Raw genomic sequence first — 144,179 nt, forward strand, 5'->3', positions numbered from 1 at the left:
GCAAATCCTCAAAGTAATCAGTTGAATACCATCGCGGTGAGAGCTTCATACATTATACCTATTTGAAGCGATTTCCTTGGTGAAAACCAAGAAAAACCGGGGGGGTGGTCTATCTCCCCCCGAAAAAAAAACCAAAACAGAAACCAGTTTGTCTTTTTGAGTTTTGGGGTAGACCCTTTAAACTGGCAAAGTTTCATTGAAATCGGTGAGATGGCATGTAGCACGACTGCCCGGTGCTCTCGTGGACACTCTCTTAACATATCTGACACCTGTGACTCATTGAACTTAAGGAACTAAAATATTCATGCTGAAATTTTGCTTTGCATTCCGCATTGAGTTCTTCATCCCGTTCAAAATAATATTCTCATCATGATCAATGGAAGTAATGGCGTAGCAGTCAAGAGCAAGATTCAAATGTACATCAGGGTGGTCTCGACCTCTTAATTAAAGTCCATTGAGACAAGATTGAAATCCATTTAACCTCATTTAACCTTAGAGTGTTGAGTTATTTTTTTATTATTATTATTATAGTACAGCTACCATATCTAACCTCTCACAATTGCCTTAAGGAAAGTTGGATTTAACTCAATGGCTGCTTCTGCATCCCTTAGTGAATCCTGGTGATTTCCTGTTATTGAAATAAATATCTCTGATTAACCATACATGTTGCAAACCAACTACCATTACTATAATTTTGGGAAAAACTTGTGATGCTCATTGATATCTGGGGTAAGAAGTTACTTCTTTGTATATTTGAGAGGCCAAGATAAGATGTAAATTTTTCCGGGCATGCATTCAAAATTATCACCTTTTTCAGAAAACTACTACTGACAACTCAATAGCTTCAAAATAGTAAAAAAATGCATATTAAAGCTCTCATCATCTTACCAAGTTTAGAATGTGCGATTGCCCTGTTGTTGTGCAGTTTGGCCTTCAGTTCTTTGTCATTGCAGTTCATTTTAATTCCTTTGGTGTAAAAATGAATAGCATTGATGAAATCTCCTTTCTTGAAGGCCTCATTACCCTCATTCCTATAAACATCAGCTGTGGCTGCAAAGAAAAAATAAAATAATTCGAAAAAAAATTTAAAAATGGGTGTCAAAGTCTGTGGTCGTAGTTAATAATTATTCGTGTATAGTTAGAGCTGTTAAGATCTGGAGATTTAAAATCCGCAGATTTTCAATAGTTATGATGATGCTAACAATGTAGGTGACAACATGGGTAAGAATAATGATGAGAATTAAGCATCACTCAACTTGAGGCAAACCCCTGGAGATGAGAGATTTTGGAGATAGTTTTCCTAATATTCCTATTCCCTGGGCAAAATTAATAAAATGTTCAAATGCCCCACACAATCTTATGTAAAAGGCGAAATAATTAGCAATTTCACTTTCAACTAATTGATCAAGCTTTAAAAACTAATTGACCAAGCTTTAAAACCTAGACCTTGAAGCCTTATTTCTTCTGAGACATTTGTTAGTGAAAGAGCACTATCTGCCTTAAACACCTCCATATTCAATGATAATTAACACTTGTACTCTACTGGAAATTAGATGTGACAGTTTTTATTCAAATTCCCTAACGCCAGTCAGGCAGGGTTAAACCCCCTCCCCCCCCTCCCCACCCTCTTTGGCTTGGATGAAGATCAAATGCCTGTGGGTTGCTCGAGGAGAAAGGAGGGAATGTTAAGGTTTCAAAGTGATTATGTTTCACTGAAATAGAAAGATGATGATGATGATGATGGTGGTACCTATGATGCAAACTTACAATGGATGTTATATGATGATCAAATAAAGTCTTAACTTATTATAACTTTGTGTTACTGCTCTGCACTGTTAGAAAAGAAAATAACAAAGGTTTCTGTGCCATAGATCTTCTCAATGAACAGCATATTGTAATCACAGAAGAGAGTCATGATTGGCCAAATATCCTTTAAAGCGGTCATAAACTGTATATATCCTTTCCCACATCTGCTGGCATTCTTGAAACTGATCCACTAGAAATTGTTCTAACAATTACTGAAGCCGAAGTTGAACCTAGCTCACCTCGTAAAGTGTCCTCGTCAAAATCTGGTGCATTTTCTTTGTCAGGTAAGTCTTCATTTTCACATGGAACTTTAATTGAACTTCTTCCTGTAGCCATAGCAACTGTAAGAAGACTGATGCTTCTTAAAAAGTTGTTCTTTTAGGTCATCCTGGCCTGAAAAAAAGGTAATTGAAAATGGTTGTAAACATCAGCTCAACATATTACCCAGTGGCAAAATAAATATTTTTTCCCTTCTGAGAATGGGAGGGATACATAGACACAAAACCAGAAGCCAGTTAAGAGCTAATATCAACATGCATCACACAAACAGCGGCAAGTCGGCCAAATTCGTTTCCTCTTCTACTTTCATATTTTGTAGCCTCATATGTCCTAATAATTGTGGTGCAGTTTTTTTGTGAAAATATTTTAGTTTTTGAGAAATGATTTTTTTCGTTCGACCGCTCAAATATGCAAATTTTCACTCTGAATATTACCCGAATTGTGTGACCTCATGTAACGAATTTACTTGACCTCCGGTATTTCTGTCAGCATAATCCTTTGTTTTATCATCTTAACTTAAGCCCCTGACATTATTGAGGCTGGCAAAAAAATATTTATTTTTTGGTGAATATTTTTGTCCGACATACTTTTTCTATGTCGAAAAGTAGCATCAAAACAAAGACAGTTTTAACAGTGACCGAAATGACAGAATCTACTGAGCCTCTAGCTTTTAAAACAAAGGGATGGTTATAAGGTTACTGTAAAAATTTTCTCGTGTTATTGTGTTGTTCTATCGTGAGACGAACTCAAAGTCCGACAAAATTTACTTGCTAGCGACAATGAAATATACATGGTGTGCCTACTTGTCGCCACCTTTTATTGACATATCGAGGCATAAATCACTACAATTTGTAAAAAAAATCTAACATAACACTCTTACCTAGTTTATTTATGATTTCATAAGACCAATAAGCTGTTTCGGTCATTATATTACGCTTGGGTATTTACGTTGTGTTTTCCCCTATCCCAGTTATGTGAGAAGCTAGTCACGCAATAATTGATACCAACACAAATGAATATTTACCCTGTATGAAGATTTTTGTTTATGTTGAATTGACAATATTACAATATGTTACTTCTGTGGTCACTAATCGTTGTTTCAGTGGCAGCGTAGCAGTTCAAAGCGGGCTGTTGCTTCAACGCTATTGAAATTTATAGTGTTCTGGCGGGAAAGCAAAGCATGATGCTCTGGGAATAAAAACTCTTAGGGGCCTTTTACACGATATCGAAATGAGTTTTGTTCAAGAAAGAGTTCATCCCGGTTGCCACATGATACCAGAGTAAAATTATTCGAAACGAGTCATTTCTGAATGAGTTTATTGAGGTTTTCATTCCAGAAACACTTATTTTGGACGACCTTTTGTACCTGTATAAAGTAAACGCGGTACGACACTCATATCTGTATGAATCCTCTTTAGGAGCGATGAAAGCATAGAAAAGGGACGTAAATACTTGTTTTTACTACTTGTTTTTATAATCTAAACTATCTTGCATGTAAACGCGGTATGAAATTCATTTCATTCCGGGATGAAACCAATTTTGGAACAATGTAAAAGGTACCTTAGGGACGGACCATTAGATTGTTGATGCGGGAGGGGGGGGGGGTGTTTTGCCAATTGCACGTTTTGTTTTCTTCCATTGAGCCCTCGCTCGATTTTTTTCGGGGGTTATTGCCCAACACCCCAACCCCCCCCCCCCCCCCGCCCCCATCCCGCATCAAAAATCTAATGGTCCGTCCCTAAGATGCTATCAGGTCCTACAACTTTTCTCAGGCCCTGAGCTTATAATCCTGGATTCCTCACATGAAACGACTAGGTACTACTTCTCCTCCCCGGACATGATGACAGTCCACCCCATGGTTACCCCCCCCCCCCCTCCCTCTTCCCTCCTGCCATTTCATCAGATTCCCCTGACTAATTTCTGGTACCCATTTATACTCCTGGGTGGAGAGGGGTACTGTGAGAGTAAATTATTTTGCACAAAAACAAAACACATAACCTGGCCAGGTTACAAACGTAGATCTCTTGACCCTGACTCCGCCTCACTAATCATAAGGCCACCATGTCTCCACAAGAGGAGAGAGTTTATGGTGAATCCTTTCTCATAAGAAACAACTTTTACAAAACCAAAGTAAAATTCTCTTATCTGATTTTTAAATAGGGATTACTGGTCAAAACTTACAAATATGTAAGTTTTTTATTCACTTTCCTCCAGTTGAACCGACATCCATATTTGCGCAGCTGGCAGTTAGTTTAACTGGACACTTATGACAGGAAGAACAATGAAATATATAGAATTGATTTGTCTTTGATGCTACCTTTAATTATACTGATAATCATGACTGGTTGTTTTTCAAATATCATAAAATCCTTGCTGGCTGCCTTCACGTACAAAAAATTTCAAGAAATGTAGAGCAACAAGGATATCAATTGTTCTGGAATTCAAAATAGCCTGAGATGCATGTACAGTGTAGATCATTTTTTCGAAAGCCCATACTAACTTCTTACTAACCATTCGAGCTCGAGTCTTTACTAGGGAATATTGGCCCAAGGTTACGGCAGTATAGAAATGTCATAGTGCCAATATTTCCCAGTACAGCTCAAGAAAGCAAGGTAATGGTCATGCACCAATGTCACTCACACTAATCTAGTGTATTGTGAATTTTCTGACTTCCAAGTAAAAACATAGGCATGCGTAGCATGCAAGAGTTATTTTTTTTGACCGGGTGGGATGAGATGGGGCACTTTGTGTACCTAATGTTTTCATTTTTGTAACAGAAAAAGAGCATAACTTTATAAAAGATCGAAAATATTGCATTACTTCACCTTCAGAGAGAGAGAGAAAAAAGGTAATTTAGCTGAACTCACACAAGTATCTTGTGGTCTTTTTTCTCTACTGTCTAAATACTTCCAAGCAAAAATAAAATGGATTGGTGCCACGCTTACTGTTTTCTCCTTCGCAGCAGTTGTTTGGTCTCGTCACACAACGCCATCTATTCCCCGACGGAGAGAGAGCGCTTAGCGTGAGGAGACCAAATAATAGTTGCGAAAGAGACCACGCTTACTGCCGTTCCTCTGACAGAGAGAAAATCAAAATTATTCGTCTGCGGTTAGATGCCTGAAAAATATAATTCCATGTAATTTTACTGCGAAAAGCAAACTGAAACTCTGTTGTATCTCCAATAGACACTAACCAAGGATATATTGCGATCTCGACCAAATGAAGATACATTTCACGAGAGAAAAGGATAATATTTGAGAGAGGGCTCCTTGATTGGTTGTTGCCTATCTGGACTTTGCCCACTTTGTGTGAAATACCTTATAAAATGCAGGTTGTTTACAAGGAATAAACACGCGATTTGATTAAGTCCAAGGTAGTTAAAAGCCGAGTTTATTCGTAGAAAAAGTTAAAACGCGGGATAATTCCGTTAAAAGTTCACTATCAGTAGCATTTAGTGTAAATTTTTTCCAGTGGGGTTTGTTGAAGTCCTAAATGTAATAACTGTCCTAAATGTAATAAATTCCTAAATGTAATAACATTTGGTCCTAAATGTAATACAGCCCTAAATGTGATAACGTTCGGTCCTAAATGTGATAAGGCTCCTATGCAATCGTTTAACTGCGCTAACAGTGAGATGTGAAAGTGACAGCTGTTGCACCAAAGAATCCTCTGACCAATATTCACGGCATATTGCGGGCTCACTGATATTAATCAGCGTCTTCTTATTTGCTAAAGATGTTGGTTGATAAGCATTGGTTACAAAACCTTATACTGATACTGATGTACTTTTGGCATCAAATTGACGGACGCAAAAGCAATGAGAACGCTGACCAGTGGCTCTCTTTATATCATTGGCTCAGACTCTTAAGTGCAACAGATTTTGACGATATACTTCTGTCATCAGTGCTGAAGTTTACACTTCATGAACCGAATTACAAGGAAAAGGAAGTACACCGACTTATACGTTAGACAAATTCCGGGCAAATTGAACCATTGAGCTACAACATTTAACACGATGGTCAGTTGATGGTCTAATGAACCCTTCATTTTTTTCCTTTAGCCCCTTAAGACGGGTGCATCAGTTCCCGAACCGAAATATTGGGAAAACATATATTTTAAAGTTGATCTGGTGTTTATATTTCATTTTTTGTCTTCATCTCTTCTCCCCACCGTGAGGGGAGAAAATGAATAGATAAATAAATGAATGAAAAAAAAGAAAGCTCAACAGTTTCCACTTATAGTCATATGGTACATGAACTGATTACTGAGGTGGAGTAAATCCATAGGGGGCTAGAAATGCAATATCCCAGGTGCAAAATTGAATAAATCAGGATAGTCATCCTAAAAAATGAACTCAAATGCATCATTAAAATCAATTGACACTAAATATCATTGATGCGCAAAATTTCAGGAACGCTTCTGATAATAATTTTCTTTTGGATAAACATGTGACATAGCGAAATCATTCAAACTGCTCTAAAATGGTGCATCACTACTAAAGACTTTAACACGAACGATAACATCAACAATAGCATGCCAGTTCATCATCAATTGTAGTCAATTTTTTTTTTATTTTTCTTTTTTTTTTATTTTTCTTAATGATTACGTACAAATCGATTCCATCCTATTGAGCTTCCAGCCAAGCACTAGCCCACTTTGGGCTGGAAATGATTTTCAACTCGATCAATAAACCGCTCAAAGGACCATACTTCGACTGCTGATATTTCTTATGTCTAGCAAGTAAAAAGACGTTGATTGATATCAGCGAGCCCCTTAATGTGACATATATACTGGTCAGCGGTTTTTTGATGCAACAGTTGTCACTTCAACATCTCAATGTGGATGTCCGCTATAACAAAAATGCACCGAAGGAGTTAAACGATTGCATTGGAGGCTTATTACGTTTAGGACTAAATGTTATTACATTTAGGACCAAATGTTATTACATTTAGGACTTTATTACATTTAGGACAGTTATTACATTTAGGCCTTCAACAGGGTTGGATATTGCGGTTAGAATGCGTGATTAAATGCAAATTGTTTACAAGGAAATGACACGTAATGGAGCGAAGTCTAATTTGGCAAAATTAGCAAGAACTTTGAAGATCCTTGAAGATCCTGGCAAGAAAATGAAAGATCCTTGAAGATCTTAGCAAGAAAATGAAAGATCCTTGAAGATCTTAAGAAGAATTTTGAAGATCTTTAAAGATTCTCATAAAGATCTTGTAGGAACTTTAAAGATCCTTCAAAGATTTTCACCAGGGATGTCACAACAAGGCGAAAAATATAGAAAAGGCTCGCCGCATCGGCAATTTGTTTTCGTTGTTTTGGTAGCCACTTTGGAAATTTGGCAAGGTATTTTATGGTAGGTAATTCAAATGTGATTTATTATTGTGTACACGCAAATACGCTTGTCATAAAATCAGCTGTCCATTGTTTGCAACTCTGCACAATTATCATGATAATATGCGAAACTTTGTTCGACGATTTCCGCTTGCTGACAAGTCTTTCCACTTGATACAATTTTACCCCAGGTTTATATTTCCTTTTGCCTTTAGAAGCAATAATAATCTACACGATCTTTACTTCTTACCGATCGCGCCATGTTGTTTTTGAAACCTAACACCTTCGGGCATGCTCCGTAGAACTTTGAGTACACCACAGTCAGGAGGTATGGCACTAACGTAATGACTCGGATTAATACTAATGTTTTCTTTCTTTCATATTGGACTATTTCCTTCTGCCATTTCAAACTAAACTAACAGATAAATATTCGCCACCCAGAATGCCTTCAATGAAAATCACGAACGGGTAGCACGTAGTGCACTCATGATTTTATGTGGAACAAGCAAATGCAATTAGGCAATCTCATTTCAAATTTTCGTTAAATTTCCGACTCGAGTTATGACGAAAAAGAACGAGGAGCATGTGGTTCACTCGTTAATTTATGTAGGACAAAAAAAAGGGCAAAGAAGACGATCGATTATTCCAAAATCTATGTGCGAGCTGAATTTCAGCTTTTTTTCATTTTCTACAGGTGTGCTGATAAATATTCAGTTACGCTGTGTTCTTAATTTAACCTACATTTTTCAAAAGAAGTCAAATGATGTGTTAGAGAATTCGTATTTTGATTTGTCGCCTTAAATTTTTCTCTGACTGAAAATACCTGCCAAGCTTTGTATCATTTAATAAGCAAGGAGCGTTTTACATCTCCCCTCGAAACATGTGTTTGTGACAACTGCTTCCTCTTTCAATTTCTATAATGCGAAAAGGATGTAACACGTAGACGGTAGTTTATAATCAAAATAAAAAGGAAAAAGGCTTCAGATTATCTCGTAACACTCAGTTTTCTCAGTTCTCACTAAATATACTTCTAAGAAAATAGACTAAGCAGGGACACAGCACTTTAGATCGATAACATTTTCATAACTTGCTCTTGTCTGCGATCATATGGTCTAGTGTGTTGTTGCCGGCTCACTTTGCTGAAAGACCTATATGAAACCAGGACCCCACGCCTCATACCGGATTGTCTATATTTTACAATGTAATAAGTTTTTCTTTGTTAATACAAACTGGCAATGTTACTGATGGAACACTGCGAGTGGGTGAGACAAAAATCCACTTGGTCTAATTAATTATTTCAGAGCTTACCTTAAAACGACGTTTCGTCAGCGATGCAGCGTTGAATTCGTCCTTAAGAACCTGTTAAATTTGTAAAATTTTGCAAGACCGAAGATATTTTGATGAGTTCTTCAGAAGGTGACTTATAACACGAACGGTGTCGAGAGGGTACTCTTTTCCTAGTGATCTCACGACGTAGGAATATTTTGATTTTACCCCTCTGAAATTTAGCTCGTGATAACTTAGAAGCAACGCTTCGAGCTGGGGATGGCAAGCGTTAAAAATTTCTCGCTGCCACCAAAGATGTTTACTCGACCGCGACAGGATGCAAATGACTCACTTTTTGTTTTACGACCATACTGATGTTTTTACCATTGCGTGACATTCTCAGGAAAACAAAAAGTTGATGATACATTGTGAACTTTCCCGAGGAAATGAGTCATGAATAGTGAATAATACACGGGCGCGCGTAGATGCGAATTTGGTTGGTGGAATACAATTCAAGCACGTAAAAAATTGACTAATGTTCATGTAGTGCAATGACTGGGTATGTTCTAACGGACTTCGGACGCTGTTTTAATGGTTCGTGATGGGATGTAAGTTGTTAGGCATGTAACAAAAAAAGAGCATGACTTTCAGACGGACGAAAATATCGCGTTACTTCACCTTGAGAGAAAAAAAAACTTAACTTATTTGAACTCACACCACAGGCAGCCCAAGCTCCAGCTGTGAGATGATCATCTTGCGAAATAAGATTCAAGGTGATTTTTTCGGATTTTCTTAATCTGGCGGTGACATACCTGAGTATTTTTAGGAGCTGTGCCGTATTTTTACTTCCCCCACAGGCTCGTCGAATTCAAACAAGGAGTGAAAATACTAGGGAATACTACACACCAATGAATAGTCTACTAGGTTATTTATGATCCAACTGCTTTTTTTCCGCCAAGTCTTTCTGCTCATTTCTCATAAGGCGGGAAAAGCAAAGTGGATAGAGAAGCGCAGCGTGCACAGCCTACCGGTCAAACAGATTTTTTTACAGAACAAAATAACCAACTGTACACATGTGGTATAAACATATATTCGCATTATTTGAACTCTACCTTGTGCTGTTGGATTATAGAATCAAATTATCTCGTTGTACCCCTCACCGATGCAGCACCACAATTTCCTTAGAAACTAAACCCATTTATTCATACGTTGCTAATTACAATGCCTGCAGCTGTTGCGAGGCCAAAAGCAACCAAAATATACTTAATAGACTGCACTTGGAGTAGAAATCTCCCAAAAACTTAGCATACTTCGTATACATATACCTTAACATTAGCAAAATACTTCTCGAGCGCTTCACATAACATTATTCTCTCACTTTCATACGATTTAATTAGCTATACTTTATGTAATTACTTTTATTATTTTGACATTTTTTCTCAGTATTTTTACATGTTTCCTTGTTACCCTAAACGCTTAACTTATGAGGTAAGTCTTAGAAACACAATCCACAAGCATTCCTCATGTTCGAAATGAGAGGAAACGAGTAGCTCCTAGGACGAGAGTGGGCGCCCTGTGATTTTTCTTTCCTTCCAAAGTAATGCGGTTGTAAAGGATGTTCCTATCGTCGTTGAAAAGCCTTTCCCAAAAGAAACTTATTCCCCATCTACGCTCCCTGACACAAATAAAACACAATTCGCTTTTCGGCACAGAGAGAAGTTTATTAAGAATACGAACGAAAAGTAAACAACAGCCAATGATGTGCTGAGTAAACCTCTCTGCCACCCTATGACATCACGTAAAATCACCGAGGGTGGGAGGGTAGGTGGGAAGAAAAAAAAAACAGTACAATACAAAATATCTGGCGTTCGCTTGAGGTGAAAAATGACGTGAAATGAAACACAAAACTCCCGAAGCCTGATACTAGAGGGCGTGTGTTGCGTGTGAATTGCTTTAGGAAAACAAACGTCACGACTCACAGAAATAACAGCGTTGATCTTGTGTGCCCGAGTGATTAAGGCACTAGGTTCCAGGTTAAAGTCCTTTACCCTGCAACTTACTGGATTTGTTCTCGATTGCTCGAGCTCAACTCCTTGGCTGCACTTTGTCTATAGCCGATTGGTTTGCCTCCGGCCAATTGAGATTTTTAAACTCTACGTTTACCTGCATTGTTTATTGACAATTTGTGTCAGTGGACAAGAAGAGCCACCTCGTAGAATGTTTTACGGATCAGGTAAAATGAACCATGATATCCAAAGTGAAATACTTCCTAGAAACCTTTCCAGTTTTTGGAAGCTACGTACTCATTCCCAGCATCTGAAAATGGATGGTCATAACTAGTGCCCTACATATATTTTCATGTTTTTTGATGTCGACAATTTGTTGTGATATGAAAGCTTCAATCCAGCTTAGTTACTTGTTGTCTTTTCATTGCCTGTCCGTCAAACTGTGTAATGAACTTGTGGCCAAAATTACTTAGTGGTCACTGCTTGTGGTCAAAGGTTTAATATCATCTCTTTTCTATCATTCACGGGTCGGATGAGCGAAGCTTACTTTTGGCGAGGAACGTTCGTTAATTTATAGCCAAGTGGTTTCATGCTACGTACGAAGCAGAACTTAGCACTCATGTGTTTCTCTCATTTTCATATGTTCGCAAGCAAACTAAGCATCAACGACAAAACAGCTTGCTTGAAGACTTGGTTTTCTTGCGGAAGGACGTGCTCTTTTCATTATTTCCTGGAAAGCTCCCGATCTTTCTCATTCTTCTATCCAGAACCCTTTATTTGCGAGAAGTCTGTGTTAAATTCTCGCGGTCAGTGGTCAGCGCATCGTGGTGGCCAAAGCAACCGACAGCCCTACACTGGTTTACCTGCGGAACGACGCACCCCTTTGTTTTTCCTGATAAGCTCCCGATCTTTCTCAGTCTCGTTTCTTGGACTTATCTGTTGCTTTTGCAATCGCTTTGAGTAAATTAGAGCCTGAGGTAGTCAATGGGCGAACTTTTATTAAAATCTGTCAATAACCTCCTCTCCAGCAGTCTGCGCACTCGGGCAGTTTCCCGCGCTTTCCTGAACCAGAGCAAAGGCGCCTGAAAACGAGGCAGAAGTTACGTTTACTTGCTAATCTGTTGATTGGTTTATTATCTCGTCTGTTACGTCATCACGACGCGCGAAAATTACAACCCGTCATTATAACTTTCCGTTGGTTGGAGTTAGGCGCTTCATAAGTCATTCGAAGGAAAATTCAAGAAAGTGATGGAAGCAATCAGAGAGATGAGCCCTGTAAACGTGAGTACTATTCGTTGTTAATTTTTTGTACTTTGGGTGGTTAAAATAAGATCCCAGCTATATTTCGTCGGACACATTCGGAATTTGTCGTGTGCCAGGCCTTTGGGCTCCTGCATACATAAAGTTGAGTTGTCTTTATATTAGAAGAAAAAGGAGAATTCATATGTGTTGGAAGAGGAAGCCAAGAGACTAAGCGTAGGGAATGAAGGACCAGGTGTAAACGCAAGGAAATTTGACACCAAGAATAAATAGCTGAATAATGGGAAAGGGTTAGCTAAAAGTAATATTAAAGCGGAAATAATATATAATAATATATAATAAATAAAATCAACATTTTGCACGGTGTTTGTAATGTTACTTTTGCGATCACTTAGCTTCTCATTGAAAAAATTATATGCATCACGCAAATATTTTCATTACTGTTTTTGGATTGGACTCATATCCCCAAAACTCAAGTGAAAAGTGACACCGTTTGAAATGAACACGGAGCATGGAAAAAAAACGGAGCTGGTGACCAAAGAAACTCCAAAGGGCGGGCACCAAAGCAAGCGCAAGGAAATCCTATTCTTACTTATTGACAGCTAAAGCCAACTAATAAACATAAACGTCTGCGAAATCAAGATGCGCAGGTCCTAGATAATCAAAATGCGTCTTTTATACGAATAAAACAACAACACAACCATGGCAACAACAACAACAAATACAACAGTCTTAGAGATCGACGGAATAGCACCGCTCCGGATGGCCTTGTTAGTAGTCCAAAATGGCGCATGGTCAGAACAAATCTGACTAGGTTTCGATCTTTCAGCGTATTGTGTGGTTAAGAACAATGAGAATTCGGAAAGATTTTGTCGCGGCAAGTGGATCTTTTCACGCGTGAAATGAGAATAAAATGCGCGCGCTTCATTCATGAGCAGAGTTGTCAAAAATCTCGGGCTGCAAGTGGAAAGGATACCAGGTAAGTGTAGACAAGGGATAGGCAGAAAACGAACTATTTTCAAGACAACATAGCACTATGGAAAACATTGCAAGATGGAATATCTGAACAAGAAGGTTTTTTCCTATTCGTGCTATAGTGCGGTATTTTTGCGCGCGCTTACAGGCTGAAGACTTATTTACTAGCGAAGTTTCGTTTATACTGAATTGCTAATCTCATTCGTCATTATTTTTGTTTGAACTAACTTTTTCAACATTTGGGGATGATCGCCACCCTTTGCTTAAAAGGAATCTTCTCAAGAAAAGTGTCAGGGCACAGCGTGGATCCTGGTTACGAGTCAAAACACTGTCTTTATAGGGGAGGGGCAGGGAATGAATTTAAGGCTAAAACATGGCGAACTTTTCTAACGAATCCCAATCGATCGTCTGGCAGACGTTATGAAAGGAGAGTATTAGAGAGTATTGGACAAAGTATCTCTGTCCAAAAACGTGAAGGAGAACTCTAAGTGATCGATAGAGAGGAAAGCAATCTTCAGCTGCTCGTTCATTTTCTTCAAACGTTCACTTTAGTATGGCGGCCGTTTCTTTGTCGAATTGCTGGACACTAAATTTATATGGTGAGGGTCTCATTGTCATAGTAATGCGATAATCTACCTTTTCAAGAAAGAGCGCAATTGGATTATTTTACATATTGCAATGGCGCACTTTTTAGCTTATTTTCAACATTTCCCAATTGGAAACTAACTAACCTTGTCTAAAGTGCACTAGATTCTCCTTATTTTCAAACCCTGTTTATCAAATCTCTTTGAGTCTACTATGCATAAACCTATAAGGATTTACCAGCTTTTGGTTTGCCAGTCTGTATATTGTGACAGAACTCTAAAGAATTAAGATTTAGTGTGTATATCATATATGAACTACTTGAACCTCTAAAGGAATCAAGACCAGGGTAATAGTTTCTACTTTACTTTTCTAAAGTGACTTTTCTCCTTTTTAATATGTAGAAAAAGCATTTTATTTTTTTCATTTTAAACTTGACACATTAGCTACCTTAAAGCTAGGAGCCTGTTAAGTACCAGGTTCTTGAGTTTAAATATAGAATTATGTATGCACCGGTTGGCTTTATATGGGGTTTCAAACAAGTGTAGCGCATGCTCTGCGTCAGGAACAATTTGTATCAAAAGAATCAATCATAACATTTAAATATTTTTTTAAAAGTAATCATTGTCATAAGTATTATAACAGCAAATAAGAAGTTTATTTATACTTTTCTATTTAACAGTTTTTCAGCGTTGTTGTAAGGGTATCAAGCAGCCCTAAACAGTTGGGGAAAGATTTTGGTAATAGTAGTGCATCATCTTTAAATGTGCACTTGATGCCCTCATCAATTGCTGGTGATGCCTCATATTTCAAGGTAAAAAGTTCTACCAGATAAGTTTGAGAATTCTCACTATATGTTTGCCAGATGATGTGTGAATATTACAGGGAGAAGTAAGATGTTAAATAGGGTTAAGCTGAAGAAAGAGTCATTTGCAATTATTATGCATTTGGAGACTCAGTATAAACCTTGCCATGAGTGAAAATTAGTTGATGTTCTATCATAGGGAATAATCAAGGAATTTTCTGTGAATGTTTAAAGATCTACTAAACATAAAAATAAACATTCAAATTGTCAACCATTTGACTTGTTCATAGTGCCTGTTCAGGAAAGCTCTGGGCCCCCCTATTCATCAACCTCCCCAGTCCCCATCATCACCTGAGCCTAGTGGAAAGGAGACTGTAAGTAGAAAGTTCAATGGAACTTGCATTTGGTATAAAAGAACCTTTGATTTACTTAATGTTGATATATTCATTCATTAAATTTTATTAATTTTATTAATTTTATTTTCACCTTCATTTGCCAAATGATGATGTAGGAGTGTCCTTTGGCAAGTGGTGGCTGTTGATTTTCTTGGGATAACCTAAATTATCAGTGGGCACATCAACAGTCACCCTTGGCTTATGAGAAGGAAAATGTGTAATATAGAATAAATAATGTAGACAGTTAACTTGTTAAACAATCAAGACAGTGGTTAAGAAGTTCAATCAACATGGGCTGATAATTGATTATTGATTAAATGATTTTATTCTTGAATAGAAATCTGGTTCAGATGGCGACAAAAGTCTTCAGCAGTTATGCCAACAACAGAGGACAGTGAGAAAGGTAACTTGTAAAATGTAACTTTATTTGTGGTGAAGAAATTAAGGCAATAACATTCTATCATGCTCAGGGTTTTACTGACAGTAAGCTCTTGTATCTGATGAGTATTTTCCTATGAATGATAGATACAATACCTAAAGGTGAAAGGTTTTTTTTGATGTTAACCATTTTGTATTGCATGAGATTTCAACTGCAAGGTGTGTGAAAAGTTGTGTGATTGTCTGGGTTGAGATAATTAATGTATAATTAATTTAAGGATTTCTTCTGATTAATTAACTACAGCTGAATTAAAAAGAAATGTCAGTATTAAACAAAAATTTTTCAAACCATGCAGACTCAAAGGTTGAAGTACATCGCACTACTTTTGAACAATCTCATCTTACCTGTGATTAATATGATGTCAGCTCTTTCTTCACAAAAAGTGGTGAGTGATTGAAATTCCAAGGGCATGAGTGTTGGGTTCATGTAGTTTAAGAAAGTAAGTCTTAATAGTGGTATGATAATCTTTTCTGAAAGGAGTTTTCAATATTTCTTTATTCAGATCACTGTGATGAATCAGGTAATGATGTTTTCCTTTTGAACACTGGGAAGGTACCTTTGGTATCAAAACTGTTCTGGAGGTCAAAATAAAAGACGCTTACTGACAATCTCTGCTCGTAAGTGAGAGTATTTCTTTAATTCTATGTTAATGACTAAAATACATGTAAAACTGTTTGAATTTTTTTTTTTTTTACAGCCACTTGACTCTGTAAATGGAAATAAAACACAGAAAAATGATGGTAAGGAACATGTTGCTTGCTCTCTAAAGTACTGAAAGTAATTTGTAACTCTCCATGTCTGTTATTTACTGTTGACATGCTTTGCACAGTTGTTGTGTAATAAGTGGAGAAGTTAACTGTATTTAAAATATTAAATCACTTTAAACTGCATATCAAAAGTATCAAATGTAACCCCTTGGGGAACCTTCCCTGGTTCTGTGTTAAAGAGGTGTCCACTAAATAGAGGTTAATGTGTCAGGAAATGCGGGAAGAATAGTATGAAACTAAATGATGCAAGTTTCAGCCAGTTGAGGGTTCTTGCTTTTTTTGTTGTGGTGCTAATGGTGTCTCAGTCAATTGCCAACTGAGTATTTAAGCACTAGTTGTGCTTGTCGATTATATGACTTTCCCTAAATGTTTTTTATCAGTGGAGCTAAAAGAAAAAGTTGGTGAGGCCATGCTTTAAAAAAATGATAGGAAGGCCTTAAAAGCTTACTCAGATCTTTATAAAAATGGAGGGTTATTTTATTGGCAGTTACATGTAAAGATAGGTTGCCAGGGCCACTTACCAGGAGTAGGTTTATAAGTTAAAAATACTACATTTGAGCTCAAATTGTACACAGACATTATTTAGGTATGATGGAAATTTAAAAGCACATTCTTGTCTCATTCATAAGTGATGCTACATACTCCACAGGTGTCAATTTATTAAATTTTTTATGTTCAAAAAATTACTGTTGACCTTGATATTTCCAACATTATGTAACATTTAACATTATAATTATAACATTATATAACATTACATATCATTACATATCATTGTTTTCAACAAACAATTAAATTTTTTAGTATTGATCTGGGTAATTAAAAACATTATTGTCTTATTTCCAAGGTTTCCAAGGAAAGTTTCTTCGCTTCCTGCCTGGGTCCTTATGTACATTATTCAGTTTTTATGGAAGTAACAGTTGACTTGAGCAGGAAAACTCCAATCAGCCCAGAGAGGCTAGAAAATAATTGTGCTTAGAAATAATAGTTACCTCCAGCTGGAAAACAGAAAAGACAGAACAGCTTACAGGGGCTGGAAAATACAAGTAAGTACTGGAAAAGAATATTTATTCCTTGCTCTGGTAATCTCAGAACAGCTGTGTGGGGCTTGAAATTAACAGTACTGGAATACAACAGTTAACTCCTGCCGAGAAACTGAGAACAGCTGAGAGGGGCTGGAAAATAACAATGCTGGAATACAAGAGTTATCCACTGCTGGAATTTAGAAACAGGAAACTTTGAAATACTATCATGCTACAATACACTGAGCATGCAAAAATATTTTCCATTGCCTCAATTCCAGTTACTTGTAGAGAGGTCATCACAGAGCCATTAAATAGGATCTGTTTTACCAGTGATGTACAGTTTGCAATACATTAATGAAAGAAAAAATCTAAACCCTTTAACCCCTGAGAGTGACCAGCTTCTAATTTCTCCATACAATATCACACCTGAATCAAGCATTAAAGTTACAAGAATCAAGGATATGACCAACAACTTATAAAGCTCTTGATTTTTAAACAAATTCTCCTCATCAGCACCTTAGGAAATGTATAGAGAACAGTATGGAGAATATGCAAACTGATGTCTGGGTGTAAAGGGTTTATCAATAAATGTATGTTTAAGGTAGCAATCTTATATAGCTATTACTTATTCACAAGAACTTTATTTTATTTAGCAGATTGTAGCTTCAATAGATGCCAGAAATATGTTTATGATAAACTGGCAGATACTGTTTTGTGCATTGTGCTGGTGAAGACAGCAGTGCAAGAATAGGCAAAGTATGAATCAGGGGATTTTGAGGAGGATTATGAAGATATGGAAGATGATCCATTCGTTTCCCCCCTCCTCTCTCCCTCCTCTCCCCCTCCTCTTCCCCTTCCTCTTCCCCCCCCTCTCTCCCTCCTCTCCCCCTCCTCTTCCCCTTCCTCTCCCCCCTCCTCTCTCCCCCTCCTCTCCCCCTCCTCTCCTCCCTCCTCTTACCCCTCCTCTTCCCCTTCCTCTCCCCCTTCTCTCCTCCCTCCTCTTCCCCCTCCTCTCCCCCTCCTCTCCTCCCTCCTCTTCCCCCTCCTCTCCCCCTCCTCTCCTCCCTCCTCTTGTCCCTCCTCTCCCCCCTCTTCTTCCCTCATTAGACATTAAACAATTGGACAGACACAGAGTTGTCAAATGAAAACAGTATTCAAGGTAATTAATATGTTGACCATTTTCACTCTTTGTCTCTTTGATTTTGTAAAATGAGTTTTTTGCAATATTGTTCCATAACTATTCATCTATATAAACCTTTTTGTTTTTTGTTATTTGCTAATGAAAGCATCGTTGTACTTTTTTACAGCCAGTGAACCAGATGATAAATATTTTGTCCTGTATGAGCTCCTCAAGCCTCCCAAAGATGCTGCTTATTAGGTATGCAGAATTTGTGAGTGATTTATGGTTTTCTTCTGCTTAAGTTTTCTCTTACTTTATTATTATTGTTATGATTGTTATTATTAAATATTATTATTATTGTATACTATGCAGAGATGTTCTTGTAACATGTTAAGTAGTTTAGGGGAATATCATTATTATTTTCATTATTTTATAGTATGCAGAGATGTTCTGCCATCATTATGAAATGTGGAGAGACTGGAAATGGAGGCAACTTGAGGAGAAATACTTTTTTTAATTTTAAATAAAATCAGTAAGGCAAGCTATTTGGCACGATGTAATACTAATAATTAACCCTTTCACCCCCAAGATCTAATTAGTAATTCTCCTTACTATCTGCCACACAATTCTTATGATGTTAGTTCAGAGAATTTGGTATTGGATCAACTAATAATCCCATGATTGATTTTCTTCTCTATTCTCATCACCTGCCTGCTTGATATTGTATTGATATTGTAAGGAGAAATTCTGTCTTGGTCACTTGTGGGAGTGAAAGGGTTAAACATCTAATGGGTCATGTGTTCACTTGAACAGTTTTGACTGGGTTTTGAAGCATGCTTAATTCAAGTTATATCCAAAATTCCCCTGCTCCAAATGGTGAATAGTACCTAGACATGGCCATCAACATGTTAAGTATGTTCACACCAGACCCATGAATTTGTCTACAAAACTTCCTTTGGAATTGTTTGGTTCCAGAGTTTCACATCAAGTGCATTTCCAGAGCAGTAACATGTTAAAAAAAACACAAACATTTAAATCGCAAAGAATTTATTTAAAACCTTGACATTTACAGCAACCCATATAAAAAAGAAATCTTACCAACAATTATGAATGAATGGGTGAATAAAATAGCCTTGACTCCTCAATCTGGTGTCAACTGCTTTATTTTATTCAAAAGTATATAAGGGCAAATTGGAAGGACAGAAAGAGTTACTTTCTATAATCGGTGAAATAGTATTGAACAATTAAAGCCAAATAGTTGCAAGTAAATAAAAGATAGAATGGATTTATTGTATATTAGTGCACTGTGGTCTACTTTATATTTTACAAATTCCGAAAAATCACTATTTCACCTGAAGTTATTGGCTTGAATTATTTGTACTGAAGATGTTGACCATAGAAGTGTTGCATGCTCAAGTACAACTGGAGGAGTTCTTTTTTTTTTTTTTAACTATCCATTTTTTTTCGTTACATGAGCAATTTAGGCTTGAATTTTGAGTTAGATCAATTATGGTTTGCTAGTGCACCTGGTAATTAGAAAAAATATTTAGCACCAATCACCGCTGCCTGAATGACACAAAAAAGTGTTTATTTGTTCCATACACTTACAGTGTATCCTACTTATCAAGAGAATTTGTCAACAAAGTACATTATACAGTAGCAGGATAAAGGTAACCAAAATTTATATGAAACATTTAAAAAGGAACAACTAGAGTGATTTTAATGAACCCATGAAACAGTATGTATGACACCAGCACGCATGTTTGATTGTTGGATCACCCCGTATTGTGTATGGAAAACATGACATAAACCAAAAATGTTTGTAATGCACAGTAGTTTATGACCAATTTCACTGGTTGGATAAAATCACTCTTTATCTTCATCTACAATATCTTGTTTAGAAATAAACTGTGACAAAGCTTTGACTTAGCATTAGCATGAATAGTAGTTATTGCTCAATTGTCGTTCGTGATGCATGTTAATAATGACAAGAATGTAATGCTTGTTAATATTGTCATCTGTTAAAAATTTGATTAAATCTGAATTAACTGAGTTTGGTTTTCTTTTCTTTTCTCGTATAAGCACCCAATTTTTGGTTAGAGGTCTATCTTGAATGAGATCCTTTTGGAATGGCTTCTTTTGCACTCAACCCTTCAATTATTCTGTTACGATGTTTTATCTGACGGTGCATAGTACCCGTAGGCCTCTACGTAGATGTTCACTTTGCTTGTCAAGCAAAGATAAATCAATAGCTTGCCGTCGATATATGCACATGCATCTGCGTATACAGCGACTTCTGAGAAAATTTCCCATTGCCTGAAAACATTTTTAACGCTAAATTGACTTAAATTCCAAGGGCGTGGGTAATATATGCAGACCCTTCTCAACAATCAGAACATCACAGTGGTGAAACATAACACCAAAACTTGTAGATTGATCAATATTTTATAGGGAAGGCTACATTCTCTTTTCCAGCTAATAATCTACATGGAGAAATTTCTCAGTTCTGATTGGTTAAGATAAATGCAGTTTTCAGGTAATTCAGTAGAGAGTTAATTCAGTGCAGAAGAGGGTTAATTCAGTGCAAAGAAAGAAACAAATTAGACATTCTCATTGGTCAATAATTCTCACAGATAGCCAATCAAATTCGAGCCTTGGATGTCGCAACAAAATTTGAAAATTTGCGAGCGAAACAATGGCCGGCGTTTTAAGTAGGTTTTCTTTCGCCACCGCAGCTGATAAACAGCTTAAACAACGAAAACACTGTAAAAATCACTGGTTTTTGGTTGTCGGTTTGGAAAAAGTGGTGTTTAGAGAAGGGAATTGCCGAGGAAATCGAAAATTACGAGCCGACCCAGCTTAACACTTTGTTCGAGTGATCCAACGCCGAAATTAAAAACAAACATGGTAAAACCTCGGAAACGACGATTCCATTTCATCGAAAGTGATTCAAACACAGACTGAACAATTCCTTGAAATGTTTAGCCGGACTTTGAACGTTCTTGCACCTTAAAGATGTGAAGATATCATTGCATATTATTGTTTTGATCGTACGCAGTTGTTTTGACCGAGCGCACGGTTTGAATAAATTATTTTTTGCACTTGATGCGCGCGCTTTGCTTATGATTAATTATGATAGACCATCTCGTATTTTTTTTTTCGTATTTTTCCTACGGGCTTGTGCAATTTTGTTAGTCTTTGAAAAAATTTACTCGTGCTTATTTATTCCAAATTGCACTCGAAATCATGTGATTACCTATACTAATAATCTACATGGAGAAATTTCTCAGTTCTGATTGGTTAAGATAAATGCAGTTTTCAGGTAATTCAGTGCAGTAGAGAGTTGATTCAGTGCAGAAGAGGGTTAATTCAGTGCATAGAAAGAAACAAATCAGATATTCTCATTGGTCAATAATTCTCACAGATAGCCAATCAAATTCGAGCCTCAGATGTCGCAACAAAATTTGAAAATTTGCGAGCGAAACAATGGCCGAAGATATCATTGCATACTATTATTTTGATCGTACACGGTTATTTTGACCGAACGCACGGTTTGAATAAATTATTTTTGCGCTTGATGCGCGCGCTTTGCTTATGTTTAATTACGATAAGCCATCTCGTATTTTTCTGAAAACAGGCTGAATTGTGTCCATTCATCTTAAAATTGGAATAAAATATAACTCGTGACATCCCTGATTTTCCGTTTTTTTCTTATTAATTCCAGAAAAACGGGGTAAATTCGGAGAATTCATCCCAAATGTGGAATAAATTTTAAGTTTCCATATCCAATCTTAAACCCGATCCTTTATTTTTATTTCAATGAATTCCAGAAAAACGGGGTGAGTTATGAGAATTCATACCGTAAGTGGAACATATCCTAAGTTGTCATATCCAATCTTTACCCCGATTTTCCATTTCCTAATGAATTCATTCCAGAAAAAGAGGGTAAACTCTGAGAATTCATGCTACAAGTGGATAATACCCGAAGTTTCCAAATGCCATCTTTGCTCCGATTTTCCATTTTTTAGTGAATTCTAGAGAACCGAGGTAAATTCTTAGAATTCATCCCACAAGTGGGATATAACCTACGTTGTCGTGTCAAATATTTCCTGATTTTCCTTTTTTTAAATGAATGAAATCCAGAAAAACAGGGTAAAATCTGAGAATTCATGCTACAAGTGGATAATACCCGTAGTTCCCATATGCCATCTTTACCCCCGATTTTCCATTTCTTTTTTTCAGCGGTGAATTCTACGATTAGTGCGAATCGTTAGCCCCCCAAAATAAAGCAGTACGCAATAACTTAATATGTATTTAGGCGTTTTTTATAACGCCCGCTTTCAGTTATTATTATAAAATAATTCAAATAGTACGCGCGCTCCGATTGGCCATAAAACCATTTTAGATGAGCGTATGTAAACACGGTTTTCGTTCCTCTTTCATTAGTTATTTTATAAAAGAAATGTAAAATGGTTTCCGTGTTTACATAGCCTGATGTAAACACTTGGGAGGTTGGGAGAACACGAGATAAGCTGGAAACCACTCTGCTTCACGACGTGGTTTCCCACGCTCATCTCGTGTTCTCCCAACCTCCCGCGTGTTTACATCAGGCTATGTAAACACGGGAACCATTTTACATTTCTTCATTAACTTCCATGGAAATTCAAAACTTAGGCACACCAGCGTGCTATATAATATACTGTTCCTCTTTAACTGTAATCACTCCGTAAAGAAGTCTCAATTAGAGACGAAAGGCGTCCGAGATAAACGAGAAACTTACAACTACAAGAAGTCACAGGACGAAATTGCAAGAATCCGTAAACGGAAACGTGGCAGAAACATGTTAAACCGTTCCGGAAACACGACGGATAACCTGTGTTTCCGTTACCGGTTTAGTGACGTTTTCTCGCGTTTCCGTTGCTGCGTATACAACGGAACTGGACCACTTTTACGTAAACATAACGGAAACATGGAGTTGCATGTTTCCGCCACGTTTCCGTTCACGGATTCTTGCAATTTCGTCCTGTGAGTGTTTCTTTGTGCGGCTGGCTTGTCTTAGTTAAAAATAAAAGATAGGAAAAATTACAAATTTTAAGAAAAGTGTTTTGGTGAATTCTAGAAAAGCGGGGTAAATTCTGAGAATTCGTCCTACAAGTGGAATAGATCCTAGGGTGCCAAATGAAATCTTTAACCCGATTTTCCGTTTTTTTGCAATGAATTCTAGAAAAACGGGATGAATTTTGAGAATTCTGCCCGCAAGTGGCTAACACGCTAAGTTCCCATATGCCATCTTCACCCCGATTTTCCATTTGATTAGTGAATTTTAGAAAAACGAGGTAAATTCTGAGAATTGATGCTACAAGTGGCTAACACGCTAAGTTCCCATATGCCATCTTCACCCCGATTTTCCATTTGATTAGTGAATTTTAGAAAAACGAGGTAAATTCTGAGAATTCATGCTACAAGTGGCTAACAGGCTAAGTTCCCATATGCCATCTTTACTCCGATTTTCCTTTTTTTTTTAACAAATTCTAGAAAAACGGAGTAAGATCTAAGAATTTATCCTCCAAATGGAATAGATCCCAAGTTACCATATCCAATCTTCAACCCGATTTTCCATTTTTTTTTCAATGAATTCTAGAGAAACGGGATTAATTCTGCAAATTCATCCGCAAGTGGCTAACACGCTAAGTTCCCATATGCCATCTTTACCCCGATTTTCCATTTGATCAGTGAATTCGAGAAAAACGGGGTAAATTCTGAGCGTTCATGTTACAAGGGAATAATAACCGAAGTTCCCATATGCTATCTTTACCCAGATTTTCCTTTTTTTTTCATTGAATTTGACAAAACTTCGAATTCATCCGCAAGTGGCTAACACGCTAAGTTCCCATACGCCATCTTTACCCAGATTTTCCATTTGATCAGCGAATTCTAGAAAAACGGGGTAAATTCATCCTTTAGGTGGAATATATCCTACTGACTTGCCATAGCCATCTTTACCCCGATTTTCGATTTGATCATTGTGTGAATTTGTCGTAAACGGGGTAAATTAAGACAAATCCACCCAAAAGTGCAATAAATCCAACGATAATTTAGAAACAGTACTAAAAAAAGAATAGCTAAAATCAGCGGAACCGCAATAAAATCACACCACAATCTACTATCAAATTTTTACGGAGGGCTCGGTGCGATATACCAAAAACCTACAATATTCAAAATAAACAACTGAAGGCCAACTTCTGTGATTGAAGGAAGACTTCGTGACGCACACAAATTATCACAACTTTGACCTCTCAGTCGATCTCACCTGCGGCAGATCAGCGAAGCGTCAAAAATATATAATTTTATGCCGACGAACCATAATCTATGATCTTCAACTATTAAAGAAAATAAAACAATTGTGATATGACGCCACATTGTGCTTTTGTCTCAGCTTGTGGGTAAAATGTTGTCAGTGGAGTCGCAAGTCGAACAATGAAGACAGTAAATAAAGCAAGACTGCAAATAAAGCGTGAATAATAAGGCATCCTTTAGTCGAAAGTCGCTTTGTTGTTTACGTAACTCAGTAGTTATTCTTCCACGTTTAGGTTATAACAACGATGCGATCACACGGCGCTAACGAAGGAACGATACTTGAACTTCAAAGAAAATAATATGAGAGGCCAATAATCCGGTTAGCAATGATCATGCGAACAGCATGTTTTCTTGAGATCAGTTACCGGAAAATACTGGTCAAATTTTCCACTTATCCCGACCCCCCCTTGAATGAGTACTTTTGCTTGAAAACATTACTACAACGAAGTCTCTTAACCAGTCCCGAGCCGCGTGTCGCTCGATAGATCACAGGATATGATTGGCCACTGTATCACATTACGTCAGAGGACATATCTGCAATAAGAGGACATAAGTGCAACGGTACAATGTGGATTGGCCTGCCGCCATCTTGAATTCGCAATGTAGGTGGACCCTGGGGGAGAGTTTGACCCATTCCCAATCAGATGATAGAAGAAGCCTTAATTTGGACATTGAGGGACTCGTTTCCAACAAAATGCACCGATTATGTGGTCGAGACTTGGAGGGAGCTCTTCCGCTTTATAACTGCTATTATGATGGGAGGACTGAGGAGAGCAAGCACTGGCACCCTGTAGACTAGGAATCAATCGAAAGGAAAACTGAGATTTACTAGAGATGACTTTAAGAGGACACCATCGTAAAGTGGACAAAATAAACATAATAACAACTATTCTGGGAGAGTAACGAGGTATATGAGTTGTAAGAAGCCAGACGTTGCGCGAAGATCGAGACGAATGAAAATTGAAACAGACAAGGAGATAGTTGCGTCCTATGAAGCGCGCAGAAGATAAAGTTGAGGATAAGAGAAGTGCGCGTAAAGATGGGAATAAAGGAAAATTGCAATGAAAAAAAAGGAAGGAACCAGAGGAAGGGATGCGCAAATGTGAAAAGGTGTAAAAACTTGTATGAGGAAAAAGATAAAAAAAGACGCACACATGTAACAGTATGAACACGTCCGTCGGCGTTCAAAACCGTGTGGCAATACGGAGAACAATAGACAGTGAAAGAGATACAATCGAAGAGGTGACGCGCTTTTGTTAAGTAGGCGGGAGTTTGAAACATGGAATTTTAGTACACTGTTAGCTGCACACAATTATCAACCTGGCGCGCGGGTCAAAACAAGCATTGAAGTCCCCATAGGATCTGCTTTCTCTACATCTTACGTGCATCCTAAGAATATGGAGACAGACACTGTAAATCAACGCAGTTTTTGTATTTTATACACTCTATATTTCTCTTACACAAAGAAGTAAAAAAATGAGCACAATAGAAACTGCATTAAATCGTTCAAGGCATTAAGTAAAATACGCGCTAAACGGAGACGCTAAAATGAACCCATTTACTCCCAAGACTGATCATAATTTAAATTCTCCTCACGGTATTAATACACCGACAAACATGGTGTCAATAACAATTAGAGAAAATCCAAACCGGAGGATAATCTTTTACTAGAAACATAATGTTACATCGAACTCTCGGAACAAGCGGCAGCAAAGAGAAACACATTCTTATCAGTTGGGAGAATTTTTCTTCAGAACTTGGGAGTTCATGAGTTAATTAATATAAACTAAGGTAAATGAACAATTATCTTCAACTTAAAATAAAAATAGCATCAAAACACTTCACACGAAATACACTGACATTATACAAACCATGTTAAGTTCAAACTGTCCCCGCATGTCTTTAAAATCCTGTTACATTATATTTAACCATGTGTGAGGTTAACTATTACATTTCATACCAGCATTTACCAATGGTAGTTACAATAATCTGCAAAACTAAGATTGATTTTACAAAGCTTTCTTCTAAAACAGCATTGATACAGTATATCCTAAAACTTTTGACCACATAACGGGTTCTAATTACAAAGTGTGTTCTAAATACCAAACTATAAATTCTTAAACCTGACAAAAATATTATCAGACATCTTCAAATCATGCTGAGGTAAATTTCAAGCGATGAAAAAGTTTGAAGAGGTGATTCTCAACAATTAGAAGTTTTATCCTGAAGCCCTGAACTTTTTCAACTACGCATTAGGTTTACATTAATTAATGAGCCTTTTCACCGAAATAGTTCCCATTGAGGACTTCATGGCTTACGTTAACTGCTTCTCTCATTTATGAGCGTAAATATTGTCGTACTAGAAACAACAAATTCCATGTCACATACAATAAAAGTCACACCTATGGAAACTTTAATTATAGTGAACTCTGCGTCCCCCTTTCCTAGTTTAGATTACATGAACAATTTTTAGCCTCTCTGTTGTCGTTCTTTAAAACGAACGGAGAAGTGTTTGGTAAAACAGACAAAAATTGGCCAGACTCGTTTGATTGAAAACAAGATTGTAGCCAGCTTTTTGACTAAATTTAAGCCTCTTCCCTCACAAATTTCAGTTTTTGTTTCAACATTTGCAAGAGTCATATTATCTTTTAGTAAAAGTCAAGCGGGCAGAAAACAATTGTAGGCCGGGCCTACGGGAGTAGAGGCTGGCTACACCCCTAAAAGTAGGTGTAATGTCTCTAACATATGGTTAGTAAATTTAATAACATCATCTCTGATGGTTACTTCTTCAAATTAAGCTTAGAATGGCTATCTTGGCACTGACAGAATTAGATTGCATTAAAATGGATTGAGTTCAAAATGGTAATCAATTTTTTTGTAAAGATTTAGGTAAATTGTAATAAAGTAATTTATGATGTAGAAAACGGTCTAAGATCAATTCACATATTCAATTCACATACATATTCAATCAAAGTTTTGGAAACAAAAATTCGCCAACTTTTGTAAATGACGAATTGTTTCTTTGCTTATCAAAAGCTTAGAGCATAAAGGTAATTAAAATCCGGTGGAAAAGCCCCTGGTTGGGTAAAAGAAATAAACTTTAAATTATTTTCCATACAACTGATTGTAATACAGGAACAGAGCTGGGTGACATGTTGGTGGAAATGGAAACCTCGTTCATAACAGAGGCCTTGTTGCATTTTGTTCCCTTCGCAAGCATGTAAATTTGTTAAGGTAACAAAAAATGACAATTCCACTGATCAAAATATAATGAAATAGACTGGTTTATTTCTTCACCATAGTAAAGTTGCACATCTCAAGTTCCATTTAACGAAAAAGTAAACTAAGACTAATGAAAAATAACACAAAATTTCCAAAATAGAGAAACATTTAAACCTTCCAAAACCTTAAACCTTTTTGAGATGAAGGAAAAAAAGCAATTTTTCATCTATGTGATTTTACATTTCACTTGTCTCTTTCCTTTGCCATGAAGTCAAGAGTGACGTCATCTCCAATCAGCGAAAAGGGCGCCCAGTATTTGATGTCGTGGAACTTGTCTGATTCTCTGAGGCTTTTCATGGCCAGGTTCAGTGACTCGCTCGCAGGTTTACCTTCTGCAAGGTAGTGATAAAAGCTTTTCATGAACTCGATAGTAGCCTCGTCGTCAATCCCCCACAAGGACACCAGAACAGAGCGAGCACCAGCCCCCATAAAAGCGCGCGCGATACCAACCACACCTTCAGCCATGATTTCGCCCCAACCACTGTGGGAGCAACTGAGCACAACAAGTTTGGCGCGAATTTGAACATTCAACACATCTCGAATCGTTAAAATGTAATCCTCCTCCGTAGGCACAGTAGATATTCGGTCTGGGTCAGGTGTAAGAGCAATTTCGCCAGTTTCCGGACATCCGTGTGCCGCAAAGTGAACTAAGGAAACGGAACTGAGTCTTTGCAACACCTCATGCTTCGTGGCCTGTCTGCCAGTGATTGGCGTGATATTCAGAATTTTTCCGATCATTTCTACTTCTTCTTTAGCATACGGAAGCTGCACGAGGAGTTCCTCTCCCTCGCTGTTAGTAACCTCGGATACCCACGGATCTCCTACAAGTAACGCACCACTGCTTTTGTGATAATCATCTGGGCAATGGGCAAGGAGTCTAAGACTTGTTAACGATGGAGCGAGTCGGATTCTGAACGATTCACACAGGTAATTAGAATTACCATCCTTCAATGCAGCGTAAGGAGCGAGCCACAGGGGTCCATCGGGAATAATGACTAGCTCATCCCCTTGAACCAGGTCAGCCACCGGCTTCATAACGATATCATACAAAGTACTCAAAGCATCCAAAGATGGATTCTCGCAAGCACCGAGCACGAACGCCTCGAGGGACTGGCTAGCTTCTTTTTTCTCTGAAACAGAACCATTAAGTTTACTTTGTCTTAACTGAACTTGTTTTCCTTCGGACACAACCCAAAGATTGACGTCAGCTTTGTCCACTGCCTGAAAGACGGTGTTTGATGGAACGTTTTCATAAACTGCTAAATCTTCATCGCCTCTGTGCTGACTTGCTCCACCACAAAAACTGGATTCCATAAGGTCGGTCAGAGCTTGAGCTCGTCCTTGCTCAGCAGCAAGTAAGGCTTGATCTATATTACCTTGTTCTACGAGAACTCTACACAAATCCGTATACGCCATCTGATACTGATTTCGAAAATGAACTTTCCACTCATCTTTAGATTTTAGAAGTACTCTTAAGGAATTGTATAAGTTTATGCTAGCTTGATAATAAACAACAGCTTTAGGCAGTCTACCAAGCGACTCAAAAACACATCCTACTGAATAGTAGGCCTTGGCCTCTAAGGATTTGTCTCCTACTTCTTTAGCAATTTTAAGCATTAGCTGGTAATAATTGTTGGCCTTTATCAAATATCCCAGAGTTCGATACATATTGCCAAGATTGCCATAAGCGTTACCCTCCCCGCGCTTGTCTCTTACTTCTTTCGCTATTTTAAGATGTAGGCTGTGGTACTCTATGGCTTTTTTGAAATCACCCAGACTTTCATAAACAGTGCCAAGATTGCCATAAGCGTTACCCTCCCCACGCTTGTCTCCTACTTCTTTAGCTATTTTAAGATGTAGGTTGTGGTACTCTATGGCTTTTTTGAAATCACCCAGAATGTCATAAGCAGTGCCAAGATTGCCATAAGCGTTACCCTCCCCACGCTTGTCTCCTACTTCATTAGCTATTCTAAGATGTAGGTTATGGTACTCTATAGCTTTTTTGAAATAACCCAGACTGCGATAAGCATTGCCAAGATTGCCATAAGCACCACCCTCCCCATGCTTGTCTCCTACATCTTTAACAATTTTAAGATGTACGTTGTGGTACTCTATGGCTTTTTTGAAATCACCCAGACTAAAATAAGCATTGCCAAGATTGCCATGAGCAACACCCTCCCCATGCTTGTCTCCTACTTCTTTAGCTATTTTAAGATGTAAGCTGTGGTACTCTATGGCTTTTTTGAAATCACCCAGACTAAAATAAGCATTGCCAAGATTGCCATAAGCTTTACCCTCCCCATGCTTGTCTCCTATTTCTTTAGCTATTTTAAGATGTAGGCTGAGGTACTCTAGGGCTTTTTTGAAATCACCCAGAATGTCATAAGCAGTGCCAAGATTGCCATAAGCGTTACCCTCCCCACGCTTGTCTCCTACTTCATTAGCTATTTTAAGATGTAGGTTATGGTACTCTATGGCTTTTTTGAAATCACCCAGACGGTGATAAGCATTGCCAAGATTGCCATAAGCGTTACCCTCCCCATGCTTGTCTCCTACTTCTTTAGCTATTTTAAGATGTAGGTTGTGGTAGTCTAGGGCTTTTTTTAAATCACCCAGAATGTGATAAGCAGTGCCAAAATTGCCAAAAGCTTTACCCTCCCCATGCTTGTCTCCTACTTCTTTAGCTATTTTAAGATGTAGGTTATGGTACTCTATGGCTTTTTTGAAATCACCCAGACGGTGATAAGCATTGCCAAGATTGCCATAAGCGTTATCCTCCCCATGCTTGTCTCCTACTTCTTTAGCTATTTTAAGATGTAGGTTGTGGTACTCTAGGGCTTTTTTTAAATCACCCAGAATGTGATAAGCAGTGCCAAGATTGCCATAAGCTTTACCCTCCCCATGCTTGTCTCCTACTTCTTTAGCTATTTTAAGATGTAGGTTGTGGTACTCTATGGCTTTTTTTAAATCACCCAGAATTTCATAAGCAGTGCCAAGATTGCCATAAGCGTTACCCTCCCCACGCTTGTCTCCTACTTCTTTAGCTATTTTAAGATGTAGGCTGTGGTACTCTATGGCTTTTTTGAAATCACCCAGACTAAAATAAGCATTGCCAAGATTGCCATAAGCACCACCCTCCCCATGCTTGTCTCCTACTTCTTTAGCTATTTTAAGATGTAGGTTGTGGTACTCTATGGCTTTTTTGAAATCACCCAGACGGCCATAAGCATTGCCAAGACTGCCATAAGCGTTACCCTCCTCATGCTTGTCTCCTACTTCTTTAGCTTTTTTAAGATATAGGTTGAGGTACTCTATGGCTTCTTCTCCCCGATTATATAGATCTATGACTTTCTTGACATCACCTGAACTTGCACCACTGTTGTGATGACTTATAGGATCTTTTTCCTCCATGGACTTATCTCCCACTTCACTGAAAGACTGAAGTCTTAATGACAACAAGATCCTGTTGTTTTTGTCAATCTTTTTTATGTTAAGGGTTAAAAATGTGGAAAAAACAAAAAAGATTATGTTTCTTATCATATTGATATGTAATAGTCCATTTTAACATTTGCGTGCTCGGTTCCCAAGCCTCTGAACAAGAGCGATGATTAAGGGTGACCTTGTTATGATAAAAACATTGTTGCTTTTTAAATGCAAACTACTTTGTTATTATCGTTTCTAGATACCAGTCTCTATCACAACAAGGTCACCTTCAGCCTCACTCCAAATATCAAAGGCTTGGCAACTAAGTAAACAACTATAAAATGGCCCATTAGGAGGGCTTTGCATGAAAGGTAGATGATTTATCAACATTCCGTCTTAAAGTCAGTTATGAAGTAAATCTACACTTCAAAAAATGTTTTTTCTGTGTGCAGCCTCAAAATTTAACGCGAAATATCTACATTTAATCCCTAGTTTCCAAAAACTGAGCAGCACTTGCTCAATTTTTTAATTAATATAGCTTTAACATCAGACAAATGTTTTACAGCAGTGGAAGAAATGAGTCTACAACACAAATACATGTCTTTAAAATTTTTATTTGTCGATAGGAAAGCAGGAAGAAAGTTTCCGAGTCTCTAAGTAGTGGAAAAAGGTCGAAGGCAAGAAAATCTGCATAAGATATGTAAACATTACCGAGCTTTTTGTTCTGGCTTGTTTTAGAGAGATCATCTACCCAAGTACCATGTATAAACTGGATGAATATTAGTCTTCTAACCCTTTAACTCCCGTGAGTGACCAAAAGAGAATTTCTCCTTACAATAGCAATACAATATCAATCAGATAAGTGTTGAGAGTAAAAAAAAATATATCAATTTGAAAATAATTAGTTGATGCAATACTGAATTCTCTGTACTAACATTACAAGAATTGTATGGTTGACAGTAAGGATAATTACAAATTTGGTTTGGGAAATTAAAGGGTTATTTAAACTAATGTACCAGTTGTTGGCATGGATAGTATAACCGAGTCAAATTGGCTAAAAGGAGTAATTTCATTAATAACTTTTCCTACGTTTCTTAATAGCACACACTTAAAGTATATGAGCTGACAAGTTCCCATCATAATTAATACCCTTTAAACATCAAATTATGGAAACTATTTCCATTATACCCACGGTTAAAAATGAAAGATTCCTTCAAAGGATACAGCTAGTCCCTTATCACACCAAGTGATTGCTTCTTCAAATCTCTTCAATTCAACACAAGCAGTGGCTCCTGTAGGCAACAACACAAAGAAGCATACTTTACTGTAGCTCAATTCTAAGAAAAGAACCTGAAACCATTGAAATCATTACAGACCAGAAGAAAAAAAAAGACAAAACAAAACAATACAAAAAAACTAAACGGTAAAGAATAAACAGGCCCTATTAGGTTTCAGTTAGATTTATTTAGCTTTACAGACAACTGAAACTTCTAAGAACACTTAAATTGGGATCAACAACTCCCACAAAAACACTAAGAGTTAGGTAAGTCCTGATCCTTCTTTTTAAAATAGCTAGATAGTGACTTAAGAGCGTGTCCACGAGAGCACCGGGCAGTCGTGCTACATGCCATCTCACCGATTTCAATGAAACTTTGCCAGTTTAAAGGGTCTACCCCTAAACTCAAAAAGACAAACTGGTTTCTGTTTTAGTTTTTTCCGGGGGGAGATAGACCACCCCCCGGTTTTTCTTGGTTTTCACCAAGGAAATCGTTTCAAATAGGTAAATTGTATGAAGCTCTCACTGCGATGGTATTTAACCGATTACTTTGAGGATTTGCACACATATTCTTACATCCTTAGTTAATGGTCGCCGCGAGTATCAGTCAGTTTGATTGACGGCTTGTCAATCAACAGAGGCAAATATACGACTGTGTTTTAAGACTTTTCATTCATCCAAATATTTGACAACTTTGAGATCAAATATCTCCCGTTGCCAGAAAGCTACAACACTTATCTTAATTACCCTTTATAACCCATCATGTCATCTCTGAAATTCATCAAAAAAATCTTTGGGCACTACCGTATTTTTGTCTTGGATGCCTTTTAAAATCTGCGACTGTGACAAGTTTCTCTCCACTACACCTGTCACGCACTTCTTGCTCTAGGCGGTCACTTGACGAAATAAACCAACATTTTTTAGCTCTTTATACAAGATGATTGATCAAGAAAGGTGAAAAATGTGAAAAACTTTCGAGATTTTTTGTAGGAATGGAAAATCTCACGTTTAGAGAGATGCATGTTGATGAAAAATCAATGGGAAAATCGTTGCGTTTCTTTCTTCAGTCGTTTATTACTTTGAAGATTTGCTAAATTCAGGACATAGGGCTTTTCTACAGAACAAAACATTCACTAGCCTATACTTTGATCATCTATTATCATTATCGCACAGTTTACAATAAGGAAACTGTAACAGGAAAGGAGATTTTAAAGTCACATGTCGCCTGCTTGTTGACGCACAAGTTCCCGAGTGTAACAACTTCGGCTTTTCCTTAACGCGAATGACGGGAAACTCTGCCCCCCCCCTTATTTGTTAGGAAATATCAATAGCCCCATAAATTCATTAACTACGCCATGTTTCCAGAAAATAAGACTGGAAAATGTTTTTTCCACTTTCCACCATCAAGAAATTCCACGTAAAGGAATAGTATTTGTAGGGTTACTGCGTGACCTTTCATGAGAAGTAAAAATCGTTCATCTTGTTTTTTTCAAGAAGGAAATTCTAGGAGGTTCCTAAACCTTCTGTTATCTTATTTTCCTAATTTGTGACTGCAAATATCATCTGCATTTGCTATTATTTTCGCTGATTGTCATGGCCTTTCCTGCGTGCACGTGCGAGCTAGTTCATATACAGGACTCTTTCGAGTTTTTCTGGGTGGTGTCGGGCTTAGGTGTGTAGATTTTGTGGCTCAAAAGATATCTGCACGCTGCAACACGTTTTTTCTTCATTTGGATTTTCACTCTCTTGCTTGCATTATCACACATTTATGTTTTTTTATTCCCTCAGCACGTTCCCTCAGATTTGGAAGTAGGCCATGAAAAGTCAATATTGACCAGAACTGAAATCCTTTTCTATCACTATTTGTTTCAGAGAACCCCCGTCATTTGTGACTTTATTTCTCAAGAAAATGTGTTTTTATTTGCTATTTATTTCCATTAGAACATGAAACTAGGTCCTGATAAGTTTTTTTTGTCTCGTGACTCCCAAAAACTGTGTTTGCGACAACATCAATTGAGAAATCAAAGGCAATGACGCCTTAGAAATTCGCTTGTAGCCTTCTACCTGCAGAAGGCAACTCCATATTATTAAACGTTCTAAGACTTCTGTAAACTAGAGACATTGCGTGATGTTGAAGGGTGAAATATTTACACTAAATCTGTGACCCTCAAACGGATCACGTACTCGTACATGTAACGTCCGGAAAATGTCACGCATGTATAACATCGTAGGCGCACCTGGCGAATTCTATCCACTGGCTTCAATAGCAAAGAGACAACTTATTTACTACTTGTATATGAGCAAGCTTGTCTACCCTACTTGAAGAAATCCTTGATAAAGTCTACTATTGTCAGACGAAATACGTGGGAGATAAATACAAGTTTTTACTTTCTCAGTTCGTGCAGTGATGCTCACTAGTTTGTTCCATCAAAAACGCTTTTAATGTGAAGTCACGTCGACCTCGACAGAAAAATTAAGCTCACCCTGTCATAATCAATGGTTTGATACCGTAAGTACCAATTTAGGTACATCATTGGGCTTTGATCACAATGATAAAAAAATGTGCGTTTCCTCACGCTCGCCACGTTTATTCTTTGGAAAATTATTTTACTGGAGGGCGGTGTCGCTTACCTTGGCGCGTCTTGACTCTGGCCGATGAAAATTATCGAGGTGAACTCCATGAAATTCTAGTCAAATGTTTTAAAAACTTTGTCTACCCTTGATTTGCATGCAGAAAATAAAGGCAAATTCCGAACGGTATTTCAAAACATTTTATTCATTAGTCATGAACTGTTTTATAGGAGCCCGAGGAAAAAGCAAAATTGAAACAACCGGCGTATCGGTCAAATGAATCCCAATTTTTTCAACAAGGAGTTGGTAAGTTCATTTTTCCTAGTAAATTTAAGTGGGGGTCATTTTTTTGTGACAGCCGATCAAAGATAGACATCTCTGAAACGTCTCTGAAACTCTTTTTAAAAAGAGTTTACACTTCCGGTAATATTTTCCTCCTTCTCGCAACAGCGCAACAGACATTGTTAATCCTATGTAGTGTAGGTGTATCAGTTGTATTACGTCTTCATAGTGATGCCATATAAGAAATCGAGTGTCTAAAAAGCTCTCAGTTCAATCTAACACTCGAATTGATAAAGTCAAGATGGTGCAGTTGTCTTGTTCATTTGCAACTCATTTTTCTCGCGTTGGACGGGGACGGCAACAGCTCATACCTCTAAATTCGTGGGTATACAGCTTAAAAAAAAAACATTTGAGAGACGTCGGTGTATCCCAAACATGCGTTTCGTCCGAGATGGAGCTTATTCTAGCGCGTATTGGCTTATTTGGAGATTACGAAGGCCGCGATTTCAAAATGTACCTCAAATATCGTGCACAACTTGGTGTAAGATTCAGACCTTCGGGTTCGTAAATGCCAGTATCCTCCTCATAAAAATCGGAGACATAACGTGAGAGAGAGATGAATCTGCAGATGGCAGAAGAAATCAAAGCTGGTGGCGAGTCTTCCTGGTGGCGGCAAGGTGACTGTAAACCTAAATAGAACGCGTACTGTAGCTGCTGTCTTAGAGTCGGCAATGAATAAGGAAGAAGGGCAAGAAGAGCGCTTATCTGAACATCAGTTTTCCTAACTGGTGATTTGTGACTGAGATCAACTTTATATCATATGATTGCTAGAGATACGCAGGTACTGTAGAGGCGCTCACATAGATAGAGGTGGGCGATCCTCCCTCTGACTTAAGAACTGCGACAAGTTTATAGCGCAGACCAACTGGCACGGTTTGAAGCACCTCAGTGTCTCACTAGGCTCATCACATTAGAAACCTTCAGCAAACTAATCGTGGAAGCGGGTGGTAATCAGCAACGTGCACAGATTTCTGAACGCAGGTCATCGCGAGGACTATACCCAATCCGTCATAGACGGAACAAGAAAGCGAGATATTCTTGCTAAAAGAAGGATGTATCAAGACGTTTCAGTCATTGGCTGCTATCCAAATGTACCCTGACAAAGACAAACGCAGTGAAGCCGACAAAAAAATTCCGCCTAGGATAAGATCAAGAGGAAATGGACTAAGACCGGCTTGCCATTCTATAGGGATGGCTACGTTCAAGAAAGGACCTCAGGTAAAATTCTGACGAACGATCCCTAACTAGCCAAGTGGACTTTGGATGGACTCTTTGTAAAACACAAAAACAGCCACCTTTTCTCAGAAAGCAGAGAATTATCTCCTAGACGTGTGCTGGACAAGGGAGGAAGCTAGTAAGGCAACCGCCTCTAATGTGACTTCCCAAATATCGAGTTTAAGAGACGACACCAGCCAGAAATGTTGTCTAAGACTAACCGGTTGATACAGCAGCAAATCACTCGATACTTCAGCCGGTTATCCGCCGTAACAAAATGGTTTATTGATGAGGTACCCCTCTGTAAATATGAATGAGGACGGAGAGGCCGATGCCAATGATCTAGCTTCAGAATTCGAAACTGACCGAACAAGGCAGAAGATAAGGAGGGACCTTACAAAATTAGACGAAGACTGCAGGAGAGGGTACAGCTGCTTTTAAGCTAAAAAAAAAAGACATTTGCATCTCACTTTTCTTTCATATTTATTGTCTTTGCTCACGAAAACAACTGGCTATGTCTTAGGATTTCATCAGAGGAGATTTGCAGGAAGCCTACTCGTCAAATTACTGCTGGATCATTCTTATTTTAAAATTTTACAAGTCACGCAATTAAACCCAGCAACACTCGATCTAGAGAGATGTGGATTTATATGTAGTAATAGAATGCTTGAAAAAAATATGCGGATATTTTACAATCGAAGCAGGCAAATAATCATAGAGATCTGCAGATTATTCTGAAATTGTTATCTAGCAGACAGCATGAACAACGCGTTTGAATAATTCCCACGGAGAGTCTTCGGGTCACACAACAGATGTTAGCTTAGCGGAGTTCTACATGGAAATGTTCAATGGCGGTAAGTGACAACGACAACACTATTTGAATTTTATTTTCAGGATAGAAGCACAGTTTTTAGTCCGATAGAACAATTTATATTTGCTTTCGAGCGAGAGCGCAGAATTTCTCGTCTGTGAAAGCCGAAGCTGTATCACACTGGAACATGTAGTAATATCAGCCAACACGCAGCATGTGACTTTAAAATCTCCTAAAATGAGCAATGATGATGATAAACAATCAAATTATAGACTAATGAATGTTTTGTGCCGTACAAAAGCCATATCTACTCATTTAAGCAAATCTTCAAAGTAATAAACGACTGAAGAAAGAAACGCTACGATTTTCCCATTGATTTTTCGTCTACATGCATCTCGAAAGTTTTTCTCGAAAGTTTTTTCACATTTTTCACCTTTCTTAATCAATCATTTTGTATAAAGAGCTAAAAATGTAGGTTTATTTTGTCAAGTGACCGCCAAGAGCAAGAATTGCGTGACAGGTGTAGTTGAGAGAAACTTGTCACAGTTGCAGATTTTAAAAGGCATCCAAGACAAATGATTTTCAGAGATGAAATGATGGGTTATAAAGGGTAATTAAGATTAGTGTTGTAGCTTTCTGGCAACAGGAGATATTTGACCTCAAAGTTGTCAAATATTTGGATGAATCGAAAAGTCTAAAAACACAGTCGTATATTTGCCTCTGTTGATTGACAAGCCGTTAATCAAACTGATACTCGCAACAGACATTAACCAAGGATGTAAAAATATGTGTGCAAATCCTCAAAGTAATCGGTTGAATACCATCGTAGTGAGAGCTTCATACATTTTACCTATTTGAAGCGATTTTCTTGGTGAAAACCAAGAAAAACCGTGGGGTGGTCTATCTCCCCCCGGAAAAAACCAAAACAGAAACCAGTCTGACTTTTTGAGTTTTGGGGTAGACCCTTTAAACTGGTAAAGTTTCATTGAAATCGGTGAGATGGCATGTAGCACGACTGCCCGGTGCTCTCGTGGACACGCTCTTAACATATCTGACACCTGTGACTCATTGAACTTAAGGAACTAAAATTTTCATGCTGAAATTTTGCGTTGCATTCTGCTTTGAGTTCTTCATCCCGTTCAAAATAATATTCTCATCATGATTAATGGAAAGTAATGGCGTAACAGTCAAGAGCTGGATTCAAATGTACATCAGGGTGGTCTCGACCTCTTAATTAAAGTCAATTGAGACAAGATTGATCTCCATTTAACCTCATTTAACTTTAGAGTGTTGAGTTCTTTTTTATTACTATTATTATAGCACAGCTAACATATCTAACCTCTCACAATTGCCTTAAGGAAAGTTGGATTTAACTCAATGGCTGCTTCTGCATCCCTCAGTGAATCCTGGTGATTTCCTGTTATTGAAATAAATATCTCTGATTAGCCATACATGTTGCAAACCAACTACCATTACTATAATTTTGGAAAAACTTGTGATGCTCATTGATATCTGGGGTAAGAGGTTACTTCTTTGTATATTTGAGAGGCCAAGATAAGATGTAAATTTTTCCGGGCATGCATTCAAAATTATCACCTTTTTCAGAAAACTACTACTGACAACTCAATAGCTTCAAAATAGAAAAAAAAATGCACATTAAAGCTCTCATCATCTTACCAAGTTTAGAATGTGCAATTGCCCTGTTGTTGTGCAGTTTGGCCTTCAGTTCTTTGTCATTCCAGCTGATTTTAATTCCTTTGGTGTAAAAATGAATAGCATTGATGAAATCTCCTTTCTTGAAGGCCTCATTACCCTCATTCCTATAAACATCAGCTGTGGCTGCAAAGAAAAATAAAATAATTCGAAAAAAAATTAAAAAATGGGTGTGAAAGTCTGTGGTCGTAGTTAATAATTATCCGTGAATAGTCAGAGCTGCCAAGATCTGGAGATTTCAAATCTGCAGATTTTCAATAGTTATGATGATGCTAATGATGCAGGTGACAACATGGGTAAGAATAATGATGAGAATTAAGCATCACTCAACTTGAGGCAAACCCCTGGAGATGAGAGATTTTGGAGATAGGTTTCCTAAAATTCCTATTCCCTGAGCAAAATTAATAAAATGTTAAAATGCCCACACAATCTTATGTAAAAGGCGAAATAATTAGCAATTTCACTTTCCACTAGTTGATCAAGCTTTAAAAACTAATTGACCAAGCTTTAAAACCTAGACCTTGAAGCCTTATTTCTTCTGAGACATTTGTTAGTGAAAGTGCACTATCTGCCTTAAACACCTCCATATTCAATGATAATTAACACTTGTACTCTACTGGAAATTAGATGTGACAGTTTTTATTCAAATTCCCTAACGCCAGTCAGGCAGGGTTAACCCCCTCCCCCCCCCTCCCCCCCTCTTTGGCTTGGATGAAGATCAAATACCTGTGGGTTGCTCGAGGAGAAGGGAGGGAATGTTGAAGGTTTCAAAGTGATTGTGTTTCATTAAAATAGAAAGAAGATGATGATGATGATGATGATGATGATGATGGTACCTATGATGCAAACTTACACAATGGGTTATATGATGATCAAATAAAGTCTTAACTTATTATAACTTTGTGTTATTGCTTTGAACTGTTAGAAAAAAAAAGCAAAAGTTTCTGTGTCATAGATCTTCTCAATGAACAGCATATTGTAATCATAGAAGAGAGTCATGACTGGCCAAATATCCTTTAAAGTGGTCATACAGTGTATGTATCCTTTTCCACATCTGCTTGCATTCTTGAAACTGATCCTGATCGAATAGAAATTGTTCTAACAATTACTGAAGCCGAAGTTGAACCTAGCTCACCTCGTAAAGTGTCCTCGTCAAAATTTGGTGCATTTTCTTTGTCAGGTAAGTCTTCATTTTCACATGGAACTTTAATTGAACTTCTTCCTGTAGCCATAGCAACTGTAAGAAGACTGATGCTTCTTACAAAGTTGTTCTTTTAAGTCATCCTAGCCTGAAAAAAAAGGTGATTGCAAATGGTTTATAAACATCAGCTCAACATATTACCCAGTTGCAAAATAAATATTTTTTTTCCCTTCTGAGAATGGGAGGGATACATAGACACAAAATCAGAAGCCAATTAAGAGCTAATGTCAACATGCATCAGACAAACGGCGGCAAGTCACCCAAATTCGTTTTTTCTCCTACTTTCATATTTTGTAGCCCAATATGTCCTAATAATTGTGGTGTAGTTTTTTTGTGAAAATACATTTTTAAAATTTTACAAGTCACGCAATTACCCCTGCAACCACTCCGATCTAGATAAATGTGGATTTATATGTAGTACAGAATGCTTTAAAAAAATATGCGGATATTTTTACAATTCGCAGCAGGCAAATAATCATAGAGATCTGCAGATTATTCTGAAATTGTTATCTATCAGACAGCAATGAACAACGCGCTTGAATAATTCCCACGGATAGTCTTCGGGTCACACAACAGATGTTATCTTAGCGGAGTTCTGCATGGAAATGTTCGATGGCGGTAAGTGACACCGACAACACGATTTGAATTTTATTTTCCAGATAGAAGCCCCAGTTTTTAGTCCGATAGAAAAATTTCTATTGCTTTCGATCGAGAGCGCAGAAGTTCTCGTCTGTGAAAAGCCGAAGTTTGTATCACACTGGAACCTGTAGTAATATCAGCCAACACGCAGCATGGGACTTTAAAATCTCCGAGAATGAGCCCTGATGATGAGAACAATCAAATTATAGACTAATGAATGTTTTTTGCCGTACAAAAGCCATATCTACTCATTTAAGCAAATCTTCAAAGTAATAACGACTGAAGAAAGAAACGCTCACGATGTGTCCCATTGATGTTTTTCGTCTACATGCATCGCGAAGTTTTTTCTCCGAAAGTTTGTCACCTTTTTCACCTTTCTTAATGCAATCATCTTGTATAAAGAGCTAAAAATGTAGGTTTAATTTTGTCAAGTGACCGCCAAGAGCAAGAATTGCGTGACAGGTGTAGTTGAGAAGAACATTGTACACAAAGTTGCAGATTTTCAAAAGGCCTCCAATACCCCCAAATGATTTTTCAGAGATGAAATGTATGGTTATAAAGGGTACTTAAGATTAGTGTTGTAGCTTTCTGGCAACGGGAGATATTTGACCTCAAAGTTGTCAATATTTTTGGATGAATCGAAAAGTCTAAAACACAGTCGTTTATTTTGCCTCTGTTGATTGACAAGCCGTTAATCAAACTGGTCACTCGCACAGACATTAACCACGGATTTAAAAATATGTGGGCAAATCCTCAAGGTAATCGTTTGAATACCCTCCGTAAGTGAGAGCTTCATACATTTTTAACCTATTTGAAGCGAATTTTCTTGGTCAAACCAAGAAAAACCGTGGGGTGGTCTATCTCGCTCCCCGAAAAACCAAAACAGAAACCAGTCCTGTCTTTTTTTAGTTTTGGGGTAGACCCTTTAAACTGGTAAAGTTTCATTGAAATCGGTGAGATGTATTTAGCACGACTGCTCTCGCGGACAACGCTCTTAACATATCGGACACCGGTGACTCATTGAACTTAAGGAACTAAAATATTCCATGCTGAAATTTTGCTTGGCAGTCTGCTTTGAGTTCTTCATCCCGTTCAAAATAATTCCCCTCAGCATGATTAATGCAAAGTAAATGGCGTAACAGTCAAGAGCTTGATTCACTGTACATCAGGGTGGTCTTCGACCTCTTAAATTAAAGTCAATTGAGACACTTGATCTCCATTTAACCTCAGGTTAGACTTTAGAGTGTTGAGTTCTTTTTTTATTACTATTATCATAGCACAGCTAACATATCTAACCTCTTCACAATGGCCTTTAAGGAAAGTTGGAGTTAACTCAATGGCTGCTTTCTGACTCCCTTAGTGAATCCTGGTGATATATTCCTGTTTATTGAAATAATATCTCTGATTAGCCATACATTTTGCAAACCAACTACCATTACTATACTTTTGGGAAAAACTTGTGATGCTCATTGATATCTGGGGTAAGAGGTTACTTCTTTGTATATTTGAGAGGCCAAGAATACGATTTAAATTTTTCCGGGCATGCACTTCCAAATTATCACCTTTTTCAGAAACTTCCTACTGACCACCTCAGTAGCTTCAATATAAAAAAACAAAATGCCCATTACAGCATCTCATCATCTTACCAAGTTTAGAATGTGCAATCGCCCTTTTGTTGTGCAGTTTGGCCTTCAGTTCTTTCTCGTTGCAGTTTTCATTTTAATGTCCTTTGGTGTAAAAATGAATAGCCTTGGATGAAGCTCTCCTGTCTTGAAAGGCCTCATTTACCCTCATTCCTATAAACCTCAGCTGTGGCTAGCAAACAAAAAATAAACTAATTCGAAAAAACATTAAAAAATGGGTGTGAAAGGCTGTGGTCGTCAAAGTTAATAATTATTCGTGTATAGTCAGAGCTGCCACATATCTGGAGATTTCAAATCTGCAGATTTTTCAATAAGTTTATGATGATTCTAATGATGGCAGGTTACAACATGGGTAAGAATAATGCTGAGAATTAAGCATCACACTCAACTTGAGGCAAACCCTTGAGATGAGAGATTTTGGAGGATAGGGTTGCATAAACTTCCTATTCCCTTAGCAAACTTAATAAAATGTTAAAATGCCCCACACAATCTTATGTACAAGGGCGAAATAATTAGCAATTTCAACTTTCCACTAGTTTGATCAAGCTTTAAAAACTAATTGACCAATCTTTAAAACCTAGAACTTGAAGCCTTATTTTCTTCTGAGACATTTGATTATTGAAAGTGCACTATCTGCCTTTAAACAACCTCCCTATTCACTGATAATTTAACACTTGTACTCTACTGTAAATTAGATGTGACCCAGTTTTATTCAAATTCCCGAACGCCATTCCGGCAGGGTTAAACCCCCTCCCCCCCCCTCCCCACCCTCTTTGGCTGGGATGAAGATCAAATGCCTGTGGGTTGCTCGAGGAGAAAGGAGGGAATGTTGAAGTTTTCAAAGTGATTATGTTTCATTAACAATAGAAAGATGATGATGATGATGATGGTGGTTACCTATGGGCAAACTTACCACGGATGTTATATGATGATCAAATAAAGTCTTAACTTATTATAACTTTTGGTTATTGCTTTGAACTGTTAGAAAAGAAAATAAAAGGTTTCTGTGTCATAGATCTTCTCAATGAAACAGCCTATTGTAATCATAGAAGAGAGTCATGACTGGCCAAATATCCTTTAAAGCGGTCATACTCTGTATATATCCTTTTCCACATCTGCTGGCATCCTTGAATCTGATCCACTAGAAATTGTTCTAAACACGTACTGAAGCCTAAGTTTAACCTTGCTTCACCTCGTAAAGTGTCCTCGTCAAAATCTGGTGCATTTTCGTTGTGCAGGTAAGTCCTTCAATTTTTACATTGAACTTTAATTGACACTTCTTCCTGTAGCCAGAGCAACTGTAAGAAGACTGATGCTTCCTAAAAAGTTGTTCTTTTAAGTCATCCTGGCCTGAAAAAAGGTGATTGAAAATGGTTGTAAACATCAGCTCAACCTATTTTACCCAGTGGCAAAATAAATATTTTTCGCTTTCTGAGACAATGCGGAGGGATACATAGACACAAACCCAGAAGCCAGTTAAGATCTAATTGTCAACATGCATCAGACACCAGCGGCAAGTCGCCCAATTCGTTTTTCTCTCCTACTTTCATAGTTTGGTAGCCTAATAGTGTCCTAATAATTGTGGGTGCCAGTTTTTTTTGTGAAAATATATTTAATTTTTGAGAAATGATTTTTTTCGTTCGACCGCTCCAATATGCCATTTTCCCCTCTGAATATTACCCGAATTGTGTGACCTCATGTAACGAATTTACTTTGACCTCCGTTTTATCTGTCGGCATAATCCTTTGTTGTTTATCATCTTAACTTAAGCCCCTGACATTATTGAGGCTGGCAACAAATATTTTTTTTATTTTGGTGAATATTTTTGTCCGACATACTTTTTCTATGTTCAAAAGTAGCATAAAAAAAGACATGTTTAACAGTGACCGAAATGACAGAATCTACTGAGCTTCTAGCTTTTAAAACAAAGGGATGGTTATAAGGTTACTGTACAATTTTTTCTTGTGTACTTGTGTTGTTCTATCGTGAGACGAACTCAAAGTCCTACAAAATTTACTCTCTAGCGAACAATGAAATATCCATGGTTTGCCTACGTGTCGCCACCTTTTAAATTGACATATCGAGGCATACATCACTACAATTTGTAAAAAAAATCTAACATAACACTCTTACCGCTTTTATTTACTGATTTCATAAGACCAATCAGCTGTTTCGGTCATTTATATTACGCTTGGGTGGGTATTTTACGTGTGTGTTTCCCCTTATCCCAGTTATGTGAGAAGCTAGTCACGCAATAATTGATACCAACACAATTGAATATTTACCCTGTATGAAGATTTTTGTTTTTGTTGAATTGACCAATATGACAATATGTTACTTTTTGTGTTCACTAATCGTTGTTTCAGTGGCAGCGTAGCAGTTTCAAAGCGGGCTGTTGCTTCAACGCTATTGAAATTTATAGTGTTCTGGCGAAAAGAAAGCAAGCATGGATATTGCTCTGGAATAAAAACTCTTATGGGCCTTTTACACGATATCCGAAATGAGTTTTGTTCACAATAGTTCATCCCGGTTGCCCACATGATACCAGAGTAAAATTATTCGAAACGAGTCCATTTCTGAATGAGTTTCTTGCGGTTTTCATTCCAGAACGAAACACTTATTTTGGACGACCTTTTGTACCGGTATAAAGTAACCCGCGGTACGACACTCATATACTGTTATGAATCCTCTTTAGGAGCGGGGAAGCATAGAAAAGGGACGTAAATCCGTGTTTTTTACTAATTGTTTTTATAATCTAAAGGCTATCTTGCATGTAAACGCGGTATGAAATTCATTTCATTCCAGGGATGAAACCCATTTTGGAATAACTGTAAAGGTACCTTAGTGACTGGACCATTAGACTTTTTGATGCCGTAGGGGGGGGGGGGTGTTTTGGCCAACTTTGCACTATTTAGTTTCTCTTCCATTGAGCCCGTGCTCGATATATATGTATTACATCGCGTTGTTGTTGTTGTTTTTTTTACATTACCGGTGAATTTCAAGTGATAAGTTTCAGGAAGTAAGAGAGCAATATTTATTTCCTCATCTGTATGTTGCAAAGTTCATATAATTTGTAACGACAGCGAGCAATTTGCAAATGCTCCGAAGAACTTTGAGTACACCACAGTCATGAGGTATGGCCACTAACGTAATGACTCGGATTAATAGTAATGTTTTTCTTTCTTTCATATTAGACTATAATTCCTTTTAGGTCATTTCAAACTAAACTAATATATAAATGTAATTCGCCATCCAAAATTCCGTCAATGAAAACTCGAACGGGGAGCACGTGATGCACCTCATGATTTTATGTGGAACAAACAAATGCAATTTGGTAATCTCATTTCAAATTTTCGTAAATTTTTTCGACTCCCGCGTTATGAACGAAACAAGAACGAGGAGGCATGTGATTCACTCTTTAGATTTATGTAGGACAAAAAAAAAGAGCAAAGAAGACGATCATTTATTCCAAAATGTATGTGCGAGGCTGGATTTAGGCTTATTTTTCATTTTCCACAAGTGTGCTGATAACATATATCAGTTTACGCTGTGTTTCTTTAATATAACCTACATTTTTTCAAAAGAATTCAAATAATGAAGAATTTGTAATTTTGATTTGTCGCCTTAAAATTTTTCTCTGACGGAAAATACCTGCTTAGTTTTTGTATCATTTAATAATCAAGTGAGGCGTTTTTACATCTTCCCCTCGAAACGTGTTTGTGACAACTGGCTTCCTCTTTTCTCATTTCTATAATGAGAACAGATGTAACACGAAGACGGTAGTTTTATAAATCAAAATAAAAAGGAAAAAGGCTTCAGATTATCTCGTAACACTCAAGTTTTCCTCGGTTCTCACTAAATATTCTTCTAAAGAAACTAGAGGCAGGGACACAGCACTTTAGATCGCTAACATTTTCCATAACTTGCTCTTGTCTGCGATCATATGGTGTTTTTTCCTAGTGTGTTGTTTCCGGCTCACTTTTTGCTGAAAGACCTATATGAACCCAAGACACCCACGCCTCATAACCGGATTGTCTATATTTTTAGAATGTAAAAAGTTTACTGGGATGGAACACTGCGAGTGGGTGAGACAAACCACTTTTGTTAAGTAATTATTTCAGAACCTTACCTTAGAACGACGTTTTCGTCAACGACGGAGCGTGTGAAATTCGTCCTGTTTCCATTTTGTTAAAATTTTTTCGCAAGACCGAAGATATTTTGATGAGTTCTTCAGAAGGTGACTTATAACACGAACGTTGTCGAGAGCGGTACTCTTTTACTAGTGGTCTCACGACGTTAGAGTATTTGATTTTATTCCTCTGAAATTTAGCTGCGCGATAACTTAGAAACAACGCTTCGAGCTGGGGATGGCGAGCGTTTAAAAACTTCTCGCTGTGCCAACCAAAGATGTACACTTGACCGCGACAGATGCAAATGACTCACTTTTTGTTTCACGACCATAATGATGTTTTTACCATTGCGTGACATTCTCTTGAAAACCAAAGTTAATGACACATTGTGACCTTTCCCGAGGAAATGCAAGGAACACACGGGCGCGCGTAGATGCGAATTTGGTTGATGGAATACAATTCCAGCACGTGAAAAATTGCCTAATGTCCATGTAGGCAATGATTGGGTATGTTCTAAAGGACTTTGGACGTTGTTTTTATGGTACGTGTTTTTATGGCGTGTTTCGTTTGCGCGTAAAGGAGCCGTAAAAACACGTTTGACTTAACATAAAACAAAAAACGAAATGCGAAACTTTCATGTCCCGATAAATATCGACCTTAATCAGCGAGGCTCTCGCGAAGACCACAAACCACCACACTTATCAGATGAGCCCAGGATTTTCTGGTTAATGTCATTCTTTGCGCACAGTTCCCTGATCCACGACATCATTTATAAGAACATAGGTATGCGTAGCATGGGTGGGTTGAGATGGGACACTTTGTGTACCTAATGTTTTCATTTTTGTTAACAGAAAAAGAGCATGACTTTCAAACGGACGAAAATATCGCGGTTACTTCACCTTGAGAGAAAGAAAAAAACTTAATTTATCTGAACTCACACCACAGGCAGCCCAAGCTCTAGCTGCAAGATGATTATCTTGCGAAATAAGATTCATGGTGATTTTTTCGGATCTTTTCGGATTTTCTTTATCTGGTGGTGACATACCTGAGTATTTTTATGAGTTGTGCCTTATTTTGACTTCCCCCACAGGCTCGTCAAATTCAAACAAGGAGTGAAAATACTAGGGAATACTACACACCAGTGAATAGTCTACAAGGTTATTTATGATCCAACTCCTTTTTTTTTCCGCTAAGTCTTTCCTGCTCATTTCTCATAAGGCGGGAAAAGCAAAGTGGATAGAGAAGCGCAGCGTGCGCAGCCGACCGGTTAAACAGGTTTTTTACAGTACATATATAACCAACTGTACACATGCGCTATATACATATTTTCGCGTTATTTGAACTCTACTTGTGTTGTTGGATTATAAAACCAAATTGTCTTGTTGTACCCCTCACCGACGTAGCACCACAATTTCCCTTAGAAACTAAACCCATTTATTCATACTTTGTTAATTACAATGCCTGCAGCTGGTGCGAGGCCAAAAGCAACCAAAATATACTTAGTAGACTGCACTTGGAGTAGAAATCTCCCAAAAACTCAGCATACTTCGTATACACATACCTTAAACATTACTAAAATACTCTCGAGCGCTTCACATGACATTATTCTCTCACTTTCATACGATCTGATTAGCTATACCTTATTTTTATTTTTACATTTTTTTTATTATTTTACGTTTTTCCAGTCTATCGAGTTCATGTTCCATTCAAAGCCGTTTTCTTCTTGATTTATGTTCTTTGTTTGAAAGAAATTTGATCATATGAATTAACGTTTAAGCGTTTGACGAAAATGAAATACCGTATGCATAAATCAATTAATTGAACAGCTCGTTGAAAGGAAATGTGTAGCAGCGAGAAAGGAGAATTAACAATCAGATCTTGGGAGTTAAGGGGTTTGAGGTCTTTTAGAGTGATAGAATTATCACTAGTTCTTCGGATTAGACAGAGATACTCTACTAGATTAAATCGTTTTGTAAAGAATTCTTTGACGGTGTCTATATGGGTTGATAACGAAAATCTGAAAAGGAGAGGCGAACATTAATTAATATGACATGCCGCAAAAAGTTTAGTGAAGACGAACATCAATCAAAAAGTCTTCCTTGGCGCTCCTTCCTAGTTCCCAGAAAAGAGTATGCTGAAGTTTTAAACTGCTTTCTCCTATGAAGGAGACTGTCAGCGTAGCTCAGTTCAATGAACAATAGCTTTGTAAAATTATTTTAAAACATTGCGCTCGTTTTCTACTCACTTGGAATTAGAAATGTGAATTCAAACTTTCTGCGTCCCTAGAGATAGATTGTGAACGCAGTCTCGTCTGGCTACCACGATCGCAAAACACCTTAAGTTAGTGATTCGTGTTTACCAATTTGTTCACCTTCCCTGGAAATGGTTTCTTGTTGCTGTTCACCTTCCTCGAGTGTAACATCAACGACACCACTGTCTTTTACCGCACCTACAAGAGTGGGCATCTGCACTTGTCCTGTTTGCAGTTGATTATCAAGGACATTCGTCTCAACCATACCAGTTACTTCCGCCAGCAGGCCACTGAGGGGAGGAGCAGGGCCAGGAAGCAGGAGGGGGACAACTGTGGATTTTGTAGCCATTCCTTGAAGTATCCTTACAAATGCAGGACATAGTGAACTAAAAATTAAGATGTATGGGAATGATTTTGAATTCAGAAAACTATTGCTTTGCTTTTCAAAAAAATATTTTCAACCTGGCAACAATAGAAGAATATCTTCCATTAAAGTAATGACATAAGCCCAATCAGATGACTTTTTGCCACCTCAAGTCATAGTGACTCAGAAGAGCTACGATCTCATCTTACTTTATTATTTTACTATTATTTCTTAATCCCGACCGACAAACCAAGAACATCACACAATGACTTAGCCAGGTCTCGAACCCAGACCTCCTGACCTGGAGTCCAGCGCACTAACCATTATGTCATCGCGTTTCCCTCATTGGGGTAAAATCCACGTGATTAATATGGTATTTTTGTTGATAGCCAACAGGATCGGATAAGAGGAAGACAGGTAACATGTAAATCGCTTTTTAAGAATCTGTTAGCTAGTCGCTAATAAGCCCATGAAAGGAAGATGACGAATTAGGTTATAAAAGCATTTGGAAGGAGATATAACATCACTTGTTTGACTGTGGTGAAACCTGAAGAAAAATAAGTCCTTACCGGATACACCCATGTGTTCAATATGATTTCGTTTCTTTGCGGCGAATTGCATCCGTTCGTTTTCTCTCTGGCTGTAGCTGGATGCAGTTCAAGACCATGCAAAAGACCAGGGTGTTAATACAGAATCAACAAACTGATCTTTTATTTTTGAGAGAACGTGAGAAAATACATGTATTCATGCGAAGTCTAGACGTGAAAAAGTAAACAAAAGTAGTTATATTTCCTGTCAGTTACTAGCTATATTTTCCTTCGTCTACAATAAGACAGCAAGTATTCAAATGAGCCAAAAAGTTGAATTTTTACTCTAGCAGTAATGAATATTTCAGCAACTATAACTTCTCTGTCTATATACCTTAGTGTACCTCAATGTATCAGGAGCCCATTCCTGATTATATTCAATGCAATTTGTGTCTTATTTCTTTATCGGACGGTGTTCAATTCACTCTTTTTTACACAGTAAATGAAAAGTAAACAATTTCTATCAGCCAGCAATTAACAAGGTGTTCCTAACCTTGAGTACACTTAATTACGTTGTCCTCAACTCAATTTTAAAACTGTGACATGGCGACAAAATTGACTCTCTCTTCAGCATTACTCTTTTCATAGAGGAGGGAGGGGAGGGGAGGGGGGGCTTCAGAAAACATCCCAGCTAGGAGTCGATCAGATTTAAAATCTCAAATCGATTTGCTTTCCCTCGTAAAATAGAGAGGCGATCAAAACATGAATAAGACCCAATTCCTTTGTAATTTGTGTCTGATCTGACTCCCCTCCCCTAGTACCCACTAATTGACCAAATCATTTTTTATTCCTACCCCATACCCCTCAGAACTAACCTTAGACCTAATACGTATATTAAGAATGAAATTTCCTCTACAAAACAGTCGAATTTAAGGTATCTTTTCGCTTCCGAAAGCTTAAATATTCGGAACTGCTTTGAAATAAGCTGAAGACTGTAGACTGCTAAACCTAAGGGAAGACTATGTCATTATCAATAGGCTAACTTTTCGCAAATTAGCGGAATTCATCATCGGCGGCCCTGTCTCACACTGGGAGATAGTATTAGAAATAACTCGCCGTTAAGAACTGGAATTTCAGCAGTAATTTCCTGTCTCGTTTGTATTTTTCTGTTTTGGGGGGAAAATGAGGAAAACGTCACTAGATGTCAAGGTTATTTAATAGATTCTTATAAGGTGAAAAGAAAATAGCAAAAATAAAATAATTATAAAACCGCTGAATCATTAGTAACAAGTTTTTCCTTTCACATCACCAAAATGATTTGCTCAAATTGTCGGAACTACAAATAAATGATCCCTGGCGTACTGTTGCTGACGGCCTATGCCCCAGGAGGAGCGATACTGTTGGAAAGTGCTCAATACACATGAATGTAGAGCGAAATACAGTTCAAAATGACTAAAATGAAACACGCATGATTCCCTGTTACTCTGAGTTTCGTGCTTACGCACTTGTCAGACAGATTTAATGACATTAATAGATATATCTATAATTGTAAAGTATATAAACCATCGTTTATATACTTTACAAATTTGCATTATAGGCGTGGCGGTAAGGTAAAATTATTTGTTCAAGTTGTTACGCAGTAACACTTTGTCTCTGTGGCGGCAGGAGGACATGAGTTCATTACGTTTATTGAGTGGTGAGAATTCAGGTCGGCAGATGAAAAGTAACTTTTCTTTAAGGTAGAAGTTGAACCTCTACCTCAAAGAAAAACTACTCGCCGACCTGAATTAGAACCTCAAAGAACTTGTAATTCATATCCGAATGTCGCAGCTTTCGACAATTTTAGATGTAAAAGCTATTAAAAATTTTCGGTTTGATAAAGTTGATTAAGAATTAATATACTTCAGAATTATCAAAAAATTCTCAAATGACATTGATGTTCAATGTTGCTATTAAGAAAATTCGTTTGGTACATTAAAGGCTGTTGTCAGCGGATGTCGTTGACAACAGCACTGGAACGTAGAGTTAACATTTGAGTCTGAGTTCCTTTCACAGCCTTTAACAGTCCTTTTATTAGATTTGCGTGCACTAGAGACGTCACCAGAAAATAATGGGACAGTGTTATTCATACTTTCGAGTTGCGCATCGCATTCGTTTCGAAAAACATCCGTCCTCTAGCTTTCCCCGCCGAGGTCGCCGGTAAATACAATTAATGTATTGGCAGGAACTCATTACCCGGAGACTCCATACCAATTGTACTCTTGTGTCAGCCCTGTCATGTATCTCTTTATTTTTATAACTGACAGGTGTGTGTGTGTGTGTGTGTGTGTGCGTGCGTATCTCGTAGTGGGTATTGCTCAGTCTCTTGATTTCTTTGCATAACTGGCAAAATGGCAGTAAAATTTCTTACCTAAAGTAAACGTGAAGCGAATTTCAATTATTCAGAATTGATAACGATGTTCATGAGTGATTTTGTTTCAGACTTTTTGAGTCCAACCCGAGAATTCAAGACATATCTCCCGCCTCTAAGAATTTGAAATTTGAAGCCGTAATCAACTCTCGACATCTGTATCTTCACGTCAGACGAGTCATGACCGCGCTGGAAAATACTGTGTTTTCTTTAAACGCCGTAGAGGTTTTCATCGAGTATTTAATGAACTTTGGAAAAAGAGATAAAACATGGCACGTGTGGCTGGAAGATTTCGATGTATGTATTCTATTATGCAGATCAAGGCTACTTAGAGGTACATATTGTTGTATAGCGCTGTATAGTAATATAAACTGCAGAAAAGGGAAGTATAGAGCTATCTAGGGGTACATATCGCTGTTCAAGATCCATCAACTGTTTTTGCCCGTGCGCGATTGGTCTAAACGCAGCAAGTGACTGAATATCCCCCTGCTGAAACTGGGTGATATCCGAGAATATAACCCAAGCGATATTCCCAAATTTCCAAACCTTACGTCCACCACTATAAATCTTTTTTTCAAACTTAATTCAATTCAGAATAAGTTAGTATTATCATCTGAAGTTAATTACGTAAATTGAAAGCTCACGTTTCGAGCGTTAGCCCTTTGCAATCGCAAAGGACGAAGGGCTAACGCTTTTCATTACCCCTTTTAGTCATTCAATTCAGTAAGCTGTTCATAAATATTTTTCACGTGCGTTGCAAAATATTTCAAGGATAAAAAACACAACTGTCTGTATTTTGGGACATTATCTGTCCCCGGAAGGTTTCGGCTTTCGCATCTTGGAACAGACAATGTCCGCGGACAAATACCCGTACTCGTTGCCAAATTGGATAAATTATTCATATAGCGCTGTATGGTGATGTAAAATTCGGTTGAGGGAAGCATATGGCTATTTAGGGGTACATATTGTTGTGAAGCGCTGTGAAGTTATTGCATTTCACGGATTTACAGTGTTACTAAGGGTATGACGTTGTATTGTGCTGTATATTGATAAAGGTTGCAGTAGAGGGATCTATATTGTTATTGAAGGGAGGGGGGAGAGGGGCATATGGGCGTTCGTATTCGAGGAGTTTATTCTATGATGTAAGGACACATGGAGTCGAATAATCGATGGCTCATAATGAATCTCTCAAGTTGTTATCGACTATCTCTCTATGTACTATAGTAACTTATCCTTTCTTGATTATTGATTTGTCAAAACTCTTTTCAAGGGTCTTCTCTGCGTCTACATTCGAGACGGCGGTTAGCGACTCAGTGGAGTCTATGGATTGGCCTGCCGCCATTTTGGATTCGCAGTGTAGGTGGACCCTGGGCGAGAGTTTGACCCATACCCAATCAGATGATAGAAGAAACCTTGATTTGGATATTGAAGGACTCGTTTCCAACAAAATTCGCTGATTATGGCGCCGAGACTTGGAGGGAGCTCTTTCGCTTTATAACTGCTATTATGATGAAAGGACTGAGGAGAGAAAACACTCGCACGTAAGACTTAAGACCCTTTTGACTGGGAATAAGTCGAGAGGAAAACTGCGATTTTACTAGAGATGACGATAAGGGGACACCATCCTAACGTGGACAAAATGAGCATGATAACAACTACTCTGGGGGAGTAGGGAGGTTTACGAGATATAAGAAGCATGACGTTGCGTGAGGATTAAGACGAATGAAAACTGAAACAGACAAGGAAATAGTTGCGTCTCATGAAGCGCGCAGAAGAATAAAGTTGGAGGCGATGTAAGAAGTGCGCGTAAGGATGGGAATAAAGGAAAAGTATGATGAAAAAAATAAGGAAGGAACAAAAGGAAGGAGAAAAAAGGGACGCGCAAATGTGAAAAGGTGTAAAAACCTGTGTGTGGAAAAAGGTAAAAAAGGGCGCAGACATGTAACAGTATGAACATGTCCATCAGCTTCCAAAACTGTGTAGCTATATGGAGAACAATAGACAGTGAAAGAGATACAATCCAATACAATAAGTGGGTGGGGGCTTGAAACATGGAATGTTAGTACATTGTCAGCTACACAGATTATAAACTTGGCGCGCGCGTGTCGAAACAAGCATTGAAGACCTCACAGGATCCGTTCTCTCTGCATCTTACAAGAATCCTTAGAATATGGAGACAGACAATAAAAATCAACACAGTTTTCGTATTTTATACACTGTATATTTCTCTTACACAAAGAAGTACAAAATTAAGTACAATAGAAACTGCATTAAATTGTCCAAGGCTTTAAGTAAAATACACGCAACACGGAGACACTAAAATGAACCCATTTACTCCCAAGACTGATCATAATTTGAATTAATACACCAACAAACATGGTCTCCATAAGAAATAGAGAAAATCTAGACTGGAAGATAATTTTTTCTAGAAACGTAATGTTACATCGTATTCTCGAAATGAAGCTACAAACAAACACATTCTTGTCAGTTGGGAGAATTTGTCTTCAGAACTTGGGAGTTCATGAGTTAATTAAACTAAAGTAAGTGAACAATTATTTTTAACCGTAAATAAAAATAACATCAAAATACTTCACTCGAAATACAATGACATTACACAAAACATATTTAGTTGAAACTGTTCGACCTTGTTTTTAAAATCCTACGTTACATCATGTTCAACTATGTGCGAGGTTAACTAATATATCAATAGTAGTTACGAAAATCTGCAAAATTAAGATTCATTTAACAAAACTTTCTTCTAAAACAGCCGTGATACAGTATATCTTAATTTTTGACCACCTAACGGGTTCTAATTAAAAAGCGTACAATGAATACCTAGGTATAAATTCTTAAATCTAAGAAAGATATTATCAGACATCTTCAAATTAAACTAAGGTAAATCTAAAGAAATGAAAGCAAATTAAACAGGGAATTTTCAAAAATTGAAAGTTTTATCCTGAAGCCCTGAACCTTTTCAACTTCGGACTACATTTACATTTGTGGTGAACCTTTTCACCAAAAGAATTCCCATTGATGACTACATGGTTTACTTTATCTCCTTCTTTACTTAATTGGTATAAATATTTTCCTACAAGAAACAACAAATTCCATAGAACATACAGTAAAGTCACAACTGTGGAAACTACCGTTACAGTGAACTCTGCTTTGCTGTTTCCTTATTTCGATTACATGCACAATTTTTAACCTCTCTGTCGTAGTTCTTTAAAACGAAAAGATAAGTGTTTGATAAAACGGAATAAAATTTACCAAACTCATTTGATTACAAACAGGGTTTTAGCCAGCTTTTGACTTGCTTTGGGCCTGTTCCCTCACAAAGTTCAATTTTCGTTTCAACATTTGCAAAAGTCGTATTATGAAAGTCAAGCGGGCGGAAAACAATTGTAGGCCGGGCCTACGGGACTAGAGGCTGGCTACACCCCTGAAAGTAGGTCTTATGTCTCTTACATATGGTCAGTAAATTCAATTATCTGTGATGTTTACTTCTTCAAATTAAGCTTAGAATGGCAATCTTGGCACTGATAGAATTAGATTCATTGAGATGGATTGAAAAAAATATTACACAAATTTTCCTGTGAAGACAATCTCAAATTGTAACAAAGTAATTTATGATATAGAGAAACCATCCAAGTTTTATTAGCATATTGCTGCAAATTTAGAAATCAAACTTTTGGAATTACAAATTTCGCCAACTTTTGCAAACGACGAACTGTTTCTTTGCTTATTAAAAGCTTAGAGTATAAACGAAATTAAAACCCGGTGAACAAGCTCCTGGTTATGTAAAAGAAAAAGTCTTTAAATTGTTTTCCATACAACTGATTGTGGTACAGGAATAGAGCTGAGTGTCATATTAACGAAAACTAACACCTCGCAATCACCTTCAACTACTGTAGGCCTTGTTACATTTCGTTCTGTTCGCAAGCGTTTAATTTTTAAAGCTAACAAAAAAAGACAATTCCACTGATCAAAATACAATAAAATAGTCTGATTTTATTTCTTCACCATGGTAAAGCTACACATCTCAAGTTCCATTCAAAAAAAGTAGAAAGTTATGAAAAATAGCCAAAAATTGCCAAAATAGAGAAACATTTAACGCCTCTAAGTTCATGCGTCATTCTTTTTGAGATGAGAAAAAACAAGTTTTCATTTATTTGATTTTGTATTCAAATTTTCTCTTTCCTTTGCCATGAAGTCAAAAGTAACGTCATCTCCAATCAGCAAAAAGGGAGCCCAGTGTTTGATGTCGCGGAACTGGTCTGATTCTCTAAGGCTTCTCATGGCCAGGTTCAGTGACTCGCTTGCAGGTTTACTTTCGGCAAGGTGTCGATAAAAGCATTTCATGAACTCAAGAGTAACCTTTTCATCAATCGCCCACAGGGACACCACAACAGACCGAGCACCAGCCCCCATAAAAGCGCGTGCAATGCCAACCACACCTTCAGCCTTGATCTCGCCTCGACCGCTGTGGCAGCAACTAAGTACAACTAGTTTAGCGCGAAGTTGACCATTTAACACATCTCGAATCGTTAAAATGTAATCCTCCTTCTCGGTAGGCACAGTAGATGTTCGGTCTGGGTCAGGTGTGAGAGCAATTTCGCCAGTTTCTTCACATCCGTGTGCCGCAAAGTGAACTAAGGAAACGGAACTGAGTCTTTTCAGCACCTCACGTTTCGTGGCCTGTCTGCCAGTGATTGGCGCGATATTCAGAATTTTTCCGATCATTTCTACTTCTTCTTTAGCACACGGAAGCTGCTCGAGGATTTTCTCTCCCTCGCTGTTAGTAACCTCAGATACCCACGGATCTCCTACAAGTAACGCGCCATTCCTTTTGTGATAATCATCTGGGCAATCGGCAATGAGTCCGAGACTCGTTAATGATGGAGCGAGTCGGATTCTGAAAGATTCACAAAGGTATTTAGAATTACCATCTTTGAGTGCAGCGTAAGGAGCGAGCCACAGGGGTCCATCGGGAATAATGAGTAACTCATCCCCTTGAAGCAGGTCAGACACCGGCTTCATAACGGTATCGTACAAAGTGTTCAAGCATTCGTTTTGTTGGATAGGAGGTTGAGGCTTGTCTTCTTTAGGTTTCTCATCCACTTTTGAACGGCTCTCCCTCAAAACATCCAAAGATCGATTCTCGCATCTCACATTAGAAACAACACCAAGTTGTGTATAGACACCGAGCATGAACGACTCAAAGGACTGGCTAGATCCACTATTCTCTGAAACAAAACCTTTGAGTTTACTTTGTCTTAGCTGAACTTGTTTTCTTTCGGACACAACCCAAAGATTGACGTCAGCTTTGTCCACTGCCTGAAAGACAGTGTTTGATGGAACGCTTTTTAAAACTTTTGAAAAACCGTTTATCCAAATCGATGTAGACTTAGCAGTGACTGCTAAATCTTCATCACCTGCCTTGTGCTGACTTGCTTCATCACAAAAACTGGATTCCATAAGGTCGGTCAGAGCTTGAGCTCGTCCTTTCTCAGCAACAAATAAGGCTTCATCTACATTACCTTGTTCTACGAGAACTCTCCACAAACCCGTATACGCCATTTGATATTGATTTCGAAAGTTAACTTTCCACTCGTCTTTAGATTTTAGAAGTACTCTCAAGGAATTGAATAAGTTTATGCTAGCTTGGTAGTGCTCAACGGCTTTTGGCAGTCCACCTTGCAACTCAAAAACGCATCCTAATGAATAGTAGGCCATTGCCTCCAAGGATTTGTCTCCTACTTCTTTAGCTATTTTAAGAGCTAGGATGTAATACTCTATGGCTTTTTTGAAATCACCCAGACTGTGATAAGCATTGCCAAGATTGTCATGAGAAACACCCTCCCCATGCTTGTCTCCTACCTCTTTAGCTATTTTAAGATGTAGGTTGTGGTACTCTATGGCTTTTTTGAAATCACCCAGACTGTCATAAGCCTTGCCAAGATTGCCATAAGCAACACCCTCCCCATGCTTGTCTCCTACTTCTTTAGCTATTTTAAGATGTAGGTTGTAGTACTCTGTGGCTTTTTTGAAATCACCCAGACGGCGATAAGCGTTGCCAAGATTGCCATAAGCAACACCCTCCCCATGCTTGTCTCCTACTTCTTTAGCTATTTTAAGATGTAGGTTGTGGTACTCTATGGCTTTTTTGAAATCACCTAGACTGTGAAGAGCATTGCCAAGATTGCCATAAGCAGCACCCTCCCCATGCTTGTCTCCTACTTCTTTAGCTATTTTAAGATCTAGGTTGTGGTACTCTATGGCTTTTTTGAAATCACCCAGACTGTCATAAGCATTGCCAAGATTGCCATAAGCACCACCCTCCCCATGCTTGTCTCCTACTTCTTTAGCTATTTTAAGATGTAGGTTGTGGTACTCTATGGCTTTTTTGAAATCACCCAGACTGTCATAAGCATTGCCAAGATTGCCATAAGCACGACCCTCCCCATGCTTGTCTCCTACTTCTTTAGCTATTTTAAGATGTAGGTTGTGGTACTCTATGGCTTTTTTTAAATCACCCAGACTAAAATAAGCATTGCCAAGATTGCCATTAGCACCACCCTCCCCATGCTTGTCTCCTACTTCTTTAGCTATTTTAAAATCTAGGTTGTGGTACTCTATGGCTTTTTTGAAATCACCCAGACGGCAATAAGCATTGCCAAGATTGCCATAAGCACCACCCTCCCCATGCTTGTCTCCTACTTCTTTAGCTATTTTAAGATGTAGGTTGTGGTACTCTATGGCTTTTTTGAAATCACCCAGACTTTCATAAGCATTGCCAAGATTGCCATAAGCACCACCCTTCCCATGCTTGTCTCCTACTTCTTTAGCTATTTTAAGATGTAGGTTGTGGTACTCTATGGCTTTTTTGAAATCACCCAGACTTAAATAAGCATTGCCAAGATTGCCATAAGCACCACCCTCCCCATGCTTGTCTTCTACTTCTTTAGCTATTTTAAGATGTAGGTTGTGGTACTCTATGGCTTTTTTGAAATCACCCAGATGGCGATAAGTATTGCCAAGATTGCCATAAGCGTTACCCTCCCCATGCTTGTCTCCTACTTCTTTAGCTATTTTAAGATGTAGGTTGAGGTACTCTATGGCTTTTTTGAAATCACCCAGACTTAAATAAGCATTGCCAAGATTGCCATAAGCACCACCCTCCCCATGCTTGTCTCCTACTTCTTTAGCTATTTTAAGATGTAGGTTGTGGTACTCTATGGCTTTTTTGAAATCACCCAGACGGCGATAAGCATTGCCAAGATTGCTATAAGCAACACCCTCCCCATGCCTGTCTCCTACTTCTTTAGCTATTTTAAGATGTAGGTTGTGGTACTCTATGGCTTTTTTGAAATCACCCAGACGGTGATAAGCATTGCCAAGATTGCCATAAGCGTTACCCTCCCCATGCTTGTCTCCTACTTCTTTAGCTTTTTTAAGATATAGGTTGAGGTACTCTATGGCTTCTTCTCCCCGATTATAGAGACCTATGACTTTCTTGACATCACCTGAACTTGCACTACCGTGGTCATGACTAATAGGATCTTTTTCCTCCATGGACTTATTTCCCACTTCACTGACAGACTGAATTCTTAATGACAACAAGATCCCGTTGTTTTTTTCAATCTTTTTTATGTTAAGGGTTAAAAATGTGGAAAAAACAAAAAAAATATTTTTCTGATCATATTGATTTATGATAGTGCATTTTAACATTTGCGTGCTTGGTTCCCAAGCCTTTGAACAGGGGTGTGGCTAAGGGTGACCTTGTTATGATAAAAACATTGCTGCTATTTAAAGCAAACTACTTTGTTATTATCGTTTCTAGATACTGGTCTCTATCACAACAAGGTCATCTTCAGCTTTACTCCAAATCAAAGGCTTGGCAACTAAGTACACAACTATAAAATGGCCCATTAGGAGGGCTTGCATGAAAGATAGATGTTTTATCAACATTCAGTCTTAAAGTCAGTTGTGAAGTAAATTTACATTTCAAAAATCTTTTTTCAGAGTGCAGACTAAAAATTTAACGCGAAATATCTAAATTTAATCCCTAGTTTCCAAAAACTGAGCAGCACTTGCTCAATTTTTAAATTAATATAGCTTTAACATCAGACGAATGTTTTACAGCAGTGGAAGAAATGAGTCTACAACACCAATACGTGTCTTTAAAATTTTTATTTGTCCATAGGAAAGCAGGACGAAAGTTTCCGAGTCTCTAAGTAGTGGAAAAAGGTCGAAGGCAAGAAAATCTGCATAAGATATGTAAACATTACCGAGCTTTTTATTCTGGCTTGTTTTAGAGAGATCATCTACCCACGTACCATGTATAAACTGGATGAATATTAGTCTTTTAACCCTTTAACTCCCATGAGTGACCAAGAGAGAATTTCTCCTTACAATAGCAATACAATATCAATCAGATGAGTGTTGAGAGCAAAAAAAATATCAATTTGGGGATAATTAGTTGATCCAATGCTGAACTCTTTGAACGAACATTACAAAAATCTTACGGTTAACAGTAAGGATAATTACAAACTTGGTCTGTGAATTAAAGGGTTATCTAAACTAATGTAGCAGTTATTGGCATGGATAGTATAACTAAGTCAAATTGGCTGAAAGGAGTAATATCTTTAATAAGTCATGAGGTAATAACTTTTCCTACGTTTCTTTATAACACACACTTAAAGTATGTGAGCTGACAAGTTCCCATCATAATTAATACCCTTCTTTGTATTTTCTCCCTTGAAACATTAAATTATGGAAACTATTTCCATTATACCCACGATTAAAAATGAAAGATTCCTTCAAAGGATACAGCTAGTCCCTTATTACACCAAGTGATTGCTTTTTCAAATCTCTTCAATTCAACACAAGCAGTGGCTCCTGTAGGCAACAACACAAAGAAGCATACTATTACTGTAGCTCAATTCGGAGAAAAGAACCTGAAACCATTGAAATCATTACAGAGCAAGAGAAAAAAAAGACAAAACAAAACAAAACAAAACCACCCCCCCGGTTTTTCTTGTTTTTCACCAAGGAAATCGCGTCAAATAGGTAAAATGTACGAAGCTCTCACTGCGATGGTATTTAACCGATTACTCTGAGGGTTTGCACACATATTTTTACATCCTCAGTTAATAGGCGCCGCGAGTATCAGTCAGTTTGATCTACGGCTTGTCAATCAACAGAGGCAAATATACCACTGTGTTTTCAGACTTTTCGATTCATCCAAATATTTGACAACTTTGAGGTCAAATATCTCCCGTTGCCAGAAAGCTACAACACTAATCTTAATTACCCTTTATAACCCAGCATTTCATCTCTGAAAATCATCAAAAAAATCTTTGGGCACTACCGTATTGTCTTGGATGTCTTTTAAAATCTGCGACTGTGACAAGTTTCTCTCAACTACACCTATCACACAATTCTTGCTCTAGGCGGTCACTTGACAAAATAAACCTACATTTTTTAGCTCTTTATACAAGATGCTTGATCAAGAAAGGTGAAAAATGTGAAAAACTTTCGAGATTTTTTGTAGGAATGGAAAATTTTACGTTTAGAGAGATGCATGTAGACGAAAAGTCAATGGGAAAATCATAGCGTTTCTTTCTTCACTTTACTTTGAAGATTTGCTAAAATCAGGACATAGGGCTCTTGTGCAGAACAAAACATTCATTAGCCTATACTTTGATCGTCTATTATTATCATCACACAGTTTACAATAAGGAAACTGTAACAGGAGAGGAGATTTTAAAGTCACACGTCGCCTGCTTGTTGACGTACAAGTTCCCGAGTGTAACAACTTCGGCTTTTCCATACCACGAATGACGGGAAACTCTGCCCCCCTTATTTGGTAGGAGTCAGTACCAGTAGCCCCATAAATTCATTAACTACGTCATGTTTCCAGAAAATAAGACTGGAAAATGTTTTTTCACTTTCCACTATCAAGAAATCCACGTAGAGTATTGTAGTTGTAGTATTTGTAGGGTTACTGCGTGACCTTTCATGAGAAGTAAAAATTGTTCATCTTTTTTTTTCAAGAAGACACCTCTAGAAAGTTCTTAATCCTTCTGTTATCTTATTTTCCTGTTTTTTGACTTCAAATATCATTTGCATTTGCTATTATTTTCGCTGATTGTCATGGCCTTTCCTGCGTGCACGTGCGAGGTAGTTCATATACAGGACTCTTTCGAGTTTCTCTGGGTGGTGTCGGGCTTAGGTGTGTAGGTCTGGCTCAAAAGATATCTGCACGCTGCAACACGGGTTCCTATGTTTTCTCCTTTTTCTTCATTTGGATTTTCATTCTCTTGCTTGCATTATCACACATTCATGTTTTTTTATTCCCTCAGCGCGTTCCCTCAGATTTGGAAGTAGGCCATGAAAAGTCAATATTGACCAGAACTGAAATCCTTTTCTATCACTATTTGTTTCGGAGAACCCCCGTCATTTGTGACTTTATTTCAAAAGAAAATGTGTTTTTATTTGCTATTTATTTCCATTAGAACATGAAACTAGGACCTGATAAGTTTTTTTGTCTCGTGACTCCCAAAAACTGTCTTTGCGACAACATCAATTGAGAAATCAAAGGCAATGACGCCTGAGAAATTCGCTTGTAGCCTTCTACCCGCAGAAGGCAACTCCATATAATGAAACGTTCTAAGACCTCTGTAAACTAGAGACATTGGGTGATGTTGAGGAGTGAAATATTTACTCTAAATCTGTGACCCTCAAACGGATCACGTACTCGTATATGTAACGTCCGGAAAATGTCACTCGTGTATAACACCGTAGGCGCACCTGGCGAATTCTATCCACTGGCTTCAATAGCAAAGAGACAACTTATTTACTATTTGTATATGAGCAAGCTTATTTACCCTACTTGAAAAAATCCTTGATGAAGTCTACTATTGTCAGACGAAACGCGTGGGAGATAAATACAAGTTTTTACTTTCTTAATTCGAGCAGTGATGCTCACTAGTTTGTTCCGTCAAAAATGCTTTTAATGTGAAGTCACGTCGACCTCGACAGAAAAACTAAGCTCACCCTGTCATAATCAATGGTTTGATACCGTAAGTACCAATTTAGGTACATCAGTGGGCTTTGATCACAATAATGAGAAAAATGTGCGTTTCCTCACGCTCGCCACGTTTATTCTTTGGAAAATTATTTTACTAGAGGGCGATGTCGCTTAGCTTGGCGCGTCTTGACTCTGGCCGACGAAAACTATCGAGGTGAACTCCATGAAATTCTAGTCAAATGTTTTAAAAACTTTGTCTACCCTTGATTAAAAAAAAGGCAAATCCCGAACGGTATTTCAAAACACTTTATTTATTAGTCAATTTATGAACTGTTTCATAGCAGCCCGAGGAAAAAGAAAAATTGAAACAGCCGGCGTATCGGTCAAATGAATTCCAATTTTTTCAACAAGAAGTTGGTAAGTTCATTTTTCCTAGTAAATTTAAGTGGGGGTCATTTTTTTGTGACAGCCGATCAAAGATAGACATCTCTGAAACGTCTCTGAAACTCTTTTTAAAAAGAGTTTACACTTCCGGTAATATTTTCCTCCTTCTCGTTACAACGCAGACATTGTTAATCCTATGCACTGTAGGTGTATCAGTTGTATTACATCTTCATAGTGATGTCATATAAGAAATCGATCTAAAAAGCCCTCAATTTAATCTAACACTCGAATTGATAAAGTCAAGATGGTGCAGTTGTCTTGTTTATTTGCAACTAACTGTAGAACCAAATGTTATTTTTCTCGCGCTGGCCAGGGTCGGAAACAGCTCACACCTCTAAATTCGTGGGTATACAGCTAAAAAAAAGCATTTGAGAGACGTCGATGTATCCCAAACATGCGTTTCGTCCGAGATGGAGCTTATTCTAGCGCGTATTGGCTTATTTGGAGATTACGAAGGCCACGATTTCACGATGTACCTCAAATATCGTGCACAACTTGGTGTGAGATTTAGACCTTCGGGTTCGTAAATGCCAGTATCCTCCTCATTAAAATCGGAGACATAAAGTGAGAGAGAGATGAATCTGCAGATGGCAGAAGAAATCAAAGCTGGTGGCGAGTCTTCCTTGTGGCGGCAAGGTGACTGTAAACCTAAATAGAACGCGTACTGTAGCTGCTATCTTAGAGCCGGTAATGAATAAGGAAGAAGGGCACGAAGAGCGCTTATCTGAACATCAGTTTTCCTAACTGGTGATTTGTGACTGAGATGAACTTTATTTCATATGATTGCTAGGGATACGCAGGTACTGTAGAGGCGCTCACATAGATAGAGGTGGGCGATCCTCCCTCTGACTTAAGAACTGCGACAAGTTTATAGCGCAGACCAACTGGCGCGGTTTGAAGCACTTCAGGGTCTTACTAGGCTCATCACATTAGAAACCTTCAGCAAACTAATCATAGAAGCGGGTGGTTATCAGCAACGTACACAGATTTCTGAACGCGGGTCATCGCGAGAACTATACCCAATCCGTCATAGACGGAACAAGAAAGCGAGATATTCTTGCTAAAAGAAGGATGTATCAAGATGTTTCAGTCATTGGCTGCCATCCAAATGTACCCTGACAAAGACAAACACAGTGAGGCCGACAAAAAAATTCCGCCTAGGATAAGATCAAGAGGAAATGGACAAAGACCGGCTTGCCATTCTATAGGGGATGGCTACGTTCAAGGTCGGACCTCAGGTAAAAATTCTGACGAACAATCTCTAACTAGCCAAGAGGACTTTGGATGGGCTCTTTGGAAAACACAAAAAACAGCCACCTTTTCTCAAAAAGCAGAGAATTATCTCCTAGACGTGTGCCGGACAAGGGAGGAAACTAGCAAGGCAACCGCCTCTAATGTGATTTCCCAAATATCGAGTTTAAGAGACGACACCAGCCAGAAATGTTGACTAAGACTGACCAGTTGATACAGCAGCAAATCGCTCGATACTTTAGCCGGTTATCTGCCGTAACAAAAATTGACTCATTGGTGAGGTCCCCCTCTGTAAATATGAATGGGGACGGAGAGGCCGCTGCCAATGATTTAGCTTCAGAATTCGAAAGTGACCGAACAAGGCAGAAGATAAGGAGGGACCTTACAAAATTTAGACGAAGACTGCAGGAGAGCTGCTATTAAGCTAAAAAAAAAAAAAAGACTTTTGCATCTCACTTTTCTTTCATATTTATTGTCTTTGCTTACGAAAACAACTGACTATGTCTTGGGATTTCATCAAGGGAAATTTGCAGGAAGGCTACTCGCCAAATTACTGCTGGCTCATTCTTATTTGAAAATTTTACAAGTCACGCAATTAAACGCCGGCGACACTCGATCTAGAGAGATGTAGATTTATATGTAGTAATAGAATGCTTGAAAAAAATATGCAGATATTTTACGATTGAAGCAGGTAAATAATCATAATGAACTGCAGATTATTTTGAAATTGTTATTTAGCAGACAGCACGAACAACGCGCTTGAATAATTCCTTCGGAGAGTCTTCGGGTCACACAACAGATGTTAGCTTAGCGGAGTTCTGCATGTAAATGTTCGATGGCGGTAAGTGACAACGACAACACTATTTGAATTTTATTTTCGGGATAGAAGCGGCACAGTTTTTAGTCCGATAGAAAAATTTATATTTGCTCTCGAGCGAGAGCGCAGAATTTCTCGTCTGTGAAAGCCGAAGTTGTAGCACACTGGAACATGTAGTAATATCGACCAACACGCAGCATGTGACTTTAAAATCTCCTAAAATGAGCAATGATAATGATAAACAATCAAATTATAGACTAATGAATGTTTTGTGCCGTACAAAATTTTCCCATTGATTTTCCGTCTGTCTACATGTATCTCGAAAGTTTTTCTCGAAAGTTTTTCACATTTTTCACCTTTCTTGATCAATCATCTTGTATAAAGAGCTAAAAAATATAGGTTTATTTAGCAAGAATTGCGTGACAGGTGTAGTTGAGAGAAACTTGTCACAGTCGCAGATTTTAAAAGGTATCCAAGACAAAAATACGGTAGTGCCCAAAGATTTTTTTGATGATTTTCAGAGATGAAATGATGGGTTATAAAGGGGAATTAAGATTAGTGTTGTAGCTTTCTGGCAACGGGAGATATTTGACCTCAAAGCTGTCAAATATTTGGATGAATCGAAAAGTCTAAAAACACAGTCGTATATTTGCCTCTGTTGATTGACAAGCCGTCAATCAAACTGACGGATACTCGCAGCAGACATTAACTAAGGATGTAAAAATATGTGTGCAAGTCCTCAAAGTAATCAGTTAAATACCATCACAGTGACCGCTTCATACATTTTACCTATTTGAAGTGATTTCCTTGGTGAAAACCTAGAAAAACCGGGGGGTGGTCTATCTCCCCCCGGAAAAAAAACCAAAAAAGGAACCAGTTTGTCTTTTTGAGTTTTGGGTAGACCCTTTAAACTGGCAAAGTTTCATTGAAATCGGTGAGATGGCATGTAGCACGACTGCCCGGTGCTCTCATGGACACGCTCTTAACATATCTGACACCTGTGACTCATTGAACTTAAGGAACTAAAATATTCATGCTGAAATTTTGCTTTACATCCCGCATTGAGTTCTTCATCCCGTTCAAAATAATAATTATTCTCATCATAATTAATGGAAGTCATGGCATATAGCAGTCAAGAGCTGGATTCAAATGTACATCAGGGTGGTCTAGACCTCTTAATTAAAGTCAATTGAGACAAGATTGAACTCCATTTAACCTCATTTAACCTTAGAGTGTTGAGTTCCTTTTTTATTATTATAGCACAGCTAACATATCTAACCTCTCACAATTGCCTTAAGGAAAGTTGGATTTAACTCAATGGCTGCTTCTGCATCCCTTAGTGAATCCTGGTGATTTCCTGTTATTGAAATAAATATCTCTGATTAGCCATACATGTTGCAAACCAACTACCATTACTATAATTTTGGGAAAAACTTGTGATGCTCATTGATATCTGGGGTAAGAGGTTACTTCTTTTTATATTTGAGAGGCCAAGATAAGAAGTAAATTTTTCCAGGCATGCATTCAAAATTATCACATTTTTCAGAAAACTACTACTAACAACTCAATAGCTTCAAAATAGAAAAAAAATGCATATTTAAGCTCTCATCATCTTACCAAGTTTAGAATGTGCAATTGCCCTGTTGTTGTGCAGTTTGGCCTTCAGTTCTTTCTTGTTGCAGTTCATTTTAATTCCTTTGGTGTAAAAATGAATAGCATTGATGAAATCTCCTTTCTTGAAGGCCTCATTACCCTCATTCCTATAAACATCAGCTGCGGCTGCAAAGAAAAAATAAAAAATAATTTTTGTCAAAGTCTGTGGTTGTAGTTAATAATTACCTGTGGTTGTAGTTAATTAGTGCATAAGCAGAGCTGCCAAGATCTGGAGATTTAAAATCTGCAGATTTTTCCTTTAGTGTCAGCTGCCACTTTTGCACCTGCCTGACTTAACCCATCCCCTGAAAAGCTTGGAGGATGTGTGCAGTCCCCCCCCTCCCCCCCCTCAACAGTTATTATATAACTAACAGTTATTATATAAATCATAAGAATAATGATAAAGAAGATGAGATTAATATTTATAATGATGTTAATAATTTGGGTGACAACAGTGGTAATAACAATGATGAGAATTAAGCATCACTCAATTAGAAGCAAACCCTTAGGCATTTAAACTTTTGGAGATAGGTTTCTTAAAATTCCTATTCCACGGGCAAAATTAATAATGTGTTTAAATGCACCACACAATTTTTAGGCAAAAAAAAAAAAAAATAAGCAACCTGACTTTCAACTAATTGACAAGCTTTAAAACCTAGACCTTGTAGACTTTTTTCTTCTGAGCCATTTGTTAGTGAAAGTTCACTATCCACCTTAACTCTTTGAAACCCTAAGAGTGACCAGCATCTCACTTCTCCTAACAGTAATACTGCTGAATCATTCACTAAGCTCATGAGAATAAAGGAAATGATCACCAACCTAAGAAGCATTGATCTTCAAATGAATTCTCTTTTTCAGTACCACAAGAAACATACAAAGAATAGTATGGAGAATATGGATACTGATGTTAGGGTGTCAAGGGTTAAACACCTCCATATTCAGTGATATAACACTTGCACTCTACTGGAAATTGGTTGCTTGGGGGAAAGTTGAAACTTTCAATTGATTGTTGCATAATATAATGGAAAGATGATGATGACAGTACTTATGATGCAAACTTACAAAATGGATGTCATATGATGATCAAATAAAGTCTTTACTTATTATAACTTTGTGTACTTGCTTTGAACTTTGAGAAAAGAAAATAACAAATATTTCATAGATCCTCTCAGTCAATGAACAACATATTGTAATCATAGAAGAGAGTCATGACTGGCCAAACATCCTTTAAAGTGGTCATGCAGTGTATTAATGTCGTTCTCCACATCTGCTTACATTCTTGAAACTGGTGGAATAGAAAACATTTTAACAGTGACTAACTGAAGCCAAAGTTGAACCTGGCTCACCTCGTAAAGTGTCCTCATCAAAATCTGGAGCATTTTCTTTGTCAGGTAAGTCTTCATTTTCAGATGGAACCTTAATTGCACTTCTTTCTTTAGCCATAGCAACTATAAGGAGATGCTTCTTGCAAAAAGTTGCTGTTTTAAGTCATCCTGGCCTGAAAAAAAGATGGTTGCAAATCGTAGCTTAACATATTACCCTATTGTAAAATATCTTTTCCCTTCTGAGAATCGGAGGGATACATAGACACAAAACCATAAGCAATTAATATTAATAGCAAACTAAAAGTAGTAAGAGAACAAAAGATTTATATACTGAAGGAAACAAGCATTAATATTAAATGATCAGTAATTCACTTCTCATTACAATAAATTTCAAGATTTACTTAAGACATTCCCAATGAACTGAAATAAATTGGACAAAAATCAACATCTGTGTGTTTCAAGTTCATATAATTTGTAACAGTAGCAATTTAAATCATTTAGACTAAGAGGTAGTTAGGTCCCATCTGGATTTGAAAAGTGGTCTGTCCAGGGCCTGAGCTTTAATTAATCTTGGTTTCCTCACATGAAGCAACTGGGAGTATTATCACCAAACCCTGGACAGGATGCAAGTCCATTCCACTGTTATTCTCCCCCCCCCCCTTTCACCCCCCTAGCATTTTATCAGGTTTCCCTAACTAATTTTTGCTACCCAAGTCTCAGTCCATAAAAAAGTAAAAAAAGAACAAGGCTAATATCCAGTCATCTTGACTGAACAAGCTTGGTCTTGTATTCTCTTGGCTTGGTCATTAAAGGATTCATTGTATAGCAAAAGATTTTGCTTTGATAAGAATCAAGAATGGCTTGTTTATTTCGAGAGCCGATAGAGAAAGCCAACTGTGTTTGCAACACGATAAACCCAAGAGGGTCGTTAATTTTTTTTTCTATGTATAGCACTAGCCCACTTTGGGCTGGAAATGATTTTCTTTAACGCGATCAATAAACTGCTTAAAGGATCATACTCCGACTGCTGATATTTCTTTTGTCTAGCAAGTAAAAAGATGCTGATTGATATCAGCGAGCCTGTAATGTGACATGTATACTAGTCAGCGGTTTCTTAGTGTGACAGCTGTCACTTTAACATCTCAATGTGGATGTCTACCATAACAACAATGCACTGAAGGAGTTAAACAATTGCATTGGAGGCTTATTACATTTAGGACTTTATTACATTTAGGACCAACTGTTATTACATTTAGGACTTTATTACATTTAGGACAGTTATTACATTTAGGACTTCAACAGAGTCCACCTCACTAATTATAAGACCACCATGTCTCCACAAGAGGAGACAGTTTATGCTGACTCCTTTCTCATAAGAAACAAATTTTACAACACCAAAGAAAAATTGTCTCATCTGATTTTCAAATAGGGATTACTGGTCAAAACTTGTAAAAGATATATTTCTTTAATTCAATTTCCTACAGTTGAGCTGACATCCATATTCGTATAGGTGAGTGTTCATTCCACTGTTACACTTTAATCACTGGAAAAACAGGGAAATATATACATTTATGCATGCTGATGTATGTTCAAATGGATTTCAATTTGGTACAGCTAGGTGCTGACATTTGTGGCTTACTAGTATATATATATATAGTGTATGTATATTTAACAAATTGTTTTTATATTCATGTCATGTTTACATTGTTTTGTGCACATAATTGATTTGCCTTTGATGCTAACTTTAATTCTCCTAATAATCAAGATGGCTTGTTTTTTAAATATAAAATAATCCTTACTGGCTGTCTTCATGTACAAATAAATTCAATAAAAACTAGAGTAATAAGGAAATCAATTGTACTGGAATTTAAAATAGCCAGAGATACATGTACAGTGTAGATTATTTTTACAAAAGCCAGTACTTAATTCTAACTAACCAGTTAAGCACCAGGGCTTTACTGAGGAATATTGGCCCAAGGTTGTGGCAGTATAGAAATGGCATATTACCAATATTTCCCAGTACAGCTCAAGAAAGAAAGGTAATTGTCATGCACTAATGTCACTTGGACTAAACAAGTTTGCTTGAAATTTACATGTTTAGGACTGTTTGTATGGTGTGATGATGGTCTAGGTGGCAAAATCCTGACCAAGTAAGAACCAATCAGAACTTTTTATTTACCTCAAGCCTACCTTGCCATGTGATAACATGGATTATCACCAGACACATACTTGGATGCGTGCAGCCACATGCAAAACTAAATCAGTTTTATTGTGATCATTGATTGATCATATATTGATTAGAAGATGACAAAAGGTAAAACTTTACTCAGATACCAATGAATCATTACCAGTTGATGAATCGGATTCCTAAAACTTGAATGTAGTTAATTGAAAGGACGCTTCCAATAAATCACTAGCTGGCATTTGAAGTAAAATCAACCTGTCTCAATATTTAACAAGGAAATCAGTATAACAGTATAGTTTGGAAGGACAATCTAATCAGTCTATCCAAAAAAAAAAAATTACTTTCTAACTATTAAATTATAAACACAAGCACATGAAATAAGCTGGAAATGTTTATCGCTTTTTGATTAAATGCATCTTAAATACGGGAGCAATTTAAGTTAACACATAATCTAGACATGAAAGCTATGCTCCACATGCACATGACACGGAAACGAAACTGAAAGTGTTTCAGTCATCAGGGCTTGCACTAAATCAAATCGGTAATTTGGAGATTCCTTTTAACTCTCTCAAATTAATTTTTTTTTTTAGGTAAATGCCGAGTATTGGCTGAGGATTTTTTTTTAATTCGACAGTTGTAACATGTTCATGTAAGCACAGCTGAATTAGTTTACAAGTAACACTAAGCGTCAATACAATTAATACGCGCCAGAATCAAATAAAAGTTGGCAATCCTCGTCAGTTAACTGTAGGAACGTCTTACATTGCCGGAAATCAGAGAAATTAGGACAGATTGAGAACATTTGAAGGAGAAAATGTTACCTGAGAAACTCCAAATAAAAGTATTTACCTTATATTCACAAATCTGATTCAACCATGCGTTCTTACTTCTGTCGCGGAAATGCAAGGCACGTTTGACTGATTTACGACCTTGATTCCTCAATCCATCATGGAAATGTTTGAAAGAAAGTCACTAAGACTGAGAAAGTACCAAGAAAGACTCGGAAGCTATATTGTAGAGCGAAGAATCTCAATGCCGGGTTGCGAAAATGAAGTGGGAGTCCCCTGGCCCATAAGTCTGTGCAAGCTTGAAGCCGGAAGTGCCTACTCAACGTGTTTATTTACATAAAAATTCAGTATTTCTCGCACGCTTCTCGCATCTTTTAAGGTCCACTACAATATTTCATCTTATTTTAACAAGTTCTCATTAACACTCTTAAGTCTTTCTAATATTAGAAACGAATTCCTCTCGGAATATATTCATATAAATTTTGCTGCAGCGTGAACGTAAACTGTTATTTATCTCATTCTCATTTTGTGATTGCGTGCCATTTAAAGGACTTTAGAACTCAAAAGGTAAGTGGCACCGCACTGGTTCAGGGAATATGTATCCAGTTTTTTTTTTCTGAAAGGATTTTTTGGATTTTCCTTACCTGGTGTTTTGTCTCGCCCGACAGGCTCGTTAAAATACAAACAGCGAGTGAAAATACATATATCTTAATAGACGTTTTGATGTGTAGTATCGCTGAGAATTTTTACGAGCTCAAGTTGTGCCGTATTTTGACGAGCCCGTGAGGTGGGTCAAAATACAAACAACTAGTAAAATACTCACCAATTGCAATACTTCACACCAAAAACGTCTAATAAGTTTTGTTATCCAACTTTTTTCTGTCTTTCTAGTCATTTCTCATAAGGCGGGAAAAACAAAGCGGACAGAGAAGCGCAGCCGACCGTTAAACAGGTTTTTTAACAGTAAAAAATAACCAGCTGTACATGTGGTATATATATTCGCGTTATTTGAACTCTACTTTGTGCAGTTGGATTATAAACCTAAATTATCTTGTTGTACCCTTCACCAACGCAGCACCACAGATTCCTTAAAAACTAGTCCCATTTATTCATGCGTTGTTAATTACAATGCCCGCCGCTGGTGCCAGGCTACAAGCAACTAAAAGAAGCCTAATCAGTAGACTGCATCTCTATATGCTGTTATTTTTGTTCCAATCAAATAGCGCGACGTTATTGGCTACAGTTGAAAGATAGTTGATGACGTAAAGCTTGATATGTTAGATTGAAAGGAATCTAAACAATTGAGCACAAATAATGTGCTTTGAAAATAAATACCTAACTTTCCATAAGTTTCAGACCAATGAGTTAGGGCTCATAAACTATTTCAACCGTGCGTTGACTGAATAAGAGACGAAATGGCTGAAGTCACCTGGAAATTCAGAGAAGTTTCATCTTCAAAGCATACAAAGTGCTGTCTAGATAAATATAATTTAATATTCCCTCTGCTACGCTTCGGCGCGTTGATAATCTTATTTAAGGAAAATATTTCGCTACGCTGTAAACGATCTTGTCTTAGATTGGTCAAAAAACTGACAGGTGAAATCACGCGTTTTAATGAACTTTATTTCCTGATTGAATACAAAATTCTCGAGGGATTTGTTTGTGACGTCATGAGCGTGCACAATAGGAATATGAAGCACGCTCACGCAATTAAATTTGATGAGACAAATTTACGCGCTATGTTATAATTTGTTTTGATGGCTGTTTCCTTGATTCAATGAAAAAAGGAATTGAAAATCGAGGTGTACTAAATTTAAATGGAAAAAGATATCACGACATTTTTCATATCTTAAATATAAAGAGAAAAGCAATCAATATTGAAGTAAATTTTCGTCGGTTTTGATGTATCGACGATCGAATTGTTTTTAATGCACCTAACCGCGTAGTTTGAAAACATGAGGATTATTTCTCACAGGGAGCTGTGGCTGAATGTCATTTAGTTAAACCCGCTTTAACTTGGCATGCTTTGCTGATGTGATTGTAACACATTTTGTTCTTAAAACACTGGAGCTTGATGAACCCTAAGCCTTGAGTATGTCATTTAATTTGGAAATACCCAGGGGCATAGCCAGAAGGTTCGTAATTATCCTTCATGTTTTTATAGGAGGTTCTTAACTGAATAACTTTTTTAAAAAAGACAGAAACATTTAACCCTTTTACAGTAGTTAAACCATCGGGTTGAAAATGTTATAAAACAAGACGGTAGAATTGCTCTCGGCTACGCCTCGAGCAACTCTTACGCATCTTTCGTGCTGTCCAAACTTCCCGCGTGTTTCATATCTCGATGAACGGACGCTGACGTACGAATTACCAATTGTTAAGAAAAACTACTGGAAAAGCAAACATATGTTTCATACCTGTAAATTGTTATTTCGTTTAGTCGTACTTTAAGAACCTGACTGAGATTAATTTTCAACATGGCCCGTTGCTAAAGGCATATTTGTATGTATACAAAAAAATCAAATCGAAAAATGTACGATAATTTATGCACAATTAAGTTGCGCTTTGCGTCAGAAGTTCGGTTATCAATTGGTTTTCAAGAGTTTTGTCGCAATTTCTTTGTCAATGAAAACGGAACATCTCGCGAAAGATACATTTTAATATCAAAAGTGTACCTGTATGTCTCTGTGACGAAATTTTCGTTGACAACCTTTGAGTATTTCATGATCACGAATCTTTAGGCTTAAACTGACAGCTTAAAAAGACAATGATCAATATGTTACAATTATTTGTCTTTTAGCTACACAATACTAATTGCAGCCATACGGGACAAGAATAAACTATAAAAAGCACAAGTCGTCAAATAACCTTTTTTTCTATAAGTCTTGCACAAGATAGCTCCAGAAATTGTTTTTATTTCACAATCTAAAATGTCCGGAATAAAAAACAGAAGTAACTTTTAAATCTACTTTGTCTGTTTTGTTTTGAATTAGATGTTTTTAATAACGATTAAAAAAATGTAATTCTCATTACCTTAAGCTTCGGACATATCAAATACAAATTTAATATGTTAACTATATGAAGGATAAAGTTATATACAGCCAAGGAAAATAAAGTTATTCACGTAAGATATTTTTAAACTGCCTTTGTCCTTTTTCAGATTTCGTACTTTTTTCAAATTAAAAACATTTTACAATTACGGAAACAGCAAAGCTATTCTTTTTCACTTAATTCTGTTGATGTTGTAGATACACATAAAAAAGGTTCGCCATTTAAAGAGTAAAGTTAAATAAGGCTGGAGGACAAGAACCTTGGAGGTTTTTAACACCGATCTTTCTTTATGTCACGAATCCTAAGGAACAAAAGGAAGCAGTAAAAAGGGATGCGCAAATGTGAAAAGATGTAAAAATTTGTGTAAGGAAAAAGGTGAAAAAGGCGCAAAAGTATGAACACGTCCGTTGGCGTTCAAAACCCGTATGACAATATGGAGAACGATAGACAGTGGCAGAGATACAATCAAAGAGACAACGGGCATTTGTTGAGTGGGTGGGGGCTTGAAGCATGGAATGTTAGTAACTGTCAGCTGCACACATTATCAACTTGGTGCGCGCGGGTCAAAACAAGCATTGAAGTCCGCCGGGCATAGGACCTGTTCTCTCTGCATCTCACGTGAATCCTAACAATATGGAGACAGACAATGAAAATTAACGCGGTTTTTGTATTTTATACACTGGATATTTCTCTTATACAAAGAAGTTAAGAAATAAGTACCATAGGAACTGCATTAAATTGTCAAAGGCATTAAGTAAAAACCGCGCTAAAAAGAGACACTGACATGAACCCATTTACTCCCAAGACTTTTTATAATTTAAATTCTCCTCACAGTATTAATACACCGAAAAACATGGTGTCAATAAGAATTTGAGAAAATCCAAACTGGAGGATAATTTTTTGATAGAAACGTAATGTAACAATAAATTCTCGGAATGAAGGAACAAAGAAACACATTCTTATCTCTTGGGAGAATTTTTCTTCAGAACTTGGGAGTGGATGAGTTAATTAAACTAAGGTAAATGAACAATTATCTTCAACTGTATTTAAAAATAGTATCAAACACTTTACACGAACTACACTGACATTGTACAAAGCATGCTAGGTTAAAACTGTCCCAGCTTGTTTTTAAAATCCTACGTTACATCATATTCAACCATGTGCGAGGTTATTTATTACATTTTATACCAGCACATACCAATGGTAGTTAAAAAAAATCTGCAAAATTAAGATTGATTTTACGAAACTTTCTTCTAAAACAGCTGTGTATATCTTAAACTTTTGTGCACAAAACGGGTTCTAATTAAAAAGCGTACTCTGAGTACCTAAGTATAAATTCTTAAATCTAAGAAAGACATTATCAGGCATCTTCAAATTCCACTAAGGTAAATTTAGAGCAATAACAGCGAATTTTCAAAAATTGAAAATTTTATGCTGAAGCCCTGAACCTTTCCAACTACGGATTAGATTAACATCTATTCATGAACCTTTTCACCAAAATAATTCCCATTGAGGACTACACAGCTCGTTTTAATTACTTCTCTAGTTTACGGGAGTAAATATTTTACTACTAAAAACAACTAATTCCATTTCACATGCATTGAAAGTTACAGCTATGGAAACTTCAGTTACAGTGAAATCTGTTTCGCTATTTCCTTGTTTAGATTATAAGTAAAATTTTTAACCTCTCTGTCGTGGTTCTTAAAAACAAACAGATTAGTATCCGATAAAACGGACTAAAATTGACCAAACTTATTTGATTAAGAACAGGGTTGTAGCCAGCTTTTTGACTTGTTAAAGACCTGTCCCCTAAGAGATTCCAATTTTTGTTTCAAAATTTGAAAGAGTCATATTATTGCAGGGCGAAAGAAAAAAAAGGTAGGACGGACCTACGGGACTAGAAGCTGGCTACACCCCTAAAAGAAGGTCTAATGTCAAAAATATAGTCAGTAAATTCTATAACATTATCTCTGATGTTTACTTCTTGAAATTAAGCTTAGAATGGCAATCTTGGCACTGATAGAATTGGATTGTATTAAGATGGATTGAAAAGAAATAATAAAGATAATCTCAACTTGTAACAAAGGAATTAATGATAAAGGAAAATCATCCAAGTTTAATTAACAAAAATTGCAAATCAAATTTTTCAAATTAAAATTTCGCCAACTTTTGTAACTTATCAAAGGCTGAGAATATAAGCGTAAATAAAACCCTGTGGACAAGCTCCTGGTGATGCATATGAAAAAACGTTTAAATTGTTTCCCATACAACTAATTGTAATAAAGGAATGGAGCCGAGCGTCAGTTTGGCGAAAACGGAAACCTCGTAATCGCCTTCAACTACTGCAGGTATTCATAACAGAAGCCTTGTTATATTTCGTTCTCTTCGCAAGCATTTATATTTGTAAAGGTAAGAAAAAAAAGGACAACTCCACTGATCAAAATATAATAAAATAGACTGTTTTATTTCTTCACCAAAGTAAAGTTACACATCTCAAGTTCCATTTAACAAAAAAGTAAAAAGTAATGAAAAATAACGAAAAATTGCCAAACTAGAAAGAATTTAAACCTTCTACGTTTCTGCGCCGTTTTTTCATTCTTTTTAAGATTTAAAAAGAACGACAATTTTTCATTTATGTGATTTTAAATTCCAATTTTCTATTTCCTTTGCCATTGAGGCTCCCATCGCGTACCTGCATTTTGACGTCAACATCCAGGACATCGGCCATGCGCTTTGTAGAAAAAGAACCAGTTGCCGTGTTTGTACTGGCATATTTTGCTCACCAAAATTGTTGAGTTATGGTCACTCTAAACTCCAAACAGTCTGTAAGTTCTATCTTATTTCGTGTTTATCGTAATTTCGCTCGCTAAAGGTGTAATTTCTCTTCGTAGAAAACTTGCCCTAATGCCTAACTGAATGTAGATGTAAATAGATGGTTGAGTTTTCGCTTTCGAGTCTTATGTTTATGTGGTTCTGCGAACTGCGTAATACCCATGAGATCAAGAGTGACGTCATCTCCAATCAGCGAAAAGGGCGCCCAGTATTTGATGTCGCGGAACTTATCTGATTCTCTAAGGCTTTTTCTGGCCAGGTTCAGTGACTCGCTTGCGGGTTTACCTTCTGCAAGGTGTTGATAAAAGCATTTCATGAACAGGAGAGTAGCCTCGTCATCAATCGCCCACAGGGACACCACAACAGACCGAGCACCAGCCCCCATAAAAGCGCGCGCAATGCCAACCACACCTTCAGCTTTGATCTCGCCCCGACCACTGTGGCAGCAACTGAGCACAACAAGTTTGGCGCGAAGTTGAACATTCAACACATCTCGAATCGTTAAAATGTAATCCTCCTTCTCCGTAGGCACAGTAGATATTCGGTCTAGGTCAGGTGTAAGAGCAATTTCGCCAGTTTCCGAACATCCGTGTGCCGCAAAGTGAACTAAGGAAACGGAAGTGAGTCTTTTCAACACCTCACGTTTCGTGGCTTGTCTGCCAGTGATTGGCGTGATATTCAGAATTTTTCCGATCATTTCTACTTCTTCTTTAGCACACGGAAGCTGCTCGAGGACTTTTTCTCCCTCGCTGTTAGTAACCTCGGATACCCACGGATCTCCTACAAGTAACGCACCACTGCTTTTGTGATAATCATCTGGGCAATCGGCAATGAGTCTAAGACTTGCTAACGATGGAGCGACTCGGATTGTGAACGATTCACACAGGTATTTAGAATTACCATCCTTCAATGCAGCGTAAGGAGCGATCCACAGGGGTCCATCAGGAATAATGAGTAACTCATCCCCTTCAATCAAGTCAGCCACTGGCTTCATAACGATATCATACAAAGTGCTCAAGCATCCGTCTTGTTGGATGTGAGGTTGAGGGTTGGCTTCTTTGGTTTTCTCATCCACTTTTGGACGGCCCTCCCTCAAAGCATCTAAAGATCGATTCTCGCATCTCACATTAGAACGAACACCAAGTTGTGTATAGACACCGAGCATGAACGACTCAAAGGACTGGCTAGATCCACTATTCTCTGAAACAAAACCTTTGAGTTTACTTTGTCTTAACTGAACTTGTTTTCCTTCGGACACAACCCAAAGATTGACGTCAGCTTTGTCCACTGCCTGAAAGACGGTGTTTGATGGAACGCTTTTTAAAACTTTTGAAAAACGTTTCATCCAAATCGATGTAGACTTAGCAGTGACTACTAAATCTTCATCACCTGCCTTGTGCTGACTTGCTTCACCACAAAAACTGGATTCCATAAGGTCGGACAGAGCTTGAGCTCGTCCTTTCTCAGCAACAAATAAGGCTTCATCTATATTACCTTGTTCTACGAGAACTCTCCACAAACCCGTATACGCCATTTGATGCTGATTTCGAAAGTTAACTTTCCACTCATCTTTAGATTTTAGAAGTACTCTCAAGGAATTGAATAAGTTTACGCTAGCTTGGTAATGTTCAACGGCTTTTGGCAGTCCACCTTGCAACTCAAAAACGTATCCTAATGAACAGTAGGCCATTGCCTCCGAGGATTTGTCTCCTACTTCTTTAGCTATTTTGAGATTTAGGTTGTGGTACTCTATGGCTTTTTTGAAATCACCCAGACGGCGATAAGCATTGCCAAGATTGCCATAAGCACCACCCTCCCCATGCTTATTTCCTACTTCTTTAGCTATTTTAAGATCTAGGTTGTGGTACTCTATGGCTTTTTTGAAATCACCCAGACTGTCATAAGCATTGCCAAGATTGCCATAAACGTTACCCTCCCCATGCTTGTCTCCTACTTCTTTAGCTATTTTAAGATGTAGGTTGTGGTACTCTATGGCTTTTTTGAAATCACCCAGACTCTTATAAGCAATGCCAAGATTGCCATAAGCACCACCCTCCCCATGCTTATTTCCTACTACTTTAGCTATTTTAAGATCTAGGTTGTGGCACTCTATGGCTTTTTTGAAATCACCCAGACTGTCATAAGCATTGCCAAGATTGCCATAAGCATGACCCTCCCCATGCTTGTCTCCTACTTCTTTAGCTATTTTAAGATGTAGGTTGTGGTACTCTATGGCTTTTTTGAAATCACCCAGACTGTCATAAGCATTGCCAAGATTGCCATAAGCACCACCCTCCCCATGCTTGTCTCCTATATCTTTAGCTATTTTAAGATGTAGGTTGTGGTACTCTATGGCTTTTTTGAAATCACCCAGACTCTGATAAGCATTGCCAAGATTGCCATAAGCGTTACCCTCCCCATGCTTGTCTCCTACTTCTTTAGCTATTTTAAGATTTAGGTTGTGGTACTCTGTGGCTTTTTTGAAATCACCCAGACTGTCATAAGCATTGCCAAGATTGCCATAAGCACCACCCTCCCATTGCTTGTCTCCTACTTCTTTAGCTATTTTAAGAGCTAGGTTATGGTACTCTATGGCTTTTTTGAAATCACCCAGACTCTGAGAAGCATTGCCAAGATTGCCATAAGCACCACCCTCCCCATGCTTATTGCCTACTTCTTTAGCTATTTTAAGAGCTAGGTTGTGGTACTCTATGGCTTTTTTGAAATCACCCAGACTAAAATAAGCATTGCCAAGATTGCCATAAGCTTTACCCTCCCCATGCTTGTCTCCTAGTTCTTTAGCTATTTTAAGAATTAGGTTGTGGTACTCTGTGGCTTTTTTGAAATCACCCAGACTCTGATAAGCATTGCCAAGATTGCCATAAGTGTAACCCTCCCCATGCTTGTCTCCTACTTCTTTAGCTATTTCAAGATCTAGGTTGTGGTACTCTATGGCTTTTTTGAAATCACCCAGACTGTCATAAGCATTGCCAAGATTGCCATAAACGTTACCCTCCCCATGCTTGTCTCCTACTTCTTTAGCTATTTTAAGATCTAGGTTGTGGTACTCTATGGCTTTTTTGAAATCACCCAGACTGTCATAAGCATTGCCAAGATTGCCATAAGCATGACCCTCCCCATGCTTCTCTCCTACTTCTTTAGCTATTTTAAGATGTAGGTTGTGGTACTCTATGGCTTTTTTGAAATCACCCAGACGGTGATAAGCATTGCCAAGATTGCCATAAGCGTTACCCTCCCCATGCTTGTCTCCTACTTCTTTAGCTATTTCAAGATTTAGGTTGTGGTACTCTATGGCTTTTTTGAAATCACCCAGATGGTGATAAGCATTGCCAAGACTGCCATAAGTGTTACCCTCCCCATGCTTGTCTCCTACTTCTTTAGCTTTTTTAAGATATAGGTTGAGGTACTCTATGGCTTCTTCTCCCCGATTATAAAGATCTATGACTTTCTTGACATCACCTGAACTTGCACTACCATGGTCATGACTAATAGGATCTTTTTCCTCCATGGACTTATCTCCCACTTTACTGACAGACTGAAGTCTTAATGACAACAAGATCCGATTGTTTTTGTCAATCTTTTTTATGTTAAGGGTAAAAAATGTGGAAAAAACAAAAAAGATTATGTTTCTGATCATATTGATAAGTAATAGTCCATTTTAACATTTGTGTGCTTGGTTCCCAAGCCTCTGAACAAGAGGGATGATAAAGGGTGACCTTGTTATAATAAAAACATTGCTGCTTTTTAAATGCAAACTACTTTGTTATTATCGTTTCTAGACAAATTTGGTCTGGAAATTAAAGGGTTTTTTAAACTAATGTAACAGTTATTGGCATGGATAGTAGAACTAAGTCAAATTGGCTAAAAGGAGTAATTTCATTAATAAGTCATGAGGTAATAACTTCTCCTATGTTTTTAATCACACAAACTTAAAGTATATGAGCTGACAAGTTCCCATCATAATTAATACCCTTCTTTGTATTTTCTCCCTTGAAACATCAAATTGTGGAAACTTTTTTTTTATACCCACGGTTAAAAATGAACGATTCCTTCAAAGGATACAACTAGTCCCTTATCACACCAACTGATTGCTTCTTCAAATCTCTTCAATTCAAGACAAGCAGCGGCTCCTGTAGGCAACAATACAAAGAAGCATACTATTACTGTAGCTCAATTCTGAGAAAAGAACCTGAAACCATTGCAATCATTACAGACCAGAAGAAAAAAAAAAGACAAAACAAGACAAAACAAAGAAACTAAACGGAAAAGAATAAACAGGCCCTATTAGGTTTCAGTTAGATTTATTTAGCTTTACAGACAACTGAAACTTCTAAGAACACTTAAATTGGGATCAACAACTCCCACGAAAACACTAAGAGTTAGGTAAGTCCTGATCCTTCTTTCTAAAACAGCTAGATAATGACTTAAGAGCGTGTCCACGAGAGCACCGGGCGGTCGTGCTACATGCCATCTCACCGATTTCAGTGAAACTTTGTCAGTTTAAAGGCTCTACCCCAAAACTAAAAAACAACAGACTGGTTTCTGTTTTGGTTTTTTCCGTGAGGAGATAGACCACCCCCCGGTTTTTCTTGGTTTTCACTAATGAAATCGCTTCAAATAGGTAAAATATATGAAGCTCTCACTGCGATGGTAATTAACTGATTACTTTGAGGATTTGCAGACATATTTTTACATCCTTAGTTAATGGCCGCCGCGAGCATCAGTCAGTCTGATTGACGCCGTGGGCGGCTTGTCAATCAACAGGGGCAAATATACGACTGTGTTTTTAGACTTTTCGATTCATCTAAATATTTTACAACTTTGAGGTCAAATATCTCCCGTTGCCAGAAAGCTACAACACTAATCTTAATTACCCTTTATAACTTATCATTTCATCTCTGAAAACCATCAAAAAAATCTTTGCGCACTACCGTATTTTTGTCTTGGATACCTTTTAAAATCTGCGATTGTGACAAGTTTCTCTCAACTACACCTGTCACGCACTTCTTGCTCTAGGCGGTCACTTGACAAAATAAACCTACATTTTTTAGCTCTTTATACAAGATGATTGATCAAGAAAGGTTAAAAATGTTAAAAACGTTCGAGATTTTTTGTAGGAATGGAAAATTTCACGTTTAGAGAGATGCATGTTGACGAAATATCAATGGGAAAATGGTTGCGTTTCTTTCTTCAGTCGTTTATTACTTTCAAGATTTGCTAAAATCAGGACATGGGGCTCTTGTACATAACAAAACATTCATTAGCCTATACTTTGATCGTCTATTATCATTATCGCACAGTTTACAATAGGGAAACTGTAACAGGAGAGGAGATTTTAAAGTCACATGTCGCCTGCTTGTTGACGTACAAGTTCCCGAGTGTAACAACTTCGTCTTTTCCATACCGCGCATGACGGGAAACTCTGCTCCCTTATTTGATAGGAAATATCAATAGCCCCATAAATTCATTAACTACGCCACGTTTCCAGAAAATAAGACTGTAAAATGTTTTTTCCACTTTCCACGATCAAGAAATTCCACGTATAGAAATAGTATTTGTAGGGTTACTGCGTGACTTTTCATGAGAAGTAAAAATTGTTCATCTTTTTTTTTCAAGAAGATACTTCTAGAAAGTTCTTAATCCTTCTGTTATCTTATTTTCCTGTTTTTTGACTGCAAATATCATTTGCATTTGCTATTATTTTCGCTGATTGTCATGGCCTTTCCTGCGTGCACGTGCGAGCTAGTTCATATACAGGACTCTTTCGAGTTTCTCTGGGTGGTGTCGGGCTTAGGTGTGTAGGTCTGACTCAAAAGATATCTGCACGCTGCAACACGGGTTCCTATGTTTTCTCCTTTTTCTTCATTTGGATTTTCATTCTCTTGTTTGCATTATCACACATTTATGTTTTTTTAGTCCCTCAGCGCGTTCCCTCAGATTTGGAAGTAGGCCATCAAAAGTCAATATTGACCAGAACTGAAATCCTTTTCTATCACTATTTGTTTCGGAGAACCCCCGTCATTTGTGACTTTATTTCACAAGAAAATGTGTTTTTATTTGCTATTTATTTCCATTAGCAAATGAAACTAGGTCCTGATAAGTTTTTTTGTCTCGTGGCTCCCAAAAACTGTGTTTGCGACAACATCAATTGAGAAATCAAAGGCAATTACGCCTGAGAAATTCGCTTGTAGCCTTCTACCCGCAGAAGGCAACTCCATATAATGAAACGTTCTAAGACCCCTGTAAACTAGAGACATTGGGTGATGTTGAGGAGTGAAATATTTACACTAAATCTGTGACCCTCAAACGGATCACGTACTCGTACATGTAAGCAAGCCTTGAAGATCGCAATTTTTTAACTCATTTCATAATGTAATTTTATTGAACATTTTAATATTGTATTTTGAACAATTTTTAACCTTTCAAATTTAACATTTTTTCTTTTTTTTGGCAGGGCCTCACTGAATAACACCTTTGGTGATGTGAGCTCCCTGGATAAATAACATTATTATTATTGTAACGTCCGGAAAATGTCACGCATGTATAACACCGTAGGCGCACCTGGCCAATTCTATCCACTGGCTTCAATAGCAAAGAGACAACTTATTTTCTATTTGTATATGAACAAGCTTATTTACCCTACTTGAAAAAATCCTTGATAAAGTCTACTATTGTCAGACGAAACGCGTGGGAGATAAATACAAGTTTTTACTTTCTTAGTTCGTGCAGTGATGCTCACTAGTTTGTTCCGTCAAAATGCTTTTAATGTGAAGTCACGTCGACCTCGACAGAAAAACTAAGCTCACCCTGTCATAATCAATGATTTGATACCGTAAGTCGCTTAGCTTGGCGCGTCTTGACTCTGGCCGATGAAAATTATCGAGGTGAACTCCATGAAATTCTAGTCAAATGTTTTAAAAACTTTGTCTACCCTTGATTTGCAGGCAGAAAAAAAAGGCAAATCCCGAACGGTATTTCAAAACACTTTATTCATTAGTCAATTTATGAACTGTTTCATAGCTGCCCGAGGTCATTTTTTTGTGACAGCCGATCAAAGATAGACATCTCTGAAACGTCTCTGAAACTCTTTTTAAAAAGAGTTTACACTTCCGGTAATATTTTCCTCCTTCTCGTAACAGCGCAACAGACATTGTTAATCCTATGTAGTGTAGGTGTATCAGTTGTATTACATCTTCATAGTGATACCATGTAAGAAATCGAGTGTCTAAAAAGCCTTCAATTCAATCTAACAGTCGAATTGATAAAGTCAAGATGGTGCAGTTGTCTTGTTCATTTGCAACTAACTGTAGAACCAAATATTATTTTTCCCGCGCTGGCCAGGAACGGCAACAGCTCATACCTCTAAATTCGTGGGTATACAGCTTAAAAAAAAAAAGCATTTGAGAGACTTCGATGTATCCCAAACATGCGTTTCGTCCGAGGTGAAGCTTATTCTAGCGCGTATTGGCTTATTTGGAGATTGCGAAGGCCGCGATTTCACGATATACCTGAAATATCGTGCACAACTTGGTGTGAGATTCAGACCTTCGGGTTCGTAAATGCCAGTATCCTCCTCATAAAAATCGGTGACATAAAGTGAAAAAGAGGTGAATCTGCAGATGGCAGAAGAAATCAAAGCTGGTGGCGAGTCTTCCTGGTGGCGGCAAGGTGACTGTAGACCTAAATAGAACGCGTACTGTAACTGCTATCTTAGAGTCGGCAATGAATAAGGAAGAAGGGCAAGAAGAGCGCTTATCTAACCATCAGTTTTCCTAAATGGTTATTTGTGACTGAGATGAACTTTATATCATATGATTGCTAGGGATACGCAGGTACTGTAGAGGCGCTCACATAGATAGAGGTGGGCGATTCTCCCTCTGACTTAAGAATTGCGACAAGTTTATAGCGCAGACCAACTGGCACGGTTTGAAGCACCTCAGGGTCTCACTAGGCTCATCACATTAGAAACCTTCAGCAAACTAATCGTAGAAGCGAGTGGTTATCAGCAACGTGTACAGATTTCTGAACGCGGGTCATCGCGAGAACTATACCCAATCCGTCATAGACGGAACAAGAAAGCGAGATATTCTTGCTAAAAGAAGGATGCATCAAAACGTTTCAGTCATTGGCTGCCATCCAAATGTATCCTGACAAAGACAAACTCAGTGAAGCCGACAAAAAAATTCCGCCTAGGATAAGATCAAGAGGAAATGGACTGAGACCGGCTTGCCATTCTACAGGGGATGGCTACGTTCAAGGTCAGACCTAAGGTAAAAATTCTGACGAACAATCCCTAACTAGCCAGGTGGACTTTGGAATGTGATTTCCCAAATATCGAATTTAGGAGACGACACCAGCCAGAAATGTTGTCTAAGACTGACCGGTTCATACAGCAGCAAATCGCTCGATACTTCAGCCGCTTATCTGCCGTAAAAAAAATTGGTTTATTGATGAGGTCCCCCTCTGTAAATATGAATGAGGACGGAGAGACCGATGCCAATGATCTAGCTTCAGAATTCGAAACTGCCTGAACAAGGCAGAAGATAAGGAGGGACCTTGCAAAATTTAGACGATGACTGCAGGAGAGGGTACAGCTGCTATTCAGCTAAAAAAAAAAAAAGACATTTGTATCTCACTTTTCTTTCATATTTATTGTCTTTGCTCACGAAAACAACTGGCTATCTTTTGGGATTTCATCAAGGGAAATTTGCAGGAAGCCTTTTCTCGTCAAATTACTGCTGGCTCATTCTTATTTAAAAATTTACAAGTCACGCAATTAGACGCCGGCAACACTCGATCTAGAGAGATGTAGATTTATATGTAGTAATAGAATGCTTGAAAAAAATATGCAGATATTTTACGATCGAAGCAGGTAAATAATCATAGAGATCTGCAGATTATTCTGAAATTGTTATTTAGCAGACAGCATGAACAACGCGCTTGAATAATTCCTACGGAGAGTCTTCGGGTCACACAACAGATGTTAGCTTAGCGGAGTTCGGCATGGAAATGTTCGATGGCGGTAAGTGGCAACGACAACACTATTTTAATTTTATTTTCGGGATAGAAGCACAGTTTTTAGTCCGATAGAACTATTGATATTTGCTCTCGAGCGAGAGCGCAGAATTTCTCGTCTGTAAAAGCCGAAGTTGTAGCACACTGGAACATGTAGTAATATCAACCTACACGCAGCATGTGACTTTAAAATCTCCTAAAATGAGTAATGATGATGATAAACAATCAAATTATAGGCTAATGAATGTTTTGTGCCTTACAAAAGCCATATCTGCTGATTTTAGCAAATCTTCAAAGTAATAAACCACTGAAGAAAGAAACGCTACGATTTTCCCATTGATTTTTCGTCTACATGTATCTCGAAAGTTTTTCTCGAAAGTTTCTCACATTTTTCACCTTTCCTGATCAATCATCGTGTATAAAGAGCTTAAAAATGTAGGTTTATTTTGTCAAGTGACCGCCTAGAGCAAGAATTGCGTGACAGATGTAGTTGAGAGAAACTTGTCACAGTCGCAGATTTTAAAATGCATCCAAGACAAAAATGTGCCCAAAGATTTTTTTTTGATGATTTTCAGAGATGAAATGATGGGTTATAAAGGGTAATAAAGATTAGTGTTGTAGCTTTCTGGCAACGGGAGATATTTGACCTCAAAGTTGTCAAATATTTGGATGAATCGAAAAGTCTAAAAACACAGTCGTATATCTGCCTCTGTTGATTAACAAGCGGTCAATCAAACTGACTGATACTCGCAGCAGACATTAACTAAGGATGTAAAAATATGTGTGCAAATCCTCAAAGTAATCGGTTAAATTTCATCGCAGTGAGAGCTTCATACAGTTTACCTAAATGAAGCGATTTCCTTAGTGAAAAGCAAGAAAAACCAGGGGGGGTGGTCTATCTCCTCCCGGAAAAAACCAAAACAGAAACCAGTTTGTCTTTTTGAGTTTTGGGGTAGACCCTTTAAACTGGCAAAGTTTCATTGAAATCGGTGAGATGGCATGTAGCACGACTGCCCAGTGCTCTTGTGGACACGCTCTTAACATATCTGACACCTGTGACTCATTGAACTTAAGGAACTAAAATATTCATGCTGAAATTTTGCTTTGCATTCCGCATTGAGTTCTTCATCCCGTTCAAAATAATATTCTCAGCATAATTAATGGAAAGTAATGGCGTAACAGTCAAGAGCTGGATTCAAATGTACATCAGGGTGGTCTCGACCTCTTAATTAAAGTCAATTGAGACAAGATTGAACTCCATTTAACCTCATTTAACCTAAGAGTGTTGAGTTCTTTTATTATAATTATTATTATTATAGTACAGCTAACATATCTAACCTCTCACAATTGCCTTAAGGAAAGTTGGATTTAACTCAATGGCTGCTTCTGCATCCCTTAGTGAATCCTGGTGATTTCCTGTTATTGAAATAAATATCTCTGATTAGCCATACATGTTGCAAACCAATTACCATTACTATAATTTTGGGAAAGAGGTAAGAGGTTACTTCGTTGTATATTTGAGAGGCCAAGATAAGATGTATATTTTTCCGAGCATGTATTCAAAATTATCACCTTTTTCAGAAAACTACTACTGACAACTCAATAGCTTCAAAATAGAAAAAAAAATGCATATTAAAGCTCTCATCATCTTACCAAGTTTAGAATGTGCAATTGCCCTGTTGTTGTGCAGTTTGGCCTTCAGTTCTTTCTCATTGCAGTTAATTTTAATTCCTTTGGTGTAAAAATGAATAGCATTGATGAAATCTCCTTTATTGAAGGCCTCATTACCCTCATTCTTATAAACATCAGCTGCAGCTGCAAAGAAAAAATGAAAAATCATTTGTGTCAAAGTCTGTGATTGAAGTTAATAATTATCTGTAGTTGTAATTAATTAGTGTATAAGCAGAGCTACCAAGATCTGGAGATTTAAAATATGCAGATTTTTCCTCTTGTGCCAGCTGCCACTTTTGCACCTGCCTGACTCGACCCATCCCCTGAAAAGCTTAGAGGATGTGTGGAGACCCCCCACACCCCCTTCACAGGACACACCCCAGTAAATAAGGCAATAAGATCCAAATGTTGCAATCATAAAAACCAGAAGAAATATCACTTATAGAAAAATAGTTATCATATAAATGAGAAGAATAATGATAAAGAAGATGAGATTAATATTTATAATGATGTTAATAATGTGGGTGACAACAGTGGTAATAATAATGATGAGAATTAAGCATCACTCAATTAGAAGCAAACCCTTAGACATTTAAACTTTTGGAGATAGGTTTCCTGAAATTCCTATTCCACAGGCAAAATTAATAATGTGTTATTTTTAGCAACCTGACTTTCAACTAATTGACCAAGCTTTAAAACCTAGACCTTGTAGACATTTTTCTTCTGAGCCATTTGTTAGTGAAAGTTCACTATCTACCTTAACTCTTTAAACCCTAAGAGTGACCAGCATCTCATTTCTCCTTACAGTTATACTGCTGAATCATTCACTAAGCTCATGAGAATAAAGGAAATGATCACCAACCTAAGAAGCATTGATCTTCAAATGAATTCTCTTTTTCAGTACCACAAGAAACATACAAAGAATAGTATGGAGAATATGGATACTGATGTTAGGGTGTCAAGGGTTAAACACCTCCATATTCAATGATATAACACTTGCACTCTACTGGAAATTTGTTGCTTGGGGGAAGGTGATACTTTCAACTGATTGTTGCATAATATAATAGAAAGATGATGATGATGATGATGGTACTCATGATGCAAACTTACAAAATGGATGTTATATGATGATCAAATAAAGTCTTTACTTATTATAACTTTGTGTACTTGCTTTGAACTTTGAGAAAAGAAAATAACAAAAATGTCATAGATCCTCTCAGTCAATGAACAACATATTATAATCATAGATTGAAGAGAGTCATGACTGGCCAAACATCCTTTAAAGTGGTCATGCAGTGTATTAATGTCGTTCTCCACATCTGCTTACATTCTTGAAACTGGTGGAATAGAAAACATTTTAAAAGTGACTAACTGAAGCCAAAGTTGAACCTGGCTCACCTCGTAAAGTGTCCTCATCAAAATCTGGAGCATTTTCTTTGTCAGGTAAGTCTTCATTTTCAGATGGAACCTTAATTGGACTTCTTTCTTTAGCCATAGCAACTGTAAGGAGATGCTTCTTGCAAAAAGTTGCTGTTTTAAGTCATCCTGGCCTGAAAAAAAGATGGTTGCAAATCGTAGCTTAACATATTACCCTATTGTAAAATAATTCTTTTCCCTTCTGAGAATCGGAGGGATACATAGACACAAAACCATAAGCAATTCAATTAATATTAATAGCAAACTAAAAGTAGTAAGAGAACAAAAGATTTATATACTGAAGGAAACAAGCATTAATATTAAATGAACAGTAATTCACTTCTCATTACAATAAATTTCAAGATTTACTCAAGACATTCCCAATTAACTGAAATAAATTGGGCAAAAATCAACATCTGTGTGTTTCAAGTTCATATAATTTGTAACAGTAGCAATTTAAATCATTTGAACTAAGAGGTGGTAGGTAGTTAGGTCCCATCTGGATTTGAAAAGTGGTCCGTCCAGGACCTGAGCTTTAATTAATCTTGGTTTCCTCACATGAAGCAACTGGGAGTATTATCACCAAACCCTGGACAGGATGCAAGTCCATTCCACTGTTATCCCCCCCTTTCACCCCCCCTAGCATTTTATCAGGTTTCCCTAACTAATTTGCACCAGGGCTTTACTGAGGAACATTGGCCCAAGGTTGTGGCAGTATAGAAATCGCATAGTACCAATATTTCCCAGTACAGCTCAAGAAAGAAAGGTAATTGTCATGCACTAATGTCACTTGGACTAAACAAGTTTGCTTGAAATTTACATGTTTAGGACTGTCTGTATGGTGTGATGATGGTCTAGGTGGCAAAATCCTGACCAAGTAAGAACCAATCAGAACTTCTTATTTACCTCAAGCCTACCTTGCCATGTGATAACATAGATTATCACCAGACACATACTTGGATGCGTGCAGCCACATGCAAAACTTAATCAGTTTTATTGTGATCATTGATCATATATGGATTAGAAGATGACAAAAGGTAAAACTTTACTCAGATACCAATCAATCATTACCAGTTGATGAATCGGATTCCTAAAACTTGAATGTAGTTAATTGAAAAGACGCTTCCAATAAATCACTAGCTGGCATTTGAAGTAAAATCAACTTGTCTCAATATTTAACAAGGAAATCAGTATAACAGTATAGTTTGGAAGGACAATCTAAGCAGTCTATCCAAAAGAAAAAATTACTTTCAAACTATTAAATTATAAACATAAGCACATGAAATAAGCTGGAAATGTTTATCGCTTTTTGATTAAATGCATCTTAAATACGGGAGCAATTTAAGTTAACACATAATCCAGCCATGAAAGCTATGCTCCACATGCACATGACACGGAAACGAAACTCAAAGTGTTTCAATCATCAGGGCTTGCACTAAATCAAATCGGTAATTTGGAGATTCCTTTTAACTCTCCCAAATTAATTTTTTTAGAGGTAAATGCCGAGTATTGGCTGAGAGTTTTTTTTGAATTCGACAGTTGTAACATGTTCATGTAAGCACAGCTGAATTAGCTTACAAGTAACACTCAGCGTCAACACAATTAATACGCGCCAGAATCAAATAAAAGTTGGCAGTCCTCGTCAGTTAACTGTAGGAACGTCTTACATTGCCGGACATCAGAGAAATTAGGACAGATTGAGAACATTTGAAGGAGAAAATGTTACCTGAGAAACTCCAAATAAAAGTATTTACCTTATATTCACAAATCTGATTCAACCATGCGTTCTTACTTCTGTCGCGGAAATGCAAGGCACATTTGACTGATTTACGACCTTGATTCCTCAATCCATCATGGAAATGTTTGAAAGAAAGTCACTAAGACTGAGAAAGTACCAAGAAAGACTCGGAAGCTATATTGTAGGGCGAAGAATCTCAATGGCGGGTTGCGAAAATGAAGGGGGAGTCCCCTGGCCCATAAGTCTGTGCAAGCTTGAAGCCGGAAGTGCCTGCTCAACGTGTTTATTTACATAAAAATTCAGTATTTCTCGCACGCTTCTCGCATCTTTTAAGGTCCACTAAAATATTTCATCTTATTTTAACAAGTTCTCATTAACACTCTTAAGTCTTTCTAATATTAGAAACGAATTCCTCTCGGAATATATTCATATAAATTTTGCTGCAGCGTGAACGTAAACTGTTATTTATCTCATTCTCATTTTGTGATTGCGTGTCATTTAAAGGACTTTAGAACCCAAAAGGTAAGTGGCACCGCGCTGGTTCAGGGAATATGTATCCATTTTTTTTTTTCTGAAAGGATTTTTTGGATTTTCCTTACCTGGTGTTTTGTCTCGCCCGACAGGCTCGTTAAAATACAAACAGCGAGTGAAAATACATATATCTTAATAGACGTTTTGATGTGTAGTATCGCTGAGAATTTTTACAAGCTCAAGTTGTGCCGTATTTTGACGAGCCCGTGAGGTGGGTCAAAATACAAACAACTAGTAAAATACTCACCAATTGCAATACTTCACACCAAAAACGTCTAATAAGTTTTGTTATCCAACTTTTTTCTGTCTTTCTAGTCATTTCTCTTAAGGCGGGAAAAACAAAGCGGACAGAGAAGCGCAGCCGACCGTTAAACAGGTTTTTTTAACAGTAAAAAAATAGCCAGCTGTACAATATTGCAGTATACATGTGGTATATATATTCGCGTTATTTGAACTCTACCTTGTGCAGTTGGATTATAAACCTAAATTATCTTGTTGTACCCTTCACCAACACAGCACCACAGATTCCTTAGAAACTAGTCCCATTAATTCATGCGTTGTTAATTACAATGCCCGCCGCTGTGCCAGGCTAAAAGCAACTAAAAGAAGCCTAATCAGTAGACTGCATCTCTATATGCTGTTATTTTTGTTCCAATCAAATAGCGCGACGTTATTGGCTACAGTTGAAAGATAGTTGATGACGTAAAGCTTGATATATTAGATTGAAAGGAATCTAAGCAATTGAGCACAAATAATGTGCTTTGAAAATAAATACCTAACTTTCCATAAGTTTCAGACCAACACGTTACGGCTCATAAAAGAAACTATTTCAACCGTGCGTTGACTGAATGAGAGACGAAATGGCCGAAGTCGCCTGGAAATTCAGAGAATTTTTATCTTCAAAGCATACAAAGTGCTGTCTAGATAAATATAATTTAATACTCCCTCTGCTACGCTTCGGCGCGTTGATAATTTTATTTAAGGAAAACATTTCGCTACGCTGTAAACAATCTTGTCTTAGATTGGTCAAAAAACTGACAGGTGAAATCATGCGTTTTAATGAACTTTATTTTCTGATTGAATACAAAATTCTCGAGGGATTTGTTTGTGACGTCATGTGCGTGCACAATAGGAATATGAAGCAAGCTTACGCAATTAAATTTGATGAGACAAATTTACGCGATATGTTATAATAATTTTTGATGGCTGTTTCTTTAATTCAATCAAAAAAGGAATTGAAAATCGGGGTATACTAAATTTAAACGGAAAAAGATATCACGACATTTTTCATATCTTAAATATAAAGACAAAAGCAATCAATATTGAAGTAAGTTTTCGTCGGTTTTGATGTATCGACGATTCAATTTTTTTTAATGTACTAAACAGGGTAGTTTGAAAACATGAGGATTCTTTTTTCACGGGGAGCTGTAGCTGAATGTCACTTAGTTAACCCCGCTTTAACTTGGTATGTTTTGCTGATGTGATTGGAACACATTTTGTTCTTAAAACACTGGAGCTTGATGAACCCTAAGCATTGAGTATGTCATTTAATTTGGAAATACCCAGGGGCATAGCCAGAAGGTTCGTAATTATCCTTCATGTTTTTATAGGAGGTTCTTAACTGAATAACTTTTTTAAAAATAGCAGAAACATTTAACCCTTTTACAACAGTTAAACCATCGGGTTGAAAATGTTATAAAACAAGAAGCTAGAGTTGTTCTCGGCTACGCCTCGAGCAACTCTTACGCATCTTTTGTGCTCTCCAAACTTCCCGCGTGTTTCATATCTCGATGAACGGACGCTGACGTACGAATTACCAATTGTTAAGAAAAACTACTGGAAAAGCAAACATATGTTTCATATCTGTAAATTGTTATTTCCTTTAGTCGTACTTTAAGAACCTGACTGAGATTAATTTTCAACATGGCCCGTTGCTAAAGGCATATTTGTATGTATACAAAAAAATCAAATTGAAAAATGTACGATAATTTATGCGCAATTAAGTTGCGCTACGCGTCAGAAGTTCGGTTATCAATTGGTTTTCAAGAGTTTTGTCGCAATTTCTTTGTCAATGAAAACGGAACATCTCGCGAAAGATACGTTTTAATATCAAAAGTGTACCTGTATGTCTCTGTGACGAAATTTTCGTTGACAACCTTTGAGTATTTCATGATCGCGAATCTTTAGGCTTAAACTGACAGCTTAAAAAGACATAATGATCAATATGCTTCAATTATTTGTCTTTTAGCTACACAATACTAATTGCAGCCGTACGGGACAAGAATAAACTATAAAAAGCACAAGTCGTCGAACAACCTTTTTTTCTATAACTCTTGCACAAGTTAGCTCCAGCAATTGTTTTTATTTCACAAACTTAAATGTCCGGAATAAAAAGCAGAAGTAACTTTTAAATCTACTTTGTCTGTTTTTACTTTGAATTCGATGTGTTTTTAATTCTGCATTTAACAATTAAAAAATGTAATTCTCATCACCCTAAGCTTCGGACATATCAAATACAAATTTAATATGTTTACTACATGGAGGATAAAGATATATACAGCCAAGAAAAATAAAGTTAATCATGTAAGAAATTTTTAAACTGCCTTTGTCCTTTTTCAGATTTCGTGTTTTTTTCAAATTAAAAAAATTCTACAATTACGGAAACAGCAAAGCTTTTCTTTTTCACTTAATTCTGTTGATGTTGTAGATAAACATAAAAAAGGTTCACCATTTAAAGAGTAACTTTAAATAAGGCTGGAGGACAAGAACCTTGGAGGATTTCGACACTTATCTTTCTTTATGTCGCGAATCCTAATTTGTCTTCAAAATACACATTTGAAATCTTCAGAGGAAGAACCATTTGCAATTCAAATATAAATCCAAAGATAGCTTGAACAAACTGACATTGCAGTATTAAGTTTCAAGTGTCGGAACTTAAAACAGAAGATGAAGTTGAGCCAGGTTAGGTCACCTGTAGAAGTGTTGAACACCTCTAAAATTGTGTACACTTTCAAATGACTAGAGTAAACAAACCGAACTACATCATTAAAACTCGCCTTTGTATTATGTGTTAAGTGCTCTGATTATAGAGGTTCGTGGTTTTCTTTTCCTTCGGAGATTGCTTAAGGCTCAACTTACACAATTGGTTCCTAGGTGAGAGTTAGGATGAGGCTTAGGTAAAAACGTCTTAGTGTCCGAATTTTGGAACTTTCGTTTCTTAGAGCAGAAATGTTATCGGATTGAAGCTCACTGTAACGGTGCTCTTTTATTTTTGGAGCAATTCGCAATTTAGCTATGAAAGTAATTCACAGTTTCATTGGCTTTATTTACTTCGCTCCTTGATTGGTTCATAGAATTCGTGCTACCCCCTCAACCAATCAGACGGAAGACTTAAACCAACAGTGTCATGGTACGGTTTGAATATAAAAGTGATCCTCGCAGTAATGTACACTACTTAAGCAGTAATGAAAATAAGGCCTGAAAAAATTCACGCCTGTACGGGAATTGAACTCATGACCTCTGCGATACCGGTGTCATGGTCATACACGTTTTTCCCGCGCTTTTGGTAGCTTGTATGTTTTTAGTCTGGGTTCTGATTGGCTGTTACTACTAATCTGGTTTTGGTGCCAAAACGCCTAATCGGAAGGTGCTCTGTTAATAGTCTCAGTAGAATGTCGTCGGCTATTTTACACTTTTACAGTAAATGGTTTGAACCTGTGGGTAACATATATGACAGTGTAGCCTGATCGTCCGAGTGCTTGAAGTCTTGAGAAGGACTTCTTTCGGTGGTGATGACTGACGTTTCGACAATCTGAGCATACGTCATCATCAGAGTCGATTGGATGGTTGTTGTCAGTCGAATGTTCTAATTCCGGTTGGTATAAACTGATTGGTCAGTTTTTCCGTGATGTTATTGGCCGTAAGACTCAAATATCGTAAGTCGGTTGTGATTGGTCTGATTCCATCCGTTAGTAAAGTTCGGTCGTTATGTTCGTTTCGTTTGTAATGTTTATGTCGTCAATGAGTCATTTGCATGGTGCCGGAGGTAGTTGACACCTGTTGAGGGGAGTCTGGTCCGCGCGCAAACCAGCTTTTCAGAGAAGGTCTTCGAAAGTAGTTAATACTGCAGGTTAGGCATTGTGCAGAGTCCCAGTCTATAATGTGCTTCGTATAAACCACTTTGTCTGTTCTTCGGTTCGTCTTTGTTCTTAACTGACATAGTATGGTGATGAGTTTGTGGGCGACGTGGATATTAAAGGGTTTTAGGATGCCCGAGATGTTCTTATACATGCCCTTTATGTACAGTATGGTTGCTGTAGTCGTAGGAGTTGCGTTGTGGTTTGTTTTGGTAGTTGCAATAGGTCGGTGAGTGTTTCTTCGCATGAAGTCGGCGTTGTAGTTGTTCTTTGACAGGGAGCGGTTTATAAGATCAATTTCTCCGACTGCCAAGCTTTCTACACCAAAGAGACTGGCAGAAACCACACAACAAGACTGTGTGAACACATGCGGGCGAAGAGGAAACGTGATGTAAACAATCACATTGCTGAACTACATCGACTTACGACACTTACCCGATCAGACTGCACTATCACATTTTACACTTGCCGATGAAATGCATTGCGATTGAACACATTTGATTATTCATAAGGATATACTTCAACCGCTACCGCGCTAATAAACCTAGAATTTTTCTCAGTTAAGCAAATAATGAGCACTAAGGAAAACTTGTCGTTTGTATAACTGTACAGTATAGTTGTAGTGTATATAGTATAATGATAGTTTTATGGTTGAGGTTGTTGTGTGTAACTGCCTTTTATTCATGCGCAGAAAGGGTCCGTCAGATGAATATCCAGCACTGGAAAAGGTTCATGTGCGTTTTCAGATTCGCACGTATACGCAAACTTAATCATAGGATTTGTACGTGTATGCTATTGATACACCTATGTGTTCAATAGGATTTCCTTTCCTCGCGGCGAATTACATCCGTTCGTTTACTCTCTGGCTGTAGCTGAATTCAGTTCAATAGCATGCAAAAGGCCAGGGTGATATAACAGAACAACCAACTGATCTTTTGATTTTTTTGAGAGAACGTGAGAAAATACATTTATTAATGCCGGGTCTACACGTGAAAAAGCATACAAAAGTAGTTAAATTTCCTGTCCGTTACTAGCTATATTTGCCCTTCGTCTACAATAAGACAGCAAGTATTCAAATGAGCCCAAAAAGTTGAATTGTTACTATAGCAGTAATGAATATTTCAGTTACTATAACTTCTCTGTCTATATACCTTAGTGTACCTCATTACATTCAATGCAATTTGTGTCTTATTTCTCTTTCGGACGGTATTCAATTCACTCTTTTTACACCGTAAATGAAAAGTAAACAATTTCTCTCAGCCAGCATTAACAAGGCGTTTCTAACCTTATGTTTACACAAAGATAAAATAGTCCAAAATAAGACAGAGTTTTGATAAACAAATCTGTCCTCAACTCAATTTTGAAACTTTGACTCAGCAAAAAATTAACTCTCTCTTCCGCATTACTTTTACCAATAAAAATACCGTCTAGGAGCTGATCAGATTTAAAATCTCAGTTCGATTTTCTTTTCCTCGTAAAAGAGAAAGGCGATCAAAAACTTGAGTTACTATGAAATTTGTGCCCAATCTGCCCCTCCACCCCCCCATAAGTACCTACTAAGTGACCACATAATGTTATCCCCACCTCACCCTCCTCAGAACTAACCTTACACCTACTGCGCAAATTAAAAGCGTTAGAGATAGACATTCCAACGAGTAAGCATTGAAAAACCTATTGTTGTATAAATTGTTCCACTGAACTAGAGCAGTAAATGCAACTATGTTCACCAGCCGAGATGCGTGCACCTTTCAAACTCAATTTGTTTCTTTTCTATAACGTTCAACGACGTTCACCTAAAGTGGATCTATGTTTCAAGCGCGTTTTTTTCTTTTCATTTCGATAGGTAGCCATTTTGACTTTGGAGCCCAAATTTTTTGCAGGAAAAATTCGTCCCCAGATATAACATTCAAACATTCATATATATCATTTGAAAAATGAGAAGGAAAAAATAGCACATCCGATCCTGAGGAACTGAGAACAATTATTTACAGGTTTTCAAAAAGGATCAGTAGCTGTTTATATTTGCGGACATTATTTTTACTGTCTAAATCACCTCTGAGCTAACCAGGTTCAGAATTATTTTCACATTTGTGAGAAAGAGGGTTAGTCATCATATAAATAGAAATGAGTTTTCCAAATGCAAAACACTGAAATATAACGCGTAAACTTTTGCAACTGCTAGCGATGTTTATAAATTGTTGATGACTATTGTTGCCTAAAGAATTTTCAGACTTAACCTAACGTGTTTAATGCCCTTTAAGAGGTGCCACCTGTTGTTTGTCTATTTCCTATTGTATAAAGAGTTAAGATACATCTTAACTAGTGCAATACTTAAAGAAGTCGCTAAGAAGCGAGTTCCGGTTTTAAAGAAGAACCCGAGAAATGAAAACGATCAATTATTTAATTGACGGTGAAAACGTTTTCTCAGGCTTTTTAGAGAGCAAACGCCAAAACGCAAACGCAAACGCAAAAGTATCAGTTCTGTTGCGTCTTTCGCCTGTTTTCCTACCAATCGGGTCGTTATTTTGTGCAAAAGTGACTTTAAAATGCAAATGCACGCGCACTACCTTCGTGATAGCATATTTCTATTGAAGATGTGGATGGAGATTCACGACAGTGTAGCTGTGTCTTGTTGCGGGTATTGCTCAGTGTCTTGATTTCTTTGTGTAACTGGCAAAATGGCAGTAAAATTTATTATCTAAAGTAAACGTGAATCGAATTTCAATTATTCAGAATTGACAACGATGATCATGAATGATTTTGTTTCAGACTTTTTGAGTCCAATCCAAGAATTCAAGATATATTTCCCGCCTTTACGAGTTTGAAACTTGAAGGCGTAATCAATTCTCGATCTCTGTATCTTCACGTCAGACGATTCATGACTGCGCTGGAAAATGCTGTGTTTTCTTTAAACGACGCAGAGGTTTTCATCAAGTATTCAATTCAGTAAGCTGTTCATTAAGATTTTTCACGTGCGTTGCAAAATATTTGAAGGATAAAAAACGCAATAGCGTCTCGTTTGCGCGAAAATATGTACGGATATTTGTCCTTGGATATTATCTGTTCCTCGAAGCTCACAGTTTCCGCATCTTGGAACAGAAAACTCGAGAAAATGACCGCCGACAAATATTTGCACTTATTTTGGCGCCAAATTGGAGCAATTGTTTATATAGCGCTGTATGGTGATTTAAAATTCAGCAGAGGGAAGCATAGTGCTATCTAGGGGTACATATTGTTGTGAAGCGTTGTCTAGTTACTGCATTTTACGGATTTACAGTGCTACTCAGGGGTATGATGTTGTATTGTGGTGTATGATGATAAAATTTGCAGCACAGGGATGTATAGGGACGGGGAAGAGGGGCATCTAGGAGTGCGTATTCGAGGAGACATGGAGTTTAATAACCGACTGAATGTGTTTGCTCATAATGAATCTCTCAAGTTGTCATCGACTATCTCTCTAAGCACTGTTGTAACTTATCCTTTCTTAATTATTGTTTTGTCAGAACTCTTCCTCAGGGTCTTCTCTGCGTCTACATCCGAGATGGCGGCTACCGACTCAGTAGAGTCCGGCTGTGGATTGGCCTGCCGCCATCTTTGATTCGCAATGTAGGTGGACCCTGGGCGAGAGTTTGACCCATTCCCAATCAGATGATAGAAGAGGCCTTAATTTGGACATTGAGGGACTCATTTCCAACAAAATGCACCGATTATGTCGCCGAGACTTGGAGGGAGCTCTTCCGCCTTATAACAGCTATTATGATGAGAGGACTGAGGAGAGCAAGCACTGGCACCCTGCGGACTAGGAATCAATCGAAAGGAAAACTGAGATTTTACTGGAGATGACTTTAAGAGGACACCATCCCAAAGTGGACATAATACGCATGATCACAACTACTATAGGGGAGTAACGAGGTATATGAGTTGTAAGAAGCCAGACGTTGCGCGAAGATTGAGACGAGTGAAAACTGAAACAGACAAGGAGATAGTCGCGTCCTATGAAGGGCGCAGAAGAACAAAGTTGAGGGCGATAAAAGAGGTGCGAGTAAAGATGGGAATAGAGGAAAATTGCGATGAAAAAAAAATGGAAGGAACCAGACGAAGGAGAAAAAAAAAGGGATGCGCAAATGTGAAAAGGTGTAAAAACTTGTGTGAGGAAAAAGATAAAAAAAGGCGTACACATGTAACAATATGAACACGTCCGTCGGCGTTCAAAACCGTGTGGCAATACGGAGAACAATAGACAATGAAAGAGACACAATCGAAGAGATGACGCGCTTTTGTTAAGTGGGCGGGGGCTTGAAACATGGAATGTTAGTACACTGTTAGCTGCACACATTATTAACTTGGCGCGCTGGTCAAAACGAGCATTGAAGTCCCCATAGGATCTGCTTTCTCTACATCTTACGTGTATCCTAAGAATATGGAGACAGACAATGTAAATCAACGCAGTTTTTGTATTTTATACACTGTATATTTCTCTTACACAAAGAAGTAAAAAAATAATCACAATAGAAACTGCATTAAATCGTTCAAGGCATTAAGTAAAATATGCGCTAAACGGAGACGCTAAAATGAACCCATTTACTCCCAAGACTGATCATAATTTAAATTCTCCTCACGGTATTAATACACCGACAAACATGGAGTCAATAACAATTCGAGAAAATCCATACTGGAGGATAATCTTTTCCTAGAAACATAATGTTACATCGAATTCTCGGAACAAGCGGCAGCAAAGAGAAACACATTCTTATCAGTTGGGAGAATTTTTCTTCAGAACTTGGGAGTTCATGAGTTAATTAATATAAACTAAGGTAAATTAACTATTATCTTCAACTTAAAATAGCATCAAAACACTTCACACGAAATACACTGACATTATACAAACCATGTTCAGTTGAAACTGTCCCAGCATGTTTTTAAAATCCTAGTTACATTATATTCAACCACGCATATTATCAGACATCCTCAAATCATGCTGAGGTAAATTTAAAGCGATGAAAAAATTTCAAGAGGTGATTTTCAACAATAAGAAGTTTTATCCTGAAGCCCTGAACGTTTTCAACTACGCACTAGGTTTACATTAATTCATGAGCCTTTTCACCAAAATAATTCCCATTGAGGATTACATGGCTGACGTTAACTACTTCTCTCATTTATGAGCGTAAATATTGTCGTATTAGAAACAACAAATTCCATGTCACATACAATAAAAGTCGCACCTATGGAAACTTTAATTATAGTGAACTCTGCGTCCCTCTTTCCTAGTTTAGATTACATGGACAATTTTTAGCCTCTCTGTCGTCGTTCTTTAAAACGAACGGAGAAGTGTTTGGTAAAACGGACAAAAATTGGCCAGACTCGTTTGATTGAAAACAGGGTTGTAGCCAGCTTTTTGACTAAATGTAAGCCTCTTCCCTCACAAATTTCAATTTTTGTTTCAACATTTGCAAGAGTCATATTATCTTTTAGTAAAAGTCAAGCGGGCAGAAAACAATTATAGGCCGGGCCTACGGGACTAGAGGCTGGCTACACCCCTAAAAGTAGGTGTAATGTCTCTAACATATGGTTAGTAAATTTAATAACATCATCTCTGATGTTTACTTCAAATTAAGCTTACAATGGCAATCTTGGCACTGACAGAACTAGACTGCATTAAAATGGATTGACTTGAAAATGGTAATCAATTTTTTTGTAAAGATGAAGGTAAATTGTAACAAAGTAATTTATGATGTAGAAAACGGTCTAAGATCAATTCACATATTCAATTCACATACATATTCAATTAAAGTTTTGGAAATAAAAATTCGCCAACTTTTGCAAATGACGAATTGTTTCTTTGCTTATCAAAAGCTTAGAGCATAAAGGTAATTAAAATCCGGTGGAAAAGCCCCTGGTTGGGTAAAAGAAATAAACTTTAAATTATTTTCCATACAACTGATTGTAATACAGGAACAGAGCTGAGTGACATGTTGGTGGAAATGGAAACCTCGTTCATAACAGAGGCCTTGTTGCATTTCGTTCTCTTCGCAAGCATTTAAATTTGTTAAGGTAACAAAAAAAGACAATTCCACTGATCAAAATATAATGAAATAGACTGGTTTATTTCTTCACCATAGTAAAGTTGCACATCTCAAGTTCCATTTAACAAAAAATAAAAAGTAAAGAAAAATAGCCAAAAATTGTTTAAAATAGAGGAACATTTAAACCTTCCAAGTTCCTACTTCATTCTTTTGAGATGAAAAAAAACATTTTCTCATTTATTTGATTTTCTATTCAAATTTTCTCTTTCCTTTGCCATCACGTCAAACGTGAGGTCATCTCCAATCAGCAAAAAGGGCGCCCAGTATTTGATTTCGTGGAACTCATCTGATTCTCTGAGGCTTTTCATGGCCAGGTTCAGTGACTTGCTTGTAGGTTTACCTTCTGCAAGGTGTTGATAAAAGCATTTCATGAACTGGAGAGTAGCCTCGTCATCAATCGCCCACAGGGACACCACAACAGACCGAGCACCAGCCCCCATAAAAGCGCGCGCAATGCCAACCACACCTTCAGCCTTGATCTCGCCCCGACCACTGTGGCAGCAACTGAGCACAACAAGTTTGGCGCGAAGTTGAACATTCAACACATCTCGAATCGTTAAAATGTAATCCTCCTTCTCCGTAGGCACAGTAGATATTCGGTCTAGGTCAGGTGTAAGAGCAATTTCGCCAGTTTCCGGACATCCGTGTGCCGCAAAGTGAACTAAGGAAACGGAACTGAGTCTTTTCAACACTTCACGTTTCGTGGCCTGTCTGCCAATGATTGGCGTGATATTCAGAATTTTTCCGATCATTTCTACTTCTTCTTTAGCACACGGAAGCTGCTCGAGGACTTTCTCTCCCTCGCTGTTAGTAACCTCGGATACCCACGGATCTCCTACAAGTAACGCATTACTGCTTTTGTGATAATCATCTGGGCAATCGGCAATGAGACTAAGAGTTGCTAACGATGGAGCGACTCGGATTGTGAACGATTCACACAGGTATTTAGAATTACCATCCTTCAATGCAGCGTAAGGAGCGATCCACAAGGGTCCATCAGGAATAATGAGTAACTCATCCCCTTCAATCAAGTCAGCCACCGGCTTCATAACGATATCGTACAAAGTGCTCAAGCATCCGTCTTGTTGGATGTGAGGTTGAGGGTTGGCTTCTTTGGTTTTCTCATCCACTTTTGAACGGCCCGCCCTCAATGCATCTAAAGATCGATTCTCACATCTCACATTAGAACGAACACCAAGTTGTGTATAGACACCGAGCATGAACGACTCAAAGGACTGGCTAGATTCACTATTCTCTGAAACAAAACCTTTGAGTTTGCTTTGTCTTAACCGAACTTGTTTTCCTTCGGACACAACCCAAAGATTGACGTTAGCTCTGTCCACTGCCTGAAAGACAGTGTTTGATGGAACGTTTTTTAAAACTGTGAAATCTTCATCTTCTCCTTTGTGGTGACTTGTTCCACCGCAAAAAATGGATTCCATGAGGTCGGTCAGAGCTTGAGCTCGTCCTTTCTCAGCAACAAATAAGGCTTCATCTACATTACCTTGTCCTACGAGAACTCTCCACAAACCCGTATACGCCATTTGATGCTGATTTCGAAAATTAACTTTCCACTCATCTTTAGATTTTAGAAGTGCTCTCAAGGAATTGAATAAGTTTATGCTAGCTTGGTAATGTTCAACGGCTTTTGACAGTCCACCTTGCAACTCAAAAACGTGTCCTAGTGAAGAGTAGATAATTGCCTCCGAGGATTTGTCTCTTACTTCTTTAGCTATTTTAAGACCTAGGTTGTAGTACTCTATGGCTTTTTTGAAATCACCCAGACTAAAATAAGCATTGCCAAGATTGCCATCAGCGTTACCCTCCCCTTGCTTGTCTCCTACTTCTTTAGCTATTTTAAGATGTAGGTTCTGGTACTCTATGGCTTTTTTGAAATCATCCAGACTGTTATAAGCATTGCCAAGATTGCCATAAGCACCACCCTCCCCATGCTTGTCTCCTACTTCTTTAGCTATTTTAAGATGTAGGTTGTGGTACTCTATGGCTTTTTTGAAATCACCCAGACTAAAATAAGCATTGCCAAGACTGCCATAAGCGTTACCCTCCCCATGCTTGTCTCCTACTTCTTTAGCTATTTTAAGATCTAGGTTGTAGTACTCTATGGCTTTTTTGAAATCACCCAGACTAATATAAGCATTGCCAAGATTGCCATATGCACCACCCTCCCCATGCTTGTCTCCTACTTCTTTAGCTATTTTAAGATGTAGGTTGTGGTACTCTATGGCTTTTTTGAAATCACCCAGACTTAAATAAACACGGCCAAGATTGCCATAAGCTTTACCCTTCCCATGCTTGTCTCCTACTTCTTTAGCTATTTTAAGATGTAGGTTCTGGTACTCTATAGCTTTTTTGAAATCACTCAGTCTGCAATAAGCATTGCCAAGATTGCCATAAGCACCACCCTCCCCATGCTTGTCTCCTACTTCTTTAGCTATTTTAAGATCTAGGTTGTGGTACTCTATGGCTTTTTTGAAATCGCCTAGATTCTGATAAGCATTGCCAAGACTGCCATAAGCACCACCCTCTCCATGCTTGTCTCCTACTTCTTTAGCTATTTTAAGATCTAGGTTGTGGTACTCTATGGCTCTTTTGAAATCACCCAGACTTAAATAAACACGGCCAAGATTGCCATAAGCTTTACCCTCCCCATGCTTGTCTCCTACTTCTTTAGCTATTTTCAGATGTAGGTTGTGGTACTCTATGGCTTTTTTGAAATCACCCAGACCAAAAAAAGGAATGCCAAGATTGCCATAAGCGCTACCCTCCCCATGCTTGTCTCCTACTTCTTTAGCTATTTTAAGATGTAGGTTGTGGTACTCTATGGCTTTTTTGAAATCACTCAGACTGTGATAAGCATTGCCAAGATTGCCATAAATAATACCCTCCCTATGCTTGTCTCCTACTTCTTTAGCTATTTTAAGAGATAGGTTGTGGTACTCTATGGCTTTTTTGAAATCACCCAGACTAATATAAGCATTGCCAAGACTGCCATAAGCACCACCCTCCCCACGCTTGTCTCCTGCTTCTTTAGCTATTTTAAGATGTAGGTTGTAGTACTCTATGGCTTTTTTGAAATCACCCAGACGGCGATAAGCATTGCCAAGACCGTTATAAGCATTACCCTCTCCATGCTTGTCTCTTACTTCTTTAGATATTTTAAGATGTAGGTTGTGGTACTCTATGGCTTTTTTTAAATCACCCAGACTCTGATAGGCATTGCCAAGATTACCATAAGCGTTACCCTCCCCATGCTTGTCTCCTGCTTCTTTAGCTATTTTAAGATGTAGGTTGTGGTACTCTATGGCTTTTTTGAAATCACCCAGACGGTCATAAGCATTGCCAAAATTACAATAAGCGTTACCCTCCCCATGCTTGTCTCCTACTTCTTTAGCTATTTTAAGATGTAGGTTGTGGTACTCTATGGCTTTTTTGAAATCACCCAGACGGTGATAAGCATTGCCAAGACTGTTATAAGCAACACTCTCCCCATGCTTGTCTCCTACTTCTTTAGCTTTTTTAAGATATAGGTTGAGGTACTCTATTGCTTCTTCTCCCCGATTATAGAGATCTATGACTTTCGTGACATCACCTGAACTTGCACTACCGTGGTCATGACCAATAGGATCTTTTTCCTCCATGGACTTATCTCCCACTCCACTGACAGACTGAAGTCTTAATGACAACAAGATCCTATTGTTTTTGTCAAACTTTTGTATGTTAAGGGTTAAAAACATGGAAAAAACAAAAAAGATTATGTTTCTGATCCTATCGATATGTAATAGTCCATTTTAACATTTGCGTGCTTGGTTCCCAAGCCTCTGAACAAGAGCGATGATTAAGGGTGACCTTGTTATGATAAAAACTTTGCTGCTTTTAAAATGCAAACTACTTTGTTATTATCGTTTCTAGATACTAGTCTCTATCACAACAAGGTCACCTTCAGCCTCACTCCAAATCAAAGGCTTAGCAACTAATTACAGAAGTATAAAATGGCCCACTAGGAGGGCTTTGCATGAAAGGTAGATGATTTATCAACATTCAGTCTTAAAGTCAGTTATGAAGTAAATCTACACTTCAAAAAATGTTTTTTCTGTGTGCAGCCTCAACATTTAACGCGAAATATCTAGATTTAATCCTTAGTTTCCAAAAACTGAGCAGCACTTGCTCAATTTTTAAATTAATATAGCTTTTACATCAGACAAATGTTTTACAGCAGTGGAAGAAATGAGTCTACAATACAAATACATGTCTTTAAAATTTTTATTTGTTCATAGGAAGCAGGACGAAAGTTTCCGAGTCTCTAAGTAGTGGAAAAAGGTCGAAGGCAAGAAAATCTGCATAAGATATGTAAACATTACCGAGCTTTTTGTTCTGGCTTGATTTAGAGAGATGATCTACCCAAGTACTATGTATAAACTGGATGAATATTAGTCTTCTAACCCTTTAACTCCCGTGAGTGACCAAAAGAGAATTTCTCCTTACAATAGCAATACAATATCAATCAGATAAGTGTTGAGAGTAAAAAAATATATATCAATTTGAAAATAGTTAGTTGATGCAATACTAAATTCTGTGTACTAACATTACAAGAATTGTATGGTTGACAGTAAGGATAATTACAAATTTGGTCTGGGAAAGTAAAGGGTTATTTAAACTAATGTAACAGTTATTGGCATGGATAGTAGAACTAAGTCAAATTGGCTAAAAGGAGTAATTTCATTAATAAGTCATGAGGTAATAACGTCTCCTATATTTTTAATCACACACACTTAAAGTATATGAGCTGACAAGTTCCCATCATAATTAATACCCTTCTTTGTATTTTCTCCCTTGAAACATCAAATCATGGAAACTTTTTTTTTATACCCACGGTTAAAAATGAACGATTCCTTCAAAGGATACAGCTAGTCCCTTATCACACCAACTGATTGCTTCTTCAAATCGCTTCAATTCAACACAAGCAGCGGCTCCTGTAGGCAACAACACAAAGAAGCATACTATTACTGTAGCTTAATTTTGAGAAAAGAACCTGAAACCATTGAAATCATTACAGACCAGAAGAAAAAAAAAAGACAAAACAAAACGAAACAAAGAAACTAAACGGAAAAGAATAAACAGGCCCTATTAGGTTTCAGTTAGATTTATTTAGCTTTACAGACAACTGAAACTTCTAAGAACAATTAAATTGGGATCAACAACTCCCACAAAAACACTAAGAGTAAGGTAAGTCCTGATCCTTCTTTCTAAAACAGCTAGATAGTGACTTAAGAGCGTGTCCACGAGAGCACCGGGCGGTCGTGCTACATGCCATCTCACCGATTTCAATGAAACCTTGTCAGTTTAAAGGCTCTACCCCAAAATTAAATAAAAAAACAGACTGGTTTCTGTTTTGGTTTTTTCCGTGGGGAGATAGACCACCCCCGGTTTTTCTTGGTTTTCACTAATGAAATCGCTTCAAAGAGGTAAAATATATGAAGCTCTCACTGCGATGCTATTTAACTGATTACTTTGAGGATTTGCACACATATTTTTACATCCTTAGTTAATGGCCGCCGCGAGCATCAGTCAGTTTGATTGACGGCTTGTCAATCAACGGAGGCAAATATACGACTGTGTTTTTAGACTTTTCGATTCATCTAAATATTTTACAACTTTGAGGTCTAATATCTTCCGTTGCCAGAAAGCTACAAGACTAATCTTAATTACCCTTTATAACCCATCATTTCATCTCTGAAAATTTATCCAAAGAATCTTTGGGCACCACCGTATTTTTGTCTTGGATACCTTTTAAAATCTGCGATTGTGACATTTGCTAAAAAAAGGACATAGGGCTCTTGTACAGAATAAAACATTAGCCTATACTCTGATCGTCTATTATCATTATCGCACAGTTTACAATAAGGAAACTGTAACAGGAGAGGAGATTTTAAAGTCACATGTCGCCTGCTTGTTGACGTACAAGTTCCCGAGTGTAACAACTTCGGCTTTTCCATACCGCGCATGACGGGAAACTCTGCCCCCTTTATTTGATAGGAAATATCAATAGCCCCATAAATTCATTAACTACGCCATGTTTCCAGAAAATAAGACTGGAAAATGTTTTTTCCACTTTCCACCATCAAGAAATTCCACGTATAGAAATAGTATTTGTAGGGTTACTGCGTGACTTTTCATGAGAAGTAAAAATTGTTCATCTTTTTTTTTCAAGAAGATACTTCTAGAAAGTTCTTAATCCTTCTGTTATCTTATTTTTCTGTTTTTTGACCGCAAATATCATTTGCATTTGCTATTATTTTCGCTGATTGTCATGGCCTTTCCTGCGTGCACGTGCGAGCTAGTTCATATACAGGACTCTTTCGAGTTTCTCTGGGTGGTGTCGGGCTTAGGTGTGTGGGTCTGGCTCGAAAGATATCTGCACGCTGCAACACGGGTTCCTATGTTTTCTCCTTTTTCTTCATCTGGATTTTCATTCTCTTGCTTGCATTATCACACATTTATGTTTTTTTATTCCCTCAGTGCGTTCCCTCAGATTTGGAAGTAGGCCGTGAAAAGTCAATGTTGACCAGAACTGAAATCCTTTTCTATCACTACTTGTTTCAGAGAACCCCCGTCATTTGTGACTTTATTTCTCAAGAAAATGTGTTTTTATTTGCTATTTATTTCCATTAGAACATGAAACTAGGTCCTCATAAGTTTTTTTTGTCTCGTGACTCCCAAAAACTAGGTTTGCGACAGCATCAATTAAGAAATCAAAGGCAATTACGCCTGAGAAATTCGCTTGTAGCCTTCTACCCGCGGAAGGCAACTCCATATAATGAAACGTTCTAAGACCTCTATAAACTAGAGACATTGCGTGACGTTGAGGGGTGAAATATTTACCCTAAATCTGTGACCCTCAAACGTATCACGTACTCGTACATGTAACGTCCGGAAAATTTCACGCATGTATAACACCGTAGGCGCACCTGGCGAATTCTATCCATTGGCTTCAATAGCAAAGAGACAACTTATTTACTATTTGTATATGAGCAAGCTTATTTACCCTAATTGAAAAAATCCTTGATGAAGTCTACTATTGTCAGACGAAACGCGTGGGAGATAAATACAAGTTTTTACTTTCTCAGTTCGTGCAGTGATGCTTACTAGTTTGTTCCGTCAAAAACGCTTTTAATGTGAAGTCACGTCGACCTCGACAGAAAAATTAAGTTCACCCTGTCATAATCGATAGTTTGATACCGTAAGTACCAATTTAGGTACATTATTGGGCTTTGATCCCAATGATAAAAAAAATGTGCGTTTTCTCACGCTTGCCACGTTTATTCTTTGGAAAATTATTTTACTGGAGGGCGGTGTCCCTTACCTTGGCGCGTCTTGACTCTGGCCGACGAAAATTATCGAGGTGAACTCCATGAAATTCTAGTCAAATGTTTTAAAAACTTTGTCTACCCTTGATTTGCACGCAGAAAAAAAGGCAAATTCCGAACGGTATTTCAAAATATTTTATTCATTAGTCAATTTATGAACTGTTTTATAGCAGCCCGAGGAAAAAGCAAAATTGAAACAACCGGCGTATCGGTCAAATGAATTCCAATTTTTTCAACAAGGAGTTGGTAAGTTCATTTTTCCTAGTAAATTTAAGTGGGGGTCATTTTTTTGTGACAGCCGATCAAAACTAGACATCTCTGAAACGTCTCTGAAACTCTTTTTAAAAAGAGTTTACACTTCCAGTAATATTTTCCTCCTTCTCGCAACAGCGCAACAGACATTTTAATCCTATGTAGTGTAGGTGTATCAGTTCTAGTACGTCTTCATAGTGATGCCATATAAGAAATCGAGTGTCTAAAAAGCCCTCGATTCAATCTAACACTCGAATTGATAAAGTCAAGATGGTGCAGTTGTCTTGTTCCTTTGCAACTAACTGTAGAACCAAATGTTATTTTTCTCGCGCTGGACAGGGACGGCAACAGCTCATACCTCTAAATTCGTGGGTATACAGCTTAAAAAAAACATTTGAGAGACGTCGGTGTATCCCAAACATGCGTTTCGTCCGAGATGGAGCTTATTCTAGCGCGTATTGGCTTATTTGGAGATTACGAAGGCCGAGATTTCACGATGTACCTCAAATATCGTGCACCACTTGGTGTGAGATTCAGACCTTCGGGTTCGTAAATGCCAGTATCCTCCTCATAAAAATCGGAGACATAAAGTGAGAGAGAGATGAATCTACTGATGGCAGAAGAAATCAAAGCTGGTAGCGAGTCTTCCTGGTAGCGGCAAGGTGACTGTAAACCTAAATAGAACGCGTACTGTAGCTGCTATCTTAGAGTCGGCAATGAATAAGGAAGAAGGGCAAGAAGAGCGCTTATCTGAACATCAGTTTTCCTAACTGGTGATTTGTGACTGAGATGAACTTTATATCATATGATTGCTAGGGATACGCAGGTACTGTAGAGGCGCTCACATAGATAGAGGTGGGCGATCCTCTCTCTGACTTAAGAACTGCGACAAGTTTATAGCGCAGACCAACTGGCACGGTCTGAAGCACCTCAGGGTCTCACTAGGCTCATCACATTAGAAACCTTCAGCAAACTAATCGTAGAAGCGGGTGGTTATCAGCAACGTGCACAGATTTCTGAACGTGGGTCATCGCGAGAACTATACCCAATCCGTCATAGACGGAACAAGAAAGCAAGATATTCTTGCTAAAAGAAGGATGTATCAGGACGTTTCAGTCATTGGCTGCCATCCAAATGTACCTTGACAAAGACAAACACAGTGAGGCCGACAAAAAAATTGCGCCTAGGATAAGATCAAGAGGAAATGGACTAAGACCGGCTTGCCATTCTATAGGGGATGGCTACGTTCAAGGTCGGACCTCAGGTAAAAATTCTGACGAACAATCCTTAACTAGCCAAGTGGACTTTGGATGGGCTCTTTGGAAAACACAAAAAACAGCCACCTTTTCTCAGAAAGCAGAGAATTATCTCCTAGACGTGTGCTGGACAAGGGAGGAAACTAGTAAGGCAACCGCCTCTAATGTGATTTCCCAAATATCGAGAGAGTTTAAGAGACGACACCGGTCAGAAATGTTGTCTAAGACTGACCGGTTGATACAGCAGCAAATCGCTCGATACTTCAGCCGGTTATCTGCCGTAACAAAAATTGGTTTATTGATGAGGTCCCCCTCTGTAAATATGAATGAGGACGGAGAGGCCGATGCCAATGATCTAGCTTCAGAATTCGAAACTGACCGAACAAGGCAGAAGATAAGGAGGAACCTTGCAAAATTTAGAGAAAGACTGCAGGAGAGGGTACAGCTGCTATTAAACTAAAAAAAGAAAAAAAGATATTTGCATCTCACTTTTCTTTCATATTTATTGTCTTTGCTCACGAAAACAACTGGCTATGTCTTGGGATTTCATCAAGGGAGATTTTCAGGAAGCCTACTCGTCAAATTACTGCTGGCTCATTCTTATTTTAAAATTTTACAAGTCACGCAATTTAACCCGGCAACACTCGATCTAGAGAGATGTGGATTTATATGTAGTGATAGAATGCTTGAAAAAAATATGCAGATATTTTACAATCGAAGCAGGCAAATAGTCATAGAGATCTGCAGATTATTCTGAAATTGTTATTTAGCAGACAGCATGAACAACGCGCTTGAATAATTCCTACGGAGAGTCTTCGGGTCACACAACAGATGTTAGCTTAGCGGAGTTCTGCATGGAAATGTTCGATGGCGGTAAGTGACAACGACAACACTATTTGAATTTTATTTTCGGGATAGAAGCACGGTTTTTAGTCCAATAGAACTATTGATATTTGCTCTCGAGCGAGAGGGCAGAATTTCTCGTCTGCAAAAGCCGAAGTTGTAGTACACTGGAACATGTAGTAATATCAACCAACACGCAGCATGTGACTTTAAAATCTCCTAAAATGAGCAATGATGATGCTAAACAATCAAATTATAGACTAATGAATGTTTTGTGCCCTACAAAAGCCATATCTGCTGATTTTAGTAAATCTTCAAAGTAATAAACGACTGAAGAAAGAAACGCTACGATCTTGCCATTGATTTTTCGTCTACATGCATCTCTCTAAACGTGAAATTTTCCATTCCTAGAAAAAATCTCGAGCTAAAAAAAGAGCTAAAAAATGTAGGTTTATTTGGTCAAGTGACCGCCGAGAGCAAGAAGTGCGTGACAGGTGTAGTTAAGAGAAACTTGTCACAGTCGCAGATTTTAAAAGTCATCCAAGACAAAAATACGGTAGTTGCCTCCGTTGATTGACAAGCCGTCAATCAAACTGACTGATGCTTGCAGCAGACATTAACTAAGGATGTAAAAATATGTGTGCAAATCCTCAAAGTAATTGGTTAAATACCATCGTAGTAAGACCTTCATACATTTTACCTATTTGAAGCGATTTTCTTGGTGAAAACTAAGAAAAAAAAGGGGGGGTTGTCTATCTCCCCCCAGAAAAAAAAAAACAGAAACCAGTTTGTCTTTTTGAGTTTTGGGGTAGACCCTTTAAACTGGCAAAGTTTCATTGAAATCGGTGAGATGGCATGTAGCACGACTCTCCGGTGCTCTCGTGGACATGCTCTTAACATATCTGACACCTGTGACTCATTGAACTTAAGGAACTAAAATATTCATGCTGAAATTTTGCTTTGCATTCCGCATTGAGTTCTTCATCCCGTTCAAAATAATATTCTCATCATGATTAATGGAAGTAATGGCGTAGCAGTCAAGAGCTGGATTCAAATGTACATTTATTTACTCTTATTTACTCTTAATTAAAGTCAATTGAGACAAGATTGAACTCCATTTAACCTCATTTAACTTTAGAGTGTTGAGTTCTTTTTTTATTACTATTATTATAGCACAGCTAACATATCTAACCTCTCACAATTGCCTTAAGGAAAGTTGGATTTAACTCAATGGCTGCTTCTGCATCCCTTAGTGAATCCTGGTGATTTCCTGTTATTGAAATAAATATCTCTGATTAACCATACATGTTGCAAACCAACTACCATTACTATAATTTTGGGAAAAACTTGTGATGCTCGTTGATATCTGGGGTAAGAGGTTACTTCTTTGTATATTTGAGAGGCCAAGATAAGATGTAAATTTTTCCGGGCATGCATTCAAAATCATCACCTTTTTCAGAAAACTACTACTGACAACTTAATAGCTTCAAAATAGAAAAAAAAATGCATATTAAAACTCTCATCATCTTACCAAGTTTAGAATGTGCAATTGCCCTGTTGTTGTGCAGTTTGGCCTTCAGTTCTTTGTCATTGCAGTTCATTTTAATTCCTTTGGTGTAAAAATGAATAGCATTGATGAAATCTCCTTTCTTGAAGGCCTCATTACCCTCATTCCTATAAACATCAGCTGTGGCTGCAAAGAAAAAATAAAATAATTCGAAAAAAAATTTAAAAATGGGTGTCAAAGTCTGTGGTCGTAGTTAATAATTATTCGTGTATAGTCAGAGCTGCCAAGATCTGGAGATTTCAAATCTGCAGATTTTCAATAGTTATGATGATGCTTACAATGTAAGTGACAACATGGGTAAGAATAATGATGAGAATTATAAGCATCACTTAATTCGAGGCAAACCCCTGGAGATGAGAGATTTTGGAGATAGGTTTCCTAAAATTCCTATTCCCTGGGAAAAATTAATAAAATGTTCAATTGCCCCACACAATCTTATGTAAAAGGCGAAATAATTAGCAATTTCACTTTCAACTAATTGATCAAGCTTTTAAAACTAATTGACCAAGCTTTAAAACCTAGACCTTGAAGTCTTATTTCTTCTGAGCCATTTGTTAGTGAAAGTACACTATCTACCTAAAACACCTCCATATTCAATGATAATTAACACTTGTACTCTACTGGAAATTAGATGTGACAGTTTTTATTCAAATTCCCTAACGCCAGTCAGGCAGGGTTAAGTCCCCTCCCCCCTCTCCCCCCCCCGCCCACCCTCTTTGGCTTGGATGAAGATCAAATGCCTGTGGGTTTCTCGAGGAGAAAGGAGGGAATTTTGAAGGTTTCAAAGTAATTATGTTTCATTAAAATAGAAAGATGATGGTGATGATGATGATGGTACCTATGATGCAAACTTACAATGGATGTTATATGATGATCAAATAAAGTCTTAACTTATTATAACTTTGTGTTATTGCTTTGAACTGTTAGAAAAGAAAATAGCAAAAGTTTCTGTGTCATAGATCTTCTCAATGAACAGCATATTGTAATCATAGAAGAGAGTCATGACTGGTCAAATATCCTTTAAAGTGGTCATACACTGTATATATCCTTTTCCACATCTGCTGGCATTCTTGAAACTGATCGAATAGAAATTGCTCTAACAACAATTGAAGCCGAAGTTGAACCTTGCTCACCTCGTAAAGTGTCCTCGTCAAAATCTGGTGCATTTTCTTTGTCAGGTAAGTCTTCATTTTCACACGGAACTTTAATTGAACTTCTTCCTGTAGCCATAGCAACTGTAAGAAGACTAATGCTTCTTACAAAGTTGTTCTTTTAAGTCATCCTTGCCTGAAAAGAAGGTGATTGAAAATGGTTATAAACATCAGTCAACATATTACCCAGTTGCAAAATAAATATTTTTTCCCTTCTGAGAATGGGAGGGATACATAGACACAAAATCAGAAGCCAATTAAGAGCTAATGTCAACATGCATCACACAAACAGCGGCAAGTCGCCCAAATTCGTTTTCTCTCCTACTTTCATATTTTGTATCCCAATATGTCCTAATAATTGTGGTGTAGTTTTTTTGTGAAAATATATTTCAGTTTTTGTGAAATGATTTTTTTTTCGTTCGACCGCTCAAATATGCAAATTTTTATTCTGAATTTTACCCGAGTTGTGTGACCTCATGTAACGAAATTTACTTGACCTCCGGTATTTCTGTCGGCATAATCCTTTGTTTTATCATCTAAACTTAATCCCCTGACATTATTGAGGCTGGAAAAAAAATATTTATTTTTTGGTAAATATTTTTGTCCGACATACTTTTTCTATGTCGAAAAGTAGCATCAAAACAAAGACAGTTTTAACAATGACCGATATGACAGAATATACTGAGCTTCTAGCTTTTAAAAGACAAAAGGATGGTTATAAAGTTACTGTTAAAATTTTCTTGTGTAATTGTGTTGTTCTATCGTGAGACGAACTCAAAGTTCGGCAAAGTTTACTTGCTAGCGACTAGGAAATATACAAGGTGTGCCTACTTGTCGCCATCTTTTATTGGCATATCGAGGCATAAATCACTACAATTTAAAAACAAAATCTAACATAACACTCTTACCTAGTTTATTTATGATTTTATAAGACCAATAAGCTGTTTCGGTCATTATATTACGCTTGGGCATTTACGTTGTGTTTTCCCCTATCCCAGTTATATCAGAAGCTAGTCACGCAATAATTGATACCAAAACAAATGAATATTTACCCTGTATGAACATTTTTGTTTATGTTGAATTGACAATATTACAATATGTTACTTTTGTGGTCACTAATCGTTGTTTCAGTGGCAGCGTAGCAGTTCAAAGCGGGTTGTTGCTTCAACGCTATTGAAATTTATTATATATTATATTATAATTATAATTATATATTATAATTATATAATTTTTTAATTCTGGCAGGAAAGCAAAGCATGATGCTCTGGGAATAAAAACTATTAGGGGCCTTTTACATGATATCGGAATGAGTTTTGTTCAAGAACGAGTTTATCTCGGTTGCCACATGATACCAGAGTAAAATTATTCGAAACGAGTCATTTCTGAAGGAGTTTATTGAGGTTTTCATTCCAGAACGAAACACTTATTCTGGACGACCTTTTGTACCTCTGTAAAGTAAACGCAGTACGACACTCATATCTGTATGAATCCTCTGTAGGAGCGAGGGAAGCATAGAAAAGGGACGTAAATACTTCTTTTTACTACTTGTTTTTATAATCTAAATTATCTTGCATGTAAACGCGGTATGAAATTCATTTCATTCCGGGATGAAACCTATTTTGGAATAATGTAAAAGGTACCTTATGACGGACAAGTAGATTTTTGATGCGGGGAAGGGGGGAGGGTCTTTTGCCAATTGCTCGATTTTTTCGGGGGTTATTGCCCAACACTCCAACGTAAATAAATAAATAACCAGTTTACGTGAATTTTACGAGATGAGACTGACAGCTCGTAGTTGGCAAATCACATCTTTTGTTTTTAGGTGCTGACCGGGTTGGTGGGGGAGGTGGGGGAGGAGGCGATCGGAAATGGGTGAGGATGCCTGATATGTCTTTGATGCTAACTTTAATTATCCTGATAATGAAGACTGGTTGTTTTTTAAATATCACTTACAAAAAACTCAAGACATGTAGAGTAACATGGAAATCAATTGTTCTGGAACTCAAAATAGCCTGAGATACATGTACAGTGTAGATCATTTTTCCGAAACCCAGTACTCACTTCTTACTAACCATTCGAGCACGAGTCTTTACCAGGGAATGTTGGCCCAAGGTTACGGCAGTATAGAAATGTCATAGTGCCAATATTTCCCAGTACAGCTCAAGAAAGCAAGGTAATGGTCATGCACTAATGTCACTTACACTAATCTAGTGTATTGTGAATTTTCTGGCCTCCAAGTAAAAACATAGGCATGCGTAGCATGCAAGAGTTATTTTTTATTTTTTTTTTTTTAACCGGGTGGGATGAGATGGGACACTTTGTGTACCTAATGTTTTCATTTTTGTAACAGAAAAAGAGCGTAACTTTATAAAAGATCGAAAATATTGCATTACTTCACCCTTAGAGAGAGAGAGAAAAAAGGTAATTTAGCTGAACTCACACAGGTATCTTGTGGACTATTTTCTCTATTGTCTAAATACTTCTAAGCAAAAATAAAATGGATTGGTGCCACGCTTACTGTTTTCTTCTTCGCAGCAGTTTTTTGGTCTCGTCATACAACGCCATCAATTCCCCGACGGAGAGAGAGCGCGTAGCGTGATGAGACCAAATAATAGTTGCGAAAGAGACCACGCTTACTGCCGTTTCAGGGAGAAAATAAAAATTATTGGTCTACAGTTAGATGCCTGAAAAATATAATTCTATGTAATTTTACTACGAAAAGCAAACTGAAACTGTATTGTATCTCCAGTAGACTCTAACCAAAGATATACTACGATCTCGACCAAATGAAGATACATTTCACAAGAGAAAAGGATAATATTTGAGAGAGGGCTCCTTGATTGGTTGTTGCCTATCTGGACTTTACCCACTGTGTGTGAAATACCTGATAAAATGCAGATTGTTTACAAGGAATAAACACGCGATTGGATTAAGTCCAAGGTAGTTAAAAGCCGAGTTTATTCGTAGAAAAAGTCGGAACGCGGATGAATTGCGTTAAAAGTTCACTATCAGTAGCATTTAGTGGGAATTGTTTCCAGTGGGGTTGGATATTGAGGTAAGAATACGTGATTAAATGCAGGTTGTTTACAAGTAAATGACACGTGATGGAGCGAAGTCTAATTCGGCATAATGGAATTTAATTGGCGAAATAAAATTTGTAATCAGTAGACTAGGTCAGGGAAGCAAAAGAAAAAGAAATATACATATCCCAAAAGTCTGCACACCCCCTCCCTTACTGCCTCCTTCTACTTGCTTTTCTGATGGTAATTTTGTTTCTAAGTATGAATTTACTCTATTTAAGACGACAAGGTAGTGTTCCATTACCAGAAATCCGAGATATCGATCATACTTGACCTCTCCAGGCCTTGGCCAAGAAACAGTTATAAAGAAATGTGTGGGATAAAAAATCAAAATCTTCAAGGATGTTTCATTTTTACGGATCTTCAAAATTTTCCTGCCAAGATCGTTCAGGATCTTGGCAGGAAAGAAAAAGATCCTTGGAGATCTTGGCAAGAAAATGAGAGATCTTCAAAGATCTTAACAAGAATTTGGAAGATCCTCAAAGAATTTTCAAAGATCTTTAAAGGATCTTTAAAGTTCTTGTCAAGATCTTTGGAGATCCGGACAAGATCTTCGAAGGTCTTGATAGGAAAATGAAAGATCTTTAAAGATCTTGGCAAGAAAATGAAAGATCCTTGAAGATCTTGACAAGAACTTTGAAGATTCTGGCAAGAAAATAAAAAATCCTTGAAGATCTTAACAAGAATTTTGAAGATCTTTAAGGGTTCTCATAAAGATCTTGTAGGATCGTTAAAGATCATTCAAAGATTTTCACCAGGGATGTGTCACAACAAGGCGAAAAATATAGAAAGCGCTCGCCGTATGGGCACTTTTTTTTTCGTTGTTTTGGTAGCCACTTTGGAAATTTAGCCAGGCATTTTAAAGTAGGTAATTCAAATGTGATTTATTATAGTGTACACGTAAATACGCTAGTCATAAAATCAGCAGTCCACTGTTTGCAACTCTGCACAATTATCATGATGGGAAACTTTGTTCGACGATTTCCGCTTGCTGAGAAGTCTTTCTACTTGATACAATTTTACCCCGGGTTTACATTTCCTCTTGCCTTTAAAAGCAACAATAATCTACACGATCTTTACTTCTTACCGATCGCGCTATATTGTTTTTGCAACCACACATTCGGGCATGCTCCGTAGAACTTTGAGTACACCACAGTCAGGAGGTATGGCACTAACGAAATGACTCGGATCAATTCTAATGTTTTCTTTCTTTCATATTGGACTATTTCCTTCCGTCATTCCAAACTAAACTAATAAATAAATGTTCGCCACCCAAAATGCCTTCAATGAAAAACACGAACGGGCAGCACGTGGTGCACTCATGAGTTTATGTGGAACAAACAAATGCAATTAGGGAATCTCAATTCAAATTTTCGTAAAATTTCCCACTCGAGTTATGGCGAACAAGAACGAGGAGCATGTGGTTCACTCGTCAATTTATGTAAGACAAAAAAAAGAGCAAAGAAGACGATCATTTATTCCAAAATCTATGTGCGATATGGGGTTCTTTTACGGACATAATATCGAACATGGATACATTAATGTTTTGTTCAATTACGTTATTGTTATGCGTTATAATACAAGTCTTAAAATAACATAAATCAATTCCATCCGGAATGCATCGATTTTGGATGTCATACATCGATGTTGTGCAACATACATCGCTTTCCTGACTCATTCACGCGTGACCTTGTATAACTAAAAGATGTTCAATAAAATTAAAAGATGAGGAAGCGGAAATAGAAATGACCGGAAGTCAGGTTAAACAAGAAGCCCCGGAAACTAACACTTTCAAAATGGCGGAAATAGGGGCAGATGATCAGTGAAGTTTGAGAAGCACTATGCAAGGTGCACGGATTTGGCTGACCAACATCGAAGGATTTTTTACGTCTTTGGGTAGGCTACTTGAAAGTGCAGAAGGGCAAAGGAACACTGCGTCCTACGACTCGGCTGAATTTTTTAGTCGCCGTTTACGAGAAAACGAAAGAACTCTTGTCACTTTAACTCTAAGAATAGAAGAAACCTTCCCAAATGAAGTTGAGGTGATCTCTGGGCAAAGTTTCCGTACAGCCCCATACTTCATTATGCATACAGTCCTTTGTTAGAAGAAAACAAAAGCGAAAACAACATTTCTGCCAACATTTTTTCAAAAGAAGTCAAATCTGTGTTAAAGAATTCGCATTTTGATTTGTCGCCTTAAATTTTTCTCTGACTGAAAATACCTGCCAAGTTTTGCAGCATTTAATAAGCAAGGAGCGTTTTATATCTTCCCCTCGAAACATGTGTTTGTGACAACTGCTTCTTCTTTCAAATTCTTTAATGCGAACAGGATGTAACACGTTGACGGTAGTTTGTAATCAAAATAAATTAAAAAGGAAAAGGCTTCAGATTGTCTCGTAACACTCAGTTTTCTCGGTTCTCACTAAATATTCTTCTTAAAAAAATGGAGTAAGCAGGGACACAGCACTTTAGATCGATAACATTTTCATAACTTGCTCTTGTCTGCGATCATATGGTCTAGTGCGTTGTTGCCGGCTCACTTGCTGAAAGACCTATATGAAACCAAGACCTCACGCCTCATACCGGATTGTCTTTATTTTACAATGTAATAAGTTTTTCTTATTTAAGACAAAATGGCAATGTTACTGATGGAACACTGCGAGTGGGTGAGACAAAAATACACTTGGTTTTATAAATTATTTCAGAGCTTACCTTAAAACGACGTTTCGTCAACGACGGAGCGTTGAATTCGTCCTCAAGAACCTGGTAAATTTGTAAAATTTTGCAAGACCGAAGATATTTTGATGAGTTCTTCAGAAGGTGACTTAACACGAACGGTGTCGAGAGGGTACTCTTTTCCTAGTGGTCTCACGACGTAGAAGTATTTGATTAAATTCCTCTGAAATTTAGCTCGCGGTAACGTAGAAGCAACGCTTCGAGCTTGCCACAAAAGATGTTCACTCGACCACGACTGGATGCAAATGACTCACTATTTGTTTCAAGACCATAATGATGTCTTTACCATTGCGTGACGTTCTCGGAAAAACCAGATGTTGATGATGTAATACGTTGTGGACTTTCCCGAGGAAATGAGTCTTAAACAGAGAGTAATACAGGGGCGCGCGCAGATGTGAATTTGATTGGTGGAATACAATTCAAGCACGTGAAAAATTGCCTGATGTTCATGTAGTGCTTGGATTGGGTATGTTCTAATGAACTTTGGACGTTGTTTTCATGGTACGTGATGAAATATGAGTTGTTTGGCGTTTGCGTTATGAGTAGTGGAGCGGTAACAACACGTTCAACTTAAAAATGATACAATAAATGAAATGCGAACCTTTCATATCCCGATAAATCTCGACCTTAATCGACGAGGCTCTTGCGAAGGCAACAAACCATTACACTCCCAAAATTTCTGATTAATGTTATTCTTTGTGCACAGCCCCCTGATCCGTGACATTATTTTCAAGAACGCGGACATGCGTAGCATGGGTGGGTTGAGATGGAACTCTTTGTGTACCTAGTGTTAAATTTTTGCAACAGAAAGAGAGCATAACTTTCAAACGGACGAAAATATCGCATTTCTTCGCCTTAATTGAAAGAAAAAAACTTAATTTATCTGAACTCATACCACAGGCGACCCAAACTTCTGCTGTGAGATGATCATCTTGCGAAATAAGAGTCGTGGCGAAATTATAATCGTCTGTCTGACAATATTTATCACCACTCATGGGGATAAATGAATGTTATCCAAATTTTCAATTAAAATTTCTCACCTTACTTCCACAGGGTATCGCTTATTATCTGACCGCTTACTAAGTTAAAAAGGAACCCGTTTTAGCGAGTTATCCATTTCTAAGTTTACTACGTCGTAGAAACCCAGAGCAACACACTGCATGTCCGAACGTCCGTTCCGAGAAGCGAAAATCCAAGCTCAAAATGATCGGGCGGCCACAAATCCAACGCAGAATTCAAGCACATATACTATAGTTTCATTTCAATTTACTACAAACTCAATCTTCCCCGTGAAACCGACGCTAAGCCGCAATTTGCTTCAAATTCTCGAATTTACCTCTAGACTACCTTGCCATGTAATAATGAAGAAATGTAAAATGGTTTCCGTGTTTACATAGCCTGATGTAAACACGCGGGAGGTTGGGAGAACACAAGATAAGCGTAGGAAACCATGACGCGAAGCGGAGTGGTTTCCAGCTTATCGAATCAGAACGCCAGAATCAAATAAAAGTTAGCAATCCTCGTCAGTTAACTGCAGGAACGTCTACATTATTTTTATTTCACTTTTACATGCTCTCATTGGCACTCTTAACATAAAACATGAGAGGTAAGTCTTTCTAATATCAGAAACAAATTCGTCTCGGAATATATTCACAAAAATTTTGCTGCAACGTGAACATAAACTATTATTTATCTTATTCTCATTTTTTGATTGCATATCCTTTAGAGGACTTTAGAGCCCGGAGGGTAAGTGGCACCGCGCTGGTTCAGGAGATACGTTTCCAGTTTCTTTTCCTGAAAGGATTTCTCGGATTTTTTTATATGGCGGTGACATACCTGAGTATTTTTACGAGTTGTGCCGTATTTTGCCTTGGCCCTCAGGCTCGTCAATATACAAACAAGGAGTGAAAATACTAAGCAATGCTACACACCAATAAGTTATTTATGATCCAACTGCTTTTTTTTCTGTCAAGTCTTTCCGCTCATTTCTAATAAGGCGGGAAAAGCAAAGTGGATAGAGAAGCGCAGCGTGTGCTGCCGACCAGTTAAATAGGTTTTTTAACATTACAAAATAACTAACTGTACACATGTGGTATATACATATATTCGCGTTATTTGAACTCTACCTTGTGCAGTTTGATTATAAAACCAAATTATCTTGTTGTACCCCTCACCGACGCAGCAACTAAGCCCATTTATTCATACGTTGTTAATTACAATGCTTGCCGCTGGTGCGAGGCCAAAAGGAACCAAAATATACTTAATAGACTGCGCTTGGAGTAGAAATCTCCCAAAAACTCAGCATACTTTGTATACACATACCTTAATATTACTGACATACTTCTCGAGCGCTTCACATAACATTATTCTCTCACTTTCATACGATTTAATTAGCTATACTTTATGTAATTACTTTTATTATTTTGACATTTTTTCTCAGTATTTTTACATGTTTCATTGTTACTCTAAACGCTTAACTTATGAGGTAAGTCTTAGAAACAAAATCCACAAGCATTCCTCATGTTCGAAATGAGAGAAAAGGAGTAGCTCCTAGGACGAGAGTGGGCACCCTGTGATTTTTCTTTCCTTCCAAAGTAATGCGGTTGCAAGGGATGTTCCTATCGTCGTTGAAAAGCCTTTCCCAAAGGAAACTTAATCCCTAACTACGCTCCCTGACACAAATAAAACAAAAATCGCTTTTCGGCACAGAGAGAAGCTAAGAATACGAACGAAAAGTAAACAACAGCCAATGATGTGTAAACCTCTCTGCCACCCTATGACATCACGTAAAATCACCGAGGGTGGGAGGGTAGGTGGGAAGAAAAACAAAACAGTACAATACAAAATATCTGGCTTTCGCTTGAGGTGAAAAATGACGTGAAATGAAACACAAAACTCCTGAAGCCTGATACTAGAGGGCGTGCACAGAAATAACAGCGTTGATCTTGTGTGACCGAGTGATTAAAGGGCTAGGTTCCAGGTTAGAGTCCTTTGCTCTGCAATTTACTGGATTTGTTCTCGATTGCTCGAGCTCAACTCCTTGGATGCACTTTGCCTATAGCCGATTGGTTTGCCTCCGGCCAATTGAGATAGTTAAACTCTACGTTTACCTGCATTGTTTATTGACAATTTGTGTCAGTGGACAAGAAGAGCCACCTCGTTGAATGTTTTACGGATTGGGTAAAATGAACCATGATATTCAAAGTGAAATACTTTTTAGAAACCATTCCAGTTTTTTGAAGCTACGTACTCACCCCTTTGCATCTGGAAATGGATCTGGTGCTCTATATATATTTCCATGTTTTTTGATATCGACAATCAGTGTTGTGATATCAAAGCTTCAATCCAGTTTAATCACTTTTTGTCTTTTCATTGCCTGTCCGACAAACTGTGTAATGAACTTGTGGCCAAAAATTACTTAATGGTCACTGCTTGTGGTCAAAGGTTTAATATCATCTCTTTTGTATCATTCACAGGTCCGATGAGCGAGGCTTACTTTTGGCGAGGAATGTTCGTTAATTTATAGCTAAGTGGTTTCATGCTTCGTACGAAGCAGAACTTAACACTTATATGTTTCTCTCGTTTTCACATGTTCGCAAGCAAACTAAGTATCAACGACGAAACAGCTTGCTTGAAGACTTGGTTTTCTTGCGGGAGGACGCGTTCTTTTCGTCATTTCCTAGAAAGCTCCCGATCTTTCTCATTCTTCTATCCAGAACCCTTTATTTGCGAGAAGTCTGTGCTAAATTTTCGCGGTGTTGGAAGAGGAAGCGAAGAGACAAAGCGTAGGAAATGAAGGACCAGATGTAAACGCAAGGAAATTTGACGCCAAGAATACATAACTAAATAATGGGAAAGGGTTAGCTAAAAGTAATAATAAAGCAGAAATAATATATAATAATATATAATATATAATATACAAAATCAACATTTTGCACGATGTTTGTAATGTGACTTTTGCGATCACTTAGCCTCTCATTAAACAATTTCTATACATCACGCAAATGTTTTCACTGTTGTTTTTCGATTGGACTCATATCCCCAAAACTCAAATGAAAAGTGACACCGTTTGAAATGAACGTGGAGCATGGAAAAAAAAAACGGAGCTAGGGACCAAAAAAAACTCCAAAGGGCGGGTACCAAAGCAAGCGCAAGGAAATCCTATTCTTACTTATTGACAGCTACCGCCAACTAATAAACATAAATGTAAATGCTAGGTGTCCTGTGCACTAGACCCAGTCTGCGCCGAGGTGTTGTCATTCGACACTGGGTCAAACCTCGGCATATATGTGCTTTTATCGCTTGTTATTTTCGCCTTTATTTCTCGGATAAGGATCGTTTAACTAGTCTCACATCGAAGGAATAGAACATTACGGAAGCATTACGGATATTTCAGCAGTTTTCAAGGTTACGGATAGAGACAATTGCTTGTTTGTAAGGATTTCTTGTACGGTATTGTATTCGAACGGTGTGCTGAGCGTAGTTGATCGGATCGAATAAAACGTGGAATTGACATCGAATTGACGGCTGTTACATAAAAGTCTGCCAAATCAAGATGCACAGGTCTGAGATAATCAAAATACGTCTTTTGTACGAATAAAGCAACAACACAACCATGGCAACAACAACAACAACAGCCTTAGAGATCGACGGAATAGCACCGCTCCGGGTGGACTTGTTGGTAGTCCAAAATGGCGCATGGTAAGAACAAATCTGACTAGGTTTCGATCTTTCAGCGTTTTGTGTGGTTAGGAACAATGAGAATTCGGAAAGATTTTGTCGCGGCAAGTGGATCTTTTCACGCGTGAAATAAGAATAAAATGCGCGCGCTTCATTTAGGAGCAGAGTTATCAAGAATCTCAGACTGTAGCAAGTGGAAAGGATACCAGGTAGGTGCGGACAAGGGATAGGCACAAAACGAAATATTTTCAAGACAACATAGTAATATGGAAAACATTGCAAGTTGGAATTTCTGAACAAGGGTTTTTCGTATTCGTGCAATAGCACGGTATTTTTGCGCGCGCTTACAGGTTGGAGAAAGACTTATTTACCAGCGAGGTTTCGTTTATACTGAATTACTAATCTCATTCGTCATTCTTTTTGTTTGAAATAACTTTTTCAATTTTTGGGGATCGCCACCCTTGGCTTTAAAGGTATCTTCTCAAGAAAAGTGTCAGGGCACGGCGTGGACCCTGGTTACGAGTCAAAACACCGTCTTTACAGGGGAGGGGCAGGGAATAAATTTAAAGCCAAAACATGGCGAACTTCTCTTAACGATCCCAATCGATCGTCTGGCAGACGTTATGAAAGGAGAGTATTAGAGAGTATTGGACAGAGTATCTCTGTCCAAAAACGTGAAGGAGAACTCTTAGTGATCGATAGAGAGGAAAGCAATCTTCAGCTGCTCGTTCATTTTCTTCAAACGTTCACTTTGGTATGGCGGCCGTTTCTTTGTCGAATTGCTTGACACTCAATTTATATGGTGAGGGTCTCATTGTCATAGAAATGCAATAGTCTGCCTTTTTTTAAGAAAGAGCGCATTTGGATTATGTTACATATTGCAATGGCGCCCTTTTTTAACTTATTTTCAACATTTCCCAATTGGAAACTAACTAACCTTGTCTAAAGTACAATAGATTCTCCTTATTTTCAAACCCTGTTTATCAAATCTCTTTGAGTCTACTATGCATAAACCTATAAGGATTTACCAGCTTTTGGTTTACCAGTCTGTATATTGTGACAGAACTCTAAAGAATTAAGATTTAGTGTGTATATCATACATGAACTACTTGAACCTCTAAAGGGATCAAGACCAGGGTAATAGTTTCTACTTTACTTTTCTTAAGTGACTTTTCTCCTTTTAAATATGTAAAAAAAATTTAATTTTTTTCATTTTAAACCTGATGCATTAGCTGCCTTAAAGCTAGGAGCCTATTAAGTACCAGGTTCTTGAGTTTAAATGTAGAATTATGTATGCACCAGCTGGCTTCAAATGGGGTTTCAAACAAGTGTAGTGCATGCTGTGCTTCAGGAACAATTTGTATCAAAAGAATTAATCATAACATGTAAATGCCTTTTTTACTAATCATTGTCATTAATATTATAACAGCAAATAGGAAGTTTATTTATACTTTTCTCTTTCACAGTTTTTCAGCTAAGAAATAATTATAATGATTTATTACTTTCAGAATGCTACTACCAGTTCTAGGGAGCCAATGAAAATCAATGAACAGCAGCTTGACCTTTACATTGGAAGCATAATAGAAGCAGCCACATCAAGCTTGCAGGACATTGTTGTAAGGGTATCAAGCAACACTAAACAGTCAGAGAAAGATTTTGGTAATGGTAGTGCATCATCGTTAAATGTGTGTGGAATTTTGACATCATCCTAAAGTGAAGTGACACCAAGTGAGAGTGTTACTGCAGTCTGTGAGCCTGTGGGAGGAACTCCAGTCCATGCCCCCAGTCAAGAAGGTAATTACTGCTGTTTCATGAGTATGCTCTAGTGCAATAAGTTCAGCCATGGCTGCCATTAGCCTTTTGTAACCCAGGTGGACTATTGTCCCAATCTATACTTACTTAGGATAGTAAACTTTTTGTCTCACCGCAGTCTTTGGGCCTGAAGAAGGAGCTCCAATTTCCAGCTCAGAAATATGAGGCATCACCAGCACTTGATGCCACCATCAATTGCTAATGATGCCCCAAATTTCAAGGTAAAAAGTTCTACCAGATAAGTTTGGGTATTCTCACTATATGTTTGCCAGATGATGTGTGAATATCACAGGCAGAAGTAAGATGTTAAATAGGGTTAAGCTGAAGAAAGAGTCATTTACAATTATTATGCATTTGTAGACTCAGTATAAACCTCGCCATGAGTGAAAATTAGTTGATGTTCTGTCATGGGGAATAATCAAGGAATTTTCTGTGAATGTTTACATATCTACTAAACATAAAAATAAACATTCAAATTGTCAACCATTTGACCTCTTCATAGTGCCTGTTCAGGAAAGCTCTGACCCCCCTATTCATCAACCTCCCCAGTCCTCATCATCATCTGAGCCTAGTGGAAAGAAGATTGTAAGTAGAAAGTTCAATGGAACTTCCATTTGGTATAAAAGAACCTTTGATTTATGTAATGTTGATTTATTCATTCATTAAATTTAATTGATTTTATTTTCACCTTCATTTGCCAAAAGATGATGTAAGAGTGTCCTTTGCCAAGTGGTGGCTGTTGATTTTCCTTAGGATAACTAAAAACTAAACTAAATGAAATCAAAACTAAATTATCAGTGGGCACATCAACAGTCACCCTTGGCTTATAAGAAGGAAAATGTGTAATATAGAATAAATAATGTAGACAGTTAACCTGTTTAACAATCAAGACAGTGGTTAAGAAGTTCAATCAACATGGGCTGATAATTGATTAATGATTAAATGATTTTATTCTTGAATAGAAATCCTGCTGGTTCAGATGGCGACAAAAGTCTTCAGCAGTTATGCCAACAACAGAGGATACTGAGAAAGGTAACTTGTAAAATGTAACTTTATTTGTGGTGAAGAAATTAAGGCAATAACATTCTATCATGCTCAGGGTTTTACTGACAGTAAGCTCTTGTATCTGATGAGCATTTTCCTATGAATGATAGATACAATACCTAAAGGTGAAAGGTTTTTTTTGATGTTAACCATTTTGTATTGCATGAGACTTCAACTGCAAGGTGTGTGAAAAGTTGTGTGATTGTCTGGGTTGAGATAATTAATGTATAATTAATTTAAGGATTTCTTCTGATTAATTAACTACAGTTGAATTAAAAAGAAAATGTCAGTATTAAACAAAATTTTTCAACCATGCAGACTCACAGGTCACAGGTACATCACACTACTTTTGAACAATCTCCTCTTACTTGTGATTAATATGATGTCAGCTCTTTCTTCACAAAAAGTGGTGAGTGATTGAAATTCCAAGGGCATGAGTGTTTGGTTCATGTAGTTTAAGAAAGTAAGTCTTAATAGTGGTATGATAATCTTTTCTGAAAGGAGTTTTCAATATTTCTTTATTCAGATCACTGTGATGAATCAGGTAATGATGTTTTCCTTTTGAACACTGGGAAGGTACCTTTGGTATCAAAACTGTTCTGGAGGTCAAAATAAAAGACGCTTACTGACAATCTCTGCTCGTAAGTGAGAGTATTTCTTTAATTCTATGTTAATGACTAAACTACATGTAAAACTGTTTGAATTTTTTTTTTTTCGTTACAGCCACTTGACTCTGTAAATGGAAATAAAATACAGAAAAATGATGGTAAGGAACACATTACTTGCTCTCTAAAGTACTGAAAGTAATTTGTAACTCTCCATGTTTGTTATTTACAGTTGACATGTTTTGCACAGCTGTTGTGTGATAAGTGGAGAAGTTAACTGTATTTAAAATATTAAATCACTTTAAACTGCATTGAAAGCTATTACTTTTATAGATATAAAAGTATCAAAGGTAACCACTCGGGGAACCTTCCCTGGTTCTGTGTTAAAGAGGTGTCCACTAAATAGAGGTTAATGTATCAGGAAATGCAGGAAGAATAGTATGAAACTAAATGATGCAAGTTTCAGCCAGTTGAGGGTTCTTGCTTTTTTTATTGTGGTGCTAATGGTGTCTCAGTCAATTGCCAACTGAGTATTTAAGCACTAGTTGTGCTTGTCGATGAGATGACTTTCCCTAAATGTTTTTTTTTTATCAGTGGAGCTAAAAGAAAAAGTTTGCGAGGCCATGCTTTAAAAAAATGATAGGAAGGCCTTAAAAGCTTACTCAGATCTTTATAAAAATGGAGGGTTATTTTATTGGCAGTTACATGTAAAGATAGGTTGCCAGGGCCACTTACCAGGAGTAGGTTTATAAGTTAAAAATACTACATTTGAGCTCAAATTTTACACAGACATTATTCAGGTATGATTTAAAAGCACATTCTTGTCTCAGTCATAAGTGATGCTACATACTCCACAGGTATCAATTTATTAAATTTTTATGTTCAAAAAATTACTGTTGGCCTTGATATTTCCAATATCATGTAACATTTAACATTATATAACATTACATATCATTGTTTTCAACAAACAATTAAATTTTTTAGTATTGATCTGAGCAATTAAAAACATTATTGTCTTGTTTCCAAGGTTTCCAAGGAAAGTTTCTTCGCTTCATGCCTGGGTCTTTATGTACATTATTCAGTTTTTATGGAAAATATCAGTTAACTTGAGCAGGAAAACTCCAATCAGCCTAGAAAGGCTAGAAAATAATTGTGCTTAGAAATAACAGTTACCTCCAGCTGGAAAACAGAAAAGACAGAACAGCTTACAGGGGCTGGAAAATACAAGTAAGTACTGGAAAAGAATATTTATTCCTTGCTGGTAATCTCAGAAAAGCTGTGTGGGGCTTGAAATTAACAGTACTGGAATACAACAGTTAACTCCTGCTGAGAAACTGAGAACAGCTGAGAGGGGCTGGAAAATAACAGTGCTGGAATACAAGAGTTATCCACTGCTGGAATTTAGAAACAGGAAACTTTTAAATACTATCATGCTACAATACACTGAGCATGCAAAAATATTTTCTATTGCCTCAATTCCAGTTACTTGTAGAGAGGTCATCACAGAGCCATTAAATAGGATCTGTTTTACCAGTGATGTACAGTTTGCAATACATTAATGAAAGAAAAAATCTTAACCCTTTAACCCCTGAGAGTGACCAGCTTCTAATTTCTCCATACAATATCACCCCTGATTCAAGCATTAAAGTTACAAGAATCAAGGATATGACCAACAACTTATAAAGCTCTTGATTTTTAAACAAATTCTCCTCATCAGCATCTTAGGAAATGTATAGAGAACAGTATGGAGAATATGCAAACTGATGTCAGGGTGTAAAGGGTTTATCAATAAATGTATGTTTAAGGTAGCAATCTTATATAGCTATTACTTATTCACAAGAACTTTATTTTTATTTAGCAGATTGTAGCTTCAATAGATGCCAGAAATATGTTCATGATGAACTGGCAGATACTGTTTTGTGCATTGTGCTGGTGAAGACAGCAGTGCAAGAATAGGTGAAGATGGAATCAATAAATGCAGAACAGGAGTGAGTCCTAAAAAAACCATGGAAGAGGTTTCTGCTGGTTTTGGTGTTGCTTTTCTTGGTAAGTATGAATCAGGGGATTTTGAGGAGAATTATGAAGATATGGAAGATGATCCATTTGTTTCCCCTTCCTCTCCCCCCTCCTCTTCCCCTCCTCTTCCCCTTTCCCTCCTCCCTCCCTTCCCCCTCCTCTACCCCTCCTCTCCTCCCTCCTCTCCCCCTCCTTTCCTCCCTCCTCTTACCCCTCCTCTCCCCCTCCTCTCCTCCCTCCTCCTACCCCTCCTCTCCCCCTCCTCTCCCCTCCTCTCCCCCTCCTCTCCTCCCTCCTCTTACCCCTCCTCTCTCCCTCATCTCCCCTCTCCTCTTCCCCTCCTCTCCTCCCTCCTCTTACCCCTCCTCTCCCCCTCCTCTCCTCCTCTCCTCCTCTCCTCCCTCCTCTTCCCCCTCCTCTCCTCCTCTCCTCCCTCCTCTTCCCCCTCCTCTCCTCCTCTCCTCCCTCCTCTTTCCCCTCCTCTCCTCCTCTCCTCCCTCCTCTTACCCCTCCTCTCCTCCTCCTCTCCTCCCTCCTCTTACCCCTCCTCTCCTCCTCCTCTCCTCCCTCCTCTTACCCCTCCTCTCCCCCCTCTTCTTCCCTCATTAGACATTAAACAATTGGACAGACACAGAGTTGTCAAATGAAAACAGTATTCAAGGTAATTAATATGTTGACCATTTTCACTCTTTGTCTCTTTGATTTTGTAAAATGAGTTTTTTGCTATATTGTTCCATAACTATTCATCTATATAAACCTTTTTGTTTTTTGTTATTTGCTAATGAAAGCATTGTGTGCTTTTTTACAGCCAGTGAACCAGATGATAAAGATTTTGTCCTGTATGAGCTCCTCAAGCCTCCCAAAGATACTGCTTATTAGGTATGCAGAATTTGTGAGTGATTTATGGTTTTCTACTGTTTAGGTTTTCTCTTACTTTATCATTATTGTTATGATTATTATTATTTAATATTATTATTATTATTATTATTATTATTATCATTATTGTATACTATACAAAGATGTTCTTGTAACATGTTAAGTAGTTTAGAGGAATATCATTATTATTTTCATTATTTTATAGTATGCAGAGATGTTCTGCCATCATTATGAAATGTGGAGAGACTGGAAATGGAGGCAACTTGAGGAGAAATACTTTTTTTAATTTTAAACAAAATCTGTAAGGCAAGCTATTTGGCACAAAATAATACTAATAATTAACCCTTTCACTCCCAAGATCTAATTAGTAATTCTCCTCACTATCTGCCACACAATTCTTATGATGTTAGTTCAGAGAATTTGGTATTGGATCAACTAATAATCCCATAATTGATTTTCTTCTCTATTCTCATTACCTGCCTGCTTGATATTGTATTGATATTGTAAGGAGAAATTCTGTCTTGGTCACTTGTGGGAGTGAAAGGGTTAAACATCTGATGGGTCATGTGTTCACTTGAACAGTTTTGACTGGGTTTTGAAGCAATTGCTTAATTCAAGTTATATCCAAAATTCCCCTGCTCCAAATTGTGAATAGTACCTAGACATGGCCATCAACATGTTAAGCATGTTCACACCAGACCCATGAATTTGTCTACAAAACCTCCTTTGGAATTGTTAGAGTTTCACATCAAGTGCATTTCCAGAGCAGTAACATGTTAAAAAAAAAATACAAACATTTAAATTGCAAAGAATTTATTTAAAACCTTGACATTTACAGCAACCCATATAAAAAAAGAAATCTTACCAACAATTATGAATGAATGGGTGAATAAAATAGCCTTGACTCCTCAATCTGGTGTCAACTGCTTTATTTTATTCAAAAGGATATAAGGGCAAATTGGAAGGACAGAAAGAGTTACTTTCTATAATCAGTGAAATAGTATTGAACAATTAGAGCCAAATAGTTGCAAGTAAATAAAAGATAGAATGGATTTATTGTATATTAGTGCACTGTGGTCTACTTTATATTTCACAAATTCCGAAAAATCACTATTTCACCTGAAGTTATTTGCTTGAATTATTTGTACTGAAGATGTTGACCATAGAAGTGTTGCATGCTCAAGTACAACTGGAGGAATTCTTTTTTTTTTTTAACTATCCATTTTTTTTCGTTACATGAGCAATTTAGGCTTGAATTTTGAGTTAGATTAATTATGGTTCGCTAGTGCACCCGGTAATTAGAAAAAATATTTAGCACCAATCACCGCTGCCTGAATGACACAAAAAGTGTTTATTTGTTCCATACACTTACAGTGTATCCTACTTATCAAGAGAATTTGTCAACAAAGGACATCATACAGTAGCAGAATAAAGGTAACCAAAATTTATATGAAACATTTAAAAAGGAACAACTAGAGTGATTTTAATGAACCCATGAAACAGTATGTATGACACCAGCACGCATGTTTGATTGTTGGATCACCCCGTATTGTGTATGGAAAACATGACATAAACCAAAAATGTTTGTAATGCACAGTAGTTTATGACCAATTTGACCGGTTGGATAAAATCACTCTTTATCTTCATCTACAATATCTTGTTTAGAAATAAACTGTGACAAAGCTTTGACTTAGCATTAGCATGAATAATAGTTATTGCTCAATTGTCGTTCGTGATGCATGTTAATAATGACAAGAAAGTAATGCTTGTTAATATTGTCATCTGTTGAAAATTTGATTAAACCTGAATTACCTGAGTTTGGTTTTCTTTTCTTTTCTCGTATAGGCATCCCACTTTTTGGTTAGATGTCTATCTTGAATGAGATTGTTTTGGAATGGCTTCTTTTGCACTCAACCCTTCAATTATTCTGTTACGATGTTTTATCTGACGGTGCATAGTACCCGTAGGCCTCTACGTAGATGTTCACTTTGCTTGTCAAGCAAAGATAAATCAATAGTTTGCCGTCGATATATGCACATGCATCTGCGTATACAGCAACTTCTGGGAAAATTTCCCATTGCCTGAAAACATTTTTAACGCTAAATTGACTTAAATTCCAAGGGCGTGGGTAATATATGCAGACCCTTCTCAACAATCAGAACATCACAGTGGTGAAACATAACATCAATTTATTATTTTTGCGCTTGATACGCGCGCTTTGCTTATGTTTAATTACGATAAGCCATCTCGTATTTTTCTGAAAACAGGCTAAATTGTGTCCATTCATCTTAAAATTGGAATAAAATATAACTCGGGACATCCCTGATTTTCCGTTTTTTTCTAATTAATTCCAGAAAAACGGGGTAAATTCTGAGAATTCATCCCAAAAGTGGAATAAATTTTAAGTTTCCATATCCGATCTTAAACCCGATCCTCTATTTTTATTGCAATGAATTCCAGAAAAACGGGGTAAGTTATGAGAATTCATACCGTAAGTGGAACATATCCCAAGTTGTCATATCCAATCTTTACCCCGATTTTCCATTTCCTAATGAATTCATTCCAGAAAACGAGGGTAAACTCTGAGAATACATGCTACAAGTGGATAATACCCGAAGTTTCCAAATGCCATCTTTGCTCCGATTTTCATTTTTTAGTGAATTCTGGAGAACCGAGGTAAATTCTTAGCAGTCATCCCACAAGTGGAATATAACCTACGTTGTCGTGTCAAATATTTCCTGATTTTCCTTTTTTTAAATGAATTAAATCCAGAAAAACAGGGTAAAATCTGAGAATTCATGCTACAAGCGGATAATACCCGTAGTTCCCATATGCCATCTTTACCCCCGATTTTCCATTTCTTTTTTTCAGCGGTGAATTCTACGATTAGTGCGAATCGTTAGCCCCCCAAAATAAAGCAGTACGCAATAACTTAATATGTATTTAGGTGTTTTTTTTTTCTTTCAGTTATTATTATAAAATAATTCAAATAGTACGCGCGCTCTGATTGGCCATAAAACCATTTTACATGAGCGTATGTAAACACGGTTTTCGTTCCTCTTTCATTAGTTATTTTATAAAAGAAATGTAAAATGGTTTCCGTGTTTACATTGCCTGATGTAAACACTTGGGAGGTTGGGAGAACACTCGATAAGCTGGAAACCACTCTGCTTCACGACGTGGTTTCCCACGCTTATCTCGTGTTCTCCCAACCTCACGCGTGTTTACATCAGGCTATGTAAACACGGAAACCATTTTGCATTTCTTCATTAACTTCCATGGAAATTCAAAACTTAGGCACACCAATGTGCTATATAATATACTGTTCCTCTTTAACTGTAATCACTCCGTAAAGAAGTTTCAATTAGAGACGAAACGCGTCCGAGATAAACGAGAAACTTACAACTACAAGAAGTGTTTCTTTGTGCGGCTGGCTTGTCTTAGTTAAAAATAAAAGATAGGAAAAATTACAAATTTTAAGAAAAGTGTTTTGGTGAATTCTAGAAAAGCGGGGTAAATTCTGAGAATTCGTCCTACAAGTGGGATAGATCCTAGATCATCCTAGGGTGCCAAATGCAATCTTTAACCCGATTTTCCATTTTTTTTTGCAATAAATTCTAGAAAAACGGGATGAATTTTGAGAATTCGGCCCGCAAGTGGCTAACACGCTAAGTTCGCATATGCCATCTTCACCCCGATTTTCCATTTGATCAGTGAATTTTAGAAAAACGAGGTAAATTCTGAGAATTCATGCTACAAGTGGCTAACACGCTAATTTCCCATATGCCATCTTTACTCCGATTTTCCTTTTTTTTGACAAATTCTAGAAAAACGGAGTAAAATCTAAGAATTCATCCTCCAAATGGAATAGATCCCAAGTTGCCATATCCAATCTTCAACCCGATTTTCCTTTTTTTTTTTTTCAATGAATTCTAGAGAAACGGGATTAATTCTGCAAATTCATCCGCAAGTGGCTAACACGCTAAGTTCCCATATGCCATCTTTACCCCGATTTTCCATTTGATCAGTGAATTCGAGAAAAACGGGGTAAATTCTGAGCATTCATGTTACAAGGGAATAATACCCGAAGTTCCCATATGTTATCTTTACCTCGAATTTCCTTTTTTTTCAGTGAATTTGACAAAACTTCGAATTCATCCGCAAGTGGCTAACACGCTAAGTTCCCATATGCCATCTTTACCCAGATTTTCCATTTGATCAGCGAATTCTAGAAAAACGGGGTAAATTCATCCTTTACGTGGAATAAATCCTACTGACTTGCCATAGCCATCTTTACCCCGATTTTCGATTTGATCATTGTGTGAATTTGTCGTAAACGGGGTAAATTAAGACAAATCCACCCAAAAGTGCAATAAATCCAACGATAATTTAGAAACAGTACTAAAAAAAAGAATAGCTAAAATCAGCGGAACTGCAATAAAATCACATCACAATCTACTACTTCAAATTTTTACGGAGGGCTCGGTGCGATATAGCAAAAACCTACAATATTCAAAATAAAAAACTGAAGGCCAACTTCTGTGATTGAAGGAAGACTTCGTGACGCAGACAAATTATCACAACTTTGACCTCTCAGTCGATCTCACCTCCGACAGATCAGCGAAGCGTCAAAAATATATAATTTTATGAATTTTTTAACGAACCATAATCTATGATCTTCAACTATTAAAGAAAATAAAACAATTGTTATATGACGCCACATTGTGCTTTTGTCTCAGCTTGTGGGTAAAATGTTGTCAGTGGAGTCGCAAGTCGAACAATGAAGACAGTAAATAAATCAAGACTGCAAATAAAGCGTGAACAATAAGGCATCCTTTGGTCGAAAGTCGCTTTGTTATTTACGTAGCTCAGTAGTTATTCTTCCACGTTTAGGTTATAACAACGATGCGATCACACGGCGCTAACGAAGGAACGATAGAACTTCAAAGAAAATAATATGAGAGGCCAATAATCCGGTTCGCAATGATCATGCGAACAGCATGTTTTCTTGAGATCAGTTACCGGAAAATACTGGTCAAATTTTCCACTTATCCCGACCCCCCTTGAATGAGTACTTTTGCTTGAAAACATTACTACAACGAAGTCTCTTAACCAGTCCCGAGCCGCGTGTCGCTCGATAGATCACAGGATATGATTGGCCACTGTATCACATTACGTCAGAGGACATATCTGCAATAAGAGGACAATGCAACGGTACAATGTGGATTGGCCTGCCGCCATCTTGAATTCGCAATGTAGGTGGACCCTGGGCGAGAGTTTGACCCATTCCCAATCAGATGATAGAAGAAGCCTTAATTTGGACATTGAGGGACTCGTTTCCAACAAAATGCACCGATTATGTGGTCGAGACTTGAAGGGAGCTCTTCCGCTTTATAACTGCTATTATGATGAGAGGACTGAGGAGAGCAAGCACTGGCACCCTGTGGACTAGGAATCAATCGAAAGGAAAACTGAGATTTCACTAGAGATGACTTTAAGAGGACACCATCGTAAAGTGGACAAAATAAACATAATAGCAACTACTCTGGGAGAGTAACGAGGTATATGAGTTGTAAGAAGCCAGACGTTGCGCGAAGATTGAGACGAGTGAAAATTGAAACAGACAAGGAGATAGTCCCGTCCTATGAAGCGCGCGGAAGAATAAAGTTGAGGATAAAAGAGGTGCGCGTAAAGATGGGAATAAAGAAAAATTGCAATGAAAAAAAAGGAAGGAACCAGAGGAAGGGATGCGCAAATGTGAAAAGGTGTAAAAATTTGTGTGAGGAAAAAGATAAAAAAAGGCGCACACATGTAACAGTATGAACACGTCCGTCGGCGTTCAAAATCGTGTGGCAATACGGAGAACGATAGACAGTGAAAGAGATACAATCGAAGAGATGACACGCTTTTGTTAAGTGGGCGGGAGTTTGAAATATGGAATGTTAGTACACTGTTAGCTGCACACATTATCAACCTGGCGCGCGGGTCAAAACAAGCATTGAAGTCCTCATAGGATCTGCTTTCTCTACATCTTACGTGCATCCTAAGAACATGGAGACAGACACTGTAAATCAACGCCGTTTTTGTATTTTATACACTCCATATTTCTTTTACACAAAGAAGTAAAAAAAAAAGCACAATAGAAACTGCATTAAATCGTTCAAGGCATTAAGTAAAATACGCGCTAAACGGAGACGCTAAAATGAACCCATTTACTCCCAAGACTGATCATAATTTAAATTCTCCTCACGGTATTAATACACCGACAAACATGGTGTCAATAACAATTAGAGAAAATCCAAACTGGAGGATAATCTTTTACTAGAAACGTAATGTTACATCGAATTCTCGGAACAAGCGACAGCAAAGAGAAACACATTCTTATCAGTTGGGAGAATTTTTCTTCAGAACTTGGGAGTTCGTGAGTTAATCAATACAAACTAAGATAAATGAACAATTATCTTCAACTTAAAATAAAATAGCTTCAAAACACTTCGCACGAAATACACTGACATTATACAAACCATGTTTAGTTAAAACTGTCCCAGCATGTCTTTAAAACCCTAGTTATATTGAACCAAGTGTGAGGTTAACTATTACATTTTATACCAGCATTTACCAATGGTAGTTACAATAATCTGCAAAACTAAGATTTATTTTACAAAGCTTTCTTCTAAAACAGCATTGATACAGTATATCTTAAAACTTTTGACCACATAACGGGTTCTAATTACAAAGTGTGCTCTAAATACCAAACTATAAATTCTTAAACCTAACAAAGATATTATCTGACATCTTCAAATCATGCTGAGGGACATTTAAAGCGATGAAAAATTTTGAAGAGGTGATTTTCAACAATTAGAAGTTTTATCCTGAAGCCCTGAACCTTTTCAACTACGCACTAGGTTTACATTAATTAATGAGCCTTTTTACCAAAATAATTCCCATTGAGGACTACATGGCTTACGTTAACTGCTTCTCTCATTTATAAGCGTAAATATTGTCCTACTAGAAACAACAAATTCCATGTCACATACATTAAAATTCACACCTATGGAAACTTTAATTATAGTGAACTCTGCGTCCCTCTTTCCTAGTTTAGATTACATGGACAATTTTTAGCCTCTCTGTCGTCGTTCTTTAAAACGAACGGATCAGTGTTTGGTAAAACGGACAAAAATTGGTCAGACTCGTTTGATTGAAAACAGGGTTGTAGCCAGCTTTTTGACTAATTGTAAGCCTCTTCCCTAACAAATTTCAATTTTTGTTTCAACATTTGCAAGAGTCATATTATCTTTTAGTAAAAGTCAAGCGGGCAGAAAACAATTGTAGGCCGGGCCTACGGGACTAGAGGCTGGCTACACCCCTAAAAGTAGGTGTAATGTCTCTAACATATGGTTAGTAAATTTAATAACATCATCTCTGATGTTTACTTCTTCAAATTAAGCTTAGAATGGCAATCTTGGCACTGACAGAATTAGATTGCATTAAAATGGATTGAGTTGAAAATGGTAATCAATTTTTTTGTAAATATGAAGGTAAATTGTAACAAAGTAATTTATGATGTAGAAAACGGTCTAAGATCAATTCACATATTCAATTCACATACATATTCAATTAAAGTTTTGGAAATAAAAATTCGCCAACTTTTGCAAATGACGAATTGTTTCTTTGCTTATCAAAAGCTTAGAGCATAAAGGTAATTAAAATCCGGTGGAAAAGCCCCTGGTTGGGTAAAAGAAATAACCTTTAAATTATTTTCCATACAACTGATTGTAATACAGGAACAGAGCTGAGTGACATGTTGGTGGAAATGGAAACCTCGTTCATAACAGAGGCCTTGTTGCATTTCGTTCTCTTCGCAAGCATTTAAATTTGTTAAGGTAACAAAAAATGACAATTCCACTGATCAAAATATAATGAAATAGACTGGTTTACTTCTTCATCATAGTAAAGTTGCACATCTCAAGTTCCATTTAACAAAAAAATAAAGTAAAGAAAAATAGCCAAAAATTGTTTAAAATAGAGAAACATTTAAACCTTCCAAGTTCCTACCTCATTCTTTTGAGATGAAAAAAAACATTTTATCATTTATTTGATTTTCTATTCAAATTTTCTCTTTCCTTGGCCATCAGATCAAACGTGAGGTCATCTCCAATCAACAAAAAGGGCGCCCAGTATTTGATGTCGTGGAACTCATCTGATTCTCTGAGGCTTTTCATGGCCAGGTTCAGTGACTTGCTTGTAGGTTTACCTTCCGCAAGGTGTTGATAAAAGCATTTCATGAACTGGAGAGTAGCCTCGTCATCAATCGCCCACAGGGACACCACAACAGACCGAGCACCAGCCCCCACAAAGGCGCGCGCAATGCCAACCACACCTTCAGCCTTGATCTCACCCCGGCCACTGTGGCAGCAACTGAGGACGACAAGTTTGGCACGAAGTTGAACATGCAGCACATCTCGAATCGTTAAAATGTAATCCTCCTTCTCCGTAGGCACAGTAGATATTCGGTCTAGGTCAGGTGTAAGAGCAATCTCGCCAGTTTCCGGACATCCGTGTGCCGCAAAGTGAACTAAGGAAACGGAACTGAGTCTTTTCAACACCTCACGTTTCGTGGCTTTTCTGCCAGTGATTGGCGTGATATTCAGAATTTTTCCGATCATTTCTACTTCTTCTTTAGCACACGGAAGCTGCTCGAGGACTTTCTCTCCCTCGCTGTTAGTAACCTCGGATACCCACGGATCTCCTACAAGTAACGCACCACTGCTTTTGTGATAATCATCTGGGCAATCGGCAATAAGTCTAAGACTTGCTAACGATGGAGCGACTCGGATTGTGAACGATTCACACAGGTATTTAGAATTTCCATCCTTCAATGCAGCATAAGGAGCGATCCACAGGGGTCCATCAGGAATAATGAGTAGCTCATCCCCTTGGAGCAAGTCAGCCACCGGCTTCATAACGATATCATACAAAGTGCTCAAGCATCCGTCTTGTTGGATGTGAGGTTGAGGGTTGGCTTCTTTGGTTTTCTTATCCACTTTTGAACGGCCCTCCCTCAAAGCATCTAAAGATCGATTCTCGCATCTCACATTAGAACGAACACCAAGTTGTGTATAGACACCGAGCATGAACGACTCAAAGGACTGGCTAGATCCACTATTCTCTGAAACAAAACCTTTGAGTTTACTTAGTCTTAATTGAACTTGTTTTCCTTCGGACACAACCCAAAGATTGACGTTAGCTCCGTCCACTGCCTGAAAGACAGTGTTTGATGGAACGTCTTTTAAAACTGCGCAATCTTCATCTTCTCCCTTGTGGTGACTTGTTCCACCACGAAAACTGGATTGCATGAGGTCGGTTAGAGCTTGAGCTCGTCCTTTCTCAGCAACAAATAAGGCTTCATCTACATTACCTTGTTTTACGAGAACTCTCCACAAACCCGTATATGCCATTTGATGCTGATTTCGAAAATTAACTTTCCACTCATCCTTAGATTTTAGAAGTACTCTCAAGGAATTCAATAAGTTTATGCTAACTTGGTAATGTTCAACGGCTTTTGGCAGTCCACCTTGTAACTCAAAAACGCATCCTAATAAAAAGTAGGCTTCTGCCTCCAAGGATTTGTCTCCTACTTCTTTAGCTATTTTAAGATGTAGGTTGTAGTACTCTATGGCTTTTTTGAAATCACCCAGACCGTGATAAGCATTGCCAAGACTGCAATAACAAACACCCTCCCCATGCTTGTCTCCTACTTCTTTAGCTATTTTAAGATGTAGGTTTTGGTACTCTATGGCTTTTTCCAAATCATCCAGACTGTCATAAACATTGCCAAGATTGGTATAAGCGTTACCCTCCCCATGCTTGTCTCCTACTTCTTTAGCTATTTTAAGATGTAGGTTGTGGTACTCTATGGCTTTTTTGAAATCACCCAGACGGTGATAAGCAAGGCCAAGATTGCCATAATCTTTACCCTCCCCATGCTTGTCTCCTACTTCTTTAGCTATTTTAAGAGCTAGGTTGTGGTACTCTATGGCTTTTTTGAAATCACCCAGACAGTGATAAGCATTGCCAAGATTGCCATAAGCATAACCCTCCCCATGCTTGTCTCCTACTTCTTTAGCTATTTTAAGATGTAGGTTGTGGTACTCTATGGCTTTTTTGAAATCACACAGACGGCGATAAGCATTGCCAAGACTGCCATAAGTGTTACCCTCCCCATGCTTGTCTCCTACTTCTTTAGCTATTTTAAGATGTAGGTTGTGGTACTCTATGGCCTTTTTGGAATCACCCAGACTTTTATGAGCATTGCCAAGATTGCCATAAGCACGACCCACCCCATGCTTGTTTCCTACTTCTTTAGCTATTTTAAGATGTAGGTTGTGGTACTCTATGGCTTTTTTGAAGTCCCCCAGACTGTCATAAGCATTGCCAAGATTGCCATAAGCACGACCCTCCCCATGCTTGTCTCCTACTTCTTTAGCTATTTTAAGATCTAGGTTGTGGTACTCCATGGCTTTTTTGAAATCACCCAGACGGTAATAAGCATTGCCAAGATTGCCATAAGTTTTACCCTCCCCATGCTTGTCTCCTACTCCTTTACCTATTTTAAGATCTAGGTTGTGGTACTCTATGGCTTTTTTGAAATCACCCAGACGGTGATAAGCATTGCCAAGATTGCCATAAGCACGACCCACCCCATGCTTGTCTCCTACTTCTTTAGCTATTTTAAGAGCTAGGTTGTGGTACTCTATGGCTTTTTTGAAATCACCCAGACTGTAATAAACATTGCCAAGATTGCCATAAACAACACCCTCCCCATGCTTGTCTCCTACTTCTTTAGCTATTTTAAGATGCAGGTTGTGGTACTCTTTGGCTTTTTTGAAATCACCCAGACTGTCATAAGCATTGCCAAGATTGCCATAAGCGTTACCCTCCCCATGCTTGTCTCCTATTTCTTTAGCTATTTTAAGATGTAGGTTGTGGTACTTAATGGCTTGTTCGAAATCACCCAGACTGTCATAAGCATTGCCAAGATTGCCATAAGCACCACCCCTCCCATGCTTGTCTCCTACTTCTTTAGCTATTTTAAGATGTAGGTTGTGGTACTCCATGGCTTTTCCGAAATCACCCAGACTGTAATAAGCATTGCCAAGATTGCCATAAGCATTACCCTCCCCATGCTTGTCTCCTACTTCTTTAGCTATTTTAAGATGTTGGTTGTGGTACTCTTTGGCTTTTTTGAAATCACCCAGACGGTGATAAACATTGCCAAGACTGCCATAAGCTTTACCCTCCCCATGCTTGTCTCCTACTTCTTTAGCTATTTTAAGATGTTGGTTGTGGTACTCTATGGCTTTTTTGAAATCACCCAGAAGGCAATAAACATTGCCAAGACTGCCATAAGCTTTACCCTCCCCATGCTTGTCTCCTACTTCTTTAGCTATTTTAAGATGTTGGTTGTGGTACTCTTTGGCTTTTTTGAAATCACCCAGACGGTGATAAACATTGCCAAGACTGCCATAAGCTTTACCCTCCCCATGCTTGTCTCCTACTTCTTTAGCTATTTTAAGATCTATGTTTTGGTACTCTATGGCTTTTTTGAAATCACCCAGACGGTGATAAGCATTGCCAAGATTGCCATAAGCACGACCCACCCCATGCTTGTCTCCTACTTCTTTAGCTATTTTAAGATCTAGGTTGTGGTACTCTATGGCTTTTTTGAAATCACCCAGACTGTAATAAACATTGCCAAGATTGCCATAAGCAACACCCTCCCCATGCTTGTCTCCTACTTCTTTAGCTATTTTAAGATGTAGGTTGTGGTACTCTTTGGCTTTTTTGAAATCACCCAGACGGTGATAAGCATTGCCAAGACTGCCATAAGCTTTACCCTCCCCATGCTTGTCTCCTACTTCTTTAGCTTTTTTAAGATATAGGTTGAGGTACTCTATGGCTTCTTCTCCCCGATTATAGAGATCTATGACTTTCTTGACATCACCTGAACTTGCACTACCGTGGTCATGACTAAGAGGATCTTTTTCCTCCATGGACTTATCTCCCACTTCACTGACAGACTGAAGTCTTAATGACAATAAGATCCTATTGTTTTTGACAATCTTTTTTATGTTAAGGGTTAAAAATGTGGAGAAAACAAAAAAGATTATGTCTTTGATAATATTGATATTTAATAGTCCATTTTAAGATTTGCGTGCTTGGTTCCCAAGCCTCTGAACAAGAGGGATGATAAAGGGTGACCTTGTTACGATAAAAACATTGCTGCTTTTTAAATGCAAACTACTTTGTTATTATCGTTTCTAGATACTGGTCTCTATCACAACAAGGTTACCTTCAGCCTCAGTCCAAATCAAAGGCTTGGCAGCTAAGTACACAACTATAAAATAGCCCATTAGGAGAGCTTTGCATCAAAGGTAGATGATTTATCAACATTCAGTCTTAAAGTCAGTTATGAAGTAAATCTACTCTTCAAAAAATGTTTTTTCTCTGTGCAGCCTCAAAATTTAACGCGAGAAAACCTAGATTTAATCCTTAGTTTCCAAAAACTGAGCAGCACTTGCTCAATTTTTAAATTAATATAGCTTTTACATCAGACAAATGTTTTACAGCAGTGGAAGAAATGAGTCTACAACATAAATATAGGTCT

The 144,179-nt window shown here is 37.7% G+C and overlaps 8 protein-coding genes and 1 long non-coding RNA gene across 14 annotated transcripts in view; 3 read left to right on the forward strand and 6 right to left on the reverse strand.

Moving 5' to 3' along the window:
• LOC131769525 (tetratricopeptide repeat protein 28-like) overlaps positions 1 to 624 on the reverse strand; it is a 9,275-nt gene extending 8,651 nt beyond the window's left edge. Inside the window, exon 1 of the mRNA XM_066160808.1 lies at positions 551 to 624. The gene's annotated coding sequence lies outside the window, so the exon portion shown is untranslated. The remainder of the gene's footprint in view (positions 1 to 550) is intronic.
• LOC131769528 (uncharacterized) overlaps positions 1 to 20,109 on the forward strand; it is a 102,570-nt gene extending 82,461 nt beyond the window's left edge. Inside the window, exons 1-11 of one of the 5 annotated variants that reach the window (XM_066160793.1) lie at positions 13,299 to 13,534; positions 14,200 to 14,331; positions 14,613 to 14,696; positions 15,055 to 15,120; positions 15,452 to 15,541; positions 15,659 to 15,773; positions 15,854 to 15,896; positions 16,768 to 16,966; positions 17,599 to 18,104; positions 18,253 to 18,323; positions 18,502 to 20,109. In XM_066160793.1, the coding sequence (XP_066016890.1) occupies positions 13,532 to 13,534; positions 14,200 to 14,331; positions 14,613 to 14,696; positions 15,055 to 15,120; positions 15,452 to 15,541; positions 15,659 to 15,697 (414 nt within the window). In that variant the 5' untranslated portion in view covers positions 13,299 to 13,531 and the 3' untranslated portion in view covers positions 15,698 to 15,773; positions 15,854 to 15,896; positions 16,768 to 16,966; ... (1 more) ...; positions 18,253 to 18,323; positions 18,502 to 20,109. Of the gene's footprint in view, positions 1 to 13,298; positions 13,535 to 14,199; positions 14,332 to 14,612; positions 14,697 to 15,054; positions 15,121 to 15,451; positions 15,542 to 15,658; positions 15,774 to 15,853; positions 15,897 to 16,767; positions 16,967 to 17,598; positions 18,105 to 18,252; positions 18,324 to 18,501 lie in introns of those variants that run through there. The other 4 variants (XM_066160796.1, XM_066160795.1, XM_066160803.1 and 1 more) reach the window with 4 other exon arrangements.
• Positions 20,110 to 25,841: 5,732 nt separating this feature from the next.
• On the reverse strand, positions 25,842 to 39,086 carry LOC136277913 (tetratricopeptide repeat protein 28-like). Its single transcript, XM_066160792.1, has 5 exons — positions 39,020 to 39,086; positions 38,682 to 38,759; positions 32,352 to 32,419; positions 29,399 to 31,184; positions 25,842 to 29,281 (listed from the first exon to the last, which is right to left on the reverse strand). The coding sequence occupies exons 4-5, from the start codon at positions 31,113 to 31,115 to the stop codon at positions 27,888 to 27,890; spliced, it is 3,111 nt and encodes a 1,036-aa protein (XP_066016889.1). The 5' UTR covers positions 31,116 to 31,184; positions 32,352 to 32,419; positions 38,682 to 38,759; positions 39,020 to 39,086; the 3' UTR covers positions 25,842 to 27,887.
• Positions 39,087 to 56,202: 17,116 nt separating this feature from the next.
• On the reverse strand, positions 56,203 to 71,985 carry LOC131783769 (tetratricopeptide repeat protein 28-like). Its single transcript, XM_066160787.1, has 6 exons — positions 71,777 to 71,985; positions 68,764 to 68,915; positions 67,382 to 67,543; positions 67,044 to 67,121; positions 61,051 to 61,118; positions 56,203 to 59,861 (listed from the first exon to the last, which is right to left on the reverse strand). The coding sequence occupies exons 2-6, from the start codon at positions 68,858 to 68,860 to the stop codon at positions 56,382 to 56,384; spliced, it is 3,885 nt and encodes a 1,294-aa protein (XP_066016884.1). The 5' UTR covers positions 68,861 to 68,915; positions 71,777 to 71,985; the 3' UTR covers positions 56,203 to 56,381.
• Positions 71,986 to 75,100: 3,115 nt separating this feature from the next.
• LOC136277910 (tetratricopeptide repeat protein 28-like) lies at positions 75,101 to 91,652 on the reverse strand. The gene is made up of 6 exons (XM_066160785.1): positions 91,476 to 91,652; positions 89,704 to 89,855; positions 88,288 to 88,449; positions 87,973 to 88,050; positions 81,682 to 81,749; positions 75,101 to 81,196 (listed from the first exon to the last, which is right to left on the reverse strand). Exons 2-6 carry the CDS (start codon positions 89,798 to 89,800, stop codon positions 77,675 to 77,677), a joined length of 3,927 nt encoding a protein of 1,308 aa, XP_066016882.1. The 5' UTR covers positions 89,801 to 89,855; positions 91,476 to 91,652; the 3' UTR covers positions 75,101 to 77,674.
• Positions 91,653 to 100,303: 8,651 nt separating this feature from the next.
• LOC136276867 (tetratricopeptide repeat protein 28-like) lies at positions 100,304 to 121,139 on the reverse strand. Of its 2 annotated transcripts, none has more exons than XM_066160784.1 (6): positions 121,081 to 121,139; positions 114,646 to 114,799; positions 113,477 to 113,638; positions 113,138 to 113,215; positions 107,133 to 107,200; positions 100,304 to 105,937 (listed from the first exon to the last, which is right to left on the reverse strand). In XM_066160784.1, the coding sequence occupies exons 2-6, from the start codon at positions 114,740 to 114,742 to the stop codon at positions 102,383 to 102,385; spliced, it is 3,960 nt and encodes a 1,319-aa protein (XP_066016881.1). In that variant the 5' UTR covers positions 114,743 to 114,799; positions 121,081 to 121,139; the 3' UTR covers positions 100,304 to 102,382. The 2 variants fall into 2 exon arrangements, with proteins under 2 accessions (XP_066016881.1, XP_066016880.1); XM_066160783.1 differs by lacking the exon at positions 121,081 to 121,139 and adding an exon at positions 120,456 to 120,850.
• A 3,622-nt stretch (positions 121,140 to 124,761) lies between these two features.
• The window catches only part of LOC131783675 (uncharacterized), a 205,270-nt gene continuing 185,852 nt past the window's right edge, over positions 124,762 to 144,179 (forward strand). The window contains exons 1-5 of the mRNA XM_066160032.1: positions 124,762 to 125,180; positions 126,668 to 126,953; positions 127,090 to 127,192; positions 127,474 to 127,556; positions 127,934 to 128,003. Of these exons, the coding sequence (XP_066016129.1) occupies positions 127,133 to 127,192; positions 127,474 to 127,556; positions 127,934 to 128,003 (213 nt within the window). The 5' untranslated portion in view covers positions 124,762 to 125,180; positions 126,668 to 126,953; positions 127,090 to 127,132. The remainder of the gene's footprint in view (positions 125,181 to 126,667; positions 126,954 to 127,089; positions 127,193 to 127,473; positions 127,557 to 127,933; positions 128,004 to 144,179) is intronic.
• On the forward strand, positions 128,362 to 133,321 carry LOC136277915 (uncharacterized). The gene is made up of 7 exons (XR_010716087.1): positions 128,362 to 128,424; positions 128,542 to 128,656; positions 128,739 to 128,781; positions 129,648 to 129,847; positions 130,479 to 130,666; positions 131,445 to 131,515; positions 131,718 to 133,321. It is a non-coding gene; the product is annotated as an uncharacterized lncRNA (long non-coding RNA).
• Positions 139,600 to 143,617, reverse strand: LOC136277801 (tetratricopeptide repeat protein 28-like). The gene has a single exon (XM_066160500.1). It carries the CDS (start codon positions 143,563 to 143,565, stop codon positions 139,600 to 139,602), a length of 3,966 nt encoding a protein of 1,321 aa, XP_066016597.1. The 5' UTR covers positions 143,566 to 143,617.

The sequence above is a fragment of the Pocillopora verrucosa genome, chromosome 13, assembly GCF_036669915.1.
Source record: "Pocillopora verrucosa isolate sample1 chromosome 13, ASM3666991v2, whole genome shotgun sequence".
In the NCBI taxonomy this organism is placed as follows: domain Eukaryota; kingdom Metazoa; phylum Cnidaria; class Anthozoa; order Scleractinia; family Pocilloporidae; genus Pocillopora; species Pocillopora verrucosa.

Bases quoted from the DNA above. Each gene is read 5' to 3' on its own strand.
- LOC136277913 (XM_066160792.1), bottom strand. From the start codon at position 31,115: ATGGAGGAAAAAGATCCTATAAGTCATCACAACAGTGGTGCAAGTTCA. The intron at 29,282-29,398 runs GTAACGCTTATG...ACAAATCCTTAG, and splicing joins AAGAGACAAGCGCGGGGAGG to AGGCCAAGGCCTACTATTCA.
- LOC136277910 (XM_066160785.1), bottom strand. From the start codon at position 89,800: ATGGCTAAAGAAAGAAGTCCAATTAAGGTTCCATCTGAAAATGAAGAC. The intron at 88,450-89,703 runs GTGAGCCAGGTT...TTTTCTTTGCAG, and splicing joins TGATGAGGACACTTTACGAG to CTGCAGCTGATGTTTATAAG. The intron at 88,051-88,287 runs GTAAGATGATGA...TTTCAATAACAG, and splicing joins AATTGCACATTCTAAACTTG to GAAATCACCAGGATTCACTA.
- LOC136277801 (XM_066160500.1), bottom strand. From the start codon at position 143,565: ATGGAGGAAAAAGATCCTCTTAGTCATGACCACGGTAGTGCAAGTTCA.
- LOC131783769 (XM_066160787.1), bottom strand. From the start codon at position 68,860: ATGGCTAAAGAAAGAAGTGCAATTAAGGTTCCATCTGAAAATGAAGAC. The intron at 61,119-67,043 runs GTTAGATATGTT...TGTTGCCTACAG, and splicing joins CCTTAAGGCAATTGTGAGAG to GAGCCACTGCTTGTGTTGAA. The intron at 59,862-61,050 runs GTATCCTTTGAA...AACATAAAAAAG, and splicing joins GGTGTAATAAGGGACTAGCT to ATTGAAAAAAACAACGGGAT.
- LOC136276867 (XM_066160784.1), bottom strand. From the start codon at position 114,742: ATGGCTACAGGAAGAAGTTCAATTAAAGTTCCGTGTGAAAATGAAGAC. The intron at 113,639-114,645 runs GTGAGCAAGGTT...TTTTCTTTGCAG, and splicing joins TGACGAGGACACTTTACGAG to CCACAGCTGATGTTTATAGG. The intron at 107,201-113,137 runs GTTAGATATGTT...TGTTGCCTACAG, and splicing joins CCTTAAGGCAATTGTGAGAG to GAGCCGCTGCTTGTGTTGAA.